This window comes from Alosa alosa, chromosome 3 (genome assembly GCF_017589495.1).
Source record: "Alosa alosa isolate M-15738 ecotype Scorff River chromosome 3, AALO_Geno_1.1, whole genome shotgun sequence".
NCBI lineage: Eukaryota > Metazoa > Chordata > Actinopteri > Clupeiformes > Clupeidae > Alosa > Alosa alosa.
The window spans coordinates 32,726,800-32,869,319 of record NC_063191.1 but is presented as its reverse complement, the minus strand read 5'-3'; the positions used below and the strand labels follow the sequence as shown (position 1 = coordinate 32,869,319).

Sequence of the window (142,520 nt, the reverse complement as noted above, 5' to 3'; positions counted from 1 at the left end):
TCCTTTTAACAAACATTTGCTTTAAATCTTTGTGCCCCTGCCACCCTCACCCTCACCCTCACCGCTCCCACCCCCACCCTCACTGCCTCTCTGTGGTGACAGATGCACGGCAGTCTTGACGTCACAACTAACGCGGAACAATCATCACTGGGTAGGTTATTGTCACTGCACCATATGGGTGTTTGATTTCTGTTCTGTGTAGTGTAGCTGCAGCACAATAAGTAGATGCAACATATTGGGTACTGAAATATTCACAAGAATCCATAGAAATTGAATCTTCATGTTGTTTTATCCAATATTAGTTTTACAGATGTATAGTCTATCTTATACACACTCATTGAACCAACAAAGTAAATGCAAAAATAGAGACATTTTTGTAATCATTACATATTTAGTGTAGTCATTCCATATCAGAACCCCTGAAGTATAATCCAAATACAAGCATGAAACCTCAAAGTGTTACCTTTCATTTGAGACCAGGATTATGCTTCTACACAAAGGGGTTCATGTGCAGTACGCATTTGATTGTCAGTATGCATTTTGGATAACAAAAAGTCCTATGGGGAGTATCCATAGGCATTTTACAAAACGCAAGGGCATACCTTGGCAAATAATAGTCTAAAGCACTCATATTTTCATTCTATATTGATCTACTTTTGCACACAACTTCACAAGACCTGGTGCTAGGGCTCAGTTGTGTTTCTAAGAGATATCAAGAGACCTAGAGGGCTGAAATGTGGTCAGTTCAGAGATGCTTGTAATCCGGCAGAAAGAAAAAACTATATTCTAGCCTCTGTAACTCTTAGTGAGTACATCACACATTTATTTTGACTGTTTCCTACGAAAACTAGAGGTTCTCAGCTTTCTATAGAGGTCCAACATTTGATGGTAGGCCCCAGAAGAGGTGGGAACAATGCCCTTATAAATAGGCACAGTGCAATTTCAGGCAAAAACTTGAAATTCTTTTTGAGAGTTATGCTGTTTTAATGTACTACTTAGTGTTAGACCACAGTGTTCACAAAGTCCTTCATTAAGCTTTTCTGAGAAGTGATTTGTCCATACCGCTCACCTATATTCTGATTCTGATGTGTTAAACACATTTGCGTATTACAGTAGATGTCTGTCTTTGGGTAATAATGGGTAATAATGGTATATTATCTATGATATATCTTTGGTCTCTCTGTAGTGGCACTGAGCATCCTTCCTTAATGGCTAAATTGCACAGGGTAATATCTCAGCATTTTAGCGTGGACATTGCTCTTCTCCAACAGGCTACAGTGACATGTTCCCACATTCACTTTCATATCCACAGGGTCAAAATTGATTGAGGAGAGTGAAACTATTCCATTAAGAAAAATCAAATAAGATAGCTATAGCTTTCCCACTTAACAGTAAATCTGTAATTTCTAGGTAATTTCATTGAACCTCTCTGACAACTAGCTTTAATGGCCTAATGCACATTCAGAAGAGCCAAATGAAATGACACTCTTAAACTCGAAGACACATCAATATTCAGCCCTGCTTTCTAATGTGAGGGACTGCGTTGGTTGTCACCATGGAGACCTACTCAGAGATGGCAGAGAGCTAAAAAAAACAAACACTCTGACTGCCATGTATTCTCTGGGTACTTGTGGCTGTTAACTGCGTGAAGAGCGAGCATTGAAAGGCGTTGGTGATGAGAGAGGGGTGGGGGACACCATAAATCATGATCTGATGACTGAGTTCAATTACTGCTGCATGATCAAACCACCTCAAGCAAAGTATGTCATACAGCTCTCAATATCTTGTTGTCCAGTAAAGCTCTCAACATCAGCATAGTGCCTATTTGCACATCAACCTTAACATATGCAGTCTATGGCATCAACTCTATCCAAATACACACGTAACACTTTAAACAATATCACAATTTTACAAATCACAAACAAACATCAAAAATATGTCTGCAAGACACAGTGTTAAATATTGTTTTTAAATGGGTTTTTTCTCAGTAGCAGTAGCAAAGATAAACCTGGATGACACTCTGGTTAGCTCTTTCCTTTGTGCTTCACTCTACACAATATGATTAAGAGCCTGTCTGATCAATTGCATATGTAACAAAGGACACGGAGGCCACTCCTCGGCCCCATTAGTTATTGATTATGTCCCAAAGGAAACACTCTCTGACAATAGCTTCCACTTCAACGCTTACGCCATTCACAAACAGCCGTTGACAAAAACAGGCTAGAAAAAACAGCCAGGAAGCGGTGGAAACGTATGGCTTTCATGTTGATTTAGAGAGCCTATAGTGTGGATATATCCATGGCGAACATGACAGGGAGAGCGATCTCTGTAATGTTCCACAGGAATTCAAGTGAACTAAAGCAGATGAAAAAAACACACAATGGCTGCTAACACTGGAGCTCCCGTGCGTGAAATCATCTCACGGGACACATGCATGTGCACACTCACATAATGTTGCACACACACAAACACAAACACGGGCACATACACACACACACACACACACACACACACACACTTCATATGCATATGCATAATTTCAGATTTAGCAAGAGTAATTCGGGATGCTCCCTCACATCCTCTCAATTTCCCCTACATTAGCCATGTGCATGTTCTTGTGCCATTCTCTGTGGTAGTGGCTGTAGTGTGTATGTGTGTGTGTGTGTGTGTGTGTGTGTGTGTTTGAGTGTGTGTTTTTACACATTTGCAAGGACACAGGATGGCCTGCCACGGAGTCAACACAAATGTTGGTGAGCTAATTTGGCTTGTGCTGGGGGTAATTAGCCTGCCTGTAATCTAATTCTCCCAGTCACACAGCAGTCTGACTTCATCCAGTAGAGAAACAAAGAAGAGAACATTACATAGACGCACACTCTCTTTCTCTCTCTCTCTCTCTTTCTCTGTCTTTTTTCTCTTGCCTATATTTCTCTTTCATGTTTGTTTTTAAAGTTAACTTCATAATTTCCATTCATTTTAACATAAAGTACATTTTGTGCAATGCTATATCAACACCAGTACTGCCACATGGTAGAAACACTAGTATTCACATTGACATTATAATTTCTTTTCTGAAATTGTCCATACAAATGGGTATAGGAGCACAATCCTTCTCTGTCCAAATGCAGGAAAGAGTAAAAACAATATTGGAAAAAGCCATGTGTAACAGACTTGGAGACATGGGTATTCAATTCAAACCTTTCTCATGGTTCACGCACATTTTCACCCTTTAATGAGAGCAGGCAGTGTGACATGCGAGAGTGCTCTGAAACTGAAGGAGTAAAGACCTCTATACGGTCTCAGAGTCAATGAGGAACCTAAAGGATCTCAGTCGAAGGTTGAGTAGACGGCACACACCGTCTCCAGTCCTGCTCACTCTACTAGTGTTTCTTCACAGAGGATTAGGGCAATTCCACGGAAAATTTACTTTTTGTCACATCCATAACACCAGTGAAATGCCTTGGCATTTGTATGATGTGAATGATAACATTCATTTTTTGTGCATTTTTTCTCATTTACATTCTTCAGCCAAAAATAGCAAATGCTCAAATTTCATGTAATCATTCACATCATACCATACCATCACATTTTATTGGCGTTATGGATGTTAAAAAAAATAATTTTCCATGGAATTGCCCATTACAGCTAGTGAAAAAACAATAAAGAGTGAACAATGGATGAAGGAACAAATGCATGGATGCATGGATGGATGGATGGATGGATGGATGGGTAGATGGATGGATGGATGGGTGGATGGATGGATGGGTAGATGGATGGATGGATGGGTGGATGGATGGGTAGATGGATGGATGGATGGGTGGATGGATGGATGGGTAGATGGATGGATGGATGGGTGGATGGATGGATGGGTGGATGGATGGATGGATGGATGGGTGGATGGATGCATGGATGGATGGGTGGATGGATGCATGGATGGATGAATGAATGAATGAATGAATGAATGAATGATGAATGAATGAATGAATGAATGAATGAATGAATGAATGAATGAATGAATGAATGAATGAATGAATGAATGAATGAATGAATGAATGAATGAATGAATGAATGAATGAATGAATGAATGAATGAATGAATGAATGAATGAATGAATGAATGAATGAATGAATGAATGAATGAATGAATGAATGAATGAATGAATGAATGAATGAATGAATGAATGAATGAATGAATGAATGAATGAATGAATGAATGAATGAATGAATGAATGAATGAATGAATGAATGAATGAATGAATGAATGAATGAATGAATGAATGAATGAATGAATGAATGAATGAATGAATGAATGAATGAATGAATGAATGAATGAATGAATGAATGAATGAATGAATGAATGAATGAATGAATGAATGAATGAATGAATGAATGAATGAATGAATGAATGAATGAATGAATGAATGAATGAATGAATGAATGAATGAATGAATGAATGAATGAATGAATGAATGAATGAATGAATGAATGAATGAATGAATGAATGAATGAATGAATGAATGAATGAATGAATGAATGAATGAATGAATGAATGAATGAATGAATGAATGAATGAATGAATGAATGAATGAATGAATGAATGAATGAATGAATGAATGAATGAATGAATGAATGAATGAATGAATGAATGAATGAATGAATGAATGAATGAATGAATGAATGAATGAATGAATGAATGAATGAATGAATGAATGAATGAATGAATGAATGAATGAATGAATGAATGAATGAATGAATGAATGAATGAATGAATGAATGAATGAATGAATGAATGAATGAATGAATGAATGAATGAATGAATGAATGAATGAATGAATGAATGAATGAATGAATGAATGAATGAATGAATGAATGAATGAATGAATGAATGAATGAATGAATGAATGAATGAATGAATGAATGAATGAATGAATGAATGAATGAATGAATGAATGAATGAATGAATGAATGAATGGCATGGTCATTTATGTGTTCTGTTCAACACCTCCATGTTCCTTGTGACTGACTATAACTTCCTATTCTGCCACACATATCTGACAAAGAAAAACTGCACACGGAAACATGCAGGTGAAAAAACATCATCCTACCAAAAAAAAAATATTTTAAATAATGGCAAATGTGTGATTCTTGTTGATTTTTATTGTGCCCTTATTCATAGTCATTGTTTATTTCATTGTTTCTTTCACAATAAGTGTTTATTTTCCTGTGCCAGTCTGCCAGTCCATAATTTAACATTCTGACAGCTCAACTCATTTGAACGGACCTCTTAAGTATTGTCTGACCAGGAAACTATATTATGTTTCAATTCTGAAATCTCATGGTGTACTGATTAGCTTTAAAGCAGCAGAAGGAGTCATCTTATGAAATATACAGTCAGCATCCCCTTCCCAATTATAACCACCACAATAAACTGAGGAGAAATGAGACACCACATTTCTGTGATCACCATCATTATTATCATCCTCAGCAGTGGCATGACTCAGAGATTGCTCTCGTGATTAAAGCTGCCTGAGGTTCCTGGGCGCCTGGGCGGCAGGCAGTTGGTCGCCTCACCTGATCCTGGGGTCCTTCGGCGCGGTGACGCACCTCCCTGGGACCGCCTTGCCCCGGGCAGGGCCGCCGACAGCGTTGCACCTGCTCCTTGGTGGCGCTGGCCTGGGATCCTGGCGCACGGTGGAGAGGGAGTGCAGAGAGTCTCCTGTGGGAGAGGAGAGAGCAATGAACAACGTTCACTCCTCACGCCACAGAGTCAGGCTCAGATCCCAAGCTATCCCCCCACCTATCACCACCGCCTTCCCTCCCACTCAACTCATCAGCAGTGATGTCATAAAGACACTGAGAGACACTAATAGATGTCTCTTGGAGCCATGCAACACTTGTTCATGAGTAGTTATTTAATTTTGAGACAGACTCGCTAAATATCTTCTAATCTCCTGGTAACTGCAAACTAAACCCAGAAGCTTCTCAGGCATACACAATGATATTTCTTCAATACAGTATGTCTCTTTTTTCATAGTCACCCTGAAACGTTCCATATAATGAGTTTAGGAACTAGAGAAGAAAGTTATTTATCTCTGTATATGTGTATAGAATCTTTCTACGTTTATAAAGAGTCCGGATCTCTAATACACTTTTTGTAAATCTAGCTCCTTATGGCCCAGTAATACACAGTTCAAAACTTGTAAATAGGAAACATATTGCCTTGGACTGAGCCATCATACAATTCAGCCAATCAACACACTGTCTCAGGAACACGGAAAGGTTGAGCTGAGATGTCAACAACCTTTCATCGGAATGGCAGGCTCTGCCTCTGAGATAAGGATTTATCCTGAACAGCATCACCACTTTTCTTTTTTATTTAATCTATTTTTTGTGTTTTTAGATGTTGGAGCAGAGAGTTCACACAATACCAAAGGACAGCGATGGTGAATCATTCAAACGCAATACAGTCATTTTAAAATTTGCGTTGCACCTACACTGCCTCCTGAAACAGTCTGCAGGCCAACTCAAATGACACCAATCTCTATGAGTTTATTACACACGGTACTCACCTTCAGTCATTAAATAAAGACACCAGACTGACACAACAGCAAACAACAAACGGATATTGCTGTTGTTTACACAAAGAAGATGCATGCTGTGTCGTTTAATACTACTGCCATCAGCGGAGCTATTGGTTGGGTTCAACAGCTCTCCTCTGTCCTCTTAGATCTGTCTCTTGCTTCTAGTGGAGATGTATGACGGTCTGACATTCCCATTACAATTACAATAGATTATTGCCATCCAGAGATTCTAATTATTTCCTGCCATTGGCATTTAGATATGCTCTCCATTAATCTCTGCAGAGTTATTCTGGTGGGACTGCTCAAATGGTCAGCCTTAGTCTATGGAGATGAGGAGTGGGAAAACAGCCATTAGAGATGACTGGTTAATATGCTGGACCTAGTGGCACTAGCAGGGGAAGTGTCTGTCAGTATGTTATATTTTAATTTAATCTAAGAAACATTTTTCTAAATAAACAATTTTAACAATGCGATAAAAAAAAAAACATATTTTGAAATGATCTGGGATATTTCTTCATTTTTTTTACATCCAAAGGTGAGTAAAATGTTTTAAATGAAATCTAATTGGAATTCTTGATTGACTACTCAAATCATCTTCTTAGATTTAGTGCAGTGGGCCTACAGTAAAACATGTTCAGAGAGACACTTGTGTCCTCAACACAGGCACAAATCACTTATTCAACAGTGATTGACACCAGAGCAGAAATCACAAGTGAAGGAATATGTGCACACAGGTTTGTCAGATCCGACTGAAGAGCTACAATCAGACGGACACCACAATTACTGTAGAAATATTTGACGTGATGTTGTTGAAATAGGATTTATTGGTTGCTATAGAGATAAACTGAGAGCGGTCCCTGCAAATGGATAGCTGCAACTAATAGCAAAGCTTTTTATCTATTAAGTCAAATGTTATTGTCTATAAATACTCTTTCTCTCCAGTGTATGGGAGACACATGGATGGCCTGCCAATGCAAATATGTGTCATCTGCGTGGTAAAGAGGGATTGCACACAGCATTCACAACACACACGCACACACGCACACACACACACACACACACACACACACACACACACACACACACAGAGAGAGAGAGTGGGGGCAGGTGTGAGTGAAATTGCCTCAATTAAAATTTCACTTCCCATCTTGGCCAGCAACTGTGTCCAACTGTTTTATTTTAGATGAGGTCACGATGTGAAATCCCGCACTGGACGCCAGCAAGTAGGGCAGCACAGTTGCTAATCAGCAGAACAACCGTGGAACATAACAGGCTTGAGGGGCTCAAGGAAACACAAGGCACCATCCCCACATCCCCCCACATGTCCATAGAATAGATTATTACTTTTATTTGGCAAGGAGCAGAAATGGCCTAATCTCATCTCCCCATATCTTAAACGTCCTTGTGGGGGTTGCATGTAAAACCGCATACAGTTTTGTATAAAAGTGTGCTTCAGACATGGCACACACAGACACACAAACACACATACACACACACACGCACACACACACACACACACACACACACACACACACACACACACACACACACACACACACACACACACACACAAACACACACACACAAACACACACACACAGACACACACAGACACACACACACACACACACACACACACACGGCCTCATCTTGTCCTAACAAAAAAAAAAACAGATTAAAAAACTATGATTAAATGGCTGTCTTTTAAGCAGCAGCATAAGGATCCCTGGGCCTGCCTCCGTGCTGGAGATGAGCAGTGCCTTTAATGCGCTGCTGCTTCTGAGTATTCCCCAGGTGGTGTGTGAGAGAGAGGGTGTCCTGGCATTGCAGGCCATCCACAGGAAATTCAATTTGCTCATGGTCTAGAGAGGCTTGTGTGAACATGCTCATGTTGCCATGGAAAAGTGAGGGAAAAAAATATCAAATAGACACCCTGACGTGAAGCAAATCCTTTCAAAAGGAGAGAGATGTATTTGCTTGAAGAATGTATTAAAAGAGTAATAACAAGGTGAATCCATTTTTTTAACTCGATACACTTTAACCTGGCAACAACATTAAAAGCAAATTGCCGAAAAGAAGAAATATACAATGAAAACAAAATGGGAGTCTAAATTTATCTATAGCAAAGGGATACCAGCGGCGTTTTTCTATGCATTGAAAGCTACACAAACTCTTACTAAAGTACATTCACTGAGAATAGCCTGTCCACATCGGTATTCACCAGACTAACTGCATGCCATCATCATGTGCAAACTTTACATTAGTGTGTCAATTTATGACTTATTACTTTAGAAAATAGTCTATTAGCGCTGGCCCTACTGAGAGGTCAGCCAAAGCAGCAGCCCTGATATAAGTTCATTAGAGACATTCTTATTGCATTCCGATCTCCCATGATGCACTCTGACAAACAGAGCCACAACTGCAAATGGAGGAGAATCCAGACGGAAATACGTAAACCGGAAGGCAAAGGTTAACAACATGACTGGGTGACTAATTGATTTCAACATGCTGATCGTGTATGGTATGTGCACGAGCCACAGAGGCCATGGACGTGTTGAAAACCTTACCGTAAGATGAAGCACACCAATTCCCTAGAGGAACGAAAAGAAATAAATGTTTTTGAGGGTGTTTGGTTAGGAGAGGTCAGACTTGTGGTCAGACCCATGCAGACGGATTTGGATGTATTTCATCTGGCACGACTCTGGATGGTTGTCCATTATGCACTTTCAGCACTTACTATTTAAGACAGAGTGCTGTGATCTGCCCTATAATCTGTGCTACTTACATAACACACAAACAAGCGTTCAGACAACGATGTCTCTGAAGTAGCCAGACCTTTATGGAACCTTTGACAATTACTATGCTTACATCTCAGAACTTAGTTGTGGGTTACCAACTTAATCATAATTGCTGATCTCCTGATACAAACACAGTGGCAACCTCCTTCCTGCAGTGAGCACACCTGCCTGTGTCACAAGCAAAGAGACAAAGAGAACATCTCAGACATGCTAATGTACTGTAGCTGGATCAGTCCGGCAAGTCGAGTGCATTACGAATACCAAATGACCAACAGTCACTCACTCACACAGGACGGAAAAGAAAGAGAAAGATGGAGAGTCATTTTTTAGAAGAAGAAGAAAAAACTGCAAAAGATTGCATGACACAGAGTACCACAGAATACCCCTTACTATTGTTACACAATATTACAGTGACCTTATTAAAGTGTTGCTGCGCTATGAAACACTCTGTAACATTTGACCAATGATCAGCAATGGCAAATTGCTACTTTCGAACTGACCCTAAGGTCAGGAAAAGATTAGGATTGGAGCTACTGTTATTATGGAACAATACACTCTTTTACACACTGTTGTTCATCACATGGCTATTGTATGTCATGGTATAATTGCAATGTAATGAAGCTCCACATCACAAACTATGGTCACACATCATATCACAGTGACTTCATTACAGTGTCTCCATACTGTAAACACATAGCCTGACGAGCCAGACCCACATCAAACGGTTGTCTTTCAAATTTCCTCTGCACGCAATAGGATAGCGCTACAACTCATGAGTCCCATGCATTTTCCCACCAGCGGAGCTAGTTGGCTAGTTGATCAAACTTTTGCCAATTTAAAAAAAGCTAAACTCGAATCGCGATTCAAAGACCGCTGTTCGCCTGCAGCAGCATTCATCTTCATTGTTTTGAAGTAGCAGGGAATTCACACGGAACCGTTGCCGACTCTATACACGATGTGATTGGCCTGATTGAAGTTTCATTTTTACAGCTCGCAAGCCAATGGAGAGTTGCTAGACTACCCTGGCTGCAAATTATATTTGCTGCCACTAGGGTGATTCTAGATTTCTAGGCTAGTAAACACACTGTAGCATTGGAACAATGATCAGCAAAGGCACACTGATACCTAGTTAGGTAAGGATTAAAGGTAAGGATTAGGACTGATACCTAGTTAGGTAAGGATTACAGGTAAAGATTAGGACTGATACCTACTGTAGTTAGGTAAGGATTACAGGTAAAGATTAGGATTGGAGTTACTGCATGTAACAACAAACACTGACTGACTTGGACACATTGTTATTCCAGATGCTCCATTGTATGCAATGTTATAGCTAATTACAATTTAACAAAGCTCCACATCTCACGCAGGCCTCTATTGAAGAGTCTCTAAACCCGGAGAAGCTAGTTGTATCAGTGGAAGCGGTTAATTACAGGCTAAGCATGTGACAAAAAACGTGTATGCGAAAATATGAGAGAAAAAAACCACCAAACAAACAAAACATAATGTGCACCATTGTGCAATTTCAACCTAGTATGTTTCTATTGTGACTGGGCCAAGGTCCAAGGGGTATTTTAATAGAGGGCAAATGCAGGGCCTAATATCCCAGTCAGAGAATGTCATGCTGCATCTGTTTTCTCTGAGAGCACACTTTGGTGTACCGCCTAGTCATTTCCACACTATCAGGGCATTTCAGCGCTGTTGATGTGAGGCAGCAGTCCAGCAGTCTGGGTGAGAAAACTGATGAGGGCAACAAACTGTCAACTGGCAGAGGCCAAATGTGCCCTCTTCCAACACAGACCAGTTACCCCTGTGGCATATGGGTAATGAGGAGAGAGAGAGAGAGAAACAGAGAGATGGACTTTTCCCCAAATGCCCATTCAATCTCTCTGACCTTACTGCTTCACCTGACCTCCAAACGCCCACACCAGGGAACCCCTGCTGGCTCTGCCACTGATCAACCTCCACAGCCAAAGTCCCTAATCAAAAATGGAGAGGCTGAGTCACTTCATGCCAGAGGCAAGGATGGACAGTGCATTTTTTATATCGTTTTATCTCTTTTTTTCTCACAGTGACTAAATGTGCTTTTGGTACCATAAGCAAGGTCGACTTTTATATCACACTCTCACCATCAATTTATTTCCAGCTGATGCTGAGCATATGGAAATTACCAATAAAGCAGGTATTAATTAGTGCATTGCTGCAAGAGTATTATGCAAATACATGATTTACATTCAGTGCACATATCATAATCTGTGCCATGCATTTAATACATTTCACGATTCCGAGCCCTTACACTACTGCACTAGAACTAATACAGAATCGAATCAAATCACTGGGTGGTATCAGAAGATTCATGTTACACAGGTGGTCATCATTTTATTAGTCTATTTTATGGGACTATCAAGGATGATATTGGTCTGCAAAATGGAAATGCTCAGACTGTCTCCTTCATAGCATCTGGGAGGCTGGGCTCTTTGCTATGGGTCCAGGGTGGGGAGTGGACTCTGAGTCAAATGATTTTCACTGATTTTCACTAATTCACCGATTGGGTTAAATGCAGAGACCAAATTTCCCTCACAGGATCAAAAAAGTATATATACTTATGATTTGACAGCAGGGTAGACTCTCTCTCTCTCTCTCACTCTCTGTGTCTCGTTCTCCAGTGAGTGCCTCGTGAAAGGTTCCTTTCCCCTATGTTTTACAATTGAACTGAACAGGCCAAACCAAAGACTGTATACTGTGACCTGTTTGTGAAAACAGAATAACACAGAAAGTGAGATAGAGAGAGAGAGAAAGAGAGAGAGAGAGAGAGAGAGAGAGAGAGAGAGAGAGAGAGAGAGAGAGACATACTGGAGAGAGATAGCGTGAGAGATAGTGATAGATAACCAACGCATGTTTGTTTGTGGCTGTCAGTGTACGTTGACTTTGTCCGTGGTTCTACCGAAAAACAAAGTCCTCTGCCTTAATGAGAGGGTACCATGGCCTGGCTCCAGCAGTCTATTTAATTAACTACACTTATATCCTTGAGGAATCCTCGCTGCTCACAGTAACTCACGGCTTCCAATCAATAACTTTCAACAAGATGACGATGACGTATGCCCTGTCTCGTTTGGAGGGCCTTATTTACAGCTGGTTGGGTGCCGTGTCTCTGCTGTCGGTGGGTCTGTCAGTGAAAACGAAGAGATGGCACCGATGGGAGTCCTAAAACAGAGCTGTGCTGTGCTGTCCTCCCCACATCAGCTGGAGACAGACACTGTGAATCAAACAACTCCAATGGTGCTTTGTCAAGCATCTCAGAGGGCACTAAAGCAGGAGAGACTCGGGAACCAAATATAATAACACAGGGTGTCTTTCATAAAGACAGCACAGAATGTGTGGTTCGTCGAGCGGATATATGAAAATAGTCAGAGGATATTGCCCATTGTGGGGTGATTACTAATTAATAATGTCTGCTCTTTGTCTCAGCAGGGGGGAAATACAGAGATTTTTTTTAAAAGGACAGTGTGCGATTCATCATGATTTCAATGGGTCCTGAATTAAATATAAAACACATTAGGGAGATGATATCTTACTTCTTGTCAATGTAAAAATAGCCATCTAATTGAAGAGTGAACATATTCAGTGTGTAATGAAGAGACCCACCAACCTGTGACTTCTCCCGCACTGAATCACTGTCAAGCCACTGACGGAATTAGTAACATCCTAGAGGGATGGCTCCCAGATCAATCTACTGTAGGCGTTCCTTCAGATGGTGCCTGACGACTTATGATCAGCGTTAAGTTCAAAACACCACTACATCTCACCCACTGGTCTACAGCAGTGGTACTTGAAATGGGGGTCACCAAAAATATTGGAGGGGTCGCAAAATGATTTGAAGTCTGGATTAAAGACATTTTTCTAAAGGTTTTTAGTCAAAGGCTGCCATTGACATAATGCCTTTGGTGTTGACATAGCCTACCTAAAGAAGACATTTTCTGCTTCTGCTTCCAATGGCCATCTTACAACATTTCGGAACCAAATTCCGCTGGTTAGAGAGAAAGGGGTCGCAAGACTTGGGCCATGTTTTTTGGGGGGTCGCCAGACAAAAAGTCTAAGAACCACTGGTCTACAGCACAATGGCTGTATATACAATCATTGCTGCAGGAGAACCATGGCCTTCATATTATCAGGCCTAGTGAAGTCCATTAAATGGTTATGTTTGAATTATGTATGAATGCATTTTTTAGAATGCAGTCATGTTGACACAATTACATTCTCATAAAGGCCCATTTGAAAAGAATTAGTCAGTGGCAAGACAGATAAACACTCGACTGTGTAAAACTGCAGAGGATGTTGCTGCTTTGATGGGGCTTGGACTCTGCTGACGGGCCTTCAAAGCTGACAGACGTCTCCGCTCACACCACCACCAACACCACACGGCCATCGCCTCAGGCATTTTTCACTATCCAGACATAATTAAGGCCTACGTCTAAGTGAGTCACTACATTGTTTTCATGTACCCTGATCAAGTGTGGGACAATTATGTAAAAATTAAATATTGCATAATGATTACATAAGCAGGCTTTTGCTTTCTAGAAACAGAATTGGGACGGGTGAAAAGGCCTGCTCCTAACTGGTTTTAATTGTGCAGTCGAGAGGTTTACGAAACGGATAACCCTGTTATAGATAGATAGAGAGATAAATAATTTATTGATCCCCAAGGGGAAATTCAAGGGAATTCAAGTTATCGCACTCTCCCTAGGAGAAAAGTGACGACATCTAAAGAATCTGTGTCTATTTTCTTCCAGATACTTCTGTAAGGAGTGATGCGACAGCCATTCATCCAAGGGCTGATTTTGGGTGTGATTCACTGTCCATCTTGACGTCCAAATCAATCTTTTCCCATTTTTGCCTTCGCCCCAGGAGGGTGTAGTCATCACCTCATTACTCCTGCAATTTGTTAGCGCCCTGGTCAAACCTTTGATTAAAATCCTGTTACACATCAGAATGGTTTAAAGGCCACCACTAATCCCCACGTGACCAGGCTTGCTTACGCTTCTTGATGACGCCACATGGAGAGAGATGGGGGGTGGGGTGTGGGTTGGGAAGGGGTAGGTGTGTGTGGGGTTGAGGTGCTACAGAGAAAAATGAAGAGATAAGTTAATGAGTATTTCATCTTGGATCAGCTGGGGGTGACTGGCTAATTCTGTCTTATTAAAGGAGCCGAAATGTCAAATGCTGAAGCACAGTTAGTCGGCATGAAGATACTGGGGAATTTTGTAGACCTACCCAGAGGATTAGAGTATAGTTCAGCACTGGACAAACATGATCTCCATGTTTCACCTACTGGAGACAGGAATGGATTACTGAATGGCCTACCGGGCCCAGGCTCAGGGGGCCCTCTGTGTGAAGTCACTACTACGTTCTCCACCCCTGATATCTGAATAGAGCCCCTCAGTCAAATAACACGGGTTATGTTATGTGATATGTCTTAATAGGGCCCCGCAATCATATACTATGGGGGATGATATTCACTCCTGATATCTGAATGGGGCCCCTCAGTCAAATAACAATGGTCACACTGGGCCCTATCATGACATTCTAAAGTGCATTGTCACTAGTCAAAAGTTTCTTCAAATTTAGTAGGATGTCCAGTTCACATTGGGAGGGGTTTCGTTATCAAACGTGGAGCACATGGCGCAACAAGGTGTTCCTAGGTTTTTTAATCAGTCATATGGGTGTTTGGGGCTTAACATCAATTAAACCAATGAGAATGACAAAGCGCGATATGTGAAATAAATACATCGGTATTTTGGCATTCAACAGCGCATTTGAAGGAGGCTGCTTGCGAGACCGTATGGAATAGTCATTCCTAAACCATGCTTTACTAAAACCTAGCATAGCCTTCACGCATTTGCACTCTATTATTTGAACTCATTGGCAAAGTGAAACTAACTTCGCCAAGGTGTCAGTCAATGACACGACAGTTATATGCAGTTACTTTCACTATTGACTGACAACGGGTTACCATCGAAAACATAGGCTGGAAAAAGCAACACTTACCCTCCTTATATTGCTCAAATGACTGAATAAAACAACATTTATCCTGCAGAGGAGTTGCTTATATCTCGTGACAGTGCGTCTTCAGCTGTGCTCCATACGTGTCTCTCGCCTCTCCCCTAATCACTTTTAACCATCATTACCAATTTGCAAATGATGGTGAATTATGAGATGTACAGTATTTCGTAATATCTTTATTCAAATTATGTTTCCCATTGTAATCGTGTAATTTGTAATGTTTTGCATGGACGTGCGCTGGTGTGCGTTCATGAATGATAGAAGGATGGTGCGTGCACCTGCCAATATGACAATGCGACAATATGACAATATGACAATGTGCTCTTAAAATAACATATAAACAACTCGCCATAGACTTCTGACAAGGTGTACAATAGCGATTTTTAGACAATGCGCCAGGCCCCTCCCTAGGTTGTTCATTGCCACACCCCTGGGTGCATTGTTTAAAAAATAAACGTGCAAAATACCGAATTAAACTTTGCGCGGGTGGAAAATGAGTTTTACGCCATGCGCCAGTGTGCAAAATACAGCCCACTATGTGTGATAATAGACGATGCAAAATCCAGAACGATCTGATTAAGGTCACTACCAAACTTTTCTCAATTGATTCTATAGTACTTTTTCACATAGAATCCATTTCTGCTTGGGACATTTTTATATCACGCTTGAGATAATTTGCATATTTGAATACCTTAGCGAATATAAATGCATAATAAAGAAATGTATTGATAATATGGCTAGGTTAATGGCTTTAGGCCCAAATACTGTAATATTCAAATTATATCAAATGTAACAAATGATCATACAAAAGTATGTTTTTAGATAGGATATTGCAGTTACATTATGTAAATTAGGTCATTTTTTACCTTTTTCGTTCATGTACAACTTCACCTTTACAAGAACATCATGGCAAAGCAATTATGGATGTTTTTACTTAATTAGTGTAAATATACACTATGTGCATTATTTTGTGAGAGCTAATTGCATATGGGTATCATTGTATCAACTAATTTGCATGCAGGATGGGTCTGTGAAGAAATAGATCCTAATTTTGAGGCTGTATTGTAACTGATCTTCTCCTGCAGTTGTCCACTGGTTTTAGTAATAATAAATAGTATATAAAAATAGTATACAGTAATAGTAAAATAAAAAAATAAAACATTTTACTATTCAAGAGCTTGCTATGTGCTTACTATGAGTCTGCAATTGGCATTTTTGTTATATGTGCATTATTTATGTAAATTCACTAATATGAACATGACCAGAATTTACACTGCAGATAACTTTACACCTGAAAGAGATAGAATATTCTTTAACTAATCATAAAATTTCACCCAAACATAAGTGGGACTATCCATACCCTTTATTTCTGCTAATTAGTCAAAATATGCAAAATAACTCATTAACTATGTGCGATATAAAAAAATGGATATCTACTATTACTGTATACTATTTCTACAAGCTATTTACTATTACTAAATTAAGTGGACAACTGGAGGGGAAGATCAGTTACAACACAGCATGAAAATAATATTTCTTCACAGACCCATTCTTGCATGCAAATTAGTCAACAAAATGATACCCATATGCAAATTAGCTCTCACAAAATAATGCACAGAGTGTATATTTGCAGTATAAGTAAAAACCTTCATAACTGCTTTGCCATGATGTTCTTGTGAAGATGAAGTGGCACATGAACAAAAAAGGTTAAAAAAATCTAATTTGCATAATGTATAAAGCCATTAACTTATCTACTTACAACCACATTATCAATACATTTCTTTATTATGCATTTATATTCACTAATTGCATATTCAAATATGCAAATTATCTCATTAACTATGCATGATATAAAAATGCCACAAGCGGAAATGGATTCTACACGAAAAAGTACTGTAGAATCAGAAAAAGTTTGGTAGTGACCTTAATCAGATCGTTCTGGGTTTTGCCCTGTCTATTATGCTTTGTAATTGGCATTTTTTTTCACCGCATGATGCCTTAAATCCATTTCCACAACACTCTCCAGAAGTCACCATTTAAGGGGTTTTCCCCCCCAAAATGTTCTTATGGGGGAGCATGCCCCCGGACCCCCCTATTACTGAGTTACTAACTTTCTGAGGTGGGCAGGGGGGCCCTTTTCATGTCTGTGCCCAGGGGCCCAATGGTTCATAATCCGTCCATGACTGGAGACCCTGCCATTCTTTTTGCTCTCTCACAGTCACAAGAAACAGTATAGACCTACAGGACCCTTCGGAGTTCCACTGAGAAGGATTTTCTTAACCATGAATATTGCTGAATGGAAACAACAATTGAAAAGTGTGTTAGGTATCATTATGTTAAAAACTGAAGAGTTGTGTGCAAAGTTTCAAATGTTACTGTGTTACATGTTACTCCAGCTAGTGTATCAGAGTCCGCACTCTATTGCAGACAAGTGAGAATTCCGAAGTCTCTTATGATTGAAGGGAGACACCTGGTGGGCAAAATGCAAACTGCAGTCTGTCAACCCTTCGATGCTCAGAACTATTTCTACTCATATACATCATAGCAGAGATACTAACATTCTGAGGGGCAGCCTGACAAACAGCTAATCAAATCGAGGATTGCATAGCATTTAGGCTATACCATATTTAAAATGAAGTTAATTCATTTTGATCAAATTCAGTTACTAAAATAAATGGGCAACACAGAAATATCTTCAGCAAAACCTACAAAGGATGTCCTCTGCTCCCTCAAGTGAAATAAAATGCAGGCAGAAATGAAACTCATAACTGTCAGACAGACACTGTTGTACCTTTTCTTTTTTAGACCTCACATCAAAAATACTCCACATCAAAACTATTTGGTCTTCGCTCAGAGTGGGAGAATGGGATCAGTGATGTCCAGTCAGCATCGCATGGATGATGATGACACTGAAATGGGCCTGTAAGACTGATGCTGATGCAATACCCCAAGTCCTACTTCCCCCTATGGACTCACACAAAAGAATAAGCCGCAGTACTGTCTGGCACAATTACCAGGCCTATTGTTCGAAGGGACTCTCCTGATCATAAAAGAAGATGACGTGGGTGGCTCTCACTTGGCACTTAAAAAAGAAAAAACTCTGTCTGCCATCACCTCACCTCTTATTTGTTTACTACCACAGTGAGGGTCCACTCATCATATAGCATACACATGCAGAGGTGCGTGTAAAATGGTGTGATGGAGTTCTCACTGAAGGTCATCAGCCACTAATCAACCCCTGACTGCGCTATAAGGTTGTCATGGAGGATGTGATGAGGGTGTGCTTGAGCACTCCAGCTAAATAAATAATTGCTCCGCCTGCGTCTCGGGCTTGTTGCACCTCCATCATGCACATCCCAGTGGACCTACAGAGTACAGGAATAGGCAGCGTGTGTTTGCAAGCAGGGTGTGTGTATGTGTGTGTGTGTGTGTGTGTGTGTGTGTGTGTGTGTGTGTGTGTGTGTGTGTGTGGTGTGACTCTTAAAGAGCACTAAATCTGACATGTACTCCGCACCTGGCAGCCTGACGTCTCACATGTACCGGCGGTAAGAGACAACCTCTAAATTACACGTAAATACCCATATAGGTGGAGATCATTAACAACACCGAGACAGTCATTACTGCTAGCTGACCAAGTGTCGGTGATACTGAATAGGTTGCAACATCAATTAACACAATCACATGAACGACACACAGACGCTATGTCCTGTCTTGATAACACTTGCGGTTGGGGTGTCTGGAGCGTGTGGGTATTTCTTGCTCAGACACTTTCCATTCATTAAGTCGTAGGATGGTGACAAAAGAGATTCAATGTTCCTGTTTTAACAGTGTAAAAAAGGGTCACAATTTACTTGTGGTTTCTTACTTATAAATACTTATAAATATATCTAAATGCTTAGTTTGAAGAGACACTCTGTTACTGTAACGACAATTGATCTGTTAACACTCTGTTAACAACAGTTTGTGTTTACGGTTAGGGTAAGGGGTTGGGTTTGATTAAAGCGATATTCAATAACTGTTCAACAACCATTTTAAAGACTGAACTTGGATTTCAACAAACCAGCTGTAAAGTCACTTGACAGACTATATCCATGTAAAGTGCAAGCAATCAAGCACAGAAAGATAAACATGTTTTTCTTTGGGCCTCAACGACATGCAACAGTGACAGCACAGACTACCACTACGGCTGAGGTGGCAAGTGATTTTGGTGGCACCTCCCTGGAAAAATACAGTGTAGATTGACCCTGCTGGCTCTTATGCTAATCTACCATCTAACAGCTCTTCACTATGATTGTGAAATAAAGGGCCCTGAATCCATGGCTCTTAATTATGCTTCATTTGGCTATAAGACAAAATCTTTAATTGCTTTCGTTGCAGCCATCCAACAGCTCTGGCAAGCAAAACAGAGGACAGCAAATTAGGGCTCCAATCTGCTGAGCACAATCTACTGCCCAAAGAGGCCTAATAATGAATTCCTCGGCTTTGTTCTGCCCACTCAACCGTGCGCTTCCAGGGGGCTTGAAACAAAATAGTAAGATTTGGTTATTATGATGCTCTCGCTGTTTAAAAAAAAGGATAACTGTGTCATAATAATATTCTGCTTTTTGAAAGCTTGTATGTTACCATAACAAGGGGTAATGTAAATGCTGACCTAGTGGCGTCATGCATCTCTTTCTGGTCCTACATAGTGTATGTAAAACAGCCCAGACTTGTCCTGATGGAGAATAATTATTTTCTCAGCTGAAAGCTGACTTATTCTTGCATATGTCATTTAGTGCATAATGTGTGTTGGGATTCACAGGATGCTATGCAATGTAATTATATATAGGCTATTCATGATACAAATCCACAGTGATGTGTCAGTTGCAATATGTTTAATGCCAAGAGATATTGTGGTTACTATGAAAACTATTCAAACTTAAATGAGTATAGCTTTAGCCTATTTCAAATGTGTACAGTATAGGGATTTTTCTTCCTCCTGATGTCTGGCAATTCACTATTAGATTAAATCTTCGTTGCTTAAATTCAAAAACAGTCCCCCAGAGATGATTTTCCTCAGTTCACTGTCACCAAAGTAAAGTCCACGAGCTCGCCAGCGATCAGCCTCCTATGAGATTTTATCGTATGTCTCTGAGGAGTGATACATTAGGTCCCACTGTGATTCTGCCCCTACTCCCTAGCCAGTTTTAAGAGAACAGAACACTGTTAGAAGATACCGTAGAATACGACCAAAACTGCTAGTACTCTCCTTTAGTCCGAAAGAGACCGGGTCCCAGGTGACAGCCTCCCTGACGGAGCAACTAGGCTACTGAGAAAATAGTGGGGCTTTCTCGAGAGAGTAAACCACCTGTGAATAATCAATGCGCGATCCAACTATGTTTTTTGAAGATATGCTATTTGAATATTGCAAAAATATATCAATTATCAGTTTACGTTTATAAAAAAATATCACTTTTGAGGTGTTTGGCAAAACACTAGGCTACTTCTGCGTAACACCTAATCCAGTATCAGATTTAACTGGAGAGTGGCCAAGATGCCCAAACAACTAACATGGAAGACAAACGAAATATGGAGCAATGAAAACGACGTTGGACACTTGCCTTCCTCTGAAATGAAAGACACCTTCTGAACTTCTCGGTTGACACTGCGAACATCATTTGTGATGACAGTGCTCTGCTTGTCAGCTACGTTGACGCTTGTTCGGCCATCCGGTGCCCTCTCGTTGACAGCAACTGATGCAACTTTCCTCCTTGCGAGCGTAGAAGAGAGAGTGCCCATGTAGAAACACAAATACCTCTCAAAACTGTCAACAGCATGAGAGCCGCAGCTGTTTAGATATACAGATTATACACCAAATATATGCTCTTCTTCATATTAGAGTCTTTTCTTTGCCCTTTTGCATCTAAAATAAAATCGCAGAGGGTGTGCGTGTGAGAGGCTTTGTCAGGTCGCCTACCACTCTCAGACGACTCCACGGTTGATGATGTAGATTAAATGCTGTTAGCATGTGCAACGCAGGAGGCACTGTAATACCAAATATCACGATATTGTAATCAAAAGTGCAAATTAATATTTTATGAGATAGGCCGACCAAGAGACTGTTAATACGCAAATTGTGGACGTGATGACGCACCAGAAGTTAAATCTGAAAATGCAATGCAACTATAAAACATTTAAACTGTTTTAATTTTAATCTTTTAAGCAATTCAGCTTTGAAAATTTGAGCATTTATACATTTTCTTTTTATGAAAATGTATAAATGCTCAAAAAGACTGTTGCAGAGTGCATAAAACAAAACCCAAATTACTCTATTCCAGTGCAGGCTAAAAAAAAAGCCCAGCTAAATAAACACACACACACACACACACATACAAATGCAACAATTAAGTCCACACAAGGCTGTTTTGTGTTATAACCTATAGGAACAAAATAAACTACAGTACAAGGCTATGTGACCGTGTTCATTTAACATTGGGGAATACACATAAACAGCTAAAGAATGGTAACTTTTAAATCTGTATATGCATGAAGCAGAGAATAGGGTTTCAGGATAGACAATATAAGCAACAACTAACAGCCATTAGAGACTAGTTAAGGCTTCAGGACTAACAGCATTGTTCCTTTCACACATAATCAAAGATTTTGCAAAAGTGTAGTTCAAATGTTTTATGAGTGACAAACCAAATCAGTGAAACCCTTGTATCAGAACACAGGATTAAAAATAACAACAACAAAGCCAATATCCAAAGTTGCTTAAAAACTTCCAAAATACTAAAGCAAATATAAAACAGTAAAAAGCCATTTGGTGCATTTGATTTGAATCCATCAATTTGAACAATCAGTCCAGCTACAATTTATAATTAAATTACATTTCACAAGGTATGAAGAATTAATTTAAAAGACAGTTCAAAGCCCTATTCATTAATATATGAATAAAATCAACTTGAAACCAAATACACTCTTTGAGTTAGCATTGGTATTAAACTGGAATTGGAAAAGTCAAGAAACATGATCAAATATCTTTATGATTCACCTATACTTTAAAGTAGGCCTAAGCTGCGTGAATTTAGGAACAGAATGATTATTTGCAAAACATTACTAATGTATGCTAATACTTGCTTTGACCAAAGAACCATAGAAAGAATGGCAAGACTGCAGAGCTTAAATTCGGAAGAACATATTTGCAATATCCTAACACATTAGAATTATACCACTGTAAAACAAAAAAAAGATAAATTAAGCCATAAAGCCTACCAAAACTATGAACTGTTGCAAATAACAACATATCTACTTCTGTCAAGTGGCCTTACCCAGTATATAACATGGTATTTGTGCATTGTATGAATTATGCTATTTTCGAGCAGTTCAAACACAATAATGCAACTCTGCACACTCATGCTGGCAACATGTGTGCATCATGAATAGACTGTCAAGCTACAGAAACACATAGAATGTTCAGTGACCATTTATATGTGTGCTTGCTTGTGGTTTATAACTTTTCAGTTGTTCCATGAAGCCTGGGTTTGGACAGGAGGCCGCTCGCGCTGACTTCACAAGGGCAAGTGCGTCATTAAATGCCTGGCCCTCTCTGGACATGAGGTATCCAATGACCACAGCAGCACAGCGAGAAACGCCAGAGTTGCAGTGGACCAACACAACTCCTCTCTAAAAAATGGGAAAAAGAAGACTCAGTGGCAGGGATGTCTAATGTATGCGCACTTGCACATTGCGATGACACTATACCCAGGACATCAGCAAGAGCCAGAGCACTCCGCTTCATTGAGCCTCTCAGGTTGGGGAAAAAACTATATTCAGTGCCAGTGATGCCCGATCCGATAAACTATATGGTATGGAAATTCATGAAACAAACACCACTAAAGGTTAGTCACTCACAAGGTAAGAGAATGGGTCCCCTCTCAACTAAAAGCCTCATAGTTTGATTAATTAAGGGAAAGCTACTCTCCGTATCACGGGTGAAACGGGAGGCAAGAGAGCAAAGAAACTACTCACTCATTTTATCCCAGGAATGGAAACTTACTTTGAATAGGCGCTGTAATCATAAACCCTTGTGAATTTGCATCATGTGACAGTGTCAGGTTGTGGGTGACTGCCTCATCTATTTGGTAAAGAGGTTGTATGACAAACAATGGCCGGTAGTGATATAATCTTTCTACAACGTGCTAAATAATGCATTGTGAAAACTCAACATTCATTATTCACAATGCAGTGTGGTTACCTAGAATAAGGGATGCTGGCCATTGGCTAGCTTTTGAGTATCAGGTAGGCATTAAAATCAAACACTCAGGAAATTACAACACTTTCATGGAATAAAACATCCCTTATATGATACACTCGAAGAGCGGATAAGATCTTTAGCCGAGCGTACGGAGGCAAATATATTTAATTCTAACCATAAGCTCTACCTTGTCACAAGAAACACCATAGTACAGTATCAAAACTTACCTCTGCTTTGGCTTGCTCTATAAACTGTGTGCACTCCTGAAGATATGATATGATGTCTGTGTCAGGCAGATCCAATATGCTTAGCGTTTTATACACAAACAGATCTGGAAAAGCATTCTCAACACCATAGGCCACATTCAATATATGTGTGACCTGAAAGACAAGAAATGAACATAGACAAATCCATGTGATGTGTTTGATATAATGAACTACATACAACATCCTATTTAGAACAAATTTAACATGAACTAATTTTGACTTGCATCCTTCGTATGATGGCAAAGTAAGAACAGTTACTCGTACCTTGAATTTCATCATAGTCCCAAAGTCATGTGCTGCATCTTGGGAGCCTGAGAGAATAAACAGACCACCCCAAATAAACATAACCGAACTCACAACTTTAGATAGCATAATAACCCATTGGATATGGACATGTTATAGACTACAGGTTAAGAAATTATTTAATCTATAATGTCCTTTAGCCTATTCTTGGTTTACAGAGTGAAAAATAAACAGGTGTTTGTCCATGTAAAGAGTATGAATATCACAAACTCACCCAGCAATAAGTGTGGTTTAATAACACCAACTTGAAGGTCCCAGTTGGTGTCCTGCACATAACCAAATGTTGTCTCTGGCTGTACAGTATCTTCAACAACATGCACAGTGGATCCTTTCCAGGTCTCAATAATCCGCCTTCCACTCAGAGTTGTCACCCTGGTGCATTGTTTTCTCAAATTAGTTTTAGAGAAGGATTTTATTTCTTGGGCAAGAGACTGCATCACATGTGTCTGATGGTTTCCCCACGGCAGAAAAGTGAAGACCCTCTGATGCTTGCTTGTCCTTCGACGGAGCTGCGTGCTCTATCACTGATACCGGTCAGCTGATACTGATGTTCACTTAGCCTGCATTCCTTTCTTAGGCTTTACTGCCTGCAACCCAACCTGTAACTGAGAGCACCTCTTAGCCTACCTGAAAAAAGGGTCACTATTAGCTTTGCCACCCATAGTGGGAATTGTAACATCAGCAGCACCTATTGGTGATGTTGTGTCTGTTGCTGTTGGGTTTGGGTTTGGGTAGCCTATAGTCACAAGTATTTCTTCACTTTTAATTGTTTATCCCATATGTGGTTTTTATCAACCTAACACAATTTTCTAAACTGGTCACATTATTTTATGTAAAGTACATGAACAAGGTTTGCTCTTTTGGGGAAAGTATAATTCAACTTTTTGGTATTGTTGTATAGGCCGACAGGGGCATTCTACCAGAAACTTACATTTTCACTTCTAAAATTGTGTTTGTGTTAGGAAATCATTCTAACATGTAATTTGTACATGTTAGAATGATTTCCTAACACATTTCTGTGACACAAATAACATTATCTTATTGATCACATGTCCCTGATTGTAACAGTGTTTTTGTAACCCCCATAAGAAATATAAGCAATTTTACAAACATAGAGGATGTTAAGCACATAATAACTGTCAGACACTCATATTGTTGCAAAATAACCTTTACAAATAAGATTTTTACAAACACACAATATGTGGATATATACCCCCATCTTCATCATACACAGTTGATGAAATGAATTCATCAATATTTTATCAAAGTCAATTTTATATCATAATGTTTCGTGTGACAGGGCTGACTGTGGTGTGACAGAATTTACTTGAAATTGAATTATTTAATTATTTTAATTATTTAAACAGGGAGACCTGTTTAGTTTTGAAATGCATTAAATGCATTTTCCATGCAATAAAGGTAATACAAAGTAAAAATAACATTTAATTGTCAGGCCGTGTCACTTAGGGCAGTGACACAACCTGATGTGACAGGAACTGACAGTCAGCCATTTCAGCTGCCATTTCTCTGTCTGTAAACATGCTAGCATCAACTTTTAGTAGCTCCGTCAAGATACTCTTCATTGACTTCAGCTCAGCCTTTAACACAATAATACTGGGTCCTCACCTCTCCTCCTCCCGCACTCTCAGCACTGCAGGCTCTCCCCAGGGCTGTGTGCTGAGCCCACTCTACTCCCTTTACACATCCGACTACCGTCCCACCCACCCAGAGAACATCATTGTCAAATTTGCTGATGACCACGGTGGGGCTGATTATGGGGGGAAATGAGGCGACCTACAGCGATGAGGTCCTGAAACTTGGGGAGTGTGCATCAAACAACTTTGCACTAAACATCAACAAGACCAAGGAACCACAGCGCTGGTCAAGAAGGCCCAGCAGCGGCTTCACATCCTGAGGGTGCTCAGGAAGGAGCAACTAAACACTCATCTGCTGGTGACCTACTGTTCCACCATCGAGAGCTTGCTGACCTACGCTCTGACAGTGTGGCACTCCAGCTGCACGGAGGCTGACAGGAAGAGACTGCAGAGGGGGGCAAACACCACACAAAAGATCATCGGCTGCCCTCTGCCTTCCTTGTCTCAGCAGGGCCAGAAACATCTTGAAGGACACCACCCACCCCGGCTTCCATCTCTTTAACCTGTTGTCCTCTGGCAGGCGCTTCAGGTCCATACGGGCCAGAACAGACTTCCCCAAAGCTGTCACCATACTTAATGCAAATTTGCACTAATGTAAACTGCACCGACAATATTTGCACTGACCACTGCACCACCAGACATACCTCTATCGTCAATACTCATTCAGTCGCTCTTTGGACTCAAGTCTGTGCTCATTATATTCTGTTTGTCTGTTTGTGTTTTTTATATTAAATACTGTGTATTTATATTATTAATTAGTCTTTTGTGCTAATTATGTGTGCACTTTTACCAAGATGATGTTTTTGTTTCACATATTTTAATGACATGGCCTGAGTGGTAAGCTTGTCCTAATATATATATATAAATCATCTAGTCAGTTGAAGACTTTTTTGATAATACAAGTTGTATTCATTTTTACAATTACAGCCTAATGGTACAATGTCCAATGTCCATGTACAAAAATCCTGACCAAAGCTGAATCACAGAAAAACCTTAACATTCAATTATTTGACATTGTAAAAAAAAACGTATACCTATCGTGAAATACATTTGAACTAAAACAATATTTTATTCTCTGCCTAGCATGAATTTGGCCAATAGGTCAAGTATGAAATGCCTTCCAACGCACAAATCTTAAGGATCAATGTGTTTAATGGGTTGTGTGTATGAACACCAATCAAATATAAAGAGAACTTGCGTTTGGTGTCCAGGTACTCAAATGAGAATGAACCTGATGTTATAAAACAAATATCTGGGAAAAATATGACTGGGAATATTAGGCGGAAATACTGTATCTGCTGGAGGAGGATGCTAGTCACGTGACGTGCGTTGGTGTTGCAGGAAACAGCCTCGTTCTGATAGTTAGGGCAACACCTAGAAAAAAAAACAGGGAGTCGGAGGAGGGGAGTGTGGAGTTGACGAGGATTTTAGCCCATAATATGGGCAAATTTTAACACTAAAACATTTGTCTGCGTCTTTATTTTGTAACACTACATTAAGAGTTTTTCGATCCGTTTGGATTCGTGAAGCACATTAGCTAAATTGTCAGCATGTCGCGGGGTGTGTTACAACCAAGCCAGCAAAAGCTGGCGGAGAAATTGACCATTTTAAACGACAGGGGCATCGGGATGCTCACCCGCATCTACAATATCAAAAAGGTAAGGTGTTTGGAATTGAGGTTAGAGACTGGTTTCGTCAAGGTTTAATGATATCTTAGTGCCCTAATAATAATGTAAGCTATCATCATCTATCTAAACGACACAATTCCCAGTGAAAGATGACTGCAGCGATAGCATACAGGACAGCAACAGACAGGAATTCAGGGAAGGCCCTGACAGAAAGGCTTCAATATCGACCTTATCGTTAATTTGGATATTCTAATGATGACTTGGTTATTGTGTCTGAAATATACATATACATAAACGTTGAATTAAGTGTTCTTTTCTGGAGATATTATAGCAAAATGGTGGTCCATGCTATTCTTCCCTAGGTTTTGGTTGTGGATATTTCTCCCAGACGTTTGACGATAACGTTAGCCTGCTCGCTAACTGGTTAGCAAGCCAACTTAACCTTTACAGCAGCAGCTTTTCATAAATTGGTAGTTATATTTAAACTACTGCACCATTCATTCTGCGTCAGCTCAAACATTGCCATTGCCAGGGATAAGCAAAGAAACAACAGATATTCGGACGCTATGACATGCCTCTAGCGCTCTATCGCTAGCTGCTAACAAGTTAGCTTGCTGGGTAGGTTTCCTTTTCAGACAGTCAATCCACTTACACACCGTGCTAACGCAAAGGATAGTAGTATAGTAGTAGTGAGTCATTGCTAACCTGCTTGTCCGCTAGCAAGGAATTCTATTGGCATTTACACCACTTCCACAAAGAGGATGCCTGCACTTCGGCACAAGGGTATTTTATTCATTTCCGTTTTGTGCGTTTTCTGTTGACATTGTGCATGTGGTGTTAACGTTATATCCAGCAGGATTGTTGTAGCTCCAGGGCACCAACGTTCTGCGCCCTGTCAAATAGCGAGCAACAGCATAATCAGAGGTAACAGGGATAATCCCGCCCAGACACCTCAGCTCTGAGAGTTAGCTAAGCTTCCCCTGAAATCAATTAATTTGGACAGTTCGTGTCAAAATAGAGTTGCCAGCCAATTTTGCGTGGACTGCACGCATTAAAGGTGCGTCAGGTCTCATGGTCTGCTGACTGGAGCGGGCGTTAACGTGAACATGATTGACCACAGAATGATTTAGCAATGTTGTTTTCCTCACGCTTCATACATCAATTGTACCTCCCTTTGCTGCCACAATTGAAGGCACGTTTTGAAGCTTGAGTTCCTGGGCACCATCATAAATCTGCTATTTATCTGATGTTTTTTTTTGGAGACGTACAGTGCTGTTTGAATGTCTTATGAATGCCTTATTCATTATAGACACGTATTTCTAAATAATCCCCGCAAGGGCATTAACAAGTGTTCATGAAGCACACTGATTGCTTAGTTGCTCAGAAATGAGTACATGGACAGCAATGTTGAAATAATTTGACCATAATAATGTTTGATGAGATACTAAGTCAGTTGTTGCTTTTCGTAGTTTCCTTGTGGTAGCCTAGATTTCTAGTCTGTTGGTAATTGTGGTTTATATTAAAATATGTTCCTCAGAGGTGTTGCTCTCAATATCCAAGGTTCAAACACCTTCCAATTCCTCCAAAAGTAGAGTTTTGTGTTTGGATGTGCTGTGACTGTGGTCTGTGATGCAGGTGGTTGACAGCATCCTAGAGCTGGCATAAACCCTGCACACAAAGCAGAACCTGTCACACCTCCTCTCCTGCTGGACCTGTCAGTGTCATCCCTTTGTAGCTGTGCTCGCTGTGAGCATAGGGAATAATATTCCTTCCCTGGGATGGACACTCATCTCAAAGATGGAGGCTTCACAGTAAACGCTTTGGCAGCCTGTGAAACTGGCAGTGAGCGTGCTGGAAGCTGTCCAGCGTCAGCCAGCAGTAGAAAAGGAGGCTAGCTGAGAACTGTGCTAGGCTATCTGTTCGCATCCTTTTCTCCGCCCCCCTCCCCCTGCTCTGACAGCCCACCCCCTAGTCCCTCACCCTACTTGCTCTGAAGGCCTACTTTCCCTCTAGGTCCCCCCCTGCCCCCCCCCCTTCTTCCTGCTGTCCCATCTCGCACATTGTCACCCCGAATCGGGTGGCAGTGCACCCCGCTCCAATGAGGGATGCATATTCATTGCAGTGTGTCCCTCTGCCAATTAGGGCACAGAAGTGGCTCTATGCTGCGAAAATGGGGGGAGTCCACCACCACAGAAGTTTCAGTCTCAACTTGAGGACACTGAACAAATAACTACACAGTCACTCACTCTCACTCACTCTCTCTCTCTCGTTTTCCCTCCCCATCCAAAGGCATCCGACCTCATGCATTCAGTCAGCACCACCGACAAGTCTCCAACGAAGTAGTGATTCTCATGTGTTCCATTTCTGTGTATCCCCATGAACGCCATGCCCCATCCCCGCATTCCGCCGTGTTAATCAGGGCTGTTTGATTGCAGATAGGGCTGGTCCATGTGGACGAGAGTCGGCATTTCAGCAGAGCGTGAGCGAGCAGAGCGTTACATTTAGGTTTTTCTGTTGCTTAGCAACTGTAAAGACATTGACATCAGCACTGTCTAGATGCATTGGAAATTGCAGCAATCTCATTCAGTTGTTGCTGTAAATCAAGTGGTTTGCCTGCATTCAGTCATTGCCTGCCTTAGCCAGTGAGATATTTCATCAAAGCATTTAAAAATGAGATGCTTTGATTGAAAAAAAAGCCAGATCGTTGATTAGGACCATTCTGATGTGACATTGCCACATTTATAACTCGCTGTTCTATTCATGCTTAATGGAGGAAGTGCATTTTGCGCATACAATGACCATTTTGCCCAGAGAAATAATGTTATCATTAGATAGTTTAGTGCCAGAATGACGTATGTGAATATGGGAGCGGAGTTAAAAAAAAACTCCACAGGAAATGACACTAGGAATCCTCAGAATAAGAGCGGAAGTGCATGTTGCTTATCTCACTGGCATTTAGACTAACTACCCAGCCCTAGGGAAGGGAGTCTTATTCACCATGGCCATGGGAGTATCATTGAAGATCTGCACTGAAATATCAGTGTTTTAGGTTTTCACTGAGAGTAGGATGCACCATGTTTAGTGGACCCACATAGTAGTACAGACAATGCAATAGCCTAAATACAATGCATAGCCTGGACAGTGCCTCATATAGGCCAATGTATTTTTTATGGTGTGGTAGGCTAAACGACAACAATAGGCAGGCATTAACCTTTCTGTATGAAGCCTTTCTGCAAGACTTCATCTAAAGGCCACGGGGAGTGTGTCTCATGAGGACCAAGTCCTGCATATCCTTGACCTCAATCTGTTACTTCCAGCCATCTCTCGCTCTCTCTGGTTGGCCCAGGGCAAGTCTCCACTGAATGGCAGTCTTGCGGATCAGAGCCATAATTAATTGTGGAGAAAACATTTGGGCTACCCATGGCCCAGTTGATGTCACTGTTAGTGAGAGTCAGGTGTTTGATAGCTCGGATCACTCCGATCAGTTTGTGGTGCCCGCTAGTTTATGGCCCATGCTAGCATGCTAGTTTGTGGTGCCCGGATACCTTGTGTGATCCAGACATTGCTAAAGCTTTACATGTTTTGTGTTCCGGTGTATTCCCGTAGTGGGATCATCCAACTGGCTGCCCTTTTTTGTAGCGAGGTTGAGTTGGGAGCCCACCTAAAGTGTAGCGGAATTGTCACTGCAGATATTGCATGGGGTGTTTCCAACATTTGATCTGCCTGGTGTTTTTTCCTTTTCTAATTCCCTGTTAAATTCAGTTTCAATATCCTTTTTTTTTTTTTTTTTGGTTCAGTTTATTTGGTTTCAAACAGTCCGCTGTGAAATACGTTGGGTTATGTTGCATTTCTTGTTTAATTAAATTTTAAAAATAATTTTGTTTGTTTATTTATCTATTTATTTATTTATTTATTTGGCTTGCATGACTATTTTTTCCTTTGAACTAATCACATAATTCCTGGTCTTTTCTGAAAAACGTGAAACTTGAATCCTTGTAGTAGCCTCCTGTCTCCCTACCCCTGGAGGAGTGGACTCTGCATGGTGTGTATGTTAGCTCTGGGAACGCCTCGCAGCACTTTTAACAGATAGCCACCCAGTAACCCCAACAATGTCCCTCTCAAGGAGAACTTACCTGTATGAGAACCTTACCATATATATATATATATATATGCAGTAGTTATATAAGAGGAGAAATATACTCACACATTAGTTCCCAAAGCTAATCTTTATTTTGGACGTTAGACATGCATGGTAGACATTTGGAAACCTGTGTTTTATGTGTAATTTTCTCTCTTTCTGTTACAATGCTTCCCCCCAGCAAGGACAAGTTTGGAAGGTTTGCACAGCTTTTCACCTTCCCTACACCCCTCCCACCCGAAATCTCAGTCCTCGTCTCCCCCACTTTTTACCTTTTGAGCTTTCCTGTACCAGCTCATGATCCCATAAACTCTGTATCAACTGACAATGCTGAATCAGTTCAAAGAAACTTATAAAGCAAAAAAAAAAAAAATATATTAGTGCTAAAATTATATTTGTTTGTTTTAATTAGTTCCCAAAGCTTATTTTTTTTTGTTTGTTAGACATGCATGGTAGACATTTGCAAACATGTTTGTGTGTAGGTTCCATCTCTTTCTGTTACAATACTTCCCCAGCAAGGACAAGTTTGGAAGGTTTGCACAGCTTTTCACCTTCCCTACACCCCTCCCCACCCCGAAATCTCAGTCCTCCGTCTCCCCCACCCCCTTTTTTCTGCTTTCCTTACCAGCTCATGATCCCATAAACTCTGTATCAACTCACAATGCTGTAGCACAGTTCAAAGAAAAGGCCGTTCCCCTTTCCCCTCAAAAAAAAAAAAAAGTATGTTAGTGCTATCAGGGATTGATTTGTTATAATTGATTTGTTTGTTTGTTTTTTGGAATTTTTATTTACTTTTTAAGACACAGCTTTAAAGAGCACCCAGCTAGTAGAATTATTTATTGACCCTAGCAGTTATGTAGCAAGCACTTATGTAGTAGGCTTATGCCTCTGTTTAAACAGGTGTAACAGTTAATTGGTGACCTCTGTATGATATTTGTATTTAAATGTTTCAGATAATTACCACTGCTTACAGTTGTATTACCATACTCCATTACCCTTTCATTCAGTTTTGGCAGTGGGAGTGCTATAACCAGGCTTTTGTGTTTGCTGGAAAGCAGTGGAGTTCCAAAAAATTGAAGGAGTGAACTTTCTGGAAATTTTGTTGGGCATTTTGTTTTGTAGGCTACTCGCACTGAAGGCCCTTTAGTTACAAACTCTAATGGGGTTATGATGGGAACTCTAACTAGACATCAGTCCTAGAAGTATGTATAAAAGTAGCTTTTTGTTTTGTACCCTGTAATTCAATAAAATAGAATATCCCAGCATGGACATCTATTGTTGTGTAGTTCAGGATTTATTTGATTTGACCATTAGGAGGACGCTTTTTGAAGGTGTTACCAGGCATACTGTAGGTGCATGCCTTGCATCATGTTAACCATGTAATCATTCAACACACCGCCCTACCTCAAATTGCACGTCTGCCGACTTCCTCTAGCCCCGTCTAACCTCTGTAAGCCCCTCACCGCTTACAGAGTGACCAAGGCAAACGCACCGGCCAGTGGCTCACCTTTCTGTCCCTCCCACCCCCCACCCGTAGGAGTGCATCCGCCCATGCACTGCCGTCTCACTAACTGCCCTCCAACTTATCATGCAGCACCTTGTCCGTCGACAGAACATGTCTCTCTCTCTCTCTCTCTCTCTTTCTATCTCTCTCTCTCTATCTATCTCTCTCTCTATCTTTCTATCTCTCTCTCTCTATCTATCTCTCTTTCTCTCTACCTTTCTATCTCTCTCTCCTCTCTTTTTCTTTCTTTCTCCTTTTTTCTATCTATCTATCTCTCTCTATCTATCTATCTATCTCTATCTATCTATCTCTCTCTTTCTCTCTATCTTTCTATCTCTCTCTCTCTCCTCTCTCTTTTACATTGCATTTTTTAGCTGTGACAAATTCAAATCAATTCCCTGCACTTTGCCTTCTCATCCTGTTCACCTGTCGTCTGAAAATGTTCCTTCTGTTTAGTTGTTTATTTTTTGTAATCTCTGGCCTGTCGGATGTTTTCTGTGTTTACCATTTTGTCAGTGGCAGCTGTAGCATTTTGAGTTATCCCTTTTTCTCTCTCTCTCTCTCTTTCTCTCCCTCTCGCTTTCTTCTCTCCTCCATCACAGGCATGCGGGGACCCCAAAGCAAAGCCCTCGTACCTGATCGACAAAAACCTGGAGTCCGCGGTCAAGTTCATCGTCCGAAAGTTCCCGGCCGTCGAGACACGTAACAACAACGTAAGTGTTCGTCAAGTATGTCAGTGCAGGCAATTCAATGAGAGAGGCCAATGTGTGCTAGAGTGTCCAGAGAGACCTGGTCATCAACAGTGTTTGAGGCATCTGATGAGAAGGCCTAAATGCACCTCTTAGTGACATAAAAATCAATGTCAGTTACTGTGTCTCTTGTGTAATTAGGTGTCATTGTATTTGGGTGACCATGACTGTGCTTCGACGTTTCAGCAAGTTATGCTAAAGGAGGACAGTGACAATGACTATGTTTAGAGTCAGCTTGTGAAATTGAGCTGTGCGAGTATACTGAGTGATGGAGTGTGTGTGGAGGAGTGGCTGCTGTGTGTGTGTGTGTGTGTGTGTGTGGAGAAGCGGCTGCTCAGTGTGTGTGTGTGTGTGTGTGTGTGTGTGTGTGTGTGTGTGGAGAAGCGGCTGCTCAGTGTGTGTGTGTGTGTGTAGAAGCGGCTGCTCAGTGTGTGTGTGTGTGTGTGTGTGTGTGTGTGTGTGTGTGTGTGTGTGTGTGTGGAGGAGCGGCTGCTGAGTGTGTGTGTGTGGAGAAGCGGCTGCTCAGTGTGTGTGTGTGTGTGAGAAGCGGCTGCTCAGTGTGTGTGTGTGTGTGTGTGTGTGTAGAAGCGGCTGCTCAGTGTGTTTGTGTGTGTGTGTGTGTGTGGAGGAGCGGCTGCTGAGTGTGTGTGTGTGTGTGGAGGAGCGGCTGCTGTGTGTGTGTGTGTGTGTGTGTGTGTGTGTGGGAAGCGGCTGCTGAGTGAGTGTGTGTGTGTGGAGGAGCGGCTGCTGAGTGAGTGTGTGTGTGTGTGTGTGTGGAGGAGCGGCTGCTGAGTGAGTCTGTGTGTGTGTGTGTGTGGAGGAGCGGAGCCCTGCTGAGTGAGTGTGTGTGCGTGCGTGTGTGTGTGTGGAGGAGCGGCTGCTGAGTGAGTCTGTGTGTGTGTGTGTGTGGAGGAGCGGCTGCTGAGTGAGTCTGTGTGTGTGTGTGGTGTGGAGGAGCGGCTGCTGAGCGTGTGTGGTGTGGAGGAGCGGCTGCTGAGCGTGTGTGGTGGGGCTCAGAGAGGAGTTGTCTGTCTGAGTCAGTCGCTCCGCTCCTCTGCGCCCCTCTAAGCCACCAGTGTGTGTGATGCAAACGGCCTCACACAGGAATGTAGGCGTGTGGGGTGGCTCTGTGGCGCTCTCTCTCTCTCTCTCTCTCTCTCTCTCTCTCTCTGAAATTCTCTCTCTCTCTCTCTCTGAAATTCACTCTTCTCTCTCTCTCTGAAATTCACTCTTCTCTCTGGCTCTCTCTGACTGACTCTCTCTCTCTCCCTCCCTCCCTCCCTCTCTCTCTCTCTCTCTCTCTGAAATTCACTCTTCTCTCTGGCTCTCTCTGACTGACTCTCTCTCTCTCCCTCCCTCCCTCCCTCTCTCTTTCTCCCTCTTCCTAAACTCTGTTCTATCTCTCTTTGATTCTCTTTATCTCTCTCTCGCTCACACACACACACACACACACACACACGCTCTCTCCCTCACTCTTTGGTCTTATCATCCCCTCTCCAGGCTCAGTGCCTCTCCCTTTCATTGCTGTTTGTCTCTACACCCTCTAATGATGAAGGTGCCCCATCCCCACCCTAAACCCCCACCCCTCCTCTAAACTATGTCCTTCTGTCAAATCTCTCTCGAAGCCAAAAACTGATTGTGATTTTTGCCCAGTAATATCCCATCATGGTGTTCTTAAACACGCATTTCATGACTCCAGTGTAACATGTCTGTTCTCTGTGTGTGTGTGTGTGTCTCAATAGTAATCAGTCACCATTCCTGTGTAAAAACAAATGCTTCTTTTTAAGCTTTCTACTTTTAGTCTCTGCTGTGTGTTTGTGTTTTAAAATGTTTTTTCAAACTGCTACTTGGAATGACGTACAGCTTCCTCATGTTTAACTGTGTTTGAGTTCTTTCTTTTTGTGTTGTTTTGTATTTTTATGTTGTGCATTTTTGTTTTCTTGCATGCTTAACATGGCTATTTTCTGGATTATTCTTTTTGGTAAGTTTTGGACTCCACCGGAGTCCATTTGCTTTGTTTGAGCGCCTTAAACCACTTACTCATGGGTTTGAACATTTTAGTTGTTCTCACATATATATCTGTATTCAATCTTAAATACTGGGCAAAGGAATCTAAGAATAACACTTTTGATTTCATAAGAGGAAACACAAAAATGAGAGATATGACCGTTAACGCTGTGGGGTGTCCAGACCATTGTCAACAACAGGCTACCTAATAACATACAAGTCTAGTCCAAATCACTATTGAATGTCTATTCTGAGATTCCTCAATAGGGAATTGCATGCCTATACCTTTCTAGACCCTCAACACTCTCTTTGTATGTAGTGTGTAGTTTCTGTTCAGGAACAAGGTGATTTCATTGAAAAAGAGTACAGCGGATGTTGTAATAAGCATTAAGAGAACACTGCAGCAAACTCTTTTTCTCTGTCTTGAACCAATTATAGACTGCATTAGTAAAACTTTGAAATGGGGTGTTATGTGTGTGAGTAAAGGGATGTAATGGGTATTTCTAGAAATTATGCTCACTCTCTTTCTTGAAAGCATTGAATGGTAGTGATGGTATTTCTTGGTTGCTATAGCCCTTTTTAACATAGAGAACTTGCAGTGATTTGTGTAGTGAAGTAGATACTAACTTGGTTCCAGGGCAAATCTGTACTGCTTTACAAGGGAAGAGATGGGGACACAGCTCATGTGAAGTAAAGCGTGTCAGTGTAAAGGCACTGCATGCACAGGATTCATGTTTTAACAGTGTAGCTCCCAGGGACCCCCTTAGACCATGATGCACATGCTTGGAATTCCTTATGCAAATCTGGCTCATCCACTTTGCAGTTTGACATGGGGTTCATTGATTGACTGATCGGCTATCACATTCTATCAATGCATTAAATTCAATGAACACAACGTTTAGCATTCAGCAATGCACTGGCAAACATTCAGTAACATAGCTGGTAGACTAAAATAGCCATGATCCATTGTATAGCAATACCAGCAAATTATCAACAAATAAAGCATTCGAAACATAAAAATACCGAAAACAAAGACAAAAATGACAAAACATGATGTTCAAATGGCTGTGTCCAAGTTGAGACCATTGAGTCTCTTGCAGTGCATATTTGTTCTGTGGTCGCAAATCTCATGCAAGTACCAACATGGAGAGGAATAGGGGGCTTGTCAAGACTTGATGCAAGGTTCATTCATTTTAACGTCAAACCTGATGTTTGTATTTGAAATCTCGGGGCTCACTGACATTTACACGTTTTAAAACGGCCATCACAATTTTGTTTAGGTCTTTTCCTTTCATAAAAATGCACACATTTATGTGATACTGTAGTTTTTCCAAAATGCAGACTCACACAGTAGACACAGGCCTTAGAGAGGATTAGAGAATACTTCTGGCCGACCACAGTGAATTAGTCTTGTTTGCAACATGGACAAAGTTGAGACATTCTAGACCACTATGAGTCTATAGTGAATGAACCTTGCTGACAGGATTTAGAATAAAAAAACATTGTATGGTCGTATGGTTTTCTGTTTACCAGCATTTACATTGTCGTCATTGTTTTCCTTCCACAGCAACAGCTTGCACAACTACAAAAAGAAAAGTCTGAAATACTAAAGAATCTAGCTTTGTACTACTTCACATTTGTGGATGTTATGGAATTTAAGGTAAGACTGAATTGTGTTATGTTTTTTTTTACGAACTGTAAAAAATACAGGCATCTAAACCTTGGTTTAGAAATCTGGTTTCATAGTTCAACCATCACTTAATTGGCTTAAATAATTTGTGTTTGGACTTTTTGGTCATTTATTCTGCTCATTCTTAATTGAATTCCTTTTTGATTCCTGATTGTAATATCTTCTCTTTTAGAAGATATTACAATGCTCATTTTCTTGGTAAAGAGATACAAAAGTAAACAATGAAATAAACAACTCATCAGAAAAGTGGACATTATGCCTAGTAACATTTCATTAGCTATTCATTAGCATTTCATTACCTCTTAAAGGTGCTCTAAGTGATGTTGGGTAACGTCACTTCTGTTGACTTTCGAACAAAACAGAGAACTAGCTCGCCCCTCCCTCCCCCTCTCTCCCTTGCAACTGAAACTCTCCTGAACGCGCATCTCGTCTGTGATTGGCTGGAAGAGTTTGTTATGTTTCATGGTCCAGGCTGGACCATGCTGTTTTTGCTGCTGTTTTTGGAGCCTGGGCAGTCCACAGAGACCACGTTTTTTACAGTGTATTCAGCGGACAGGCAGCTAGTGGATGTTGAGGAGATGTTTGCTGTATGTGAGAAAAAATGTTTTAGCTTAGAAACGGCGTAACATCGCTTGGAGCACCTTTAAAGGGAATAAGGGAAAGGGAAGGGAAGTTGGAGACAGATATAAAATGGGTACATAAAATTACCAATTATTCTGCCGAATGAGAAGCATGTCAGGCTACACTCATAGGTCTGGGCATCCAGAAGAGTTCAATATTAGACCTGCACACATTTGTGATATTGGAACACACGCTTTTATTTCATCTGAACTGCATTAGAATCCTGTTTGCTCTCCTTGAAAGTATCATAGGCCTAGCAGAACAAATGTCAAGCATGTTTGATACAGGATGTGGTCTGCATGATGTCACTGCAGTGTTCTGTGATTAATTATGCTAATCTTAGCCTAGTTAGCGTTATCCATCCAATGAAGCCAGCTTATCAATGCTGATGAGATTCCAATACAGTCATGGTTGAAATACTTGTTATCCCAAAGTAAAAAGATCACAAAATGATAATTTAGCCTCAGTTTTTTTTATTATAGCCATCAGTGTGCAAATTATGGGGAGCTGTGGACAAATTTCCACACTTTATACCCAAACTTGCACACAAACTGATTAAACTGGTACAACTGCTGGTCTGTTGTTGATTTATCACGCATGATGACATACAAAAGAATGCTGGTATCCGTGAAAGGAATCGGTGACCTCTGAGGCGTACAACTTTGATGATTCATACAATGGAACTGGTTCTCCATAGGAACCGGTTCTCGATTTCCATACCTTATCATTGTTTGTAATTGTTTGTGTTTGTTCATATTCATAAGATCCAATGTGAAAGTCCTGCTTATGAAGCTAGTGCTGTCCAGACATTTGAAAGCAAACCTCTCTTCTAAACTGCTTCAGCTCTACTCGGCCATTGATTTTATTTTTACTTTGATTGACATCCTGGGAGGCCAATCCCTGATTTTTTTCTGAGTCTATGATTGATTAAAACTTAAGGCTTGCTATGCAACTTAAGCAGGAAGTACGTCTGCTAGCTTGCTTGGGGTGTTCACTGACACTAGATGAAGGCAACCTTTAGGATCTGTTTCCTTATTGATAGTTGGAGCACATTTCATACTGTAACATAACCTTACTTTATCCTAGATGTTATATGTAATAAAAGTTTCCTAATTGTCTGTCATTTCTCTTTTTTTCTCCAAGGACCATGTTTGTGAACTGCTGAACACTATTGACGTTTGCCAAGTTTTCTTTGACATTGTAAGCAGAGACTAAAACCCTATTTCCCTCATTGTTAACATTTAACAGAAATAAGCAGAAAATTAACAAAGTTTCAATGTTTACTCAAATAGAGCAGATGTCGTCATTAATGTTTATGTTAAACAAGGTTTTCCTGAATATTCTGCACAAATTATTGTACTATGAAAAGTATATACTTGAAAATAATACCGGTATTTGAAATTTTGTTTTGAAATAAAACATTATCTTTGCTATGACAATTGTGCATATCTACCATAGTTCTACAAAACAACCCTATTTTTACATGTCCTCCTTTTTTTTTCTCTACAGACTGTAAATTTTGATCTCACAAAGAACTACCTTGACTTAGTCGTGACCTACACTACATTAATGATACTGCTATCCCGAATCGAGGAACGCAAAGCAATCATTGGCCTTTACAACTACGCACATGAAATGACACATGGCTCAAGGTAATGGAAGCATGCTTGTGATGATTTAATAGACAATACTGATATGCAGTTTACGAAATGTTTTTTTTCTAGTCACAGTGTTGTAAGACGGCCTCAAGTCTCACACTTCTTTCACCTGAGGCCCGGTCATGTCAGACAATTCAAACATTTTTCACAAAAAGTTTTCAATGAAAACATGCACTTGATGTCTGATGGTTCATTCTAATTGCCAATGCAGTTACAGTGCTTTCGGTGCATTGCTCGGCATGGTTGCATGATGCTTCCATGATGAAAACTCCCCAAAACCATGGCATCAGTGATATGGGAGCAGTCTAGACTGCAGCCATTGTTTTGGGAAGCTGTCTTCATGCAAGCATCACACACTGATAGGAAAATGGAGAAAATATTATGCTTTTTATTAAGTTTTTGTTTGAAAAAAAAAAGCAGCAAACAAATTACCAGCTTTTGTATAACTTAAACAGCAGAGCCAGTTGCCGGTTTCATGATGCCATTCAGTTGTGCCGCAAATGATCAGGTGTGACAGAAGCACCGGGCATAATTAGACTTTGTGCCGGTCCATTGCCCATAGTTTGAGAAACACTGTTGTAGGAGACTATTTTTTTTTTTTTTATTCCCACAATTTTATGGCTTGTGTCTCTGTTTTTCGGTTTCAGTGACAGAGAATACCCCAGGCTTGGACAGATGATTGTGGACTATGAAAACCCATTTAAGAAGATGATGGAGGAGTTTGTCCCTCATGGAAAGGTGAGGAGAAATGAGATGGCCGCATTGCACCACAGCACTACAACTTGACACATCCTGCCAGACTCATTGTGCATTTGCCTTGACTCATCGGTGGGTGTGGTGTTTTTTTGTGGCTGCAGTCCTTGTCGGACGCCCTGATCTCCCTGCAGATGGTGTACCCTCGGCGCAACCTGTCCGCTGACCAGTGGAGGAACGCCCAGCTGCTGAGCCTCATCAGCGCCCCCAGCACTATGCTCAACCCCGCACAGTCAGACACGGTGAGGACGACACACACACACACACACACACACTCAACCCCGCACAGTCAGCCACGGTGAGGGACGGCACACACACTCATTCAACCCCGCACAGTCGGACACGGTGAGGACCACACACACACTCACACTCACTCAACCCCGCACAGTCAGACGGTGAGGACGGCACATGCGCACACACACTCACACTCACGCTCACACACTCAAACAACCCCGTACAGTCAGACACGGTGAGGACCACACACACACTCACACTCACACACTCACTCAATCCTGCACAGTTAGACACGATGAGGACAACACACACACTCACACTCACACACTCACTCAATCCTGCACAGTTAGACACGATGAGGACAACACACACACACACACACACACACACACACACACACACACACACACACACACACACACACACACACACACACAGTCACACACACACACACACACACACACAGTCACACTCAACATGAAGAACATAAACATACAAATGCGCACACTTTTATGCTCAACTCAACACCCCCTCCCTACCCCCACACACATACATGCAATCTTAATAATTATTCTTAAATACTATCCAAGATAAATGTATGACCATAAACTGTCAAACCCTTTAAAAGTTTGGCTAGCATCTGTAAGGAGGTTATACTGTTCACTTACACAATGCAGTTTTTTTGTTTTTCTTTTTCATTTTTTGTTTTCATACTCAGGAACTGGTCTGGCTAGAATTGAAATTCTTTCTTCTTAATTATCAAATGAACCCAGATCTAATGAACACATCATCCATCTGCACTGACAATGATTCAAAAAGCTATTTGACCAAGTGCTATGAAGAACAAACAGTGCCTCAAATTTAGTGTAATAAGAGCTTGTAGGCTGCAGATCACTAGCATTTTCATTGCTGACAAGCAGTGACAACATATTTGCTTAACAAAATTGATTGAGTTTATACCATGTGGTGAAATTGTGACCCCATGTGGGGGAAATGGGTACTTGACCAGTTGTGCTTACTGCTGGTGCAAGAAGGACAGACCAATTTATTGCCTGCCCTGCACATCTTGCCCGTCTGGCGTCCGCCGTAAAGCGTATGTATTTTTATTGGGAATCTACACAGCAAGCAAAACCATAAGCAAGAGTGAAACGTTGCCTCTGTCTCTTAAGGTGAAGTAACAATGTGTTTAACCCCGTGTTTCTCTATGTGTATGCTTCATATATAATCTAAAATTAGAAGTTAAGCATAAAAATATGTGTACCTCTACTTTTAACTGCTGTAATACGAGCGTAAATTGATACTCTGATTTTAATGGAATTTTGTTGCTGACAATAGACAGGTGTCAGGCGGGCGTCTGAAAAACCCTTGAAAAACGCTCCCCCTGTCTAAATTCCCAGTGAGGGTCAGAGAGCAGACCCAATGATGAGCTGAACGAGCCCCAAAGGTGTCTGAGATGAACCTAACGCTTTGCTCTTATGTTTGTTGTAGATGCCCTGTGAATACCTGTCCTTGGACGCCATGGAGAAGTGGATTGTGTGTAAGTTTGTGCTTTAAACACTTCTGGACAACATGTCTGTTTCAGTCTGCTGTCATCAAGGTACGTCACTGGTGGTGATAATATACAGATCTCTGTTACCCGTGGGTTAGGCAGATGTCCTCATTTGGACTTCTGTCGTACCTGGGTGGCTTTTTTTTTTTTGACTTGGGATTGCCGTATCCCATTTTATGTTGAGTGTTGTAAGGGTTAAGCTCCTCCATGAACATGATATTAATTTGCATGAAACATGGTAAATGGTAAATCACCCCAAACAAAGCATCGATCTCCATCTTGTAGGCATGGGCAGTTCGCGACTGATTCGGTCAGAAAGAATGAATCCCGAAGGTGAACGACGAGAACTGATTCCCAAAACAAGAGAACTGGTTCTTTTTAACATACAAAAATATGGTCACCTAATAAAAGATACAAACGAACAGAGCTTCATCTCCCTCGAATCGTGATATATCGCGATTGAGTCTAAAACGTGAATGAGAGTACTACAGCAGGTAGCAACCGCGTTGCTATGGGTAAACAAATGATAGGCCTGGCTTTACTTACGTGCCTGCCTGCCTGCCAGCGCTAGAACTTGGAAAAACGCCATATGATTCTTACTGAATTCCATTCAGTATATTTATGAAAAAAGGCACTTTTGTGCTTAATATTAAGCTTGATATTTACATAAATGATGTAACACACCATATGAGACGGTGTTTTAAAGGATATTTGACTTAAGACAACCAAGACGGTGCTGAAAGGAACTGAAAGAACGAATCAAACGAACGATTTGTGAAGGTGAAGGGAACTGAAAGAACTGATTCCCGGAATAGAATCATTTGGCCCATGCCTACCATCTTGACAGTGTATTACTGAATTGCTCATTGTACTTTGGTGAGAAAGGTTAAACTGTTTTTTTGTGTGTGTGTTTGTGTTTGTATGCATGTGTGCATGCATTTGTGTGTGTGGTTGTTTGTTTGTGTGTGTGTGTTTGTGTTTTGTATGCGTGTGTGTGCGCTTTTGTGTGTGTGTGTTTGTGTTTTGTATGCATGTGTGCATGCATTTGTGTGTGTGGTTGTTTGTTTGTGTGTGTGTGTTTGTGTTTTGTATGCATGTGTGCATGCATTTGTGTGTGTGTGTTTGTGTTTTGTATGCATGTGTGCATGCATTTGTGTGTGTGGTTGTTTGTTTGTGTGTGTGTGTTTGTGTTTTGTATGCATGTGTGCATGCATTTGTGTGTGTGTGTTTGTGTTTTGTATGCATGTGTGCATGCATTTGTGTGTGTGGTTGTTTGTTTGTGTGTGTGTGTTTGTGTTTTGTATGCGTGTGTGCATGCATTTGTGTGTGTGTGTTTGTGTTTTGTATGCATGTGTGCATGCATTTGTGTGTGTGGTTGTTTGTTTTTGTGTGTGTGTTTAGGTTTGTACGCATGTGCATGCATTGTGTGTGTGGTTGTTTGTTTGTGTGTGTGTGTTTGTGTTTTTGTATGCATGTGTGCATGCATTTTTGTGTGTGTTCTCAGCAGTGTGTGTGTGTGCGTGCGTCCGTCCGTCCGTCTCCCGTCTTTCAGTCGGGTTCCTGCTGTGCCACGGTACCCTAAACAGTGACCCAGCGGCGCTGAGCCTGTGGAAGCTGGCCCTGCAGAGCAGCTCGTGCCTCTGCCTCTTCAGAGACGAGGTCTTTCATATCCACAAGGCCGCCGAGGACCTCTTCGTCAACCTCCGCGGGTAAGGCCTTCCACCAAGGGCAAGACCACACTCATACACACACACACACAGTCCCGCATACAAACAAACAGACATATATACACAGACACATACACTCCCACAAACATGCACACATACTCACTCCATTACTTTGATACACACATGCATTCTAGTTTTGTCTTTGTCGCTCTCTCTGTTGTCTCCCACACACTCACACACATAGTTCCACATAATCTAATTCAGAACAGTAAGCAGATGTTTATTGAGGGAACCTTGCAGTTGTACCATAGATCAAACTTTTCTTTGCTCAAAATAAACACACTCTGGTTTGCATTTCATTTATAATCTGTTATTTTTTTTCCCTCTCCAGCTACAACAAACGTGTCAATGACATACGAGAGTGCAAAGAATCGGCCCTTTCTCACGCGTAAGTACATCTGTTGCATAGTGCATTGCCAGCTGGACAGACTCGCATATTTTTCTGTCAATTGGGGACTCGGCCTGAATTTCAACTGTCAAATGTTTCAGCAACGTGTTTTGTGTTATCGTTTTCTTTAAAGGGGCTCCATGCACCGAGAGCGCCGTAAGTTCCTGCGGTCCGCCCTCAAGGAGCTGGCTACGGTGTTGGCCGATCAGCCCGGCCTGCTGGGCCCAAAGGTATCGCAATGTTCCGCTTCTGTTCACATTTTAGGTTCGGTATGTCTGTCGTGTGTATATCAGTGGGTTGAAGGAGACAAGCAAGTTCTTTGCTCACTGTCATTCTCTTTTTTCTCTGTGTGTGTGTGTGCGCGTGTCTGTATGTTGCCAGGCGCTGTTTGTTTTCATGGCCCTGTCCTTTGCCCGAGATGAGATCATATGGCTGCTCAGGCACGCAGACAACATCCAGAAGAAGAGCACAGATGATTTTATCGATAAGTAAGAATCCCGCGCCTTCCCATCTTTCCCTCTCACACGCTCTCTCTCCGTCTCCCTGTCTTCGGTCGGAAACTCCTGAATACACCTTGCGAAAACGCAAAGTCTGTGCAGAACTGTAAACTGTTGAACATATGAAATGGAATTCAAAGCGTTGTACTTCAGTTTACGGTTACTTACTGTAGATAGATAAAATATATGATATGTATGTAAACATTTATTATTGTAAACATGCAGAACAGCAGCATTGCGTCCCTATGCTTCTGCAGTTAACCCTGGCATTGTTTATGTACAGTAAGAGCCATCTGACTTTGCGTGTCCATTGTAAATCAGCCCTGTTCCTGAACCAAGAGGTGGAACTAATGATTTGTAATAAACTGTCTGGTTGTTCTGGGGGGGGATGAAAGTCACGGTAGAAAAACCTGTATTTTCAGAACACTTTGTTGTTGTTGTGTCCCCCCCCCCTTCCTCGCATCACTGGACGAGGAATCCATGCTCAATGTGTACCGCTGTGTGTGCAGTGTAAGGCGTCGCTCTGCGTCGTCCCTCAGGCACATTGCAGAGTTGATCTTTTATATGGAGGAGCTGAGGGCCCACGTGCGAAAGTACGGCCCAGTCATGCAGAGGTACTACGTGCAGTACCTGTCTGGGTTCGACGCTGTGGTCCTGAACGAGCTGGTGCAGGTGAGTGCCCTACGGTTATCGTCTCCAACACAGCTGTGGATGGGAAACCGTGTAAGTCGCATCCCTGAAGCAACAGCTTTTATCTTTAGCCATGTGTTTGGGATGACATTTTAGTGTGCCTTGGGGATGTTTTGTTGATCTCTAGCTGAGCCAGAGTGGCGTTTTGTCTAATTGTGTTGTGAGTGACAGCGCTAGGTGATAGTACCGGGCCTGGCCAGTAGATGGAGCCCAAGTATTTTGACATTGTCTCAGCCGTTGCCGTGTGCTGGATACTCATTGAGAGAGATGGTAGTGTGAATTTAGCCGATTTGCAGAGGCCTTTGGGTCACAGACTGTTCTGTTTGTCCCCTTCTGCTTCCCTTCCAGAACCTGTCTGTCTGCCCTGAGGATGAGTCCATCATCATGTCCTCCTTTGTGAACACCATGACTTCTCTCAGTGTGAAGCAAGGTACTCACTCTTTCATCTCTCAATGTCACTGGACTACTCTCTTATTAGTGTTCCTCATGTTCTTTCTTTCTTTCTGTCTTTCTTTCTTTCTTTCTTTCTTTCTTTCTTCATCCCTTTATTGTCTTTCTATTCAAGGATCTGCATCTCATCTTCATCTTAAATTAAGTTCAATCAAATGAAATTAAGCTTCGCTCTTTTATCTTGGGACAAAAATGTTGTTTTTGTTTTTTGATGATGATTAATAATTCATTTTCAATCCCATTTCACAGTGGTGCCAACACAGACTTTCAGTTTGCCTTTGTCTTCTAATCAACCAAGATGTGAAATGAATTGAGTAAATGCCACTATGCTTAGGTCTGTTCAAGTGTAACTGTTGTCAGTTAGCAGCAATGTGTTAAGTTGTAACCCCCATGTAACCCCCTCCCTCTCTTTCATCTTCTCTCTCCCTTTCTTTCTCTCTCTTTCAGTGGAGGACGGAGAGGTGTTTGATTTCAGGGGCATGAGGCTGGACTGGTTCAGATTGCAGGTAAGCCACCACGAGCAACCTGAGCCTTGACCTTTTGGGGGATAGGTGGACATGATGGCCGGTAGTGCTGGTGTCCCTTTTCCTTGGCCCCTCGACTGCCCTGACTGTCACCCCGTTCCCCGGTCCAGACCACACCGAACTGCACCACACCACACCACACCAGACTGCGCCGGCGACCAGGCCGTGGCCTTCGACATGCGAGCCCTGCCAGCACTCAGTTCTCTGGGCCAGCGAGTGCAGTGTGAGGCCTCACAGAGAGGATGAACTTCCCCCTCCAAGGTTTTAATGGGGAAAAGATGTTCTTCAACACGAACACGACACATGGCCCTCGTCATTGGTGATAAATGACTGTCAGGTTTTGTTTTTTTTGTTCGGGGTTGTGTACGCAACGCGAGGCTGGTCACACGACGACGGATGGCGTCCAGAGCGGAGTTGTGTCAGGGGTGGAGAGTTTGGAAACACAAGATATTATGGCGGATCAGCCCCGGGACACGCAGGGCTTTGGCCCCGAGAAACGTTTGGGGTGAAAACCACAGTCCTTTTTGAAGGCCCGGGTCTGATTATTTAAACCGTTGCCCCAGCCTTTTCATCACGACCGAGACCAAGCATAAGCGGCTCATTATTGTGGAGTGCGGTACTGGCTCGGACCTGGGTTTACGGAACTGGGCTAGCGGTAGCGGCGTTCCCGGCGATGCCACAGATCCGCTGCGCTCCCCGTGACCCGTCTCCGCGTCCGGCTGAGCGCGCCCACAGCGTTGTTCCCGACGCGCCACACCCGTGTTCGCTTCCAGGCCCCGAACTAGCGTTTGATCTCCGTGGGCGCGTCCCACTCCCGCTTGGAGGAGATTCTTCAGTTTTAGGTTTTTCGGTGGAGACTAGAGGCAAAGAAGGGAAGAAGGGATGGGTGGAGAGGTCAGTGGTGGTGGCGGTGGTGATGGTGGTGGGGTGGTTGTCGGGGGGGGCAGAAGGGGGGAAGGGAGGTTCTGAGAGTGCGAGGAGAAAATCTGCCATGCATGCAATGGGAACTGTTCTTACAGCTGAACAACTATTTTCTCAAGTCCTGAAAGCTTTCTCGACTAGCTTCCCTCTTTCACAGCCGACCCCATCCCCACCCCACCCCCCCTCCTTTTGTGAGATACACGGCGCAGACACAAACCCGGCGGAAAGCGCAGACGTTTATTTGCCGCGTGTGCACACTCGCGTTCACTGTTTGCTGGGCCTGAGCAAATTCTGGAAGTATTTAAACAGCTGGTTATGGAGCAGCTGACAGAAGTGTGCACATGTGTGCGACGGCACGCAGCAGTGTGTGTGTGCCATACATTTTTCATTTCTTTTGTCACGTCCTAAAAATAAGCCCTCGAGTTAAATGTCAGAGAACTCTTTGTTGCCCCCCCAGCACGCACACACACACACACACACACACACACACTCCCATATTGAAACCAGTTGCCATTAAGTCCACATGTTTGGGTCGGAGAAGAATCTTTATCTGTTACACAACCATGCTTTGGTCAGAAGGCACACATTCATATTCTCCTCAGAGCTCTGCTCAGAGACATAATCCCATGGAAACCATCGTCGCGGCTCAAGAATCCTGCTCTGTTTTTGTTTTTTGGAGCAATTTTGGCCATGGAAATGTATTTTTTTCTGTGTGTGCGTTTGCGTTTCTCGTTTAGTCCAACAGTCCTCTCGCGGGGGGTGATGGCCGAGCCGTTAACAATATGAGAAGGACAGTTACCCAACCTCCCCACCCCCTCATCTCAGTTCATTCAGTTCATGTCTGTCTATCTGAAGTGAAGGATTTCCTTAAGCTTAAAGGGCTGCCTGACCGAGACAAATTATGCCACCAACAGTCTATAGAGTAAGCAGGGGTGGGGAGTCTAAAAATATGCCATGTATTTCAGCGCTCTCCTTTTTCCTCACTCTTAATTTGACTTTAATGCCTTCTGGTATGTTTATTGTCCTGCCCTTGACTCTTGAACCGCAGGCTTTGTGAGTTTAGCACCTGCTGAATGTCTTTATGTGGCGTGTGGTACCATCCTGGCACAGGCTGTTCTTTGACTTGGCAGCAGTTTAGATGATGAAAGCGGAGAGGGCCGCGCTTCAAAAAGTCAACGCTTTCACAGCGTTCTCGCACACTCGCGTAGTGGTCTGCACTTCCAAGAGAGACGGAAAGGGGAAAAAAGTGTGTGTGTGTGTTTTAAAGGCATTTCATGCCGTATTTTCAGGATCTTCGTCAGATTCTCCCATGTCAAGGATTGTACAGGCTCGGGCAGCTGTTTTGTCAGCCCAGAAATCACTCTGTGGGCTGGTAGAAGCTATGTGTAGCTGCAGAGCGGTGGCCGGGCCCCTCTAATGTACCTCACTTCTTCAAAGTGCTCTTTCGCCCCACAACACCAGTGTTTTGCATACTGTCTTCATTTTATCCCACGTCTCAGGGAAGGAAACTGTGTAGCTTGGCCATTGTCTGAATCAACAGTATCAAGTTAAAAAACAGAATACTTCCCAGAAAACGTCCTCAGAAGTTAACGATATGGTGGAGCATCAAACCACACGTTTGCCTCTAAACCCCGAAGTCCAATTTCCATTTGGATCGGATTCTCTTTATTGCCTGAGGTTTTTCTCCTGGTGCAGTCTAGGCCAGATCATTTTTCGTTGTTTCTTGTTTTGTTTTTCCAAGCCCTCCGTAGAGTTCACGGGACACATTTTGGCTCGACTAGGTCGGCTCTGTTAACGTCGACGTGGCTAACGGTGCATGTTTCCGCAGGCCTACACCAGCGTGTCCAAGGCCTCGCTGGGCCTCGCTGACCACCGGGAGCTGGGAAAGATGCTCAACACCATCATCTTCCACACCAAGATGGTGGACTCGCTGGTGGAGATGCTGGTGGAAACCTCGGATCTCTCCATCTTCTGGTAAGTGGCTCCCCACACGGCTGTCCCCTTGTCAAATAAAAGCCGTTTACGGTAATTCCCCTCTGGTTAATTGCTTGCATAAAAAGGCCTTTCAAGCCCTTATATTTGATTGCCAGAAGCTCACTTAGCAACTGTCTGTTTGGAGGGTTCTGGCAAGCTGTCTGGACAGGATGTGTATAGGCGAGCTTGGACAGATAAGATTGGAAAGAAAAGACGAGTTGCCAGTACATTCATCTCAACCCCCCTCCCCACCCTCTCTTTCTCTCTTTCTTTCTTTCTCTCTGTCATCTGCCCTCGGTCTCTATCTATCTATCTATCTGTCTTTCCCTATCTGTCTGTCTGTGTCTTTGGGGTTTGCCTGATAGCTTTTACAGTCGCGCATTTGAGAAGATGTTCCAGCAGTGCTTGGAGTTGCCGTCGCAGTCGCGTTACTCCATCTCCTTCCCCCTGCTCTGTACGCACTTCATGAGCTGCACCCACGAGCTGTGCCCAGAGGAGGTGAGTCACACACCACACACACACACACACACACATTCACAGTCTCACATATACACACCGCACACACAGTCTCTCTCTCACCCCACACACACACACACACACACACACACACACACACACATATACACACGCTCTCACAGTCTCATATTATACACACACACACACACACACACATACTCATACACCTGGGACCAGTGTCATGGAAGGGGAAAGTTTCCTGTGGCCAACATAAGAAAAATAACATTAACATTTTGGGGCGGTTTGGTGTTGTTTTAGAGCAAGCCTGAAGTGTTTTTTCAAATCAGTTTGTATCCATTCATGGCAGAGTCGCTTAAAGAGTGCACTTTCACGCTGTTTCACCACCGATGTCCACTCCAAGTCATGTAGATCAGGAGAACATATTTATTTACTGTCTAGTTAGGCCGCTCACAAGGGTGCCCTGTAAGAGTGCCTCTAAAATCAACAACGACAAAGACCAGGTGGGTGGGGGGAGTAATCCCTGCAGGTTAATGCTTTAAGACATGCCCCAGTGAATTTAGTCTGTGGAGCTCCTGTGTGTGTGTGTGGTGCTGAATGCTGGGAAAGTAGGTGCTCTCTCACCCGAAGATCTCCTCCGCCGAGCAGGAGGGCCCTTGTGGAGGAGATCGGGCAGGATGGAGTCACACTGAGAATTTGGAAAATGGTGCAAATTCTCCACCTCCACCCGACCCCTTCCCCCTCCTCTACCCCTATCCTGGAATGTGGGTCCGTGTGCTGCGGTCCGTGTATCAGGATGTGTACGGAAGGCCAGACGCTGAAAAGCATGATTTATTAAATATGTAATTGAACCATACACCGGTGCGACTGCGGCCCTCCCTTCTGACCCTTGCTACCGCTCCGTCCATCCCCCCCCCACCCCCGCTCTCGCTCTCCTTAGACCCCAAGGGGAGTTAGAAGGCCTCGAGCAGCACACACACGCCACACAACAGATTCCTGTTCTGTCGGCTGAAATACGCCAGGTGCATTCATGAAGTGTTTGTTCCTGCAAAACATCCATGCCGTCCCCCTCCTCATCCACCTCCGCCTTCCCCCTGTCCAATATCCCGTTTAATTTTTTGGTAAATAACCACGTATTTATGTACCTAATTGGACGACAAAATGGTCCCCCCAAAAATAAAGTGGCACAATGAGACTTCTTATGTGGGTGTGCTTCCCTGGTCAAAGGAAAGCCTTAGCACAGTGCTGTCTGAGAGCACTTAGAGGAATAAAAGAGATTTATTGAGCTATAGAAGGCTTGGATTTCCCTTATTCAAACATGAAACTCCCTCTCTCAGCATGTCTCTGAAATGTTCCTCTTCCTACGTCCACTACGCGCAGCTTTGAACAGCTGCAAGCTATATTTATGTTGGAAAAGCACTAAAAGTTTCCAAGAATATTTCCATCCCTTGCACAGATTTTTTTGTTGTTTTTTTACAGCGGTTTATAGTAACAGTAAAAAGATCAGGGCAGCGACAGAAAAGGTCAGTATTGGCATCGTGGTCCTCGATCTCCGACGCACAGGACAATACAAAAGAGGGAAACTCAACAGTTGCGTTTTATTTTCGTTCTTCGGGTCGCTGTTTGAGGGGTATGATGCCATTTGGGTAATATCCAAATGACAAAGGGGTCGGTAATTGGAATCTGCTGTGCGGGAGTACACAGCTGAGGCCTGACGTGGCATGTCTAAGCGCTGGCCCTCAATGCACACGCAACCCGATCGCCGATGTTCTAACTAACCGTCAGTGTTCATCTCCTCCTCCGTGAATGAAGAAAGGCTCGCCTCTCCCCATCTATGGAGTCTGTCCAAGGGACACACAAACACCATACTCAATGTGAATGACACTCCACCCCCCCCTCTCTTTACGCTCCCCCTCACACAGGGGCAAACTTGTTTTGGATTCGTCGTTTTTGAGAGTTTGCTCTATTTGCTCGGCCGGGGGGCCTGCAAAGGAAGCTTGTGTGTCTCACAAAGAGGCTCGCTTGTCCTGTCTGCTGCTGCTGCTGGACGGTCACAAACAGCCCTTCAGATGGGACCTGCCGCACCGCACCACGCCGCACCGTGCTGCGCTGCTACGCCACGCCATGCCACGCTCTGTGCCACAGCCACAGCCACAGCCCATCCTGCCGCGCCGTTGCTGAGGCCTCTGGGCACAAGTTGCAGAAATGACCAAATGAAACGTCCGACCTCCAAAAACCTAGCTGTGGGCTAACTTCAATGTGTGTGTCTGTGTGTGTGTCTGCGTGTGTGTGTGTGTCGGTGTGTGTTGTGTCTCTCCAACAGCGTCACCACATTGGCGACCGCAGCCTGTCCCTGTGCAACATGTTCCTGGACGAGATGGCCAAGCAAGCACGCAACCTCATCACAGACATCTGCACGGAGCAGTGCACACTCAGTGACCAGGTGAGGGCAAGACAGGAGAATGGCTGTTGAACCCCCGACACACACACACACACACACACACACACACACATTCTGCACATTTTTGGGTGTGGACTACTTCTTGACAGTTTAGATTGGTTGCCAACACTTCAGAGGCATTCACACCAAGAACGATAACTATAACAATAACTATAGCCATAACGATAAACCCGTCCACACTGACCAACGATAAGAAAAGTCTCTCCTTGTGTTAATGAATGTGATGGCTAAAATGTAATGGGTTCTGATTGGCTGTTAGCTTTTTATCATTCACAAAATCGGTCTGAAAGTGATCCCCAACAATATTGTTCTTCACGACGTTATCGTTATAGTTTTGTGTGAACGTAGTCATTCATATTAATGAGAACAATATTTTTTTTATAGTTATCGTTCTTTGTGTGAATGCCCCTTTGATACATTAGTTTCTCTGACCTGTATTACCAAGGTTACAATGACATGACATAGTTGACAGAAATAACAGAAATCACGTTTCTGACATGTTGACCAGGTAACAGAAAACACGTTTCTTTTGACCAAGTCACAGAAATCACATGTCTGACATATTGACCAAGTAACAGAACGCATGTTCCTGACATGTTGACATATCAGAGAATAGACACACATGGGCTTCCAGCAAAGTGTGAAGTAATTTAAGCGTTGCGTGTTTATACGAAATCTGTGTCCTTAAAGATGAGCTCACTTAGCATGAGAGCAGAGTTGTTGTGTGCAAGAACCCAAGCTGGAAAGGCCACTTCGCACGATTCACTCATCAACAGCCCCCAATGTGTGAGCTGATAAACTACTGCCTTTGTACAAGGCTGTATTTTAGGAAACTTTCCTCGCGCAGGAAGATGAAATGTTCCTCTCCACAGCAAGAGTTGCATGAGTTATTAAATTATCCGTTTGCTTAATTATGCCCTCTTGCCATTCACTGACTAAACCAACAGCTTGTTGCACACATGGAGTTTGTTTAAAGTCCAGCTGTTCAGCATTAGGTCTATTTAGAGTTTAATCCCATGCTAATGTTTTTTTATTTTTATTTTTTTTATTAAAAAGACAATAGATGGTATTCTGTCCAACTTTTCAATTCAAATATTGACCATTCAAATAGGAAATCCTAAATGGAAACACTTTAAATATGCATTAAAAGTCAAATTAGAATTTGATTCGGTCAAGTGGGATTACCTACCGATGTACCTAGGGTTTAATGCAAGAAAGGTTGATGGAAATGGGTTTGTTTGCATAAATTAGCATTTGTCGCAATTTTTATCCGGCATATCCATGAAACCTTAACATATCGATCCCACATCTGTTCACATTTAATCCCTTGATTAGAAGAGTGGTCTTGATTAAAACCAAAATACACAGTCAAGGCGAACAAAGACTCGTATAGTCCTCAGCCAAATGCTCATGAATACGTTTCAAAATATGTGAATGAGTTGGATAGACACCCAACTTAAAATCAATACTGTAGAAAAGTAGTTGTTCCTCCGCGCTTCTGTAATTAACTATCTGGTGCGTCAACGGGAAAGGACTAATTACTACTAGACTCTGATGACGTGGCAGAACGTCGAAACGTTAGTCCCTTATGTTGGCACATTTAACAATATATATTCAATATGCAAACACTAGTATCATTTTATGAAAACTCATTGATAGAATTAGATAATGTATATCACAGTTAGATGTCATGTTATCCCATAGTAAGCCTTGTCCGTGTGCTCTGTTCTGTCCTGTTCTAAGGACAATGTTCCCTACATTAAGCAGTCCGTGTGTTTTGTTCTGTCCTGTTCTAAGGACAATGTTCCCTACAGTAAGCAGTTGGAGCCAGGCTGTTGGGGAGGAGGTTCTAGCCCCATGCTTTTATGATGTCATGACGTAGCCTCTCTCGTCTCTTGGGCGGCATATATGCACGTTTTACGGCCACACACACACACACACACACACACACACACACACTGTTCCCGTTGGCATAAGCGTCTCTGTAGGATAGAGTGAGGGGCGTTTTGTCACCTTTTTCCTTGTTTGCTTATTGGTGTTAAGAAAAGGATTTCCCCCTCTTCCTCAATGTGCACAGCTCCTGCCAAAACACTGTGCCAAAACCATCAGTCAGGCCGTGAACAAGAAGTCCAAAAAGCAGACGGGGAAGAAAGGCGAGCCGGAGCGCGAGAAGCCAGGCGTGGAAAGCATGAGGAAGAACCGGCTCCTGGTCACCAAGTAAGTTCCTCCTGTGCCTCTCACTGACTACTGAAGACCAATGTCCAGATGTGCCGGCATCAGGCCTAAGGATTATGCCGTTTTGTGCTTCTTGCTTAATAGAACTTTAGGACTTCTATCACAAATAGATGAATCCACATTGCCCTCTAACTCGGTGGTTCTTAAACTTTTTGTCTGGCGACCCCCCCAAAAAACATGGCCCAAGTCTTGCGACCCCCCTTCTCTCTCTAACCGGCGGAATTTGGTTTGAAAATGTTGTGAGATGGGCATTGGAAGCAGAGGCAGAAAATGTCTTCTCTCATAGTTAGGCTATGTCAACATCAAAGGCATTATGTCAATGGCAGCCTTTGACTAAAAACCTTTACAATGCAAATAATTTCGTAACCCCTCCAATATTTTTGGCGTCCCCCCTGGGGGTCCCGACCCCCAGTTTTGAGAACCACTGCTCTAGCTGAACGTTGCAGTACAACTCCTAGCTATCTTGCATAGTAGCACCACACACAGCCCTACTCCTTTAGCAAGCTGGCTTTCACTTGTTGTCTTGTGAGTTTTCTGGTCTGAACTGCCATATTTGAACTTTTTGCCTCTGTCGGTATCAGTCCTGGATTAGGATCAATTCAGGATTCAATTTTTGATCGTTGCTAAAAGATCACATCGTCACATCCAGTTCAGATATACAAGTACATCTGCAGAGTTGCATGTTTGTTTACAGACCACCCTCATGGTGTTGACCACCTCAAGCCAGCCTCTCCGTCTAGCCATCATCTGTTTTAACATCATTTGTATCTCTCACGCAGAGACGTCTCCTATCATAAATTGGATATAAATCTAACCCTAGCCCCAGTGCATTAAGTACATGTCTGAAGAGCAGTAACATCAATTGTGTGTGTCTGTGGTTGAGGTGATGTTGGTCTGTGCCAAAAAGAAAAACATTGGCAGTAGTATATTGGAGGTTAAGCTGTCTGCCTAGTCACTGATCCACCTCTTTAATCTCGAGGAAATGAGTTTCTAAATACCTGCGTGTGTGTGTGTGTGTGTGTGTGTGTGTGTGTGTGTGTGTGTGTGTGTGTGTGTGTGTGTGTGTGTGTGTGTGTGTGTGTGTGTGTAACCCCCTCCAGCTTGGACAAGCTGCACACTGCCCTGTCAGAGCTGTGCTTCTCCATCAACTACGTGCCCAACATGGTGGTGTGGGAGCACACGTTCACCCCGCGGGAGTACCTCACCTCCCACCTGGAGATCCGCTTCACCAAGTAAGTACAGCCACACAACACATACACGACCACCAACAGCCACTTACAGGCAGCTCTTATATTAAAATAGCACTCACTCCATCTGTCTGTCTGTTTCTCTCTCTCTCTCTCTCTCTCTCACTTTCTCTCTTTCTCTCTCTCAATAAGTCAGCATTTCCTCTCACACAGCCCATCTTTCTCTTTCCCTTTCACTCAGATTCTCTTTCTATGTTTGTCCCCTTAGCTCTTATTTGCCGTACTGTGCGGCACAACTGAAAGGCCTCTCTGCAGAGCAGCATAAACTCTTGCGTCCTTTGCGTTCCTTTTCACACACACACACCACCACACAGGCACACAATCTCCCATGATATCAATCAACTGATGGGCCAATAGACAGGAGGGGTATGTTTTCCTTTCATGTCGGGCAAAGCTGTCATCCAATTCTCTGCCCGCCTATTAATTAAACTAAAGATTGGGGGGAAAATGAAAATAAAATAGAGGCCCTCGCGGGTTTATTATTTGATTTCTTGTGATTTATTGGTCCAGCGGACGGAGTTTGGGTTAGAGCGATTCTTGAAGCCGTTCCAAATTCTAGCCCCGTCCAACTAAATAAACATCAGGGCCTGAGGAATAACAGGTATTTTCCACTGTGGGAGTCAGGACTCTGACGCGGGTTGCCTTGGCCGAGCCCCGTGCTTCCCATGCCGTGAACCCCCCCAAAAATGGCCGCCCCTCTCCCGGCGATGAGAGGGGGTGCCTATTAGCAACGCTCGCTCGCCCGAACCGCATCAGGGTCCAGGTCAGCGGAGGATAAAACTTTTACTGCCCTTTGGTTCCCAGCTTTTCCTCCTGCGCTTCGGACGCAAATGCGGAGACGGAATTAAATATGTGCCATGTTTTTGTTTTGGAGTTAACCGCCTTTAATGACCGATCAGAGTGTGAAGAACCTCTGCATCCTTGTGAAACGCCTGGTTAAACGGCGGTTACGTTTGATGGCGAAAGCACCGCCGCCCAAAACAACACCACCACCACCACAACTCTCCACTACCGTCGTTTGCCACTACCATTAACGCCAAACAATTAACCAAGAGTGGAAAAGTTCTCACAGCAACAATACAGAGTGTTCAACTCAAATGCCAATGCTCTTTGTCCAGTGCCCAACACTTTGATTCGCCTAACCCCACTTCTGACCAGATGGCCATTGAGTTGAGCCGTAGCGTGACTTTAGTGGTAGCCCAGGAGGGCCCAGGTTTGGGTCCGACCTCAGGTCATTTCCTGTACCCATTCCCCATCTCCCTCTCCCACTCATTTCCTGTCCCATCAGATAGTTAAAGACGAAATGCCCAAAAATGCAACTTTGTAACCAAAATGTAAAATGTAACCAAAGGTCATTGCGTCACATTCTTCTTCGATGACCCTTTCAGGTCTATCGTCGGCATGACCATGTACAACCAGGCCACGCAGGAGATCGCCAAGCCCTCAGAGCTGCTGACCAGCGTGCGTGCCTACATGACGGTGCTCCAATCGGTGGAGAACTACGTGCAGATCGACATCACACGCGTCTTCAACAACGTGCTCCTACAGCAGACCCAGCACCTGGACAGCCACGGAGAGCCCACCATTACCAGCCTCTACACCAACTGGTCAGTCAGAGTCACTCAATTACCAACCTCTACACCAACTGGTCAGTCAGGGTCACTCAATTAGAAGCCTCTACACCAACTGGTCAGTCAGGGTCACTCAATTAGAAGCCTCTACACCAACTGGTCAGTCAGGGTCACTCAATTAGAAGCAGGATTGACAATTGGTCTAGAGGATGTCTTCAGCAAAGCTTTTTGAAAATATCTAATTATGCTTACTGGCTTCATTTAAACTAAAATTTCACCGTTTGACAGTTTCTCTGTGTACTGACCTGTTTTGCAGTGTGCTTGTTTTGATCACATGGTTGTGTTATCCTAAGGGCGTGTCACTTAGTGCACTTCTTGCTGAATAATACAGGTATCTGGAAACACTACTGCGACAAGTCAGCAATGGACACATAGCCTACTTCCCAGCAATGAAGGCCTTTGTCAACCTCCCTACAGAAAATGAACTGACCTTCAATGCAGAGGAGTACTCTGATATATCTGGTGAGTACCCTCAGATGCGATATTCTTTTGTTGGGTATGATGATATTGCAAGTGAGGGTTGTGCTAAAGCTATAAACCCCAAGAACAGCAAAAGGGTGTTATTAGGCAGGACATGAAGACAGATTGATTTTCCTCCATGTTTACCAGGATATGCAAACTCGTAGACAGGCCATGAGTGACGCCTACACAAGTCAATTGGCAGATCTTATGAATATTCCAAATAAATATGGCTAGATGATTGCGAGTGATATGTGTGCTACATTAATTCCCTTATTTCAAAGCCCCTTTTCGTCCAAAGAAGTTGAAAAGAAAAATGTTCTGATGACATACTGTTCACAACATTTTTTGGTTCCTAACAGAAGAGTTGATTGAGGATGATTGTGATTGTGATGAATGTCTATCTGTCTGACTGTCTGAATGGCGCCTTCTTCCTCAGAGATGCGGTCACTGTCGGAGCTGCTGGGGCCGTACGGGATGAAGTTTCTCAGCGAGAGCCTCATGTGGCACATCTCCTCCCAGGTGGCAGAGCTCAAGGTGAGGGGTCAAGGTCATAGGTCAAACCAGCAGTTTACTAGTGAGATAGGGATGGTGGTGTTTGGTGTTTATCTTAAATGTGTTTGGTTTATTACAGACGGGCTGTTTCTTGTGAAAACGCTTGACATACCAAAAAGGATTTTTCATACGTAGGTGCTCATTAGAGCACCTTGGACATTTTTCTTTCTTGACTCATGCATGAAGCCAAAGCCAATTGTTGCAAAACTCCCTAGTATGAGTCTGCCTTGAATGTGGCCGTTCTGTACATTACAGAAGCACGCAGCCCTTTCCTCAGAAACTGAAACCTCGCATTTAACATCACCTCTGTACTGACCCTACTGGAATATGAGCGTTAGAGGTCAAAAGGTCGCTGCCGTAGGTCACAAGGCGCACGCACTCACTTGGCTCAGACTGCTGGCAGGCCGAAGCGGTGGGAGCTTCCAGTAACGCACTGTTAGCCGGGAAACAGCCTGAGAGCAATTATGCTGGAATCTTTTGTTTTGTTTTGTTTTTTTTTGCGTATTACTTCTTAATGAGGTGATTCCCAGGGCCCGTGTGAGGCACTTACTCGTAACTGGGTTTGGACCGTGCTCTCTAATTTAGTATGATGGAACAGACTGAGACAGGAAGGAGATGGGGTTTCTCTCTCTCTCTGTCTTCCCACCCACATTGTACTGTAAACTAATGTAATTCGTAGCTGAAGGACTGAGATTGCGAAATGGTAAGGCCAAAGAGCTTGTTTCTTTGGTGATGGAGAAAAGGCCGTGGTATAGACCTCTGAAGTTCGCCTACAAAAAGACTACCATCTTTGCCCAAATAAGGAGGTCCGGTATCTTGAGATTTTTTCTAGGGGAAAATAACATGGGGATTTTGAATTATCGGAACTGTTAAACTCTCGCTGGGACGAAGAAATTGGAAATGCAGACGTTTTGCTCCACACAGTTTTGTCCTCTGACTTCGAGTGGATACTGTGATCTTCGGTATGTGAAGACACTTTGATCTTTGCTACCCCAGAGCTAACTTACAATGCAACTTGCCATAGGTAGTTAGCTTCAATTAACACCCGGATCTCCTTATATGGGCAACGATGGCAGCTTTCGATCCTTTTTGTAGGCGAACTTCAGAGGTCTATCTGTTCAGGTAGGCATGAGGTATGATCCCTCTAAAGGCCATTTACTGATGAAAGTCGGTCATAACACATGATCAGCCGTAGACCATAACAAGCTGTGGATTATGAAGGTGCTTGAAATAGTCCTGCACAGTTCTAATAGTTTCTTTGTTGCCCTGTCTAAGAAACAGCTCTTGGCTTCGGCGTGTGATGCTCCAGCATGCGAAGCTCACCCCCATCTGAAAACAATTTGAGTGAGAAAATAAAATCTCCTATCTGACTCACAATCAGCTGTGGCCTGAAACATGATTTTTTCCCACCTTTTTTTTTTTAAATCGATGCAAGTCCACACTTTGTCATGTTCATCAAATGGCTTAACGTGGAACATGTTTCCCTCAAAGCATCACACACATACCATCCACTCTGTGGTTTCAAAGCCTCCTGAAACAAGCCCCCCTTTTTGCCAAGACGTCAAAGTAGCAATTGCACAGCATTAATTGACTTTTTTTAAGTGCAGAATAATGGAAACATCTGGTGGTCATGCTTGTTTCTTCCTGTGTGTGCCTGTGTGTGTGCCTGTGTGTGTGTGTGTGCGCGTGTGCCGCCTGAGTGTGTGTGTGTGAGCATGTGTGTGTGTGAGCATGTGAGTGTAGTTGAAAGACATGGAAACGTCGGGGCATAGCTTGGTTTTGGATCCACTGTAGCTTCATGATTGACTCCACTCTTCCCCAAACAGAAACTGGTGGTGGAGAACGTGGAGGTGCTGACCCAGATGAGGACCAGCTTTGACAAGCCGGAGCAGATGGCTGCCCTGTTCAAGAAGCTTACATGTGGGTACCGCGCCAGCCTGTCGGCCCTCCTTTTCCTCCCCCCGGCAAAATTGGTTTTGAAACAGTTGTTTGGAAGAGTTACAGTCCTGCTTTGATGGCCAGGAGAAAAACACACAAGTCGCTTTCCTCTGGAGGGGTCAGGGGGTGGGGGGGTGGAGGGGTTGGAGGGGGCGCTTGTGGTTTCTCTCATGGCTGCTGTTAAAAACCTGCTGCCTCTAAAAAGCAAACAAGCGAATGACCGCCATCAAGTTAGCGGTCATTCGAGAGGTTTGTCAGAGGACAAGGAACAGTCAGCTCACCCACAAGGTTATGAGATTATGTAAGCGTGACTTTTCTCTCGCTTTCTCTCTCTTTCTTGCTCTCTCTTTCTCTCTGTTGGTCTTTGCCTTTGGCTCTTTCTCCAGCGGTCGACAGCGTCCTGAAACGAATGACCATCATTGGAGTCATCCTCTCATTCCGCTCACTAGCACAGGAGGCTCTCCGAGACGTACGTTACCCCTCGCCTCACCTCTGCACGATCACCCAACACCTTTGTGTCACATGATTTCATCGCTCTCTTATTTTCTACTTCACAGATTGTCTTTTTTTCTCTCTTACCATTTTCGGGCGTTTAAATGAAGTGTTTGTGTAGCATGGCGTCATTCTCTAAGCAAGCTTTGGATATTGTGAGCTCAGCCTTTTCACACACACACTCTCTCCCTCTCTCCCTCTCTCTTCCAGGTGCTGTCCTGTCACATTCCTTTCCTGGTGAGCTCAGTAGAAGACTTCAAGGACCACATTCCCCGAGAGACGGACATGAAGGTAGGAGACTGCCTTCCTGGTCTGGCCTCCCTCCCAAGGGTGTGTGTGTGTGGGGTTGGGGGGGGTTGACATGGCTGGTGGCACGAGGAAATGACTTGGATCTGTGTTCACTTCTCTCCCACCCTTCCCATGCCCACCCTCTTTTCTCCTTTTGGCTCTTCTCTTCTCTTCTCATCTCCGCTCTCTTACCTCTTCGTCACTCTCCTCTCCTCTTCTCTTGTCTTCCAGGTGGCCATGAACGTGTACGAGCTCTCGTCCGCAGCAGGCTTGCCCTGTGAGATTGACCCCGCACTGGTGGTGGCGCTCTCCTCTCAGAAATCGGGTAAGGCCTAGACACTCACAGCCCCAACCCCATCTCACCCGTTGTATTTGTCTCCCAATACCAAAGCTTGAAGGAGCAACACAGAACATATGCTATCGCAATGCCGTTAGATGTTGATCTATCGGGCATTAGTCTGGTAGTGGGCGTCCAGTAAACATTCAGCAAATACCAGTGGTAGGTTATCTAACGAATTACACTTTAAAAAGTGCTCATCTGGACAGCCAGTGAGGATAGATGAGGTTCTCTCCACTGGAGGTTTAGGCCTCTGTTTTCTGTGTGACTCATACTTGGGCTATGACTGAATCAAAACCTAAATGAATCAAAACTCCAGCTGAACTTATCAAAACGCCAGTCGGAATTTGCTACTTAAACAGCCCTGGCAGACAGATATGTTTATGTAGGAGTAGTGCAATGTCAACTCCTCTTTGCCGTTTCCCACACTGCGGTGTCCACTTCGGTCTCTCCGCTGTATCTTGGCTCCATCTCGTTCTGAAGAGAAAACATCATTACACTGCTTGGACACCATCAAAGGGCTCGGGGGCGGATGGGCTCTTCGCCCAAACACATATTTCTCTTACATCCTCACGATAACGTTCGACTGTTTGCTGTCAAAACAGCGCAGCGACTCCAGCGCGGGCTTAATTGAATCACTCTTCCCAGTGTTGGGGTCTGTTAACACAAATACGACTTAATTGTTGGGCTGTGCTACCGTTTTTCTTGGCTATTCTCGCACTGCAAGCTCAAAATGTCTCCGCTAGTTGTGTTTTGTTTTTAATTATTATTATTTTGCTTGAGCTCCGTGTCATGTCAAAATAAGCTTTGCCTGTGTAACTCACCAAGTCACCGTCGTCTTGTTCATCATAGAGAACATAAGTCCAGAGGAGGAGTACAAGATCGCCTGCCTGCTCATGGTGTTCGTGGCCGTCTCCCTGCCGACCCTGGCCAGCAATGTCATGTCCCAGTACAGCCCTGCCATCGAAGGTATCCACCGTCCAGCCCTCATGTATATTTGACCCTTGTGTATAGTATACTAATAATACATGTAAACTTAATAGATGTAAATATGTGTGGACACATGGTACAGGTACATAGTGGATTATAGCCACAGGGTTACTGTTTACTGAAGATTTCTTTCACCATCTCATTGTGGTCCTGTAGGTCACTGCAACAACATTCACTGTCTGGCTAAGGCCATCAACCAAATAGCTGCCGCCCTCTTCACCATTCACAAGGGGAGCATTGAGGACCGACTCAAAGAATTCCTTGCTGTAAGTTCTTTCTTTCTCTCTCACTTACACTCACACACACACACACACACACACACACACACACACACACACACTCTTGCTCTCCCCCACAACATTATTTTGTGTAATTTTCTTCGCATAAATAAATCATATTTGCATCATAATAAACTGTGCTGTCACTCGAGCCCTGTGACTTTGCCCCGTTGTGGCGTGGGAAGCCCTCACAATTTATTTGTGTGGTTATTTGTGTAAAATGCAAATATTTGTCTTCAAAAGGGAAAACCGTAAAGGGCATGTCAATCTCAAATGGACAGACAAACACAGACAGACTGGCCCTTGGAGTTGTGGTCTGCTTTGGTCTCTAAGAGAACCATCTTTTAACAGCTGCCCTGAAACACATTATTTGCTTATTTGCCCATAAATCATTTTGTGACGTAAAAGAAAAAGGCACAACAACAAATCAAACATGAATAGTCTTTTGTCTTTTGCACACTTGGCTTGTGCAGTCAAAGAGCAGCAGTATTATCTGCTAACTGGCCGAGCTGCTGCAAGACTGTATTCATGCGAAGTCCATGCGTGGACTGACCCTCACCTCCAGCCACACCACCATTACGCTCCATCCCCCATCGGCAGGACCAGATCTCGGAGCACTGTCTGTGGGCCCCGATTTGGCTGATCGTTTAGGGTGGAAATGAGAAGGCCATTAGGGGCCTATCCATTTAGTGCCCTTGTCATTCCTACTGAATCTCAACTGGTGACACCCTTAGCCATTAACAAATGTTGCCAAAGGTCATGTGTACTGAGGGACCTATCTACAGATATTTGTAGTGGAAGAATTTTGATTAAAGCATGTTATTGACCGTTTCAAGAGAGTTCCATTATCACCATCATAGTGGTTCCCACAAGGCTTCTGTTTTAACATTCCATATGTAAGGGATAATGTAAAGAATGCTGGTCATTATTGGGAAAATAAGTCCCGACAGGGCGAACCGGACCCCGACGCATTAGTGGAGGGGTCTTGCTTCGCCCTGAAGGGACTTATTTTCCCAATAATGACCGGCGTTCTATACATTATCCCGCTTATTATACGGCTACTTGCCAAAACGAAAAAATAAACTCCACGATATGTCTCTTTACATTTATTTGTTATCGTTTCGTTGTGGCTTTTGCTGAGAAACAAATAATTCTCAACACACACTGAACTTCTTCAAACGTTCTTTAGAACACAGCTGATCAACCATCTGCCTTCACTTTCTTTTGAATGAGATCCGTTGTCATTGACCGCGGTCATTATTTAGAGGTCTTTAGGTGAAAATAATGACCAGTAGAACTTTGGGAAATCCCATTCAACTCAATAGAGCGTTCTACCTGCATTGTAAAGAGCCATATACTGTAATAAGTTATCTTAATGAAGCGGAAGTAGATTGGGAACAAAATAGAACGTTCAATCATTGTTTTTGTTTTTCTTGTTGAAAGTTAATGTTTTAGATGGCATTGGCCCCTATAGACCGGTTCTATCTAACCACTCTCAGCAGGAGATTTAGGCAAGGGTGAGACTGTGACATCAGCGTTTTCAAAAAGTTGTGATTTTTGGCTATCTACACAGCAATGCCTGAGTGGCATTTCAAAGAAGTGTCCACTCTGAAACCGTTTTTTGCAAAAGTGTGTTACAGAGCTCCCAAAACACTGATGTGGTGTGGACGAAAGGCCAAAACAATACAAAACTCTTGCTCTACGTTTTGACCTAAGATATCGTTTTCATGGTTTTTGTGTGGATGGTTCCTTAGAGCCTCATACACCATCTCTAGCCCCCCTCTGGATACGGTCGCCCCCTTCAGAACAGGGCTGTGGATTGTGCTTCAACAGTTCCCCCTATTTAGACGCCCCAAGCCCCATCAGCAAGTGTGTGTAGAGGTGATTATCACTGATGGTCCTATTAAGATGTCTGGGAGATATCTAAATAAGCCATTTTTTGCTAACCTTCGGGAAGGTTAATTTTAGCTCATAAGCTAGGATTACATTCACATCATTACAAGCCATTCTTTAATTCCAGTTAACATTTTATTTCTGTTCTTTGCCAGGAGCTGTGTATAGAGGTGGTTGTCATGTGGGGTCTGTCTCCTGATGCCTGTAGTGGATTGTTTTTTGTGCGTGTGTGTGTGTAAGTGTGGCGAGCATCTAAACTTGAGATCAATCTGTCAGACTTCATATATTTTCCCATTTACGTGAACACCTTCAAAATATGTTGAGCTAAGATGGCCGCCGGTTGAAGTGTAAGCACAGAACAGAACCCTGGGCCTTGCTGCTGCTATCGCCAGTAGTCGAGTAGGGAGGAACAACTTGCTTTGTACAAGCCTGGGAACTTCTGTGAAGAGCATTTCATGACTGAATTGCAGTCAATTGTGCAGTAGCTGTTTCCCCGAGTGACCAGGCCTGGATTAGCAAAGCAGGTGTGGGACAAGGAGGCTGAGGAGCCATAACTCACCTATCTTTCCATGACCACTGGCACAGGAGGACTTTAATTTAATTAATGCTTCAGTGGTCAAACCACAACACTTTTATTGCGTGTGTGCGTGTGGTGTGGTGTGTGTGTGTGTGTGTGTGTGTGTGTGGAAACGTCTCGTTGACGTGGTGTTGCGGTTTCCCCTCCTCCCTCACAGTTGGCCTCCTCCAGCCTGTTGAAGATCGGCCAAGAGACCGATAAGACCACGACGAGGAACAGGGAATCGGTGTACTTGCTCCTTGATATGGTGAGTCAACGCAGCAGGCAGGAACACTTAGGCATTTCCTCTCCAAAGCTTTTATCTCACTCCCTGTCTCTTTCACTCCACCTCAGTTCATAGGAGAAACATGAATACCTTCCCTTTATGGGAATTTCTAATGCGATATTTAAAAACTGTTGTGAAGAAAAATATGAAAATCTGACCTGTATCCTACTTTTGAGCAGCAAAGACAAAAGATTTCTCAGAAAGTATTCTCACTGTGGTCTGAAGTTCATATTCTGTTTTCTGACTGTCAAAAGTCTGTCTACACCAATACATAAGGAAAAAGGGAAGGGGGAAAAAAACCCTGATGTAAGATGCGATCAGCATTGGACTTGTGCGCATGCAGTCATGCATATCTGTACTCAGGGGAGCCTGTGTGCGAAGATTTGTCTGTGGGATTTTTTTGGGCGTCTTTGAAGAATAATCCACAGCAGTCAGTGCTGTGAGTGCAGCGCGCCGTAATGGAAAGGAAGAGCCCTCTTTATCTCATGCGGGACAGATGCCTTCCCAGCCGTGCCGCCAGGGCTGGCTTCAGCAACAAAAGTTAGCTTTTAATGCCACAGGCTAGGCGAAGCTCACTGAAATTGCTCTTTGGAAAAACTTGTTCTCTGCTCTCACACTGTTTTGTGTGTGTGTGTGTGTGTGTGTGTGTGTTTTCTAGATTGTGCAAGAATCTCCATTCCTGACCATGGATCTGCTGGAATCATGCTTCCCTTACGTCCTGCTTCGAAACGCATACCACGCTGTCTATAAGCAGTCAGTGTCTGCCTCTGCATAAGACCCCCTCTCCTCTTCTTCTCCCCCCGCCTGGTGCACCCTTGGCATGTCGAGCGGGCAACGCAACTTGGCTCCCATTCCATAGACCTGTGTAGTTGTCTTTTAACCTTATAGTCTTAAGGCTTTTTGTGGGATCAGACCTTTCATAAAGAAAAAAAAAACACCAACACAAACAAAAAAAATAACATAATTGTATAAACAACCTGTTTATTGAACATTGAAGGTAAACAAGTTTGGTTGTCAGGGACTAGTCGCACTACTTAAAAAAAAAAGAGAGAGAGTTTTTGCGCATTTTTGTTTCTCAATTTGACATGGAAATGATGGAAATATGAAATCTGTATCTGTGTGTGTGTTTGGGATGGGCTGGGGTGAAATCATAAGTAATCTACATCATGCTAAAAAAATGCTTGTTTAATGACAGATGCCTCTATGATACACAGTGATTCTTTTAGATGTCGTTCTAGATTTAATCTGTGTGGGTTACTGCGTGCTTTTCTTTCTGTGAATTTGCATTTTATTTTTACACTTTGAGTTTCTTTTGAATTATTTGCCAAAATATTGAAATAATAGCATCTCATTTGGTTTGAAACAGCAGAACTGTGGTTAACTACATGTTATTAAAAAAAAACAACCAATAGCGTTGTTTGTACAAAGCATAGTATAATTTTTTAACTAACTCATAATGCCAAATCGGCATTACCACTCCAGTGTACCTGTCTATGCGATATAATAAACATTCGTACATATTTATTGAATGTTTATCAGTTGTTCTCCCCTAACCAGTTTTATATGTTTTGAATTTTTGGAAATGACCATGTATCTTCCATAACATGAATAAACATCAGGTCATATGCATTAACGAGTTCCGTCTGGAGTCGAAGTCCTGTACCGTGAAATGAGACACCATTTGAAAGCCAAATGCATTTCACGTAGACTGGCAACACCAGCTGTGATCGTTCTCTGAAGTTATCCGTTCTGACGTTCTCTTATTAGATTAAGCTCGCTCAGCTGTGTTCACATGAGGTCTGCGCTATATCTTAGTCCAAGAAATCACGCTGTCTGGAGACATTTGTGGGGAGAGGGCGGCCACACATTGAATGCGCAATACAAGTTATCTCATAAACTCCGCTTAGCGACGGAGGAACACCTGCAACGGAATTCAAGTGAAGTACGCAGTCACACTTGGATACATCAACCGTGTTGCCGCACTGGTTGCGTAGGATAACAATTACTATGATGACTGGCACGATTAATCACGAATCTCTTTGATCAGATTCGGGTGCTGTTTAAATCTGTGTTCCCCTTCGCCTTTACAAGAGGAGCGGATTTAAACGGTATTTAAAGCTAAGGCGCTCATGCGAGTTGCTACAGTTTTGTGCCTTATATTAACCTCCCCCTTACACGAAAGGGAATGGGAATTAACCACTGCCGGGCGAAAAAAAAAGTAGTACATGCCAAGAACTTGCAGTCCAGTTCCAAATGTTCATTTGAACCTTTCAGATACTGACACTTCGAACCTGATGCCCTCTGTTGCTGTCAGTGCACTAAGACTTTGGTTTAGAGATGTTTACCCTCCTATCTGTTGGCTATAGAGACATTTGTAACAATTAACATGTATTTCTACTTGCGCTAATTAAACAAGTGGAGTCCTCTTAACTGAGTTCAGGGGCGTGTAAAAGGCTGATGCACACTGATCGGTCTTATGTGGGACATGTTTAGCCAAGTGTTTCTTCCACACTACTGAAAAGGCAAGTCTGCGCGCAAATGCGCGTAATGACAAACCCCGATAGAGACACCTTTCCAAAAATGTCAGCGAAATAAATTCATCGCTGTTTTTAAAAAAGAGGTAATAGCCTGCTGGTCTTCATCTCTGCCTCGACCCTCGCGGTGAAGTCCGTGTGTGTGAGTGAGAGAGAGAGAGAGAGAGAGAGAGAGAGAGAGAGGGAGGGAGGGTGGGCAGTGGCTGCAGCTCCCAGGCTAAAAAGGAGCTGATCCTGCACGGTGAGGTCACTTAACTATTGGTACAGCTGCAGGCGCTTGCAATCACCGAATCGGGCACGGGCAGACGTGGAGAAAGTAGTACTGCCCACCTACAGTCAAGAAGCATGAAGGAGTATGCACGCACTGAGTGAGGAACAAGCTATCAAGTCTACCGCATCGGGCTCTCCTTGAGGAATTTTTTTCGTTTGCGAAACAGAAAAGATGACCTATTTTCTCCAGGTGAATGACGCAAATCTCAACATGTCAAAATAGGCAGTTTCAGAACTTTTTGTGGCTGTGCACACAAGGCTTTTTTAAGAGCTGGGTTGAATCCTTCACGGAGTCTTATCTATGCTGACAACATAAATAGGCTCAACTATCCAATCTCTTGCAACTGATTATCGCGCCAAGAAGATGTTTTCTCAAAAGCTGTACATTTATTTCCTCGCGCTGGCCTATTTGGTGAGGATCCCGCGCGCCACATCCGCGGCATGTGAGCCTATCCGCATCCCGATGTGCAAGTCCATGCCATGGAACATGACCAAAATGCCTAACCATCTTCACCACAGCACCCAGGCGAACGCTGTCCTGGCCATCGAGCAGTTCGAGGGCTTGCTGGGCACCGGGTGCAGCCAGGACCTACTCTTCTTCCTGTGCGCCATGTACGCGCCCATATGCACGATAGACTTCCAGCACGACCCGATCAAGCCTTGCAAGTCGGTGTGCGAGAGAGCCAAGTGCGGCTGCGAACCCGTCATGAAAAGATATAACCATACCTGGCCGGAAAGTCTAGCGTGCGAGGATTTACCAGTCTATGACCGAGGAGTTTGCATATCTCCGGAGGCTATCGTAAAAGCGGAGGGACCAGGTAAATTATTAGAAGTGTAGTATCGGCTAAATTAGTGGTAGTAGTAGCCTAATGTTAGTTTTATTATAGGTTAAATATCTGAGCAAAATAAATATCTAATATCCCCTTAAAAATATTTTTATGCTCATTTTTAAGACAATCCATACCAAGACCCCTCCAAGTGCTCCCATGGTAAGAGTTCTGATGTGAAGAGTTTTTGTCCCCTTTAGGGGACTTTTAAAACATAAACGCTGCACTGCTAATTAGAGACTAACACCAGTCCTGTTTTAATTTAGAATCAAATCCTGACTTTCCAATGGACTCTCACAATGGTAACTGTAAGGGGGCCGGTGGTGAGTCTTTAAGTTTTTTAAAAGCAGCCTGTGATGTATTATGGAGTAGTCATTTACCTGTCCGTCACAGGGCTATGTGATGCATTATGGAGTAGTCATTTACCTGTCCGTCACAGGGCTATGTGATGCATTATGGAGTAGTCATTTACCTGTCTGTCACAGGGGCCTATGGTGTATTGCCCTGGCTGGTGTCTGGTTGGTTGTTACTAATAGTGGATGTATAATTTGTATTTCAGATCGATGCAAGTGCAAGACTGTCAGACTTGGTTTAAAAACCTATTTGAAGAATAATTACAATTATGGTGAGTATGTGCTCTACGTTGACTCCTTAAGAAAGACACATTTTATATTTTCTGTGAGAAGATATGAAATCAAAACATTAACAGATAAACAACTGTCAGATTTATGAGATATGAATTGTAGACACATAATAAATTAATTAATGGCCAATTGTGTGTGGTGAAATTAATGATGTGATTTAAAAATGAATTATGCTCTTTACAGTTATCCGTGCAAGAGTCAAAGAGATTCGGAATACTCGGAATCATGACCTGAGTGCCCTTGTTGAGGTCAAAGACATTCTGAAGTCATCGCTGGTGAACATTCCCCGTGATGTTGTACCCCTGCACTACAATTCTGGGTGTCTGTGCCCTGAACTGGTAGCCAATGAGGAGTACATAATCATGGGCTATGAGAATGAGGAACGCTCAAGGTAAAAAGCCTTGCCACTGGATTGGATGGTTGCTGGTTGTATATGTATACATTTTGTATTCATATTCAGAATCTTAGATCATTTTTTTTGTATTTGGTTTATTTTTCATTGACCAATTTTTGTATTTGTTTTCTTTTGTATAGGCTACTGCTCATAGAGGGTTCAATTGCACAAAAGTGGAAGGACAAGATGGGGCGGAAAGTAAAGGTAAGGTCAAACCTTCAAAAGCTACATTCTCATTTTAATTATGAAGGTCAGATGTGACTGAAGTGTGTCCTATTTGGGGGAAAAGGGCTACAAAATCAACTTGTACTGAATCAGGTACACTGATTATGCACTCTTGCAATGACCATGTTGAAAATTAAAATAATACATTTTTGGAATACCCTTGTATTTGCCAGCTTTTCCATGACCCTTATTTAATTAACATTAGCGCGTGCATAAGAGAGGAAATTATCCTCAGTGTCCTCTCTGACACATGGCTGGAAAGGCACTAAAGAACAGAAGTGTTTCCCACAGTCGGGAGATTTACACAAGGGTGACTTACTCTGGGACACTTGAGGCCTAACCGTGATTTCTCTCTCTACGCTCGGTTGCCGTTTAAGTAGTATAACCTTTAGCACAGAGCGAAACAGGATGCCAGGAGAGAGGAAATTGGCTCAGTTCAGTGAAATGTCACTTTTGTGGGGAAAATGTGTGAAAAGCAAAAGGAAGGTCAACTTTGGGGGGGTTCTGTGCATCTGTCTCGCAGTCAAGTTTCTGATGCAGCAAACGTTCCTATGACTTACATCTTGTGGAAGTGAGCTGTTTTCATTATATTTCCCTTATACTCACTCTTTCCTTTTTCTTTCTCTCTCTCTCTCTCTCTCTCTCTCTCTCTCCCCCATCCATCCATCCATCCATCCATCCTGTCAGCGTTGGGACCAGGTCCTCCGTGAGACGAGCAGAGGAAACTCGGGCAGGAGTAACTCAAGACGAAGCAAGCACTGATCCAAGCAGGCCCAGAGCTGGTGAGACCCACAGAGAGGAGAAGTGTTCCATACAACTGAACAAAAAAAATTGCACTATTGTATGTTCTTTTCATTGTTGTCATTTATGAGTTGTACCCCTAAAAAAAAGTAGGTTTATTTTAGTTTGTCGCTTTTTTGTATTATATTGTTTTATATTCTTTTTTACGACTCATTGCCTTTGCAATTGTGAATGGTTTACGTAGCAGTGCTCTCTGCATACTTGTGGAGTGACTCCGTGTGTGAGGTTTGCTGGAAAGGGGAGCTGTTTGTGGATCAAAATTAAATGGAATGAGCAGGCTTTTTTTTTTCTTTTGAAAAACGAGAGGGACGGATATTTATCTAGCACCGACACAATGGGATGGAGTCCGATGCCTTTTCGAGATGCCAAAGTACTTTGTTTGACGCTATGCAGTGCTCCGTCTACAGCTTTACACTTTGAAAGAGGGGGACGAACACGCTTTAATGCCGCTGCAGCTGCATCTCTCGCGCTCGCTCTCAGTCCTCCAGAGGATTGGAATGACTCTTGAAAGGCGGAGCAAGTCGGCAAAGGGTGAACCATCTTTTGGCAAGCCATGGAGAAGTGTCAGGATGATCCAAGGCTGTGGAGGGAATGCCATCAAGGAAGGAAGAAAGAAAAGAGTGTGTGGGGGTGGGGGGTAAAAACAGTTGTTGGAGCTCATTAAAAAATTATGTTCATTTTATTGGAGCATTATAATGCATAACATGTCTGTAGTGCTGTTGTTAGATGTCCCTGATTTGATTGATTATTTTTCTCTTTCATTTGTTCATTTTTAATTAACTGCTCTTTGAATTTTGTTTCTGTTGTTTTTTGTTGTTGTTTTGTTTTGTTTTTTCCCAAGATGGTTCATACAGCCATCTTTTGAGCATCTGCATTTTTCAATGTGCCTGGACTTTGTCAGACTGGTCATATAAACTATACACTACATATTACAGGAAAAGCATCAACCATTTGCTGTTTGTTAACCAGTTTTCATCCTCCATTAAACACTTCTGGACCATGTCAAGAGCCAGTTATTCCCCTCTACCCGCCTGCCTGCCTACCCTTTGCGATGGCTCCAGCCCATTAGCCCCCATGACAGATTTGTCTTGTCCTGTCAGTGGACAGCATCAGTGGCTTGTCAGTGAGTTAGCAGCTATCTGACCAGGCCAGCTACAGAAGTGCAGTGAATCTGGCCTCTGTCAAATCAATCTCACTCTCTCTCTCTCTCTCTCTCTCTCTCTCTCTCGCGCGCGCTCTTGCTCTTGCTCTCTCTCTGAAAGCATTCCTCCCAGCAAGAGCGAGAGTCTGTTTATCCTCTCATAGCTCTCAGCCAGAGCTCTGGCCTGATGCAGAGTGGTGTCTGTTCAAGCTTAAAGCGGAGTTTCTCTGTGTAAACACTGGTATCTATTTCGACCCCCTCCATGCCAATGGGAGATTGCGGCAGGGACGGACAGAGAGTGAGGGAGTATAGTTGGAATGGGGGTGGGGGGGATTTGGGCCTTGGAAAAGCGTGGATTTATGGGCTGTCTCTGCATCTCCGAACATGCATATCTAATTCGCCTTTGAGTTTATTGGACCACACAGTGATGAGACATCACTTTGAGCACTGCTTTATGCTCTCCATCAGAAGTGAGAGATGGGCTGAGAAATTAGTTTGGGGAACAAATTTATGGCTGTGTGTGGGGGTAGGGGGAGAGAGGGGGTTAGGGGGCTTGAGGGACAGGGAGCACCGAGGGACAAGCTTCATCATGGATCAGGGAGTTTATGGCAGAATTGACTCAAAATGGGATATTTATTATGGCATAAAAAACGGAGCGACCAGCCTCGTCCACGTTTTATTTGCCTGCGGCCCGGGCCTGTCTTCGCCGCTCCTCTGAGCACAGGGCGGTGTTTTACAGCCACCTGACATGCAGAATAAAACACCTCCACAATCAATCTGTCTCGCCACCCGCACATTTAAACTCACTGAAATTATGCACCATGTGGGAGCCATCAAACAAGCTCGGTGTGGATGTACATCTCCCTCCTCTCTCTCTCTCTCTCCCTTTATCCCTCCTTTCCTTTTTCTCTCTCTCCCCTTGTCCCTCCTCTCTCTCTCTCTCCCTTTATCCCTCCTTTCCTTTTTCTCTCTCTCCCCTCGTCCCTCCTCTCTTTCTTCTCTGGGGCCAGCAGAAGACATGGGTACCTCTCTGTTCAATCAGCATCTGGTTTTGCATCAGACCCACGGCTGCCCCCTTAACAGGGCCTTGACTTCATAAAACATATTTAATGACTTCCATAAGAGTGCGCTTGTGGTCGTAACGTTAAGCCTTAGTCAGTGTCTCTCGGTCAAGGTCTGAGAGCTCCAGGTCAGTTAATGCTCATTACTAATGACTACATATATTTCTCAGCCTTTAAATCAATATTGCCAAGTAGCTCAAGACTTCTTTCACATATATTTTCTTTCATATATATATATATATATATTTAGTGAGTAGTGCTGCTTCTAGAATGGACCGGACATAGACTTACTCTTCATCCATACAGTCTCCCTGACCCTAGATGTCTGACCATCTGAGGTGGCTTGGTGAGTCTGCCTGGGAGTCGACCTGCTGTCCGGTCTACTAATGCCTGGGAAAATCTGCTGATGACAGTGGGCCTGGTTCCCCAGGACACCAAACCCCCCCCCCCCACACACACACACACACACACATACACTCACACACCATTCTCAGTGGACATCCCCTGCTCTGCCACAGCCAACGATGAGAAAGTGCCTGAAAGAATAACTGACCTGTGTATTTCACACTGTACGGAACTGCTGACAAGAAATACTGTCCTTCTGGGTCTCTTTTCTTCTCTTTGCTTTCATTTCCTGTGACAGGCCCGGGTAAGCTTTCATGAATATGAGGCGTGATCAAAAACACATGTTTCAACGTGTATGAGAAAACCTGCGGATATGGTTCATATTTGAGGTGTACAGTAAAACTAACACGGAGACAAAAAAATCATCCCCTTAATTGTTTGCTGATAATATTTCAAATAATGAATGCACTCCGTTCCAACAAAAGCATATGCAAAATGCTCAACGATGTAGTTTGTGAAATGAAATCAGAAAAGATAAAGTACAACCTAATTAGTATAATTCACTGTAATCTGCATTGAGGTTATGTTACCATAACATTCATCAACATTTTCCCCAAACTGAATTCAGAACAAACCACATGTTATGGATAATCTGCGGAGCTCTATGTTCCTCCGACCTCATTTACGTGTTTGCATGGGCTTGTGTAATCTTATATTTTTCTAGTGGTTTGACTGATGTGATCTTGTGATGTGACATATAGACATTTTATATATATATATATATATATATATATAGAGAGAGAGAGAGAGAGAGAGAGATGTATTTAGAGATGTCACAAACAAATGTGAAGATGTATTTAAAGATGCCACAAACAAAATGCTATTCAAAGTTAACTTAAGCCAATGCTAAGACACTGGTAACAATTACATTAGGACAATTTCCACAGAAAGTTTCACCATCCCAGACCTCGGAACTCACAGGAAGTTCATTGACGTTGGAGAGGTTTTTATTAAAAGTACTGTTGACCTCCAAAAGATAACTGCAGTAATTGTTAGCACCCGAGTACAGCTTTATCATCTGTGTCTCTGCCTCCATGTCTGCTTCGGCACTGATGTATTTGTTCTGGTCATGATGGCCACACCGTGAAAAGGAATACGTAGCACAGGGATTGGCACGCCATGAAACAAAAGGTCATGAGTGGGGAAACCGAGAGGAAAAGAGAAATACTTTCATGATCTCCCTCCAATTAGGCATCAAAGAAATCCCCCTGAATGTACAAATTGTTTGCGGTTATGAAACTGTTTGTGAAAGTGCTGAGTGAGGGAAAAGGGGCACTGGAGAAGAAGTGGAAAGAGAGAAACAGGAGAGCGAGAGACAGTGAGGGAGTGAAGGGAAGACAGGGGGAAAGCAAAACGGGAGAAATGGAGAGGAGCAGAGGAAAAAAGGAGACAGCAGGGCATTGGAGAATGTGGGGGTTTGTGTGTGTGTGTGTGTGTGTGTGTGTGTGTGTGTGTGTGTGTGTGTGCGCGTGCGCATGTGCATGCGTGTGTTTGTGTGTGTGTGTCTGTGCGTATCTAAATCCAGTCATATGGCACGAGGAAAAGGCCTCCCAGTGCAGGCAGGTGCATATCAGACATGATGAAAGGCCGCCTAGCTCTTGGGCACCTGGCTCAAACACATCACAGATGTCCACTGCTTCTCGCCACGCCAAGGAATGGCCAAACAGCTGCCTAGGCAGAGCTGGATGAGGACGTGCGGGCAGAGGCATGGGCAGCAGCACAACAACCCGTCCCTCAAATGAGGTAAAAGGCCAGTGTGGGTTTTACTGAGTTCTTCCCCTCCTCTGCAAGGCCTGCACGAATATTTTGTGAGTAAAGATGGACATTTTATTGACCGGCAGAGCCAGGACAGGACAGGACAGGGCAGGACAGGGCAGAGCAGGGCAGAGCTCGGGCGCGCTACAGGATATGGTCAGTGTGCCAGGCTGAGAAATTACGTGCTCTGGCTCACGCAGGTGCTGTGCTTTGCTGTGCTGTGCTCTGCTGTTCTGCAGGCAGGCAGGCAAGGTCCGGGGAGACATTAGAAGTATGCCAAAGGAGGAGAAGGAGAGAAGGAAGATGAGAGAGTGTGAGAGAGAGAGAGAGAGAGAGTGAGTAATGAGGGAGGGAGGTAGTGTGAAGCCCCAAAGAGGGAGAGAGATATGCGAGACCCACAAAGAGTAGGATTGACAGTTGTGATGTGAGACTGAAATGAAGAGAGAGGATTAAGATATGTGAGATAGTGTAAAAAAATGTAACAGAACATCGAGTGAGTGAGACAGAGAGAGAGAGAGAGAAAGAGAGAGAGAAAGTGTGTGTGTATGTGTGTGTTGTGTGCCTCGAGAAGAAGAGACACTGAATGAGAAAAAAGAGAAATGAGAGTATTGAAGAGGGGATTGCACTTGGGGGGCCCTGGGAGACAGTTCCTCATCTCCTTCTCCTGTAAAGGATTGGCTACAGCCGCTCCATCCATGCCCCTCCACCCCACCTCCCCTGCCTCTCAGAACAGAACTCCCACTGAGGACTTTGTGACGACGTCTCTCTCCTGCAAAACAAATCAGAGCAGGCCGGTCTCCAACATTGACCCGCTAACAATGGCTCGTTTGTTGCCTGCCAGCCACCGCAAACTAATTGAATTATCAGCAGAGGACAAGCACACGCCCAACCCTGTGTCAAGATGTTGCTAATTACTGATTAACAAAACATCACAATGAGTGGCTGGCACCTTAAGCACTCTGGTAAACTCTGCACCTAGCCATGGGCAACCCTATAACTGGCCACTGAGCAGAGACGCAGTCACTGTTAACTGTTTACACAGTCTTAATTATATGTTTGCTAACGTCTGGCTCCTAAAAAGGTAACTATGGCTAAATGTTTTATCAGATGGCATGTTCTTAGACGGCCTGAAAGCTGACTGACACATTAGTCCCCTGGTGGGCAACAGAGAAAATATTTGCTCACAGGTTGTTGCAGTGTGTAAATAAGTGCACTGGTCAAACATTCTTTCTGTATTTTGCTGTTTTTATTTTTTTTATTTCTTACTGTAACCATGCACAGTGCTGTGTTTGTGTACGCTTGTGTGTGTATTTTAACTATTTGCTTTGCTTCCTATAGGTTGAAATAAACAGAACAAAAGGAGTTATATCCTAGTTGTCACTTGGCATTATAGGACCTCATCCAGCCATCCCCTTTTCCATTACAGTATAAGGATGTAACTTTAATTTTGTACTCCCATGCAAAGGACATGTGACTTGTCAGTGAAGTGATATAAACATAAGCGCTCAGTGATTGCCTGGGCTAATTTTGTATATTTAGACAAATGCCCGTGTGAGTAGGCCTAGGCCTCCACAGTGAGGCTGAAAGTTCCATTTTAAAACCAGAGAAGACGTAAGAACATAAGATGTTGTGTCCTTCCTAGAGACAGAGTCATTTTAAATGTGAAATCGCTCAGCCTCTAAGACATTTGGCTACAACAGACCTGACAAATACCTTACTGATGGTGAACCAGCAAACCAACCCCCACCGCCCACATTCACGTCGTTTTTGAAGACCTGAATATAAACGCCTGTGATATTGCTGTCAGTCACTCACTGGCTTTTTAATTATAAAGTAAGCCTGGCACCTGGAGGGAAACCATTAGGTTTGCCTGAGGACTCCCGGGTAGCAACCGGTGAGACACATTTAACAGATAGAATAAAGGCCACAGGGGACTCCTAAAACGCTTTTGCCTGTGTTCGTTACCCCCACCACACACTGTTCCATGCGAACTATATTATTTTCCACAAATGGCAACAAAACATGTTCAAAATGAACTAAACCGGCGGGGAATGAGAGCGTGTGAGTATTTCCCCTGCTCTTTTTTTGGTCGGTGTGATATTTCATGTAATGGACCTTTAATAACAATATAAATTACAAAATGCATCTTTTGTTATTGTTTCATATGACGTGCGCATTTTAAAGTGTATTGTGTGTTTTCCGTGAACTCCAGTGTTCCCCTCGTAAAAACCACACTGCGGTTACAAGGTGTTACAACTTGCTGACGCCAGAACTGGTGGACACGCTGCCAGCCGCGAACCTCTTCCAGTGGCCCCAGGTGGGATTTTTCCACCTCGGAGTGGAGGAAAATAAACACAGTGCAATCATTCAGTCACCCTGAACTCGAGCCGCACCAGCGGGAACTGGAGTTCTTGGAGCCGAGTTGCACATGGGCAGTGAACGAGTCCACAGGGGACCTTCTACAAGTCTTTTCACAGGACTTCTCAGTAGTAACATCCTGTCTTTTATATTTTCAAGATAAACGTTTCTGTTTCTCAAAACGCTCGTCCCATTTGGGAGTGCGTTTTTTCCCGCCTGCCTTGTTTTTGGTCACTCTCCATCCACTCTTGCCCTGCTTGACTCATAATTTCGCAGATGAAAAGGTTGGAAGCTGATCACCCCGCTGATGTCAGTAGGGTCCAGTGCGGTCATTCTGCTGGAGGAGTTTGTTCCAGTGGGTGTGAGCGAAAAAGGCCTGTGTGATCCCTTGTCCAGGGCAAGCAGCCTTGGTGTCAGCGATGTGGCCACCACGGGTCGTGTCCTGTTCCATCCGCCGTGCCAGGACACACACCAAGCGTGCCCAGGGCTACGAGGAGAGTTCCTGACGGCGGGGGAAACGGGGGCTAAAGGTGGTGGTGGTGGGGGGTGGGGCTTAAGGTGGTGGTCGTGGAGGGTAAAGGGTGAGCTAATGTGTTGTTGCCGCGGCACTCTCATCTCTGTGTTTTTTCATCCGACCCACATCTTCAACTTTCAGGCAGAGGAGAGAACCCCCTTCACCCCACCTCTCTGGCCCGTCAGCAGAGATTCCCATGCTATGGGGTCCTCAAAGGGAAGAAAGAGAGAGAAGAGAGCGAGATGAGCAGAGCGAGTCAGGGATGTGAGTGTGTGTGTGTGTGCGCGCGCGCGCGAGCGCAAGGAAGGCATAAAAAGAGAAAGGGACTGAGTGATTACCTGAGAGACGGAGTTGACTAGATGACAGAAGATGGTGTGCAAAGATTCGAGATGGAACACACCGCACAGGCACTGTCAGAGATCACTTATATGCTCTGCTCAAGATCAGACCCTTCCATGCAAATGACAGCAGGAATTATTCATGCGCACAGTGCCGCCTCCCACAGGAGACAGTAGCACTGCGCGACAGGTCTGGGAAGAACAGCTGTGTCTGGCTTTTAGAAGAAACTTTACAGGGTCGTTGGAAAGCGACGTCAAAGTTAGCTTCATGCCCATTGCTGTCTGGAATCGAAGCCCTTTCATCTCTCTACAAAAAGTTTAGCTTTTGAATTACCAGTGCATGAAAATATAAACATACTGTATATTAACATAAAATGCAAAACAAACTTTTATTTGATAACAGTTGGCAGAAGTCATAGTTGATAACAACTGACAGTTGAAATGGCTAAACAGTTAAATAGTTGAGTAGTTTGAATAGTTAAATTATTTAATAGTGAATTATTGTAGTGAGGACATTTATTTTGAAACAGTTGTGGGCAGAGGAAATAGTAGTCTTAAGAGAGCCAGATTGTATGCTTAAAGCCTGAGACCGAGTATATAGTTTAAAAGTTGAATGTAGATAGTGTAATGGATGTTGATAGACAGAAAGTTGAATGGATGTTGATAGGCAGATTGTTTAATGGATGTTGATGTATAGTTTAATGGGTGGATGAGTGAATGGTTTGAAGAGGATGAATGGATAGAAAGTTGGATGGAATGTGCCTTATATCCTTGTAGAATGGAGAGACACAGAGAGAGTTGGCCTAGTTAAGCAGAAAGCAGTTGATACAGGTGCAATCAGTTTAACTGGCCCTTTGTTGGGTCCTAGGAGTGAGCAGCTGGAAGTTGATACAGGTGCAAATCAAGTTAATTAGTCCATTGTGATGTCATAGTGCTAATACAAAGTCTATGGGGAAAAATAAGCTTGTTTTTTATTGATATCTCAAAAAGTATAAAGTTTACAAAAGTGAAAAATACATTCCCCACGTGTCCTTTTCAAGACCTACGTTACAAAGTTTGAACGAAGTTTCTACGTTAAACGGTTAAAGCTGAATTAGACGCAGAAATTTGGTGGGAAGAATAAGAAGAAGAAGAAGAAGACGACTTCGGATAACAGAACAGTGCATTTTCATGCACTGTAATAATAACTAGAAAATGTAATTTCGAGGAAATTACCAGTGCATGAAAATATATATATATACTGTATATTAACATAAAATGCAAAACAAACTTTTATTTGGAAACAGCTGGCAGGAGTCATAGTTGATAACAACTGACAGTTGAAATGTCTAAACAGTTAAATAGTTGAGTAGTTTAAATAGTTAAATTATTTAATAGTGAATAATTCTAGTGAGGACATTTATTTTGAAACAGTTGTGGGCAGAGGAAATAGGAACAGAATCTGTAGTCTTAATAGAGCCAGATTGTATGCTTAAAGCCTGAGACAGAGTATATAGTTTAAAAGTTGAATTTAGATAGTGTAATGGATGTTGATAGACAGAAAGTTGAATGGATGTTGATAGGCAGATTGTTTAATGGATGTTGGTGGATAGTTTAATGGGTGGATGAGTGAATGGTTTGAAGAGGATGAATGGATAGAAAGTTGGATGGAATGTGCCTTATATCCTTGTAGAATGGAGACACACAGAGAGTTGGCCTAGTTAAGCAGAAAGCAGTTGATACAGGTGCAATCAGTTTAACTGACCCTTTGATGGGTCCTAGTAGTGAGCAGCTGGAAGTTGATACAGGTGCAAATCAAGTTAATTAGCCCATTGTGATGTCATCAGCCCATGTTAAAGGGGTGGTTCAGGATTTTGGACATAGGACCTCATTTCCAAGTAAGCAAGTGTGATATTTATCAGTGGAGACCGTTTTCAACACGTTTCATCCAGTCCTTCTAATTGCAGAGTTTGCAGGTGCTAGGCTAGCAAGTCAGCGGTATGTGCTAGCCTGCCACTAAAGACAGTCTTACCCACTCCAAAGTACACCTGAGGCAAATAAATTATAACGCCAGACTATCGATGTAAATGTCTGTATTGACAGTGTTATTTCTAACGTTATTCTATCCTTGCATTTCAACGATCGCATTACATTTTGAGGGACTAGTTTCTTAGCAGCGGCGGAATTATACTTGCTCCGGTTAGTAGTACTGCGCCGAAAAGTAAACAGTAAAGCGCACTCCAATGGGGATACCTAGTAGTAGCCTTGGTAATATCAGTCCGCCGCTGAGTTGCAAAATGACTACTAACAACTTTAGGGACCAAAGTATAACTATTGCAACGCGATGCAAGGGTAGTTGTATTTCTTACACTATTCTATCAACACAGACATTTACATCGATTGTCTGGAATTTGCCTCAGGTGTACTTTGGAGTGGGTAAGACTGTCTTTAGTGGCAGGCTAGCACATACCGTTAACTTGCGCTAGCCTAGCACCTGCGAACTCTGCAATTAGAAGGACTGGATGAAACGTGCTGAAAACGGTCTCCACTGATAAATATCACACTTGCTTACTTGGAAATAAGGTCTTATGTCCAAAATCCTGAACCACCCCTTTAAGTCTATGGGGAAAAATAAGCTTGTTTTTTATTAATATCTCAAAAAGTAGAAAAGTTTACAAAAGTGAAAAATACATTCCCCGTGTCCTTTTCAAGACCCACGTTACAAAGTTTGAACAAAGTTTCTACGTTAAACGGTTAAAGCTGAATTAGATGCAGAAATTTGGTGGGAAGAATAAGAAGAAGAAGAAGAAGACGACTTCGATAACAGAACAGTGCATTTTTCATGCACTGTAATAATAATCTAGAAAATGTAATTTCGAGGAAATTACCAGTGCATGAAAATATATATATATACTGTATATTAACATAAAATGCAAAACAAACTTTTATTTGGAAACAGCTGGCAGGAGTCATAGTTGATAAATTAACTGACAGTTGAAATGTCTAAACAGTTAAATAGTTGAGTAGTTTAAATAGTTAAATTATTTAATAGTGAATAATTCTAGTGAGGACATTTATTTTGAAACAGTTGTGGGCAGAGGAAATAGGAACAGAATCTGTAGTCTTAATAGAGCCAGATTGTATGCTTAAAGCCCGAGACAGAGTATATAGTTTAAAAGTTGAATTTAGATAGTGTAATGTTGAATGGATGTTGATAGGCAGATTGTTTAATGGATGTTGGTGGATAGTTTAATGGGTGGATGAGTGAATGGTTTGAAGAGGATGAATGGATAGAAAGTTGGATGGAATGTGCCTTATATCCTTGTAGAATGGAGAGACACAGAGAGAGTTGGCCTAGTTAAGCAGAAAGCAGTTGATACAGGTGCAATCAGTTTAACTGACCCTTTGATGGGTCCTAGTAGTGAGCAGCTGGAAGTTGATACAGGTGCAAATCAAGTTAATTAGCCCATTGTGATGTCATCAGCCCATGTTAAAGGGGTGGTTCAGGATTTTGGACATAGGACCTCATTTCCAAGTAAGCAAGTGTGATATTTATCAGTGGAGACCGTTTTCAACACGTTTCATCCAGTCCTTCTAATTGCAGAGTTTGCAGGTGCTAGGCTAGCGCAAGTCAACGGTATGTGCTAGCCTGCCACTAAAGACAGTCTTACCCACTCCAAAGTACACCTGAGGCAAATAAATTATAACGCCAGACTATCGATGTAAATGTCTGTATTGACAGTGTTATTTTAACGTTATTCTATCCTTTGCATTTCAACGATCGCATTACATTTTGAGGGACTAGTTTCTTAGCAGCGGCGAATTATACTTGCTCGGCTAGTAGTACCTTTAAAAGTAAACAGTAAAGCGACTCCAATGGGGATACCTAGTAGTAGCCTTGGTAATATCAGTCCGCTGAGTTGCAAAATGACTACTAACAACTTTAGGGACCAAAGTATAACTATTGCAACGCTGATGCAAGGGTAGTTGTATTTCTTACACTATTCTATCAACACAGACATTTACATCGATTGTCTGGAATTTGCCTCAGGTGTACTTTGGAGTGGGTAAGACTGTCTTTAGTGGCAGGCTAGCACATACCGTTAACTTGCGCTAGCCTAGCACCTGCGAACTCTGCAATTAGAAGGACTGGATGAAACGTGCTGAAAACGGTCTCCACTGATAAATATCACACTTGCTTACTTGGAAATAAGGTCTTATGTCCAAAATCCTGAACCACCCCTTTAAGTCTATGGGGAAAAATAAGCTTGTTTTTTATTAATATCTCAAAAAGTAGAAAAGTTTACAAAAGTGAAAAATACATTCCCCACGTGTCCTTTTCAAGACCTACGTTACAAAGTTTGAACAAAGTTTCTACGTTAAACGGTTAAAGCTGAATTAGATGCAGAAATTTGGTGATTTGGTGAAATTTGGCTAGGATAGACATGGTGGTTGCATAGCTTAATAAAAGGTGATAGTTTAAAAGTAGACTGTTTAAAAGCTGAATGTAGATAGTTTAAAAGTTGTTGATAGACAGTAGATAGTTTAAAAGTTGTTGACAGACAGCTAGTTTAATATATAGTTTAATGATAGTTTAAAAGTAGACTGTTTAAAAGTTGAAGGTAAATAGTTTAAAAGTTGTTGACAGACTGGAAGTTTAATGAATGTTGATATTTAAATAGTTTAATGGCTATGTATAGGTAGATATTTGACGATAACTGAAAGTTGGAATGGCTCTAATGTTTGCTAGCAGTTATGCTAAGATTTTTAACTATGCTAACCATGCTACTTAGCTAATGTTTTATAGCAGTGCTAGCAATGCTAACATGCTAACCATGCTACTTAGCTAACTTAACTAACGTTTTCTAGCAGTTTTGCTAAACATGCTAGCAATGCTAACTATGCTAACCATGCTACTTAGCTAACTTAACTAATGTTTTCTAGCAGTTTTGCTATACATGCTAACTATGCTAGCAATGCTAACTATGTTAACCATGTGACTTAGTTAACCTAGCTAATAATTTTTAGTAGTTATGCTAACTATGCTAACTAACATGCTAACAATGTTAACATGCTAAGTATGCTAACCATGTGACTTAGCTAACCTAGCTAATCATTTTTAGTAGTTATGTTAACTATGCTAACTAACATGATAACAATGCTAACATGTTAAGTATGCTAACCATATTACTTAGCTAACCTAGCTAATCATTTTTATCAGTTTTGCTAAAAATGCTAACAATGCTAACATGCTAACCATGTCAACTAGCTACAGTGGGTAGGAGTCATAGTTGATGACAAGTGTTGACATAGTTGATGACAAGTTAAAAGTTGTTGATAGACAGCTAGTTTAATAGATAGTTTAATAATAGTTTAAAAGTAGACTGTTTAAAAGTTGAATGTATATAGTTTAAAAGTTTAAAAGTTGAATGTAGATAGTTTAAACGTTGTTGATAGACAGCTAGTTTAATAGATAGATAGTTTAAAAGTAGACCGTTTAAAAGTTGAATGTAAAAAGTTCAGTAGTTTAATGGGTTACATTGTTTGACAGTGGATTATTGTAGTAAGGACTTTTATTTTGAAACAATTTTGGGCAGAGGAAACAGTTGAATAGGATGTGTAGTCCTAATTGACCCAGATTGTATGCTTAAAGCCTGAGGCTGCAGGTGGCCTGACCACCTGCCATAGGATTCTAACTGCTTAATGGCCGTATTATGATGTCATAATCGGCAATGTTAAGTCTATGGGGATTTTTAAAAAGTTTTTCTTTAATAGTTTAAAAAGTATAAAAGTTTCAAAGTTGAAAAGACATAGCAACCCGATCTGTTTGAAGACCTACGTTACAAAGTTTGAATGAAGTTTCTAAGTTAAACTGTTCAAGAGAAATTGCATGCGGAAAAAGTGGTAAGCGGAATAATAATAAGAAGCCTAGGAAGAACAGTACAGTGCATTTTCATGCACTGTAATAATAATAATAATAATAAGAAGAAGAAGACTTCGGATAACAGAACAGTGCATTTTCATGCACTGTAATAAGTGTTCGATAACTTCAAAAGGCCAGCCTAACATGTCACTTGCAGTAGGCAAATTTAAGGTAGGGCATAATTAAAAATAACACACATTATATCATACTGTGTGTCCTAGTAAAAGCAGTATTATACTGCACTGCCCCCCAGTGGAACAGACAAGGAACTGATGCTTCACTGAAAAGCATTTAGGCTGAAGAGACATGGCCATGATGACCAATTCAATATAACCACAAGACATTTTTGTTTTTAAATGTTTTTTTTTTTTTTTTCACTAAAAAGCTCTGTGCAAGTAAACCGAAATAACTAAGTGATATCTAAGAGTGTTCTGTAAAAGTGACACAGAAGACTGTAGCCTATAGCTTATGTTAACATGTTTCTACATAGAGGTGTCACATTTTAATAACCAGCGTTATGGTAGACAACCTTTAATAAGCTTAGGCACACTGGGGTGTGTTCTGGATTCTTCATGCCAAATAAATAGTGGTTCCTGTAAAAAAAAAAAAACGTTGTGTAGTTCTGTGCATTATGGTAACAAATCTCATTTTTCCATTTTCACACACAGTATTCACTTCTCAACTTCATTACAACACTAAAGCCAGTTGAGATCCTCAGATTTAAAAAAAAACACTTACAGTTATCAGATAAAAATGACAGTAGCTTTTGCCCATCATTGTTGTACAAACTCATAAATATATCACGACATGATCAAACAGTACATTCAGATTATAAGGACAGATGTCCAGTGATTTGGACAGGCATTGTATGAAACACTGGCATCCTCTTCCTCAACCAATAAGGTTTTTTTGGTGAGACGTCTTCTGCTAGGCGAGGTGTGTCAATTCTAGGAAAAGCTTGCTCCCAGATGATGTTGGAACAGACAAGAAGTCAAATGGAGGATTCTTATCCCATGATCCTTTGCGGTAAATCATAAACAAACCTCTGAGCAGAGTCTTTTGTTTGAATGTGTGCATCTGTGACTTCCTTTTTTCATCTCTAATCCATTCTGTCCCTAGGTGTCTTATAGTTCATCCTGTAAAGTGTAAAAAAAGACAAATGTTTAAAAAAATATTACATACAGTACACTTCAAAACAACATGTCCAAACGAACAGAAGAACTCAGCACATGCTACACAACAGCTCTTACTCCAATGACCTAGCAAAATGAAAGCGCTGTACAACATAACTTAGTAAAAATGTCAGGAAAAAAAAAAAAATAAATAAATAATGCTCTTGATGTGAATGTGATATTTACCAAGTCATTTAAATCCAAGACTTTGCTAACTGCTTACGAGCCTTTACTTTCCCCACTTTATTTTTATCCCTAGTATGAGGCTCAAAGAGCTCCAGCACCACTTGTCTTCACCTTACTTCACCCTGCCCCATCCCCTCCACCAGCACCGCACTGGCTCGTCATCTCCTTCATTAGCATGCTAAGCCCTGAGAGTAGCGGCCTGACACAAACTTATAACACCCGCGCTCCGCCGCACACAGTCCTAGATTTAAGGAGCCACCAGTTATTGCAAAAAGAAAATTAAAAATAATATGAAAAAAAAAAAAATCCTGTAAGAAGCTTATACCTTGAGTTTGGAAGACTTGTCCTGTAACCATGGCGATAGCTGCTGCAGGCGCTGCCGCAGAATGTCGGCGATGACGCCAGCGTCGCGGCTGTTGATGTGCTCGCCGCCCTGGTCCCGCTGTCGGAGAAACACACACAGAGGGGAGAGGAGGGGTATAGTGGATTAGCGATGCTACACTACGCACACTGGCAGCACCACAAAAAAAATAAATAAATTTAAAAAAAAAATCACCACGCCACAGCCAGTCGGTAATAAAGCTAACAGGGGCCATTTTGGGCTTTTCTGGGTCCTAAAAGAGGATTTACAATGAAAATGCAGGCCTGGCTGAGCAAAAACTACAGCCAATTATACAAATATTGGCAGAGGAGTGAGCCAAAAAAGCAGTTTAAAAAAATAAAAAATATATATTTTTTTTAAAAAAAAAACCTTTTCAAACTTACCGTAATTATTACAAACAACTGAACCAAAAGAGCAGTTGTATGTGACAAATACAAATACTACTTGGGAGGTTTACAAAAAACATTTAGCAAAAATCAAAAACTGGCTGGAGACTAGTCAGAACATTGCATGTGACATTAACATGGCAGCTCACCCTCTTGGTGCCCAGGTGTGGGTAGAAGCGGACGGTCGGGTAGGCCTTGACTCCGGCGCTGTGGCAGGTCTGATAGTGGGCCTGACAGTCCACTTTCCCAGCTCTCACTGTGCCCTTCATCATCTGCAAAACACCCAAAAGACCCAGATGTCAGACACCCTCCTAGCAGAGAGCCACCTAATCACTGGTTCACACTGCAGTGTCCCACCCCCACCCACCCCCTATCCCTTCTAGCTCAGACACGGCCAACATGCTGAGACAAGACAAGACATTTTTCTTAGCCACTTAGCCTCAGGGAGACATGTGGCCTTTTACAGTGGGTAAATGATAGCAGGTTTTGAGTTGGAAGAGGGAGGGAAGTAGAGAGGATGCCATACCCGTGCGAGAGACTCAAACTCGGGGGCGAAGTGCTGGCAGGGCCCACACCATGGGGCGTAAAAGTCCACCACCCAGTGCTCTGCACCCCCCAGCACATAGTTCTTAAAGTCCTCCGGGGACAAGTCCACTGACGCTCTGGGCAGGAACCTGTAGAACAGGAGCAGGGGACACTTAGTATTACATGACATTATTAGGTATGAATGGCTTTCTGAGGGAAGGACTGGACTAGTAAACAAACACATGCACTTGCCACAACATAATAAAATAAAACTGAATTAATTACCCCATTGCCCAAGTGCGAAGAGAGTGTGCATCTCTGTGCCAGCCATTGTAACTACTGTTTTTGAAAAGAAATGAACAAAAACACAATTAAACCGACTCATTACACACACTTAGGCCTCTGAACATGTTTGTGTAAGTGGAGAACAGGGGCACGTACTGGTACTGGTCGCGGCGGTTGCTGCCGTGCGAGTAAAGGCGGATCTCAGGATAGGCCCGGACACCCTCCCCCTGGCAGAAGGAGTGGTGCTTCTGACAGTCCACTGTGCCCACGCTAACCATCCCGTTCAGCATCTGAGGGGGAAAACACAATTTAGTTGACCCGTTTTTCTTATTCATTCATGGTTCTATTAGCATACACAAACATCACTTATTAAAGGGAAACTTGGCAGGATTTCCCCCTCTGCTGGAGAAATTGTGCATTATGCTATTTCAAAACTGTGGGAAAAGGTAACGATAAAGCACATGGATTTGTTTACAAGCTAGCAAAACGGTTAGCATAAGTTCGGCAGACAATGTGGATGTTACAAGGTAAGAAACACGATTTAAAACGAGTTTCTTGTTTCTCACTTCTCTTTCCGGGACGGTAGTCTCAATGTTGCATGGTTGGTTTTCCGCCTGGGGACGCTAGGGGCAGCGGGAAAAGTCACCATTTTCACCGGAACAGGTCATTTAACCATCCAAATGGTTTCTAAACGGGTTTATTACGTTGAAATAGTTGCCAAGTTCCCCTTTAACTCATCTAAAGCGCTGCCATCGGTAAACAATAGAGAAACTAATTTGAGCACTCTCCATGATTACCATCGTAGTTGAATTTAATTATTTTATTCTTAACAATGTTTTTAGAAAGACCATGGTAGTTGCTCAACAACAGTCCTTGATAGAAGCTGAATCAACTTCTAACAGACATCTGCAAAGGTGGAGAACATCAAACACAGAAAACGCCTTGTGTCAACCAACTCAACTTGCCAACAAACACACACTTACAGAAACAGGAAGTTAAGCAACCCAGCTGCACACCTATTTCACAAAACCTAGAGCAGATTAAGATGGGATTTTTTGGTTATCCTGGCTGAATTTCGCCTTGATTTGGTTTCACAAAAGCAAAGGCACACATGTTACCATGGGGATTTATTCTATGCAGCTAGTTTTTTTTTGGTTTTGTTTTTTAAATTTCATTCCATGTACCTATGCATACTATTTGCCATTTTGACTTGTAGACACCATAAATAGTTTACATATTAGGGATATTATTTTAATTGGGATAGTTATTTTATAATTATTAACGGTATATTCATTGCTTGCTTCTTTTGTTGATAGATGTTTGAAGAATAGCCTACTGCAGTGGTTGACTGGACATGGAGTTTTCAAAGGTGTTTTCAAATAATTTAGAGATAAAGATGGTATAGTCATATAGTGTCATACTGTATGTATTCCTTTATAGTGCCATGCTCTTTTTTCAATGACAAAGCATTCCTAGACGGGGAAACACTCACACGTGGATCAGGTGGGTGCACACGTAAATCTGCATTCAGTTGGTCTGCCACGTCTACACTCGCCGTTTTAAAAGGCACACTATGCAGGTTTGTTAGCTTAATATGAAAGTTTTTTAGCTTAATTTACCTTCATTTAACAGCTTCAGAGTCATTGGAATGGTTATATGACTTATGACGGGTTGAATGGTGGCCGTCTCGCTTCCCTCTAGAGCCTGTGAGCGGAAAAACCACCCTTGCAACTGTGGGCCGGCGGGCCGACGGCCTCAGTGTCAGGAAGTATAACGAGTGTAACGAATTGCTTTACTGCATTCAAATAAACATATACGCCAGGCACCGGCTAGAAAAAGGTAGCGATGGAGTTTCTCAGACATTCGTCATGACAGAGCCAGTGAAAAAGAAGCAAAAACCAAGAAAACGGTAAGGAAATTGCCAATACTGCATAGTTTACCTTGTTACCTTGTTTACCTCAATAAAAAAGTATTCACTTCACTTCCTTCTATCAAAAGCATTTGCTCACTTGGTGTGAATTATGCTATTTTCTGTGTCTTTGTTATTCCAAGAAATCTATGCATTCTTCTGAGGAAACCTGAGAATGTGCATGTATCCTGAATTAATTACATCTGGCCTGAGCTAGTCACTCCTACTCATCCTGACTTGGCATTCATGAAACATGTTGAGCTAGGATGACGAGACAACACTAGCCTCACTTTCTCTCTTATCTTGGATTTTGTAATTCTGCTTTTGTGAAATAGACCTCTGGGCTGAATCAACTCAAAACAATTACATGGTTTACTGTTTCCCACCTCAGAATGTCTGGTTGCAGACAAGTGTTTTACAGTTGTAAACAGTTAAACCAATTTTATACAATATAAATAACAAAATCTATTCCATTTCTTCCATCACTGCAAATGTGCACCAATAATGCAGAGGTGCATTTCATGACAATAAGTTACATTAAAATAAACAAAAGTGGCAGTCTTTTGGTAACCTGATCAGGGACTGGAATATCCAACTTGCTCTTTCCAATTCTATGACTAAATGCATTATTCCATCTGTGTCACCAGTTCTGTGCCCGTTCCCTCTCCCATACGCACCCTTGCCCCTCTCCCATACGCACCCTTGCCCCTCTCCCACCCTTGCCCCTCTCCCATACGCACCCTTGCCCCTCTCCCATCTCGCACCCCTTCTCTCCACCCTTGCCCCTCTCCCATGCCTACCCTTGCCCCTCTCCCGCGGCCCTTGCCCCTCTCCCACCGGCATGCCCTTGCCCTCTCCCACCGCACCCTTGCCCTCTCCCTGGCACCCTTGCCCCTCTCCACCCTTGCCCTCTCCCATGCGCACCCTTGCCCGCTCTCCCACCCTTGCTCCTCTCCCATACGCACCCTTGCCCCTCTCCCATACGCACTTTCCTGCCCCCTCTCCCACCCTGCCCCTCTCCCATACGCACCCTTGCCCCTCTCCCACCCTTGCCCCTCTCCCACACGCACCCTTGCCCCTCTCCCACACGCACCCTTGCCCCTCTCCCACCCTTGCCCCTCTCCCATACGCACCCTTGCCCCTCTCCCACCCTTGCCCCTCTCCCATACGCACCCTTGCCCCTCTCCCACACGCACCCTTGCCCCTCTCCCACACGCACCCTTGCCCCTCCCACACGCACCCTTGCCCCTCCCACACGCACCCTTGCCCCTCTCCCACACGCACCCTTGCCCCTCTCCCATACGCACCCTTGCCCCCCTCCCCCACTCTCCCACACGCACCCTTGCCCCTCTCCCACACGCACCCTTGCCCCTCTCCCACACGCACCCTTGCCCCTCTCCCACACGCACCCTTGCCCCTCCCACACGCACCCTTGCCCCTCTCCCACACGCACCCTGCCCTCTCCCACACGCACCCTTGCCCCTCTCCCACCCTTGCCCCTCTCCCACCCTTGCCCCTCTCCCATACGCACCCTTGCCCCTCTCCCACACGCACCCTTGCCCCTCTCCCACACGCACCCTTGCCCCTCTCCCACACGCACCCTTGCCCCTCTCCCATACGCACCCTTGCCCCTCTCCCACACGCACCCTTGCCCCTCTCCCACACGCACCCTTGCCCCTCTCCCACACGCACCCTTGCCCCTCTCCCACCCTTGCCCCTCTCCCATACGCACCCTTGCCCCTCTCCCATACGCACCCTTGCCCCTCTCCCACCCTTGCCCCTCTCCCACCCTTGCCCCTCTCCCACCCTTGCCCCTCTCCCATACGCACCCTTGCCCCTCTCCCATACGCACCCTTGCCCCTCTCCCACACGCACCCTTGCCCCTCTCCCCCTCTCCCATACGCACCCCTTGCCCCTCTCCCCATAACGCACCCTTGCCCTCTCCCACCCTTGCCCCTCTCCCATACGCACCCTTGCCCCTCTCCCATACGCACCCTTGCCCCTCTCCCACCCTTGCCCCTCTCCCATACGCACCCTTGCCCCTCTCCCACACGCACCCTTGCCCCTCTCCCACACGCACCCTTGCCCCTCTCCCACACGCACCCTTGCCCCTCTCCCACACGCACCCTTGCCCCTCTCCCACCCTTGCCCCTCTCCCATACGCACCCTTGCCACTCTCCTCCACTCAGGCAGCAGGGCCTGGCAGGGGCCACACCATGGAGCGTAGAAGTCCACCATCCACAGCTCGTCAGAGTTCCTCCTCTTCACCAGCTCAGAGAAGGTGTCCGGGTTCAGGGTGACCACTACTGGGTTGACCAAGTCCTGTGTGGGTACAGATAGGCCACAGGGAGAGGAGTTAGGGATGGGGTAGTGGGAAACTGAGTCAGACATTAATCAGTGAAAAGGGCATCATTGCAAACACAAGGGCAGAAGCCACAGAGATCTTGCCCTCAGTGCCTCAATAAACTCAAGGATGCCATCTGCCGAATGGTGGCCCTCATACTCGTGGATGCTGGTCTTGTTGAAGATGACGGTGGTTGGGTAGGCTTGGATATTATACTGCAAACAAATAAATGAATAAAATAAAACAAAAACAACACTTCACGGACCAATATCACTGCGGTGACTCTCCCCATTATCTCCATAGGGGAGCCCATAAACACATTCTCACAGGGAGGCGTTAAACACCGGATCTGTTTACGGTATTAATATACAATTAACCATCACGACAGGAGCCATTCACTAGTAAATGAAGGCTGCAATTACCAGACGCCTCGAAATTTATTATTATACTATTTATATGAATAAAAAAAAAACAACACAACACTGACTACAGAAGCCCATCAGTTTGCAGTTCAATTATCTCGCCGCGGCTTCCGGCGTGTTCCCCCAGCTCCTCGGCCTGATCGTGTGGCCATCTGTGCCTGTGCTCTCAGGCTGGGGCCGAGCAGAAGGCCGGCCGCCACTATCACAAACTGCTCCAACCTGCCTCCATTCACCCCCACCTCAACCACCCACCAAGCTCACCATCACAAAGGCACAGAGATGACTCAATCAATCACTCACTCTCCCTTGCAGGGCAGCAGGTGGTTGGGTGTGGAGGGTTGTTTGGGGGGGGGGGGTTAACCAGAGGCGACCCACAACAAATCGCTGCTCATTCTATCACAAGGGGTGGTCATTTGTGGCCCCTGGTTTACAGCTCACATCGCTATTGGCTAAACAAATGTTTCCCAAAATACAACCGCCCACACAAAAACAAAAAAAACACATGAGATTCTGGAAAGCCGTGTCGTGATCAAGCTCTGTGTTTACTGGAAGTTGAGCTTGAACTGGGAGGCTGGCAGTGGCTCTCGCGTCCTCACACTCACCGTGCTGCATAGTCCATCGTGAATGGTGCAGTCCAGCGTCCCAAACTTGAGCTGGCCCGCCAGCTGAATGGAGGCCTTCCTCAGTTCAGGCAGCAGAGCGCGGCAAGGAGGACACCACTGCAGGGGGACAAACACGTGAGTCAAATGTGCACACTCAAACAAGATCTTGTCTGGCACTGCAACCAACAGTAATGTTTCCACAAGCTTGGCAGATTCCTCCAAAGAGACCAGCACTGACATCAAACCCAACCCAATCCCAAGAGACTACACAGTAATCCAAGGACTCACTAAGTAAATACGCACATAGTGGCATCACCCTTGCTAAGTGCTGAAACACTCAACACTCTTGAGGGGCAGCCGTGGCCTACTGGTTAGCGCTTCGGACTTGTAACCGGAGGGTTGCCGGTTCGAACCCCGACCAGTAGGCATGGCTGAAGTGCCCTTGAGCAAGGCACCTAACCCCTCACTGCTCCCCGAGCGCTGTTGTTGCAGGCAGCTCACTGCGCCGGGATTAGTGTGTGCTTCACCTCACTGTGTGTTCACTGTGTACCGAGTGTGTTTCACTAATTCACGGAATGGGATAAATGCAGAGACCAAATTTCCCTCACGGGATCAAAAGAGTATATATACTTATACTTATACTCAAATAAGAATTCACCCTTACTGTTACAGAAAAATAGTCATTAGACATGTGAGACTCACGGGGGCAAAGAAGTCCACCAGCCAGGGCTCCTTCTCGTGGCTGGGGAAGTTCTCTGGTCTCAGTGTGGTGACGTGGGCCTTCACGCTCTCCTTGGCGAAGGCCACAATGTTGTACAGCACATCCTTGCCTATGAAGCGGAAAGCATTAGCGCTAAGCTGGCCGTAGTCATGGGAAAAAAAACACAACAACATGTGCATGACACAAGCTAAGACCCTGCCTATCCGGTTTTATGGTCGCTATGACTGCTAAAAGGGACAGCATCTTCTCACCATGGTGAATCTCGAAGTCATGGATGCCAAGGCCTTTGAAGACGGCGATGCTGGGCTTCTGAATGTAAATGGAACTGCACAGCTCCGCCTCAGCGAGGCAGTCGACCTTACCGACCTGTGCAGAGTCAATAGTCACCGTTTAATAATTAAATCACCCTCCCATACAGTTAACACTTAACATAAATCACGGAAACAGCTATCTCCACAAACAACCTGTTATTCTCCATAAATACATGACAGATACAATGACATTTAGATCTGAGGTAACATCAATAACAGTGAACTATTAATACACACATTTTCAGCACATCTGCTTCCATGGAAACAGAAAACTCTTACATAGCACCTTTATGCAACTTCTCTAAATATTCTGTGTGTGTGTGTGTGTGTGTGTGTGTATGAATATACAGCGTTCAGTTCACTCATATATTTCAACCAAATATTTATTTACTTATTTAATATTTCATTTACCTGAATATGATCATCTTTCAGAAGAGCATTTAGCTTCTTGTATTCATGAGAGGCCAACCCAGTCTGTCCAAATGTGAAGCTAACCAGCCAACGATGATGGGCCAGCTTTGCCTATCAATCATGAAAACAGATTGCAAATGACTCAGAAGGCTAATTCACAAATCAAACATTTTCACTGTGGCCCTGTGCATGAGGACAAGCTACTCGTGAAAGACACATGAAAAGAGTAAAAGAAGAATAATGAAAAGAAAGAGAGTGAAAGAGATTGTCACCTCAAAAGAATCCTTTGAGAGGGTCTCAAGGTCGGGGAGATGCTGCAGCACCTGGGCATAAATCTCCCTCGCGTCCAAACTCTGGAGATACTGTGCACAGATTGAACATGGTGAGTGACTACATCTGTGCGTGCTGTACACATTCTTCACTTTGGGCCTTGGACATTTTTAAGAGCTTTACAGGCTCAATCAAAGGGACAAGTGAAACACTTGTAAATATTTTGGCATTGTCAGCCATGGCATTGGTTTTACCTACATTTTAAGATGATTGCTAGAGTCACAACATTTTAAAACCAAATAAAAGGCTGAAACAAAAGTAGGCATGCAAAAGCAGTCTACATGTTACCTTTTAAGGTACTCAACCATTTGTAGCAGCGCCACGTCAGTGGATTTTTTTTCTCATCCGGTTGAGCCTTAGGTGTTAAAACTAGCTACCCAGATGCATCAATAAACAGACAAAACAGTCCTTACCAGCACACTGCCTTTGTCTTTCAGCATGCTTCCAGGCGGGAAAAATGCTGTTGTGCTCGAGGTCACCTCGAAGCTCTCACACAGCTCGGCCTGTGTGGAGCAGTCCATCCAGCCAACATGAACTAGACCCTCCTGCAGTGAGCAGAAACGCAAACAAGGGAAACTTGTTTCTGAATTCTCAGCGCACAAACCAGAATCACCACTTCAATAATAGTCAAATAGTTCGATGGTCTCGTGCCACTTACCAACATTCCAGCTAATTTCTGCCTTGTTTGAGACTCTAGGCAATCTGCAGAAGAAATATGCACAAACGGCCATTGTGACAGCGTTACATGTGGAATACCTGCTAAGATGGTTTTTGGTACTGTTGACATTTTCAGTGCACTGTGCCTTACATCTGAGACTTTCTTACCTCCCGTGTCTGCACAAAAAGTAATCAGCCACCCTATTCGGGCTGCAAATGCACGGTCGATCTCATTGAAGATGTTTCCTGCGAAAGGAAATTAAAGCCCCTTGAGGTTAGACAAGCAAGACACCGAGAACACTATACTCAGATACTTATCAGATGAAAACGTTGACATTTATCAAGCATTTGATGTAAATTTACGAGTGGGGAATATACAGATACAAACTCTGACACCCAGAAAGCACGGGCACGCAAACAGACAGCTTGCTTGTGCTCACCTTGCCAAAGCTCAGTGACTCTGCTCTTCACAAACTGCATGGCAAACTTAGTCAAGCTCTCTTTCGACCGGTCTCCAAAGTACTTCTCGGCATTCTGTTTGGAAGAAGAGCATCTCATCAAATGAAAATCCTCACCACAAAATGAAAGAACTCCACTTGAACACCCCGTATAATGTGCTTCACTCTCACCATTCCAGCTTTGAATATGTAAAGGCTAGGATAGCTGTTGACGCCTTTGCTGCGGCAGAGTCTCCCATTATCGCCACAGTTTACAGCACCGATCCTAATGACTCCATCCATTTCTTTGGCAAACTCCCTCCACTGTAGAGGCGGCAGTACATGTGAATTAATGCAAACAACACATTCAAATAAACAATATAGAGTCAGCATGTGAATACATGCCCTGAACATCTCAAACAACACATCTCAATTCATTCTCACCGTGGGGGCTAGATCATGGCAGTGGGAACAACGAGGGAAGTAGAAATTTACGAACCACAGCTCCCCAGAACTGACAGCCGCATCTGAAAAAATAAAACAAGGAAGCACGACAGACAAAGCAGCAGGGATGATGAATTCACATTCAGGTGAAATCTCTCTCTTGCATTTCTTTAGCTTTTGGGCGTGAAGGCCAAATATCTCGTAAGAATATGAACTCACATAATAGATATATGAGATGGGGAGGTGAGAAAGAACTTACCGAAGTCTCTGTCTAAAGTGATGATCTCCAGATCATCATCATAGATACCTGCAAAGTGCACATACAGAAAGATGCAATTGTGTCACACAATACCCCATTCCTACCCATTATCTGGCATTCTCTGAGAGAGGATGTCTCCTGGTGAAATTACCAAAATCGTATCTGTAAAAGTTCCAGCTTTCATATCGTCCCCCCTGTTGCTCGTCCAGTCCCTTCTCTCCGTACTTGTCATACTTCTTCCTCAGGTCCTCATCCTTCAGCACCTCATAAGCACGGTTGATCTTCAGGAACTTATCATGGGCAGTTTCATCATTCTGTGGGAATGGACCACGTTATGAATACAACAACTAGGCCTAAACAGACGGGATCATCTTATCAATTACTAAATTAGCCTAGGCATACACTTACTGGATTTTTGTCAGGGTGCATGGTGAGGGCTAGCTTCTTGAAAGCCTGTCGAATCTCTCTAGTACTTGCTTCTTTGGATACACCAAGTAATTTATAATAATCCTCATCAGACGAAATTGTAGCAACGAGGCATAGTACAATGCAAGATACAAGCAGCACTCTGCTCCAGGATGTCGGACTTAACTGGAACTGCTGGCGGCTTATCTGCTTGCTGTTCATCTTTGCAGTCTTCACAAACGACTCAGACTCAAACTTTGTGTATCTCAAACTCGTTCATCTTCAGGAAGTGTATCCTGAAGAAACACCGTATTTTAGATTTCCTGGTAGAATGAAAAAAAGAAGAAAAAAAAAACAGTTTAAAAACAGACATACGATACGATATAAGTTGTCGCACAAAAACAGTTGATCAAACACAGTCCTAACAACTTATTTGTAAGTATTTACATTAACAGTGATTTTTCAGGACAGGACTGGCGTTAACTGACCAACCTCTGCTTCCTAAATCCAAATAGCAACCCTTGATATATCACAAATCACATTAACATCAGCAACAGTGGTTAACCTATTCAGCGTCAAAGGTATGATATCGTAACGCCCAACTTAGAGGAATTAGCCCCTTAGCAGAACAATGAGTGAGAAACAGAGGCATTGGAATGCTTTAAATGTACAGCCAGACATTACGCTTTACCATTACAGCTCCAAAACCGAATATGCAAACATTGCTCAAAGTTATGTTAGGTAACGATAATTGGCTGGCTAACATGGGCTAACTTTTCAATCTAGCAAGCTAGCTAACACTGTTAACAATAAGGCATGCACATTCACCTTTAACACCTCAAGAAGCTCCTAAAATTCTTAAATGAGTAATGCAACTTAATGCTATTCAACCAATATCCTTATGATGAACCAGACTTCTATCCGGGTTTAAATCCGGGAGCAGTACAACTGCTGACGCTTGATAAGGTTTATTGGCTATGTTAAACGCCGGTGGTTCCTGCCTATCCAAAGTTGCGTGTGTGAACGAAATGCCACCATATGACATGACGTAGACTAGAGACGCTCAGGACTCGCCACGTTTCCCCCAATTTGCAAAATAAGCCAATTACAAACTCAGATCATATTCTTATCTAATAATGACATTGAACAGATTTAACAGAGGATGAATATGTTCTGAACATTTGCGCTGCAGTGTCCATCTGTTTATCAAACATGGAGCAACACAGTCAAGCTTGTAGTATCGACTGATATTAGATACGAACTGATCGGTTAATTATCAATAAATATAACGCCAATGCATGTGTTCCATTTAGGTTCAATGAAATCGTAAACAAGCGACATTGTATGCTTTCTGTTTTCAATGATTTTATTATGCAGATTTCACGTTACGTGCCCAGTTGCGTTTGGTTCGCTGCGTAACGTGTGTACGCCGCACCCCCGTGATTTTTTCAGCACGCGCAATTTCCGCCATTATTTGAAAATTCTGCACCAGAGAAGAAGACAGAGCAGGTCCCACGTTAGTTCCCGGGGATTTTAGATTGTCACTCGTCTTTGTCTCAAGCTATGGAATTTCAAGGTTGGTAGATTGCTAATCAGTTTGAAAGAAAAGTGTTTTGGTACCAAGATCGCTAGTTGACAGTGGTGACAAGCTAACTAGATTGCTAACTAGCTAGCAAGCAGCTAGCAGAACCACCAAGTTTCAGATGGAGTTATCTAGCTAGCCTCATAGCCGGTACAATATTAACCTAACCACGTCCAGAAAAGATGAATAGAACGATTGTTGATTCAATTACAGAAACCTTGAACATGATTAAAACAAATCGGTCCGAGGCCTATAAGTAAACGTTAGCGCAATGTTGAAATACTCTCTAACGTTAACTTACCTCAGTTAGCCCGAAGTCATTGCTTCTAGGTTCTAGCTAGTTCTAGGTTAACTGCCTAACGTTATGTGAATGTAGACGCCTTGCTAGCAAGCTAAAAGCTAACTACAAGTGTTGGACTGTCTATGTGTCAGCTGAATTTCCACTTAGTCATATACATTTAGATCATGAACAAGAGAATGAACGTTTAGCGATATCTGGCCAGTATATGAAATGTCGTTTATTGGTAGGCGACTAATTTGATGCCATTGTTTACTGAAGTAGGCACAGAACCAATGACGCTTGGCTCACCCACTTCCCCCAAGCCCGGAACAGGCGCCCAGTTTTTACCCGGGTTTCTGATGGGAGACCTGCCAGCACCTGTCACACCCCAGCCTCGCACTTTTGGGGTCAGCGGTGTTGGAACCGAGACGAGATCGCCTCTTATGGCAGGTATGGAAAATATGCTCCTGATATCAGTCATGTAACGTTAGGCCTACTATTACTAACGAGCAGTGTGTTGATTGATTTGAACTCCTCTGTACAATAGGAGGCTCTCCACCTCAGCCTGTGGTCCCTACTCCCAAAGACAAGAGTGGGGCACCTCCAGTCAGAAGTATATATGACGACCTAGCCAGCCCAGGGGTTGGCATGTCCCCTCTCAGTGCACGGAGACAAGTGAGTACATCTTTACCACAATTCTGATTTCAAACAGAATCTGAAAAAGTTGTGCCTGAAAACTGCTCATACCTTTTGTTGTCTTCCACAGCCATTTTCTGTCTTGCAGTCTCCTTTGCCAAGTTTTCCAGGAACCCCAGGAACAGGTGAGCCTCTTAGCATCGTTGTATTAGCAGATTGTTTCTTTGCTACCCTGTCTTGTAGACCTAACCCCTACGTATGTGTGTCTTTCATAGTCTCTAGTGTGTTTAGTCCCGCCAGTTTAAGCCAACAGAGGAAGTCCGTACTTTCTCCAGCACAGATTGACCCCTTTTTCACTCAAGGTGATGCACTTTCGTCTGAGGACCAGCTTGATGACACATGGGTCACTGTATTTGGGTAAGTGTTTTGGCGGCATGGCTTTTCAGTATGGTATACAGTAAGTTTCATAGACCATGTGAGTAGGATATGCTTGTTATGTGAGGTTTATGAAGCGGCTTGAAAGAGGTGTGTAGAATCATCCTGTTAGTTTTTCATGTCCTCATGGACATATTCCCAGTTAGGAGCATTCCCACGCTTGTCAATCCAGTATTGCTCTCAAGACCACAATAGCAAATAGGTTTTGGCTTTATACAGTGCACAGTACACTGTTGTTTGATCTTCATCTGTGTTTGGTATAGGTTTTACTTTGGAGTTGTTATGAAGTGTCCGGTAATGCATTTCTACATGATTTTCTTCCTTTTTACACAGGTTTCCTCCTGCTTCTGCCTCCTACATTCTTTTACAGTTTGCTCAGTATGGGAACGTTCTGAAACATGTGGTGAGAACCCTGGTCTATTTGTTAATGCATAATCCCTGTATATGTATTGTATATATTACAGATTTTATATATATATATATATATATATATATATATATATATAAACAAAAAAATATGCATGGTTATGGGATTTGGCAGATGCTTTTGTCCAAAGCGAAATACAAAACAATATAATACTTAAATTTAACAGGGAACAATTTAAGATGTTGGTCAGACTATATTAAGGAGACTAGCAATAATAAACAAACAATGCCAATTCAGTCAATAGCCTAATGAAATAACACACACTATATTTATATATATATTATATAATATATTCTGCCATGTGAGTGGGAGAGAGGGATGGGGTGGGATTCGGGAAACGAGCCAGACTATATTTCTATATTATGTACTGTTCTGTACTGTACACATGGATAACTGTAGAAATAGATAAATAAATAGTTTTAAAACAAAACTGGGGAAATGACTTGTTTTTTCACTGAAGGATATCCACATTTAAATGTTTTGACAGATGATTTCCCAGAGTCTAGGCTGAGCTTTATTTCATTTGATTTGACAACCAAAATCAGTGCCAACTGCTCATTTTACCAGATGTCTGTGTGTCTTCAATTACAGATGTCCAACACCGGCAACTGGATGCACATTCAGTATCAGTCCAAACTCCAAGCAAGGAAAGCACTCAGTAAAGATGGAAGGATTTTTGGCGAGGCCATTATGATTGGTGTAAAGCCTTGTATTGATAAGGTGGGCCACTTTTAATCAGACATGTTGTGGTTGTTCCTGTGTCTTGATGGTGATTTTGATACCACAGATGAATAGAGACCCAGTCAGATCAATAGTATGAAAAATCAGGAACAGTTTATTTACAATAATGCGCATCAAGGGAGAGACAGCATGACTTCACCTAAAGATCTATCAGCTGCTCTAACTAGACAAGGAAATAGTTACGGTTTAAGTATACTTCCAGGCTGACGGGAGATGGCGTTGGTCATCCCATCTCACGTGGACTACACCGAATCTGATTAGTGGAACCTGGCAATCCGGAGCAGATAGCTACTGACGCAGCCATGCAGAACAGTGAAACACTGCACAGTCATAATATTCCCGCTTATCTCTAAGTACAGTCACACACAGATATACACAGGGACAGTACAGATACATGCAGATAATCATAGTCATTACATAGAATCATACTTTTAGTGTCAAAGTGACCCACTAATGAGAAATGCAGAACATTAAACCACATATTGGAATAATGGACATACTGTATTCCACTTTCTCTCAGTCTATATGCATATCTCTGTATGTTTTCATATCTTTTTACTTTAAGCAGCCTTACAATAACTAGTATCAGTATGTTAGTATGGTTGTTGGTACTGGTATTTTGATATTCTGTCAAAGTTATTGAATGAGTTTCAAGGGTTGTATAAGCACTGCAAAGTAGTTTTCTTGTTCATGCTGTCACTTGGGTAAAACTCTCAGATAATAAAAACCAGTTTCATACAGTTCAAACAGTATAAAAGTGCTCGTCACTGCATGACCAATATTGAACTGCGTGACTCATATTGATTCATGCGTCATAGTCAGCACCTTGGGTTACAAGCATTTGCATGTTTGTCTGTGTTTGTTTGTTCCCCTCCCTCTTCTCACATATTGAGCGTGTGTGTATGTGTTTTGTTGCTCCCTGTGCAGAATGTGATGGAAGGTTCTGCTGAGCGGGGCAGCTCCTCGGCCTCTGTGTTTAGCACCCCGGCGAAGGCCAACGGCACCCCCAGCCATCCCGTCTCCACCCCCCGCTCCGCTATGAGGCCCCTCAGCGCTGCCTACAAGGCCTCCAGCAGCGATTACCAGGTACAACACAGCCTTGGAATGGAGCTCGAACACATAAGTGGAGTGGAGCATGGAGCTTGGGACTAGTTTGTGTGTGTGGGGAGTAGGGATCGACTGATGTGTTTTTTTCAGGGCCGATATCAATTATTACCAAAACAGGAGGCCGATAACCGATATGTAAAACCGATATGTTGTCAAAAAGGAGGGTAGAGGGCCTAAGGGATAACGTCCGCCAAGGTGTCCCGTTATTCACAATTAATGGACGAGGCGGAGGCAAAGAACTCGCGATGTGCACACCCGAGTTTGTAACTAGTAGGCTAAACGGCATACTAACGATGAACTAACGTGCATCAATCGGGAATTCGCTAAATGAAGGAAGTGGGTGCTTTACTTATTGAGCCGGATCAAAGAGAAATTAGCTTACAAAGTGATGTTTTTGTAACTTTAGTGTAGATGATTGTGATTCATTGCAACTTCAGCAAACAGCATTGCAACTTCAGCAAACAGCATATCACTAACGTGCCTCAATCGGGAATTCGCTAAATGAAGGAAGTGGGTGCTTTACTTATTGATCCGGATCAAAGAGACAATAGCTTACAAAGTGGTGTTTTTGTAACTTCAGTGTAGATGATTGTGATTCATTGCAACTTCAGCAATGTAAGATACCTTCCTTAGGCTACCTTCGAAAAATAGCTCCGTACAGCTTAATCCCAGTCAGTCTGCCTCAGTGAGAATCCTAAACTTTCAATGTGTTCAGTCAAAGTCCTGATTGGCTGCATTCGTGCTAACTAACAAATCAGACTGTGTAGTGGGCGGGACAAATGCTCTCGACCACAGATTAGCAAATGCAGGGAGTGAGAGATGCTTTACAGACAAAGTAGCACGTTTCATTCTTTATCCATTTCAATATCGGCTTATCGGTGGGAAAAATGACCGATACCGATTATTATAAAAATGCTAAATATCGGCCCTAATAATCGGCCCGGCCGATAATTGGTCGACCCCTAGTGGGGAGGGGTGTGTGTGTGGTGCAATACACAAATGAAATGAGTGCAGATTGTATTCTGCAGTAAGCAACTCTTCTATTGGCTCTGCATCTATTGACTTTGAAGGTATTGCCCCTAATTGATTCAGCAAAGCACAATGACCGTCAAAGATTCACCTCACACTGGAAGCTTGTGTTGAATGCATTCACTGTACTTTGCTGATATGTATGAACTACCCTCTCAAGACCTGTCTCATAAATGTATGTTCTGTCTATAGGTTGTTGCGGACCGACAGACCCCAAGAAAAGACGATACTTTTGTGTCCAAAGCCATGGAGTACATGTTCGGCTGGTGAGCGTCTGCCTTTCTGTGTAACGTTAGGACTTGACCACCGCCGCCACTACTACTAGCTACTAGCCTTCAGTGGCCCAACTAAGGGCTTGGGACTGGGCACCTGGACAATGAGAACACAATACGTGGGGTGAAAGCAAAAGCACTTTATCAGGTGAATGACTTTAAACAAGTCTCTAGGTATTTTTGGGTTCAGAATGCTCTTGGAGGAAACACCGTCTACGGGGGGTTGGAGTGCTACAAAGCTCTTGATTATGTCTTGATAACTGTCACAAACACAAAAAGAGACTGCTGTGATGTCTTTAAAAAGATCTGTTGGCTTGAAGTTTGCAACACTGCAGGGCTGTCCTAAGTCTATTAGTTAATTATGCACTGGCAGTTATCTGCGAATGATTCATTTCAGATTCTTGAATATGTAAGAGCCTACATTTCTTTGGCCTGAAGTTGTGCTTAACATATTCAGTCTTTTCTAGCAAATAATCAGGGTGCTATGTTTTAACAGCGCACTAACTCAGTGATGAAATATTCCTACATGGCCATAGATGAGGTTGAAATGTCAGTCTGCTGTGATTGACGTTTTAAGTGGCTGTAATGGTATTGGTTTTGAGTCCTTTGACCAGAGACATTGGACAGCTTTCTGAAAGACTGTCCTTCTTGAGATCCAAGCCTTACATTGAAAACAAGTTTGAAAGGAGCTTTCATTTATTGTGTGGGGTTGTTTTAGGTTGTAGGGTTTGATAGACATTTTTTATACAAATATAGCAAAAGACAAAATCAGTTTTTAAAAGGGTGTGTGCTGGCCAAAAAAAAACTCCAACAATATTGTACAGAGAGAAAATGTAAATTCCTTCCCTTCACTGTTTGAATGATGTCTTGATTGAAAGAAAGGCAGTTATCAGTGTGTTCATGACCCTTCACCCCATTCAAATACTGTGCTTTTTTTTTGTTTTTTTTTTTTTTTTTTTTTTTTTTTTAACTTACCCCTTTCTTGTCATAACAATAAATAAACAGGATTGTTTTCTCTGATAACTTCACGCGCCTCTGTCGTCCTCGGTCTGTGCACCACTTGAAATCTCCAGTTATTAGTTTGTTTTGTGCGTGAAGGCTGTTCATTGTGCAGGTTGCCACAATTGATTGGCTGTGACAGAAAGAGTGATGAGGTTGTAGGTGTGAAGGGGTGCTACTGCAGCTGCAGGAGGAGAGTGAGTCAGGGGCTGAATGCCGAGCTGATTAGACTGCCAGGTGGCGGTTAAGTGCAGACTGGAAGTGCTGAAGTCTTCACTTAAAATGCTCAATTAAAGATCCACTAACGAGCCCGCTGATTGCTGTGTGTGTGTGTGTGTGTCTTTCTGTCTGTCTATCTGAAGACAAAGCTTAGCCATGCTAAAAGGCAAGTCTTTTTCCATGGTGATTTCCTATAATGATCCTTAATTACACACAGGATAACTGGCTGGTCTGACTTGATTTCTGATGTGTTGGCTACTGGGTTTAGAGAGACCTCCACTCTAGCTGAGCTTCAGTCAGTCGCAATCCTGAGCCGAGTTGCTTTATGTTGACCATCACAGTGGAGTCATTACACGAGAGGCTTACTCACTGTCTCAGCAGTGTGTTTCACTGAGTCCTGGATTTGGAGATGACTTGTGTTGAGCCTGACTTTAACCTCTTAAGATTGAAAGATTTGTAGTGTAGGAAAGTGTTTCTCACCTGTACTGCCTGCAGATGTGTCTCATCTAGAGTGCATACAACCCAAATCCCAGAGTCCGTGAAATTAATGAGTGCCTTGGATTTCTGCAATTATATGGGGAATTATACAATTATACTTGCTGGTATTAGCTCCAGATTGAGGACACAAAGGTTGAACACTTCTCTACATTAAAATTCTGAGCATCTGGCATCTAAATAAACACCAAATCGGAGAACAAAACAACAGCAGTAGTAGCCAGCTATACAGCACAGTGGGCCAGATGTCAGTAGCATAAGTAAAGACCTACAGTAGCTTGTGGCAGTGTTCTCACAAACCTCCATAGGTGCGAGGAAAGCACCGGGGTGACTAACACGAAGAGGTGCTACTACTCCCACTTCAGTACTAAGGTTCTCTCTCTCTCTCTCTCTCTCTCTCTCTCTCTCTCTCTCTCTCTCTCTCTCTCTCTCTCTCTCTCTCTCTCTCTCTCTCTCTCTCTCTCTCTCTCTCTCTCTCTCTCTCTCTCTCTCTCTCTCTCTCTCTCTCTCTCTCCCCAATATGCTATGCTACATTAGGGTGCGTTGTTTGTCTGTTGTTTTCCACCCCTGTGCTGCTTGCTGCTTTTGAAGGTCAGGCAGGTAAGTCTGCAGGCGTCAGTGGACGCAAAGAGAGAGAAAAAAATCCCTGAGACGGACGTCGGGGATAGGAGCCAGCCTTGCCTTGCCCCCCCTCCTTCCGCTCCCTGGCACAAGGTGACATGGATCCGTGCTCCGGAGGTGAACCTGGCCTCACCTCTGGCTCCGCTGAGGCTGATGCGAAGTGCCAGCGTGCTGTCTGGCCGATGAGGCTCAGGGATGCAGGGTGCCCCCAGGGTCGGCCCAGACATAATCCATCCTGATCAACTGGGCCTCTCCTCAGGCGTGATAGACCTGTAACCTTGGAGGAGACGAGGAGAAAAAACAACAACTCCTTTTTTTTTTGTTCTCTCCGTGTGTGTGTGTTTGTTCCCCAGCTCCCGCTAGCCCTTGGTGTGAATGCCAAGGCAGATGAGAAGTTGTGTTGGGTTTTAGGTGTAACCTGCTGACGGGTGATTCAGCCCTTTCTTTTTCAGATGCACCTGATTATAGCCACATAGGTGGACACAGATTAAGGTGATTTTATCTTGATGCTAGCTAGCTGTTAACCATACGGGAGCATGTGCATTGCCAGTAAGACACTTTGACTAGATTTCTGTTTATTATTACACTGGACACAATGAATCATTTCTATCATATCAGTGGATAATATAGCCTTGGTTGCCTGTCTATCAGCCTGTTTATTGCATTTTTATTATTGTGCAGTAACATAATAGAGAACCACAGGGCCCTCCAATGAAGATGATAGAATTGGCTGACATGCTGGAAGTACAAGGCCATACTGGTAAGTCTTCCATATCACACAAAAGTGGAGACTGCTACTTTGGCAGGCCCGATCCACAAGATGGCAGTGTTTACTTTATCTATTAGTGATATGCATTCCTCTGCCTCTCTCTCTGACAACACACACACACACATCTCCAGTTGCACTTAGAAAGGAGTTTGTAAGTATAGCTAAGTAAATCAGCATCTGGCTAAAATATGTATTCCCAGCTGTCCTACTTTTTCCGCTCACTTTTGCTAGTTGCTCATTTACTTTTCAAACAAGTAAACAAGGTGATGGAGGCGCATAGAGAGCAAGATCAAAAAAGCACCTGAACAACTGTGGAGATGCTACCTTCTGTTTTGTTGGATGCTGTGCTAATTCTCCTGGGAAAATATAGCAAAATATGAGTGAATGGGGGGTGTAAACATTTATACTGCAAATGGTTTGTGTGTAAGCACATATTCCTCTGCAGTCAGAAATGGCACAGGCCCACAGAAATGAATTATGATGAATCTCCTTGATCAGCACACTTGCAATTTTGTGGAGAGTCAAGTTTATTTCAGAAGGAACACCTTTTTCCTTAACTGTCGTACTTTCACTTTATGGAGCAACAGGAATTTTGTTCAGTGTGTTGCCTTTTTTCTCTGCTCAACAATTGTTTTTTTTTTTTTTTTTTTTTTTTTGTTTTGGTTTTTAATCATAGTAAGTCTGTCAACTCTGTGTGGTGCGCTGAACGCACTGCTGAAGTCATCTCGTTAAATAATCTTATCTATTTACGCCCTCAAAAGTTGAGTGATTATTTAAAGTGCTGCTAGCTGTGATCCTCCCCAAACTCCCCCAAACGCATTTTAATTCCCTGAGATGCTCAGCCTAGTTACCCAATGCCGGCACATCACCAAGGAATAAAGGCACTTGGGCACGTTGAATCAACACTAAGCTTGATTGGCAACCTACGCTGACTGCACTTTGAGCTCAAAGAGATTCTAAGAGGTACTAATTAACCAGCCTGCCTCTCTCTCTCTCTCTCTCTCTCTCTCTCTCTCTCTCTCTCTCTCTCTCTCTCTCTCTCTCTCTCTCTCTCTCTCTCTCTCTCTCTCTCTCTCTCTCTGGCTTAGGGGCCACACTCCGCGCCTAGTGCTGTCAGAGGCGAATCCACCTCCTTAACGGAATCACAAGTGTAAGGAGGAGGGGGAAAAGGAAAATTCTTCTCCGTTTTTCCTCATTTGAAAAAAAAAAAAATCCTTTGTTGGCAGTACAGTTGAAGTGCTCTCTCTCTACATCTTTTTACGTAGCCTACTGTGAGACAAGGGCGCGAGTGACCCACCGACGCCAGCTGAGCGGACAGTAATTGACTCGGACTCTACAAAGAGCGCGGCCGTTTTGCTTTGAGATACACGGGGGCTAATTCAAAACAGCCAGGATGCAGGCCCTTGTTAGTGACTGTAATCTTGTATTAGAGGGAGGGATCAGGATGGAATTAAAGGAGAATTTGACCCGCGGAATAGGATTTACGCCGTCCCTCCACATTACTGTCATTAATTTATAGATTGAATTAAATCAGGAAATGGCAGTTCCTGGAGGAAGAAGGAAAGATGAAGAGGAGAGGAAGGAGGAGGGGGAGAGAGTCACCTGTTATTCGATCATGCGGTTCTGTGGATGTGCAGAGCAGAGACCATGTCAATAGGTCTCTCGGTGGAAATGCCACAGCAGCCCTGGCCTAGGTAATGAGTTCAAAAGTGAATTAAGGCCGGGCCTGGCCAGTACCAGAGGGTAGCGGGGATGGAGAGCGCTGCCATGGAATGAAATGATCCTTTATTTAGCACACAGTGGGAAAAAGAGAGTCGGGGGGCTCCAGAGGAAAATCAATAATAATATCTCCTGATTACAATCATCAAGGTTTACTTCTCTTTTGAAATGATTCTCAGCAATTCCCTTAAGGGCACCAGCCTGTGTGAAGGATCAATAAAACAATGGTGCTGTGGTTTTGCTTAATGCATTCAGCCTGGGGTGTGTGTGTGTGTCAGCTTGGGTGCCATGCTGCACAGATCTCTATTCCCAGTGAATTAAGCGAGAGAAAAGGTTGGGATGGAGCTCTTGCCATCTCTTATTTATTCACTGGGGCTCGGCAGTGGCCTTGGGGGGAATGAGGTGCTGTGCGTTAGGCCTCGGCGCTCCAGGTGTCCAACGGCGAGCACATCTGGGAGGAAAGCAATGTGCCTCCATCTGGCTGCAGGGAAGGGGTGTGTGTGCAGAGGGTGACACACCTTTTCTGATGGGCAGGGGGGGATTGGGGCGGGGGCAGGGACAGCGGAGACGACATCCCATCGAAGGTGCGACAGCGTGAATCACAGCTCCAACAACCCCTGTGCCCCTGTCACCCCCAGTCACAGCGTGGTGACTGATGTAGAGTGACACCCCCTTACAAAAAAAAAATAGAATAACAGAAGAGGTGGAGGGGCCTCAAGAGTGTTTAGCCAAGTGCAAACAGAGGAGGAGAACGGGGGTGGATATGCCAGACAAACAGCCACACACACACAAACAGACTGGGTGGGCTGCGGGCTGGAGGTCGGTGAACTGGAACGGGGGAGATTCTGCTCAGGTGTGTGCAGCCAGTGATCTGATGGGAGCGGAATGCCAGCGGACTGTCACACAGCATCAGGGCCTGCGTCACCTGGGATTATGCGCCTGTGTTGACAGTGGCAGCCGGAGGGGTGTATTGTTTTGGAGGACAGGGCATGCTTGTGTGCGGAGAGGCTAGTAGCTCGATAAACAAGACAGGAAATGAGATTATTTGTTCTTTTATTGCCGAAACAAAAAGGTTTTGTCGTTCAGGGGTTTGCGTTTCCTGAAAGCATAGTTCTGTGCAGCAACCATTGTGAGCTGATGGAGACTATCATTTTGAACACTTCTTCAAATCATCATCATCTTTGCAAGGACATTCTGTTGAAATGTGTGTCTGGGTAGTAGTGGGTATGAACAGAATTGTTACATTATATCCCACGTTATAGCGCTAGGTATATAGGCTATTATTAAAAATCCATGAGCATCTATGTTTTTGTCTCACATCTAGCAAATTGTCATGTTTTAAAGGAGATTAGACCATTGCCTTAGATGACATACGCCATGCAATGCTACGGAGAATCTTCCATTTAGTAGGCAACACTTATACCAAATGATCCTTCCAAAATGCCACCCCATCGAATCACTTGAGCCGATCGTTAGCAGTGTGTGGACAATATTCGTTCACTGCAGTCTGAATTCACTCAGTGCCTTTTCTGTGTGTGCGTCTGTGTGTGTGGGTCTCATGATTATCCGCACATCCGTACCAATAATGAAGTACATCATGTGAGGCATGGACATGGCTCTCCAGATGAAGAAGGATAATAAGAAGAAAAAGGTGGGGGTGCAAAATAAAAATAAGTACCAAACATGAGTCAGAGAGGCCTTATCCACTCTTAATGTCATGTCTCCAAATGTCAGGTCTCACCCCGCGAGTTCCTGCATTTATCGCCATCTCCGTTCACATCCCCCCCCCCACATACACACACACACACACACACACCACCACCACCACCACCTCTAGTTCCCTGTCACTAGACCAGACACGACTGAACTCTTGTTCATCTGTATTCGGCAGGAACGAATGAACAAGCAAGAGGAGTGGAGGAGAAGGAAAAAAAAAGGAATGAGAGCCGTTTCTCCTTGAATGATAATGTCCTCCTCCTTGTTCAGACCTGTGGCAATGAGAGGGACAATACACACTTCTGTCTCTGCCTCCCGAGACTTGCAGCAACAAGAGCAACAAAGCACACACACTTGTGTATATCCGTCCGCAAGCCTGAGGGATGAAATTTGTGGAAATGGAGAGTCGGAGCCCCACTGCTTGGACAAGCAGGCCCCACACTGCGCCAGCTTACATATACACAACCTACAAGCGACTAGAGAGAGATGAGCAGAGAAGAGGCAGACTTAAAAACATTGCGTTCTGCTAGGGCATCACGGCACGTATTTGTATACCAAAGTGGTGTGTTTTGACAAGGAAGACTATACTCAAGCTGCGTTTCCAATGTATTTATACGCATGCACCATGTTAGTATGCATTTAGCGTTTCATCATGTGATGAAGCGTTTTTATCTCGGTAGTCTAGCTGCACCTCTTTCTATGTAAGCCACTGAAACACTGTAGGGAACCGAAATGGGTTCTTTCAGGGGTTTTTTGAATGCCATTTAAGGTTTGTGTGCATCATGCTGACGGCTGGCTCTGGTGGGGGATTTGGGGTTTTGTTGACAGCCTTGGGGTCGGCGTTCTTGCCTGAGGGGGATAATATCCAGGCCCTGGTGTCCCCAGTGCTGCTACGCCGTTACATGCGGCCGTCTGTTCCCCGGGACGCAAACAGCTGCGCCCTCTTACTGACCAGCTGCCTCCTATCCCTCTGCAACTGACGGAGAAGGTCACTGTGTCTCTCTCATGCACGCACACACACGATTACACACTAACCCACTCACATGCGCACACACACTGTTGTGTTATTTGTGGCTGTAGTCTGCTTACACAACAGCATCAACTCTCTTGCTCCCTGTGGCTGTGTGTAAAAGTAATTCTGAGAGTGAATGTAAAGGCATTGGGGTCAACAGCGCTGTATAAGTAAGGTGAGGAGAGGCGGTTGAGGCACAGCTGCGGTCACACTGTTAACTATTCACTGTACTTCTAAAGCCAGGGCATCCTGCTAGGTGCACAATTAGAGCAGGGGGCATGTGGGGCCTTCTCAAGATAAAAAGAAAATTATGTAATTTCCTGCAATTTCACATATATATTCATTGTTTGGGGGGGGGTGTGTATCGTACACACTCACTTATTCACTCCCGACTGCACTATTTTCTACACAACGTTGCTTCCTTAATTGGAAAATAACAAAATGTTCATTCAAACTTAAAATAAGTTACTTATTTTACTTATAAGTTACTTATTTTATTACTATAACTGTAGCTGGCACTACTAAACTATCCTGGGACATTAGGGATGTCCTTTCCTGTAGAGTGTGCTTGGAAAGAGGAGTTCCACTCTACAGTACTGGTGTGTGCTGACTGGTGAGTTTCCTGGGGTGATTTATGGAGGAGTGGAGAAATGACATTATCTCCTTCCTTGTTTGATCACCTGAATGACAAGTGGTAGCCACCCAGGGGAACTTGTTATCGTGGACCTCACCAAAAAGTGTGCACGCTGCCTGCCAGCGGCCTACCCGCTCTATCAGTCAGATGTTCAGTCATCCCTGCCTGGTCTAAGTCCTTCAACAGAGACAAGGGGGTCTCTAAGAAGAGAAGAGATGAGAGGAAAGGAAGGAGGAAGAGAAGGGGGAAAAAAAGGATTGATTAGAGGAAGAAGGGAGGAGAGGCAAGAACGCTCTCGTTGTGTGGTATCTGAACTCGCCTGGGCTTTGCTCCAAGTTCACAGGTCGATCGACTGAGCGGTAGAACTCTACACACGCTGGCATAAATAAACTCAGGCGATGAAATGAAATATTTCCTTATTATCTGCATGGGTATATATGCTCCTTCCCTACACATACTCACACACACACACCCATACACCTTCCCTACAGCACCTCGTCTTCATCTTACATTCAATATCCTCCTGTTTATTATGTAAATGTTTAAACTAGATACAATTTCTGGCTGCACCTCCGGCATCCCCCTTGCTGTACCCCTCTTAGTTTTGCATGGCGGAGAGTATCATAGCAAACATTCCCCTCTAAGTAATCATTTCCGATGGCAGTAAGATTCCCCTTCCCTGATACAGCGCCTAGACCCGGCCATCCTTTCCATGAAGGCAGCCACCCCCCCCCCCACCCCACCCCCTCACCTTCAGCCCTGTGCGTTTCCCCTTCCCTGTAGCCTCTTGTTTGTGCTGTATTTACTGGCTGACCTGTGTCATCCATCTTGTGCCCATTTCTCAAGCGCTCAGCGCGAGGCGAGATGGCCTTCAGCCAGTGCTGTTGGGGCCTCGCTCTCGTTATAAATTTAACAGCATTGTTTGCCGCCGATGCACAGCCTCGAGCCGTCTGTCATCGCGTGCGGGCCGCTCACAGCTTGAGGGGATAGCCTCTCTGCTATCCTCTTCTCCTCACAGCCTCACCCCTGGATTCCACTCCACATTAACTGAGGCGAACAGATGGAAAGTGAAACATCAGATCGGAGACCTGGCAGCCTTGTTTCCTGAGCCCTCTCCCTCCCTCCCCCTCTCTATCTCGTTTCACTGCAGCAACTGTCTGTCTCTGCTCTGCCTTTGCTCGGGGTGTTAGAGGTCACTGGTAATCGCTGCTTTGTTCATGTAACCCGTCAAGATAACAGAGGTCACAGTCTCACAGAGCTCCCCTCCTCCTCCTCAACCTCCCTTCACAAGAGGACCCCAGGGGCCCCTGGCTGCTTTAGAAAGCGCCAGAGGAAAAGTGTCAGGTGGAGACCAATCAATGCACATTTGCAGATATCTCTCTTTCTCTCTCTCTCTGTCTCCCTCTCTCTTTCTATTCTTTCTTCTCTTTCTCTTTCATAATTTCTAATGGATATACATTTCACCCAGCCTCCGAGAAGACTCTGGAAGAAGCACGAAACTGAAACCTCAGTGGAGCTTGTTAGTTTTTTCTTTTCACTCTCTCTCTTTCTCTCTCTTTTTCTTTCTTTCTCTCTCTCTTTGTCTTCCTCCCACCTTTTATCATTAGGCTATCCGTGCTCCTAACATGTAGATGAAATACCCCGTTTGACCTTAGTGTAGGTGGCACAGCTCCTGCTGCCTTCCCAAAGCCTTTTGCAGTGAGGAGTTAGGAAGGTGTATGACATTGATTGATTGGTGTCTCATAGGGATTGCTGGAGTGGAAAGCGAAAAAAAGCCTTGCTTCATCCCTAAGAAACCCATGGAGTGGAGGATAAAGGAGGAAATAGATTTCCACCAGCGGCGGATGATGACAGTCAGCAGAAAATGAAGCTGGTGTTCGAAATGGAATGAAGGAGGGAGGCTGACACTCTCTCCCGACCCCATCACTGCCCTTCTCTTGGGAGGACAGAAGGACAGAAAGAGAGCGAGAGAGAGAGAGAAAGAGAGAGGGAGGGAGAGAGAGAAGGACATAGGAAACAGAAAGACTGAGAGAGCAAAGAGCAAGTGACAGAGAGAAGGACAGACAAAGAAAGACAGGTGAAATGTGTATGTGTATGTGTGTGTGTGAGAGAGAGAGAGAGAGAGAGAGGAATGTGGTACGAGGATGAGCAAGCATTTCTTCTCAGGGAAACAGTAACAGTCTTCAATCCAAATCCATTTCTGCCCACACTTTAGTTATTCAGAGCATTTGTCATTGTTGCTCTGTCTCTCGGAGGACTTTCATTTTTATGATCTTTTTTTGTTTTTTCCTGATGCATTCCACAGCCAAGCACTCTGTACACGGTGTGTAATTATGACCGCCGTGCAGCGAAGCGGCGGTCATAGAGGTTTAGTCAGATTTTTTTTTGTTTTTCTTTTTCGCATGTCCAAATTTCCGTCAAGGATTTCCGGGACACTGAAAGACCGGGGTACACGAAACTTGGTGGGCATGTAACCCCACATGGATAGCATGGAACCATCGTTTTCGTATTGATCTGGCTGAAAGGAGGGTAGGGCAGACAGTTTTCTGTGAATATCTCGAGAACCGTAGGGTTTAGAAGGACCATTTTTTTTTTGTATGTTGATCTCAAGGGGCCATGTCAACCCATTCCATAACCACTCATTTCATGTATAAGCGCCACCTAGTTAAACACAAAAAGTAAAAATGAGGTGTTATGTCGCAGGTATCTGTGACCTAACATAGTCAAAACTGCACAAAATTGGAAGTGTAGGATCATTATGACACCCTCTGAATGCACGCCAAGTTTCGTGGAATTCCGTTCATGGGGGGCCACACAATAAATTAATTTATGTTACTATACACCAACTGGCCTGTAGGTGGCCGGAGACAGTTTTCTGTGAATATCTCGAGAACCGTAGGGCCTAGGAGGTCCACCTTTTTTTTATATGTTGGTCTTAAGAGGGCATGTCAACCCATCCCATTACCACTTATTTAATGTATAGCGCCACCTAGTTAAAAATTAAAAAGCAAAAAATTAGGTGTTTTCATCACAATATCTCTGGCTGACATGGTCAAAACTGCACGAAATTTAAAGTGTAGGATCATTATGACACCTTCCGAATGCATGCCAAGTTTTGTGAACTTTCATTCATGGGGGGCCTTACAATAAAATAATTTATGTGTACATTTAGTGACCGTACACCAACAAGGATTCATGGGACACTGAAAGACCGGGGTACACGAAACTTGGTGGGCATGTAACCCCACATGGATAGCATGGAACCATCGTTTTTCGTTTTGATCTGTAGCCCCAAACACACATACGCAGACAAACACACAATCACGCACACACACACACACACCCACACACATAAACATAAACGTGTGCACGCACACATGCACACAATTCAAGAATTTCTCAGAATTATGAACAGGCAAGATGGGGGTGGGGTTGTATAAAATGAATTTTACATGTGAAATCTATGAACTAATCATGTTTTGGTACTTGTTGTCTAGCAGATACCAGTGAGAATTGAGTGTGGATAATGCAATTTAGTGAGATAGTTAGAATCATATAGGCCTTTCAGCGTGATTTATTTTTGTGGAAAAAATGTGCTGGACTGGGCGGCGGTCATATTTTGTACCGCTCTGCGGTACATCTAGTTTAACAATAATCTTGTAAACATTCCCAGCAAGCATGTTTAAATTTAAACTCCATTGCAAACATGTTGCTCCATTAACGAAACAGAATGAAACAGAAAAATGATGGCTTTTTTGTTTTTCTTTTGTACTTAATCCACTTACTCTAAGGTTTACTGTAGACAGTACCTATAGTCTATGATGATATTTTATGTTTCATGTTTATTCTCTCTCTCTCACACACACACACACACACACACAGAGACACAATAATTGCTAAGTCTAAAATCTGATTTGATTCCACTGACTGCTGTGGGTTTCCTGTGATCAGACAAATTGCTATTCGAAATACCCGCAGCCATCAAATACAGCTGCCAGATAAAAACCCTGTTTATCCCAGTTAGAGGGAAGCCTTCCGCGTTAGAGGCCCCTACCAGGCAAGAGAAAGAGAGAGAGAGAAAAAAAAACACTTATCGCACCGAGCCAGAAATACCTGTGTTCGCAAGCACAGGATGCGTGCGCGGCTGCAGGATTAGCTGAATTGATCCCATCAGACGGGCAGAAACTATTTGAAAGTCAGAACAATCACGGCGCGTGTCCAGGCTGGGCACACAGGTAAGGGCAGTGAAGTTGGGGGTTGTAATATCTTGTTGTGGGGGGAGCCTGAGCTGTTGGTCTGCCTATCCAGCAGTAGCAGCAGCACCCTCCCGTACTGATAAAGAAAGAAAAAAAACCCAGTTGGGATTTAGCATTATCGTAGCCTGGAGCTCATGGCACGTTCATCCTCTTTACTTTGTCTCCTTCCCGACCTTTGGCCCATCTTTTGAGCTATCCGCAGTGGTGCGTCGTGTCGGAAAGGGGGTGCAGGTGCACCTGTGTGTGGGAATTCTCTGGGAAAGGGTCTGTAATTGTTGTGTGTTACCATGATGTGAAAAATAAACCTGCATTTTATGGCCTGACATTTTACATAGATTTTTATGATTTTTTTTAATGAAGTGGATTGGTTTTTATAAGCTTGTGCTCTACTTTTGCAGATAATATGTCCTAAGTGACTGCTGCGGTAAAAGATTTCTTTTCTGCAGCCGAGGTGAAATGGACAGCTGGGGAGGAGAGGCCTCAGAGCTCATGTAAGATTGAGTCTCTCACACGCACCGTATTGATTTGTGATATGTTCAATCTGCAAAGCCTTGTCTTCAGTTTAAATCCCGGAGTCCAAAAGAGAAGTTCGTGCCAAGACATCACCCTTGTTCGACCAGGCCCTTTTGCACATCCAGTATTTTACAAGTGGGCAAAACGAAACCGTGTTTCCACTGAATCCCTAGAAATCTCTAAGGTGTTTCACCCCATAATCAGATGACAGAGCCTTTGTTGTTCTCATCAACCCAACACCTTCCTTCTCTGTTTGAGGAGACAGCGAGATTCTCTTGAGGGATGTCGGGAGGAAATTAAACGTACCATCTGGCTGTAACCACAAAAGGAAGAGCCTACTTACTCGGGATGACAGGATGCGCACAGTAACAAAAAAACATGCCTCTCCGCACTTCTCCACTTTGGCCTTAGAAGAACTCCTTACTGTCTTCCTAGAGATGTAATAATAAAGGATCACATACATTGAGATTCCACGCTCCCCTCCCCCTGCCTGCCGCTCTCTCTTTGGAGTTGTTTGTGAAACTGATTATTTAGAATATAATATTATATATATATATATATATACATATATATATATATATATATATATATATATATATATATATATATATATATATATATATATATATATGTTTTAATGGCACAGATAGCATAAGTATAGTTCCATTGCACTCTGGCCAACCACTGATGCTCTACCTGTCTGTGCAGATAATGCATAAGAAGAGGCTTGCGGATGCTTTGAAGATGTGGAATAACCTATTCATTAGCATTTACAGCACTTCAATCTAAAGGGCCTTACAGTATAAAATCAGGGTAACCATTTATCTGTGTGTGTGTGTGTGTTCTAGTCTTGTCCTTCTACAGGAGGAGCTTCAGGGAGAGTCTAAAGGGAACTTTGGCAGTGCCTCTGTATGTGACCTGTTTCTCCCTGCAGCACACCGCTGTGGTAACCTTCATTGGGTGATTCGCCGAAATGTGCTCCTGACCTCAGTCTCCCACTTATAGATAAATATCACATCATATTTTATGCCCGGTACATTCTGAGAGTCTGTTTAGACAGACACGGCATATAGGACAGGAGAGAGGCCTGAGTTCACTCCCAGCCGCCGGATAGCTCGTCCCAAAGTCCTACGCGTCACAAAAGTGCATTAATGATGTGCTATTGACGTGCCATCGGTGGTAATGCTTTATATGGATTCAGTCCGTCACTTAACAACAAGCCCTCCGCTCCGCCTGGGGAGGGGGCAAAAAAGGCACGGCAATTTTCCCTTCAGACATCCTACTGTCATCTCTCTCTTCCTCCCTCCCTCCCTCCCTCTTCCTCTCCATTCAACAGGGGCCTTTTTGCGCGCAGAGTCCTGTCCAGACCTCCTCTCCTGCAGTGATTCCTCTAAAAGCATGACTGTTCCCGCCTGCACTTAGGGGATGTCACTCGCCGTGCTTTTCCCTGACTCAGCAGCACCTGCACTTTTTGCCCATGTTTGTGTTTGTGCTGATGGCAGTGGGGTTGGAGGGGTGAGAGGGATGTTGGTTGGTGGTGGTGGTGGTGGCAGGAGGAGGGGGTGCCGTTAATTCCCCACGAGGCCGCAGCTAAAGTGGGGCCAGACTCAGCTGGAGTGCTGACTGACCAGCCATCAGGGGCAAAAGGGGACTGCAGTCACCAGCAGACCCACCCACCCCTATCCGCCACCTTTCTCCCCTTCTGTCTCAGTCGTGGTATTTGAGTGTAGCCGAGACAAAAAGGCCACAAAGAGCGCCGTCGGAGCCAGTGGGCCTGATAATGTGCTGCCAAGTAGCGAGGAGCCATTCTGGCCCACTTCAGAGCAGCAGGCCCCTTGCTCCCCTCTCTCTCTCTCTCTCTCTCTCTCTCTCTCTCTCTCTCTCTGTCTCTCACTCGATGGCGCGCAGTGACCTTGGGCCTTTTGTGTGGCGCGTTGTGTTCTCGGCCCATTTTACCCCCCGAGCTTCTGAGAGGCTTTCTTTGTGATTTCCGTTCGCCATGGTTCACACCCATTTGGTTGGATGGGGACGCTTCCCAGCAAATTAGGCGCCAAGCGAGGGACCTGTCATCCTGTCAGACAGTTGTTTTCTATTTACTTTTTTATTTATTTATCTTTTTTGTTGTCTCCTGATTGAACTGAATGGTTTCTCAAGGCTTGAATGCACTTTAAATGCCAAGTGTTCAGCAACACGGGCTCTAAAAGGCATAGTGAACTTCAGAGTCAGCCTGTCAAATAAGGCTTTTACCTCTTTGAGGAGCTAAGTAATTATTTCTTCAAATTACTTCAACCTGTCATTCGATCTCAGAAAACAAGTACATTGTCACAAGGATGTCACTGTGAATCTCAAAAGATGTCCTGGTTTACTCTCTGACTACAAATTGCTGACACATGTTATGTTGTAGCAAATCTCACGTTTAATCTTAAAGATTTAGATTTAGAATGTAGTTTGCATTTGATCTGTAGCATAATGGTTGCACATGGTTGACAGGTTCAACCAAAGCACATTTCTAACTTCTAATGTTTAAAATGAATTGAAAATGTGGTCCAAAATTACGTTTGATTATGAAGAGTTGCCTTTGTTGTCTGTGAATATTCAATTCTTAAGCTTTACAAATGGGTTCACTTGAGGCTTGGCAGCTCCATTTGGGAGCTTGAGGTGCATTGATTGTAAAAACTCCAGTTATGAGCTGGCTTTGCAGATCTTTTGGGTTCTAAGATGTTACACTAGTAAACGCACTAGTGTGAGACAGCAGCTTTTGATTTCATTAGTTCCGTGCCTTGTCAAACAAAAAATAGTTTATTTAGGATGCAAATAGAGGTCTATCATGTTGCCAAGTGACATATTAAAACCTGCCGGTTAGCTCTATAAAGCAGACTGCGCCGAGTCATAAACGTATTGCATTGCTGTTATACAGCATATCTGCACTCATGCAGTGTCTCTTGTCCAATCAAATTACTCGAGTAGAACTAACTGCGGTATAATACACATCCAAACTTCAGTACACCGAAATACACACATTGCCTTACACAAATTAACGAGGGAATGATGACAGTGAAATGAGGACAGACAAAACCTCAATAAAATAAGACCGTGGACACAACAGACACCCGGTCCTTTTTATTAGGACATGGCTGTTCAGTTGTTCAACGAGCCTTAGCCCCAGTTAAAAGAGGCAACATGAAGTTCTACAGGGCCTGTTCCGTTTTTTCACAAAGTAACACCAGTTTTCATTTTGTCAGCGATACTCGTGAAATCGCCAGCCTCCTAATAAAGACTTTCAGTCAGACAGTTGTGTCGATTCCAGACTAGTTTACTCCACTGATGTCATATGCAATGATGCAGCAAGGTATGCTGAAACTCGAGGAGTTTGAGCTGAGGTGTGATTTCATGATGAAGAAATGGGGAAAAGTCAGTGGGGGGGTGGGGAGGTCAAAAGCTGTGATCCAAAGCGGATTGCCTTTAGTTCATTCATCACAACCACAATGGAGCACGCGTTTCAGAGACAGTTGGGAAAGAAGAAAACACACACACACAGCTCCTTTCTCCTGCATTGTAATGATCTATTTTAATAGAAGTCAGCAGCTTGCCTCGGTGAAATGTGAGACCATTGGAAGTGACAGAATCAATTGCTGCTTGCCTTAAGGCGAAGAATTAGACTATTGGCGCTTGTGTGATTTCGTTAATGGCTTGCTGGCACAGTGATCACTTAATTAGCTTGAAATGGTAAAGAAATTCTCGGCTGGATATTTGTGTTGCATGTAAGGATGAAGTAATTATATGGATTTTATATGTGTTCTCTTTTTCTCTGTTATTAAATTATGAAAAACAAAATCACATCTGTGATTAATATTACAAGTGTCGTTGCCACAGCAACCAACTTTCAGTAAGCAAATGTGCGACAGGTTCGCGAGCATTGCATTTAATTTCCCTCCTGCAAAAGCAATTTGGCATACAGAGCCATATATTAACCTGAGTTACAGATGCTGTTGTTCTTCATTGCAAACCATAACTCCAAAGAGAAGCCACACAGATAATTCACTACATATCCAAGGCATGCCTCCTTAGGAGTCCTCCACTGAGCTTGCTCATTACCACTTCTCCTTAGATACACTTTCTCATTGTTCTCAGGGGAAGAAACGGCATGAGGCATGGGTGCATATTTACTTTTTAATTCTCGCGTTGCCACTGTTTTCCTACTCTTTTCGTGCTTCACTTTTACAGTCTGCTCGGATGCTGTCATAAATGCTTAAATGGCTCGCAGAAGTGGGCTTGGCAGTGGAGGCACCTTATTCTATTATGGATGACATTATTAATGAGCGTGCCTAAGCCCTTTCACATCATATCCCGCCATGACGAGGCACGCGGTGGATTGCCATGGTGACGGCCAGCATGTCAATCACACTGAAGACAGGCGTGGAGAAGAATATGACGCAGATTTGTGGAAACGAGCGGCATGTTTAGAGCAGGGTGCCTGTGCCTTTTTTAGGTGAACAAATGTGTTATTTCAACTTAGGACACAGTATTAGCTGAGTGGATCAAAGAGAGGCACAGGTTTTTGAAGCATTATGATACTGGCTGGTGAATGGTGTCATCATAGTATACATATGCCTGTGATTCATTAAATGTGAGTGTGCGTGTGAGGTGTGTATGTGTGTGAGGTGTGTATGTATGTATGTACAGCAATTCTCTGTGTATTAGCCGCCTTGTGCATAAGCCGCAGGACAGTGGTTTATGCAAGTTAAAAAAACAAAAGGTTACACTTTACTTGACAGTATCGACATAAGAGTGACATGACACTGACATGAACGTGTCATAAACGAGTAAAAAACGTTTATGACGTAACGCTTCTGTTATTAAGTGTCATTCAGTTTTTGTCATAACAAGTTAGGGTTAGGTGTGTGTGTGTGTGTGTGTCTGTGTGTGAATGTCGCATTCCCTCTCTTCCACAGGGGCCAACCTTGAGGGCAGCCAGGAGTAGATTTGAGAAAAATCCCTCCAGGCTGGCCCTCCCGCGTCCGGCTGCCGGCTAAGCCAGACCTGGAAGCTGTTAGACAGATTGTGCCGTCAGTCTATGTGCTGCAGCCCCTGAAAAACCGTAATTTGGGAGAGATTTGGACGCTTTACTTTAACCCTTTCCTTTCCTTGCCCAGTCTGCAAGGATGCTGGCTCTTGTCGTGAGGGGGCCAATGCTTGTTGTTCTTGCATCATTTTTGCTGTCCCCCCTCACTCTCAGATATCTTGTACCTTAAACACACACACACACACACTCGGGGTTTCTGCAATGCACTTTATTTTTCTTGCTGCGACAGGCGGATGGGGTATTTATGTGGACAAGCGTCAGTGAACTGTGAAAGTGAAATGGAAACCTATTTGCAGGCGCATGAAGTCGGAGGGCCGTTATCTGCGGCGACTTCTCTCTCTCTCTCTCTCTCTCTCTCTCTCTCTCTCTCTCTGGCTTGGTTGTGTGCTGTTTTTTCCCCCCCTTCCCTTTGCGCCGCTGTCTGCTGGTTCCCTACATCCTGATAAGTGAATTACATCTCCGCAGGCGTGGTCACCACGGGCAAACAGCTCGGGGAGATGTCGCCGATTTGGGGGAAATGCCTGCGTGTGTGCGCCGCCGCCGCCGCATCGCTTCTTATCTGTACTCCCGGCGTGTTTGTGCCTCGCCACAAAGCTACTGCACAACCAAATGGGAAAGAATGAAGTCATTCAAAAGACAAAAATGATGTACAGGCAAACAAGCGATGTTTGCCGCACGCCACCCAGCTCCACTTGCCTGACTCGTCCACGATAACTCTCCACAATGGCACAAGTGCCCTTGTCTCGAAGGCCATTGCTATGACTTATATTTACTGCATATTGCCTCAAAACACTCCCCTTCTTTCCTTATCTTTCAAAAACTTTTTGCATATTTCGTTTTATCTTTCCCTTTTCATGGTTTGGAAGAAACTTTTCAGACTTAATTTCTTTCTTAAACATCTCTTAGGTCCATTCAGGACATGCACTGTCAAAAACCCTCTACATTTTGCGCAACACTGAAAGCTCTGCTTGCACAATTTCAAGAATGTAAGAAACTCCCTGCATTAAAATACTCCAGACAGCACTTCAGAGTCCTTGAACTGAGGCTAATCCCATTGAATAACAATATTTAAGTCTTGCTGGATGTCACATGTAGCCCTGCAGGCCTATCTATAAAAACAAAAGGAAATCTAATTGAATTTCACCACAATGCAATGCACTGTATCTGGCATGTGATGAGCATAATCCACCCTGGTTTGTTTTGTACTTAATAGCGGGAGCCTCATTGTTTTGTTTTTTTCTACTCTAATGGGAATTAATTGTCCAGCCATTGTCAGACACAGTATAGGGATTAACTGGAAATTCATTTCTCCATACTGCCACCTAGACAGACCTGGAGGGGCATGTAGCCTGGTGCTGTGCAGCATCACTGTGGATCTACACTGAGGCAATGGTCCCCACGTACACACACAAACACACACACACACACACACACACACACACACACACACACACACACACACTTTTGTGTTGTTGTTGTGCTGCCACTTTGTGTGTTCAGTATTCAGGGAGCCTGATGTGGAGAAGGGCCCCTGGGGGTGGGGGGTGGGGGGGTTGAGGGGGGCATGTGTGTGTGTGTGTGCGTCGTGGTGTGGGTTATGGCTTCTTGTGGCATTTCAACTTTGCATAAATTGTTAGCGGAGCTCCTCCAGCCATGGCTGTTCTACTTTAACCTATTACGGAAATGGAGAAGCTGTCACAGAATTACATGTACATAATGATGAAGTAATAAATAATTTAGCTCTTGCCTGATGCTCGCTCGCAGCAAATTGCAAAAAAAAAAAAAAAAAAACACTCAAAAGAACGGCTAGTTTTAACCTGAAGTGACACCGACATTGTGTTTGTCACTTACAAAGAGGCCTCTCAGTTTGTTTGTTTTTTGAGACGCAACAGTATCTGTCCTCTGTAAGGATTTATTCACAAGACGACATGCACTGAAGGTGCTACCAACCATCTCAGCCTACTGTGAGGTGTTAACAGGCTGAACAGCCTCTGCTGTGCCATCATCCAGGCAGGTCCCTTTCTGCAACAGAATACAGTGGAGAGGGCCTCCGGGTTCTAGGGCCGTGTCTGCGTTTCCAAATTGCCGGAGTGTCTTTAGCCCAATGAACATGTCACATCTTTTCTCATTGTCAGAGATCCGTGAAGTTCAACACAGCTTCCTGTGGAATGGTTACCAAGCATTAGTCACCATAGCAACACAGGGAAGCAGAGCAGAGAAATCTTTGAAAGAGTAGGCTACTCAATTTTATATAGTAATGACAAAGAGAGTAGTTATTGATAAAGGCAGAATTCCAAATTAAATGCATGTTCAATGAAGGTAAATATAGAATTATAGGTAATTCTTTAATAGAGAAATTGAATACAGTGTAGGCCCACAGTGAAAAAAGATGCGAATAATCCTGTAATGACATAATATCAAAATAGTATGAAGAATGTTCTACAGTGCCATTACAATGTCTCGCCTCACTATGCAACTTAAGAGCTGTACAATGAGAGCAAAATTATACACTACTGTTTTGCACAGCTCACACTGCAGTGATTTTAAGAGACTGGTGAGATGTGATTTATATCTGTGTGTTGTACTAATTGTTTGATTTAAAGTGGGTGGCACACACACACAGAGAGAATTGAGTTAACCTTTTGGTCGCTTTTATTCAGCATCCCCGGAGGAAATAAGCATGGCTAAGTGGACTTGATTATCATTAATCTTACCCATGCATTACCCCGAAGGAGACTTGTTACGTAGCTGCTCACTAATCCACATTCACTGGGACAGAAAAAGCACACATCTTCTGACGATGGTGGATTTTTCCCCCTTCTGCGCTGATTGCTCTTGCTCTTGCGTTCATATCCACAGTGGCTAGTTTCCTCCATCACCAACAGGGGAAAAGGTAGACTTGACACTCAAACTTGACAAATTGTGAATGTAAGACACACATTTGCATGTTGTTGATTTAAAGTTTATGGCTTTATGCATCAAGATAAGTGGATATTTTTTTTTCCTAGACAAGGAGGTAAGCCTCTTTCACTCTCGGGCAGTTTCTTTGGCTCTCTCTTTGGTGCTGCGAGTGGGTGTTCAGTGACCAAGTTTATGATGAGCTTTTCCAAACAGACCACTGAGTTCTCAGTTTTGCGTCTAAGCTACTTACATGTCTCCTCTCATCTTCTTTTTTCCATTGGTGGTTGTGAGGAGGCGGGTGGTGGTGGGGGGTGAGGGTGGAGGGGTAGCAAATAGACTGACTGGCATGTCTTTGTTGGACGTTTGAGTGGCTTTAATGACTTCAGCTGAAGGTGAGAGGGTCGCCTGCACAGACAATGTGTTTAATTAGATCAGCCTTCTCTTAAAGCCGAAAATTATGGAGGCATTTTTCTCCCGTTCTTTTCTTCTGTTGGTTCTCTCTTTCTTTATTGCTTTCCTCGCCAGGAATGATTTATGATGGCGTCGAAGAGAAGGCTGATGAACTGAGACTTTTTTGTCTGCTGGATATTGTCCCTTTTTATCTTTCCTTTCTTTAAAGCTCCCATCAAAGTGCCCATCATACGACTCTCTCATGTGTGTGTGTCTGTTTGGAGCCAAGAGGACAAAGGGCCTCATTTCAGCATTGACAATATTAAGAAAGCCCAGAGAAATAAGCCTAGAAAATAGAATACAAAAGCACATTTTAAAAAAAGACACATAATCGGTGCATCCTCTCACTCTTTGCTAGTCACATGTTGGCGCACATACCCTTGCCTTATAATGTGTGTTGCCCAATTAGCCTCTCTGTGCTCTGTGTTCTATTGTCTACACACACCTACTTGTTCTTCATTTACCTGTCTGTGCCCTCCAGGAGAGAGGGGCATTATGGAGAGGCCACTGCAGCCTCCTCATTCAAGTGTTTCTTCATTATCTGATGTCCTCGAAGCAGCCCTGTTCATCATGGCTTGAATGGCCGCAGAGCAGGAAGGAGCAGGAATAGCGGCCGGCTGGGGCCCCCATGTGTTCCGACCGCAACTCTCGTTCACCCTCCTCCTCCTCCTCCTCCTCCTCTTCCTCATCTTGCGTAGCCACGTAATGGAGTCATAAACCTTGAGCCCTGATTGATTGAATCACATCAGACATAAAGACGGGAAGCCTAATGGCATTACAGAGCCCTCCACACTGCCTCCCACCATTGCCGGGGTGGGGAGACTTGGTTAAGTTTTTATGAGATATCATTGAACAATTACGGGAACTTATCTTTTTGACCTCAAGATTTCTTTTGCAGAGAGGGAAGAAAAAAAACACAAGTGGCAGAGGCAGTGATTTTATCAACTTTCAGCAGAGTGCATTTACCATTTGCAGAAACCTTGAGCACTATGCAAAAAATCTGAAAATAAATGACACATAAACTGTAGCCTACTGATATTTATCATAAAGCAATTTATTTCCAGAATTGTACAAGAAAATTAAGTTCAATACATTGCCTTAATGTAATACTGCCTACTTCATACATCTGAAATCCAAACCATAATGTCCATAATGTTCTTATATTCAACAAATCAACAGGAACACAATCTCAAGATGTCCTAAGATATTCTCTAATATATTGCATCTGCCATGGTTTGAATTCCTTTAATTCCTGAGACAGTTTTTTTTTCCCAGGCTGTGAGCAGACAGTATTCAAAGGCCTGTGCCCGTGGCATTGAACTCACATCTGTCAAAATGAGGGAGCAGAATAAGGAACTCGGTTCTCTAATGGTATGACTCTAAATCTTATTTGTTTTCCTTTGCATTCTCATCTGGCTGTAGTCGGTTTTCAAAAAAAGCTGTACATTTTCTTTCCCCTTTGTCTGAAACCTGTCAACCTTTGCAAGCCTAATAATGGAATGATCCATCTTTGATATCAAGATAAGTGCTTAAAACTGAGGAGGAGTTATTTTGACAGAGGTAGAGAACTACTCTGTTTGGTTTGAAACTTTTTCCGACAGCCTTCTCTAAAGATTTTTTTTGTGTGATGTGATGTCTTAGCAGGTAAAGCAGATTTCATTGTTTAAGAGCAATGACACTGACTAGTTATGATTTATGTGGGAAAACCCATAGACTTAACACCTCTATAACATCTCAATCTAAAACACATGTCTCATATCTTTGTTGGTTTTCTTTTTTCACACGGCTGTTTAAATTGGATGTGGAGCTAAGAGATGGTAAAGTAATGACATTAATCTCATCCAATACTCGGCCTAACTGTTGACCTTTTCCTCTCATCTAGGATCAAGCATTTTAAAATTGCATTCCGTCAAGTACAGAGAGAAATGAGAAAACCACAATGAATCAAGCAGATCACATTTACATTATGTGGGAGGAAGAGGGTAAAAAGTGCTAAAAAGTGAATAATTTGAAGGAGAACTCCCCGGCAGCATATTACACAGTGAACTCTGAGGCCATTCATCTTTGCTTTGTGGGTGCAGAATATCTCCCTTTTGCAGAAGGTGAAAGGGGAGGGAGACGGTCTTCTTGCCTCGGTCTTGGACCCCCCCCCCCAACCCCCCACCCATTTCCCTGTGAAAACAAAACAGAATCTCTTCTCTCTTGTTCCAAGACTTAGCAGATACCCCCCACACCCATACCCCGCCGTATGCACACACACAGTCACACAGTCACACACACACACACACACACACATACATTTCTCCTGGAAAGCACACTTTAAATCACCAGTATCACAATGTGCAGCATACACCCAAACACAAGGTTTCCCAGATATTGTTTCTGCATAAAGGCGTATCTGCATAACCCGGTAGCGGAGAGCTGCCGTTTGCCTTATTAACATAAGGAGATGTTGTGTTTACATTACTGCTGCCTACAGCTGCTTTACACTGCACAACATTGGCACCACACCATACTAATGGTTTAGCAGATTTGAACATGGGTATTCATACTGAGGATATTTGCTATACACACTGAGCCATTCCAACAGACACTGAGGAAATCCTCTCATTTCTAAAGAGCAATGTTTTATCTGCTAGTGGAGCCGTATGGCTTTGTTTGGAAATGATTGACTTTGAACTGAGTTAAATAGGCTAGTTAGATAAATAGGACAGTAAGGCCATATGTGTGCAATAACTGAAATGGTATCAATCTATCTTTATTGCACATCTTTCTCCCACTCATTGTTTATCCAGACAGAGCAGTGTCTGAACTAGATGTACCGCAGAGCGGTACAAAATATGACCGCCGCCCAGTCCAGCACATTTTTTCCACAAAAAGAAATCACGCTGAAAGGCCTATATGATTCTAACTGTCTCACTAAATTGCATTATCCACACTCAATTCTCACTGGTATCTGCTAGACAACAAGTACCAAAACATGATTAGTTCATAGATTTCACATGTAAAATTCATTTTATACAACCCCACCTCCATCTTGCCTGTTCATAATTCTGAGAAATTCTTGATTGTTTGTGTTATGTTTATGTTATGTGTGTGGGTGTGTGTGTGTGTGCGTGCTTGTGTGTTTGCCTGCGTATGTGTGTTTGTGCATGTGCATGCATGCGTACATATGTCTACTGTGTGAGTATGTGTCATACGTATGATTACTGTGAATGTGTGCGTGTGTATCTGTTTATGCACATGTGTGCACATGGAATGGGTCAACATGACCCCTGGAGGCAAACATACGGAAAAAAATGGTCATCCTAGGCCCTACGGTTCTCAAGATATTCACAGAGAACTGTGTCTGCCCTACCCTCCTTTCGGGGGGTCCAGTCTAGCGGGGGGGCTACAGATCAAAACGAAAAATGACGGTTCCATGCTATCCATGTGGGGTTACATGCCCACCAAGTTTCGTGTACCCCGGTCTTTCAGTGTCCCGGGAATCATTGACGGAATTTGGGCATGCGAAAAAGAAAAAAAACAAATCTGACTAAACCGCTGCGCGGCGGTCATAATAAAGGCAACAGAAAGTCCAAAAATGAACTCAAAACAATGCTTTGTGCTCTCCCTCCCAGTTGTCCCTTTGTGTTCGCCCTTACTATTCTAAGACCACTTGACTTGACTTGGTCTTACAGAAGGGCAAAATAAACACAGTGAATGTGGATGATTCACGTGATGTACTAAAAAGCAAAAAAAATGCACGCATCCGATTACTTCCTGACATCTTCTCTCTTTGTTGTCGTTACTTTAAAAACTAATAAGTCTCCATCTGCCCAAACCGAGGGAAGAGGCGCAATCTGTGAGCGGGAGATGAGAGAGAGAGCGCTCTGCCTTGAAATCTGCCTGCTTGATGATGTCAATTGCGAAGCCGGTGATGAAACCCTATGAACAGAGACTCCAATAAATCAAGAGCTTGTCAGAGCAATAACCGGTCCGGCGGAGACTTCACACACCGCAGCCCTAACGAGGCATGCAGAGGGCCTGGCAGAGCGAGCTGCGATGTCAGCTCCACGCATCATTCCAAGACAACAGCAGCACATCTTAGCGAAAGGCACAGAGGCCATCCAAAAAAAAAACACGAGGGAGGAGAGGGTATTGGAAGTGGAGGGCAGTAGAAGGAGAAATAAACAGGGGGAACAATCTTGGGGGATGTCTTGTGGCTAACAAAGGGGGGAGTGAGATGTTTGGCCCCGCAGAATCATCCACACGAGTGGGCGGGCGGCCGTGCATTTCAGTTACTCTGGATGTCTGGGGCCGCGGTGCAGCCAGGCATGGCTTAGGTGTCAGATAGGAACTTGATGTGGAGGTAGAGATTGTGTGTGTGTGTGTGTGTGTGTGTGTGGGTGTGTGTGTGTGTGTGTGACTCGCGGACAGGTCAGAAGCATCTGCCCACCGCTAAAGCCCTTTCAGCTACAATCACTGTGAACATTCATATGGAGCGGTGACAAATGTGTCTACATACACACGCACACAGACACTGGCACACACACACACACATACACACGCACACAGACACGTGCTCACCCATACACACACAGATGGGCGCACACATACACACACGTCCACACTGCTGTTAATTTTTTATTTAACTGACAGAAAAATGTGTAGGTTACATCTACTAAGGCATACAGTGATATGTATATATATAATATGGTAGTCTGTTCCCCTGTACAAAATAAGATGGTTAAAATTACATCTTCCAAATGTAAAGGACCAAATGATAATTCACATAAACGCTCTTTATTAAAGAGCATTGTAGATTAAGCATTCATCTCGTCTAAATCCTCTCTTCACATCCCTGTGTTCATCAAGGGAATGAGAGCTGTACGCGTCCAGCCCGCAAGCGTCATGTCTACACAACCCCCACAAAAATTGACATTACTGCTGTATTATCAGGGGGTTGCAACAACTCTGCATTAATACTTAATATCCCCCAAAGCACCTGATGTAAAACACACACACAGTCAATTTGATGATGCTCTGTTTGCCTTTAAATAACAAGGAGTGCGCTGGCACGTCAGGAAATCCGCCCGCGCCAGTAAAGGTTACAGCGTGGAAATGGCTCTACATGCTGACAATAAGAAGATGAAAGATGGTTATAAGCCGCAAATTAGATTTTTTTCTCTCTCTCTGCCTTTTTCTTCTCCGTCCCCCTTCTGTTTCTTTTACATATTTCAGCGTCTCAGATGAAGGAAAGAAAGAGAGAGAGAACCGTGAGAAAGAGAGAACCGTGGCCAAGGCCAAACGAAGGACATCTGTCAAGCCTTCCCTGGCCCACCCTCATATGTTGCTCCTCTCTCTCTCTCTCTCTCTCTCTCTCTCTCTCTCTTTAAGCAAGGGGTTGAGAGAGGACAGCCACCACGATCCACCAGAATGGACGGCCCCTGATGACTCACCGTGGGCCCATTTTTTTTAAAGAGTGGTGCCTCCGAACGCCAGTGTCCATAATATGAATCACAAGACATTTGCACTAATGAGTCAGCTCCTCACTTACAACAACAAAAAGAAAAATCTAATTGCGCTTCCACTTCAATCCATAATGGGTGGTGGGTCTGGTACATGGGTTATGTTATTTTTTTTTACATCCCTTAGAGGTGGGAGAGGTAGTTTAATGTGACACATCGGACATGTGAAATCACCAGGGGAGTGATTTCTGCTGCATGTCAGGGACTCCTCTCCCCTGTGCTGACCTTCTGACATACATAACGGCCCGCCAGCAGTTTGGTACACGGAAGTCATGCTCCCTTTATTCCGTATATTGACCACAGGCCTGTTTACCTATTATTCACTAATCTTCGACCTTCATAAATAATGAAGCTTTTCATAAATGTGTGCTGTTATGTGTGGGGATGTTATTGATAAGGACTGTGAGGTGTGCAGCACGAGCAAATGACCCAGACAGTGCAGTGCAGCAGCTCTCTTCTAAATGAGCTGTGTTTAATGGAAAAGATGTGTCTCTCTCTCTCTCTCTCTCTGGAGGAGCTGGCAAACTCCATCTGCTTTCTCAATCATTACCTCCGATGATCAGCACTGCACTGCCATATAATGGTGACAAATTTGTTTCAATCTCGCCACAATCAGTCAAAAACTGTCGGACTGTTCCGGTTCACGAGAGCCAACCACCTCAAAAGTCCTCATTCATTTACATAATGTTTCAGGCAAAAAACTTCTGAGAGTCATGTTCAACACAGAATGGTGCTTGGGGGTGGGGTGGGGGTTGGGAGGCTCGTGCCATTTCAGATTTTTTTCACTTTTTTTGAACAAGTTGAAGACACGGCATAAATTGCTCTTGACACTGAACAGATGCAGACGATCTGTCCATTACCGGGTCAGCGGTGGAATTATTATTATTATTTTCTCTCTCTCTCTTTTCCAGACGTGAAGTGGTAATTCATTATGGTTGAGGGGATTATCTGGGAAGTCATGCATGTCGTAGCCATCTGGTGTGGAGCACGAAGCATCCATCACGGAGGTCGCAGGCACAGTCAGAGCCCGGGTTCATCTTCACCTTCTCTTAAGACCGCTGTTGATCAGCAGTTCACAACAACATTGCAGGCTTACAATGGCAATGAATGATACCGCGCACAGCCAAAGAGCTATTCTGAAAGCTGAGTGAGTGCACTTTGACCGTGTTTATTGCCCTCAATCAATCATATTACACTATCTACGATCAGTTGCTTTTCTCTGCCTACTAAAGGATCAATTGAGTCAATTACTACCTAATAGCACTCAAAGTTCACCTGATTTCTAACAAACGCATTGATTTTAATTAGAAGCTCTGTTCTTAGCTTTTTGGAAGCAAAAGAAAATGCTCTTAATTGGGTTTGGAAGTCATTGCAGTGGATGGATAATGGTAATGGCATTCTAGGATCCTCTTTGAAAGCACTCCAATCAAGATGGTACACAAATGGGTTGGGTGGTAATGGGATGACCTTTTTTGTGGCCTTTTGACTCGTATGATTGCTAATGAAGCACTGAGTGCATGGGTCCACCCCTTCTCTGGGAATGGTGTGGTCACCACGGGACTGGTCACTGGAAAGAGAGAAGGACTAAAATAAAATCGCTTGCAAAAGATCTCATCTAGTTATTTTTTTATGACACGATGATGGCACATATCTCTGCAATCACCTTTACACAAAAAAGTGTGAATGTTCTTTCTTGTTATAAGATCTCATTAACGAGTGGATAGAATGGGGTGTCATACAGGCCTAATTGATGCTTCTCTTCCCTAGAGTTGGACTTCCACTGCAGCCCCCTGGTCTCGCAAGCCTTCCTCCGCATCATGTTCAGTTAATGAGGTTGAAATGTGATGGATGTGTGCTTTGGAGTTATGTTAAGCTGTGTTTGGTGTGTGTGTGTGTGTGTGTGTGTGTGTCAGATTGAGAGTGTGCACTGGAATGTAGTGGACCGATGTCTTGCCAGAGTCTAGGATTGATTTGTCAATGATTTGGGGCACATCTTGTTATCTTGTCATCACGGTTATTTTTCACATGCCATCAGCGAACCGTTGCCTTCGACTGACTCGGAAACCTGCTTTGCGTCTGACTGCAGATGATTGGACTGACGTGGAGATGGGTCGGTTGCTTCTGAGATACGTGCGCATATTGTTCAGAAACATCTCATTTCCTGTTGCCTTTTTGATTAAACTTCCACCAGTGCAAGGGAAATCACAGAGGATATTAACGCCTTTTCATGAAATAGTAATATCATACATATAAATGCTTTATAATGAGCTTCTCGTGTTTATTATTATTTATTTTTTGTATTTATTTATTTTTATCTAGCTGACATCGGTAGTTGTGTGAAGATGTTTATCGCTGTCTCTTAAGAGGAATGATGGCTGCTATTGGTATTGCATATCTGGTGTGGAAACAACCCTGAAGGATGAGCAAAATGAGCTTCCTGTCTGTCATGGGAGAGGGGAACGAGTATCTTCATTTTGAGTTCTTTTCCCACACGCCTTATAATTTATTCACACAACAATCTGAACAGTCGCCATTCTACATTCCCCCAAGGACGGGCTGGCCCAGCGAGTGGGTTTAACTGACTTATATTTATAAACATCCTCGCCTGTTCATTCACAAGAAATTTGTGACTCATTCCCGTAAGTGCTAGAAAGGAAAATCTCCAACGTGATCGACTGCATTCCAATTTGGTAGAATTCCTGAAACTCCATAACGCTGATTTTTCAAAAACAATCATAAAGATTTACAGCTGGGTAGCCACACTTCTGTTGCATTCATATGACTGTGTGCCAAATGTTTATTTATATATATATATTTATTTGTTTATTTCAATCAAAGGCACAAGCCAAGGCATGTGGCCTTGGTCATATGGCTCATGGTCTGATAAAGTGAAGTGCGTATTATTCGGTAAGGGAATAAACACAGAATAACCAAGTGACTCCAATATGCTAATTGAAACTGACCTCAGGGCCCTTTTTTTCTGTCCCCGCAATCAATGACCCCACGAAGCTCAAAATGCTAATATAAACAAATCAATATCCATCTCATTTATACAGGTGATTAGACTCAGAAAGGATTTTATAACCGTCCGCCTCTGCCAAAAACTACCCCTGCATCTTTCCGCTGCCGCACTCTTAATATAATTTGAACTGGGTCCAGGGCCAGCGCTTTTCTCTCCTTTTGTTTTTACCAGGCCTCTTTAATTTCCTCATTCAAGGTATGCAGGAAATGGCCGCATTGGAGCGCAGAGGTGCCTGCATAAACATATTCATTATTTCAATTGATCCGTGTGCTGAGAGGCTCTCTGAGGAGCGAACCGTAAGAGCAGGAGCTCTGGGGGCTGTGAAAGCCTTGATAACATAACTCTTTGTCAGACCGACTGCAGGTTCTCCACACATCTTACTAAAGGGAGGAGGGGGGGGTGGAAAAAAAGTGTTACCACAGCAGCAGAGGAGTTCATTAAGTCCTCCTCCTCTTTGCTTGCTTGAAAATGTCACTCCGTGCTGTAAATGTGTTGTGTACGCCATATGTGATAGTGGAAGTGGTGGTTTCTATCGTGATGTATTTGAAGCATGACAGAGCACATTTTTTTGTTGTTTTGGAAACCTTTTATCCTTTAATTACATTAGCAGATGTGCCGCAGGGGAATTCTGTGGAGCAGTCCAAGAATCCCAGCACATCTTAGTCAGCAGATTCAATTGGAGAAATACTGTGCTACTTATGACTATTAAGTCCAATGCAGACAGAAAGGAGAGAGGAGAAGGAGGGAGAGAGGGAGAAACATATCTGCAGTGTGTGAACCCTGGGCCGTTCTGCAAACGCCAGCTCTGCATTAACCAGAGGACTTATCAAGCCCCTTTTAAAATATTACCGTGGATGCATTAGACCTCATTTGCCATTGATACTCCTGCCAGGCCATTGGCAGGGTTGGGGGTGGAGGGGGAGTGTGGGAGGGGGCAGAGACAGGCACGGGGCAGGAAGTGTGGAGTCATCATATTCAGGCGCTGGCCGAGAGCGTGAGGCAAAAGCCCCCCTCTCTCTTCACCGTGCCGTCCTTCACTCCTCTTTGACCCCCCACTAACTGCTCCGCGCTGCTCTCTCTTAATGACTCCCTTGCTCACACATCCCACCTGCATTCAACCCTCCAGGGACACATCCCTCGCCTGCAGCCGCGTCCGGACACTAAAATCCCCCCTGTGCCCGAGGGCCAGCCAGACCTCAGCAGGTCAAGCGTCACTTAGAGTTTGAGTAAATGTAAAGTGCTAGAAATGGTTATATGCAGGGTTTTTTTTTTTTCTGTTGACATTTGTCTCAGGGAGGAACTATGTTTTGTGAACAAAAGCCTCTCTTGTTTTGGCAAGACAGCGAAATCATGAAGCTATGATTTGAATTATTTAAAGGATTCGTGGCTGAATCCATTTTCTTTATCTACATGTTGGACCCACTTCTCAGAGATGAGCAATGCATTAATAAAGACTGTTATGCAAAACAGCCAGTCTGACATTTACATTTTCTCCGCCTGTCATCCACTTAGACCCATCACTCTATATGTCAGGGCTTTGATTCCTAATTTGTCTGCAGCCGCCACTACCCGCCACAATTCACAAAAAAAAAAAAGAAAAGGAAAAACTGTCGGAGCATGTCTGGCACAGAAGGGAGTGGAGGGCTCATGGTCATGGAGGGGACCCAGGAAATGAGATGTCTGCCTCGTCATGATTTGGCCCCTCTGCTGCGAGAGCCTGCCGGGGTAACAATGGGCAATCAGGTAGTGCAGCTGCCGCAGGGCCTCTACACTTCCACTTTTCCTGAGCAAAAGTTGAGTCAACCCCTCCAGCCCTCCTCTCCTGGCTCGGACCGGCTCTGCAGTCCTAATGTCTCACTCAGGCCCGTAGCAGAGGGAGAGAGAGAGAGAGAGAGAGAGAGAGAGAGAGAGAGAGAGATCGTGAGAGAGATGGAATGAGAGAAAGAGATAGGAAGAGACATGGATTGAGAGAGAGGAGGGCAGATGGATAGAGAGAGAGAGAGAGTGACAGAGAGAGAGAGGAGGGGTGGAGTAGCTGTGCCAGAGGATTACTATGTCTGGTCACTGGCACCTCTCCACCATGGCAAATTAAAATGAAATCCTTCAGCACACTCATCCAATCTAGATTGTCCATGTGTAGCTTAAAGGCAGCATCCTGTGTTATACCATTTCAAAACCCATTAAAAAGAAGATGTGTTTGGTGGATTGTCACCATATGTATTATATGTAATGTTTGCGTGTAGTTTAAAGGCTGAAATATCTCCCAATTGTTTAGTTTTGTCTTTGCCAGCATAACCAAATGTGATTAAAGGTCCCACAGAGATGGAATAAGTTCCAGGAATTTATGCTGTGCTTATCTTAATAATTATTATGTGTTGTGTAGTAAATGCCTTGCTCGCTTCCCAAATAATGGAGCTTGACTGATCGGTTCACCCGGCATCGGGAGCCTGGCTGCTGCGACCACAAAGCTAAATAGCCCATTACATTCAAAGATGATGCATTCACAAGCAATGAGCTGCTTAGGTGGATTTCACAGGCCTATTGGCAAGGCCTGATTGGCGCCCCTCACCCATTGATCTTGAACAAGCTGACATGAATGCATTTATGATTGCTTATTAGTCATCTCCTTTGCCGGGTTTGTCCTGTGCTCTTTTGTGTGTGTGTGTGTGTGTGTGTGTGTGTGCGTGTGTGTGTGAGACTAAAGAAGTTCAGCACGAGGTCAAGGATTGGTGTGTGTGTGTGTGTAGTGGGGTGCTCATTCAGACTCTGAAGATAATTAGCTATTGCCAATAATGTGTTTTGGATCAAAGATGAACCGCTCATGAGCTTGTCCATAATATACCAAAACCGCGATTATGACATATAATTAACATCTGTGACTAATTAACGTCTACTTAACATAGCACGATTAAATTAGCACATAGACTACAAGTTGTTCCTGGCATCCTTACTGGTATAACACTGCTGGGAAAGAGTATCCGATGATTTCTCTTCCGGGGTGGGAGGGTGGGTGGGGGGTATGGAAGGGAGACCTCGGTGACGATATATCAATATTAAATCAACCAAATTAACCAGAATCCTCAGAGAAAGTGGATCATTTCTCATCGTTAGCTGACAAAAAAGGGAAGGCTAATTCACAACGGCTAAATGAGAATTAATGACAGTGCCTTGAGTCACATGCCTGTCAGGGTCTCGCTTCCTGAAACAAATCCGCGCCGCTGGATTTTGGGGACATTTATGCTGCATGGGGTGAGCTCGAGCCCCGGAATACCTCCACTTTCCTTAATGTCCCTCTCGTCAGCATGGGAGCCCTCTAAACAGCCTGCTGGGAATAGCACTGGGGCGGGGGGAGACAAATATTTGAACTTAGATTTCCATGAAGGTGACATTTAGTCTTCATTCCAACCGTGCTTTTTTCCCTTTGGACTGTCACACACACACAAAAAAAGAGAATTTCCATATTATCTTCACGCAGTCCATATCCTCTTAAGATAAAGATCGGTTCAGTGCCTCTCCCTGCGCCACTTAATAGGGTTGACTAATGGAGAGTGGATTTCCGATGGCACCGCAAGTGTGTGGTAATGCTTGCCACCAAACCTGCTTTTATGAAACATTTGCCTCTTTGAAAATGTGCAATTAGGGCACTTTAATATGTCAATGCACACCAGCATTGGACTAGTGGCTTGGCTTCACTTCTGCGAGTGTGTGGTTTGAGCTCTCTCTCCCTGCCTCTCTCTCTCTCGCTCCATTTTTAGTGCAGTGAAGATGAAGACTTTTACTTTCCTCCTTTTTCTGGTAAAAAACCCTTCCTTTTTGTCCTCCTATACAAGGATGGCAACCTCAGCGCTGTCAAGGACACTTTGTGTGCAAACCACGGTCACATCTGACCAATGCCGCTGTAGAGAATTTGTCCTTGAGGACTATCTTTTTTCGTTGTCATTTTATTTTATTTCTTATCGCTTATCATTCCCCATTACAATAAATGCACTGAACACTTTCACTGGCATTGTTTTTGGAAGGAGGATGGAGGGAGGGAGGGGGCTGGATGTAGGCAGCTTATTGAAACAGGCAATGCCTTCATGAAGAGGAGGATGAAGAACAGGAAGAAAAAGAAGGGGAAAAAAGACTATATTTATTTGTCAAAAAAACTCCCCTGCAATTGACAGATGAAAGGAATCCAATAAGACTACCCCTCCTGCATCATTTAACCAAATTACTCCTCACACACACACTTCCTCCTCGAGGTCAACAGAGGATCAGCCACAGACTGATGAGCCATTAGAGCTGTGTGTGTGTGTGTGTGGGTATGTGTGTTTCCCCTGCTCTCGTAGCCATTGCTGATACGCATGCAAAACAGCCATGTAAAAACTCCATTAAAAAGCATTAACATGTGGAACGCTGCCTAACCAAGCAGAGCTGGGAGGCTTTGGCTCCCGGAACCACTGGCTACAATCAGGGAAATTAAGCTTTACCTGGGGAAAAAAATGCTTATTTAGCACGACGGTGCTAGCGAAGTGTGAGCGGGCGCCCTTTTTTATTGAATTTAACTCTTTCCCTTTCAAGGAGCAGAGCGAAGCACTCTCTTTCTTGCTTGTGGGGGAAACACAAATCACTTTAAAGAGAAACAAAGAAAGCAAAACTTTTTTTAATTCTTGCTTTCGCAAAATGTGGTGTGATGCAGAGAGATACTGCAGTCGTAACATAACCTAACGAGCTTTCAGACTCCTGGTACTTTAGGAACATTATTATTCATGGTGATGCTCTGCTATGAAACATTGATATAGCAGAACAACCCCAATTAAGTTGAATTTATAAGGCATGATGCCAATGACCTCCCTCCAAATGATCTTAACATTTTATGTGCAGTATGCTGCATCGAATGTACCTCAGAACAATTGACTTTCATATGACTATTTTGATTAATTTAAGAGTTCAAATACTTCATTGCTGTGTTGGGAGCTGCATGCATGTGGTCTGTGTGTATAAGTGTGTGTGTGTGTTGGAGTTGAGAGAATATGCTCAGTCATGTGTCTGCAATGTGTGTGTTTGTTGTTGTGTCCTTTTATAAACATCCACATGGCTCCAAATATCCACATCAAACCAGCTCATTTGATAAAATGACTCAAAAGACACAGACAAAAAAAAAACTTCACTGAACGACATCCACAACATTTTTTCGACATGGCCTCCTCCGGGACAATTACTCTCTGTGTTCAAAGTCCAACACAGCTTGAGAGCGGCCCATTAGCTAGTCACTGCTCCACGTCTCTGTGCTTTTGTGCTCGTCACGCCATTATCATCACAGGCCTCGTCTGATAACGCCAGCCCATCTGGATAACAGTGGACTAGATTATTCCTTTGATAAGCCTCAACCGGAACACCTCATTACATGTGATAGGATTTCCCCCCCGAGTGAAGGAGGCAGACACGCGGGGGGAGAGTGAAACGTCAAAACAATTGATATGCAGCTCTTGATGGGGTCAGGTGGGGGCATCTGCTGCCTCGTGAAGAAGATATTTTAATTATCTCTCGGCGGGTTTGTTTACCGTTTTCTCTCCGATGCCGGCGCAGAATATCGGTTGGAGCCGAAAACAACTAAGAAAGAAACAGGAGATAATAAATGGTTGTTATTAATCCCATGTGGGGATGGGTCATCACTGAAAGACTTGTTGAGGAGAGAGGCTGTCATGTTGGCGGTGTTCAGGTACACACTGAATAACATGCTTCACATGCTAGGGGGCTGTGAGCACCACACCTGTGGGGTAGGCCTATACGAATCTCGATTAGTGGGTTAGCGAGGTATGTTGCGCTCAAAGCCAGGGTATGCTGTGACACGAAAGTGGATCTGTTTTAGTGTCGCTATATCACCATGGTATCTTATGCTGTCAACCAAACCAGGGGCCTGTACTACGAAGCGAAGGTTACTGGCTTATCTGGGTAACTTCGAGAGTAACTTGATCACGTGTGGCGTAACTTCCCGATTAACCCGTACTACGAAAGGTGGATAGGTTTTAACCGAGGTATGCTGCCATGGCAATTTACGCTGCATCTCAAACCTGCTCCGAGCAGGTTATGTTCTTGGTTAACCCGAGGTTTCCGTTAACCACACCCTTTATAAGTACCACCCCTCCACTATTTGAGACTATGTCGGCGTAGGCTACCTGGATGATCCATACGACACGAGCGCAAATCGTGAGGTGCTCTCTTCGAGGGGTTTTAGAGACCGATATATATATATATATATATATATATATATATTCTCTATGAAGATATAGATTGTCAGCCGAGGGAATTCGTTATCTTTGTCAGATGATCTAGGCGTCTCTAATGTCACCCGTCATAGCAATGCCCTTACGTGGACATTCATGTTTTCCATCTAATCGGTGATGCTAAACATCTGAGCAAGAATAGCCTAAAATAAATCGGACATAGCCTAGGCCTAATAAATTAAAATCACCATTTTAACAAATTTGTTGAATTGAATGGCATATTACTGTGCCCTGCACATAAAGGCTACACATTTCCACAGCACCAGAATCCGACCGAATGCCTCCCTCAACCCCTTCCACAATCGGCCTTCCACTATTATTTGCGATGGCCAACTCCTCTGCTACTGTAAAACACTCCTTACAGTAGTGTTCAAAGACACCTTTTTCTTGTTAGCTGTAAAACAGAGGCCAAGTGAAGGCTAAGCATACTAGGCCTACATGTTTTCAAAATTAAGAAATATTAATGCAAGCTATAACTATATAAACCTACTATTCTGAATAATGTGTTTGTGTTTCATTTTCACCTGCTGCCATGTGCGTTTGGCAATGGTGTTGCATCTGAAATGTTCACAGGATTAGGCATACACTAAATCAGTCAATGGGGGCTACTTAAACATTCAATTATCCTTCAATTACTGTAATCTATATGCCCACTTCTAAATTGTGTTGCATCTGTAGGCATTTCTATGAACTCAAAATAGGCAATTTTAATTAATAGATAATAGAAATAGATAATTATTTCAACTCATTTCAGACATTCCGCAAGCTATTAATTCTCCGTAACACATATTTGAAGAAGATGTGGAAATAAAACTTTACTTTTAGGCATTTAGGCTACCCGATCTGCAATACGTTGCCAACAGCCTTGCCTTGCTTTGTTCACTGCCGACGTATTTGATTTTTGTCGTAGAGAGAATTTTAATTCCTCATAACTTGGCATAATAATTGTGCATTCCTCATCCATAAAATAAGGTGATCGCGTCATCATTGAAAGTGGTGACTTGCGCTGTAACCCACCCCTTTTATTAACCTAACTCCAATTAGGTTAACCCCAGCTCAACAAATTAACTTCATAATCAGCGTCGTAGTACTGATTAACACCACAAGATAACCAGGTTTTGTCAACCCCGGTTTAACAAAGTAACCCTGGGTTACATCTGGGTAGGTTAAGCTCCCTTCGTAGTACAGGCCCCTGGTCGGGAGGAGGTTATGTGCTAAATTATAGCTCAAATCGTGTAATCTACCGCCCACTGACCAATCAATTGTCTTAAAAATGAAGTTCTATATATATCTTAGTATCTTATATATCTCTAGTTCATATATCTTACAGGTGGAGCTCCACCTCTACTAACATTTTGGACCTCGAATGTGCTTTAATAGTGCTGTGCGTGCAAATATCCCACTATGGACGTGCATACCATACAACAACTGATGACAATTGATTTATTTGATGTTATAGGTTAGACACAGAAAATTACCGCAGTGTAGATTAAGCTATCGCTCAAGAATGCGGAAGTAATTGTTTTTAAATAGAGGCAGTCTTGCATCTCCACGTTTCACTATTGGCCAACGTCATCCCAACACCGAGAACGTGCACAGATCTGAGCTGAAAGCCTAGCTTGACAAATATATCACATAACTGCTATCGTAGTATCACCTAACGTATACCCCTGAGTCAAGGCTTTGTCAAGCCTCGATATGTCTAACATGCTTCGTAGTATACCCCTGGTGTGGTATACGGATATTTATCATACTGACACAACGCAGTTATTCACTCACACCCTATTTGAGAGGACTCAATGAAAAATATACCTTGTTCAAGCATGTGAAACAAATTGTTCTTTTAAACTGTTGAGTTTGTGTTTTTTGTAAGCTTTGAAATAATCTTTTCTGCCTCAAAGGTTTTTTTTTTTTTTATTTGAATCAAGGTCCTGTTTTTCACAAAAATATGCTTTCTGAGGTGAGGAATAAAACTGGATCATTTCTTGATTTTTTAACTGGATTCTGGCAAAGATCTCTCATACTCCTGTTTCCTGCTGCTAGCTTCGGTGCCACAGTCACGAGAATGGTGAAGCAGGAAACAATGTTTTCACAACGGATAATGCACGGACCAAAACTCAGCAAAGCAGCAGTGAGCACAATGCACGTCCAGATGACTTAGGCCCACAACACCTACAATGCACGACAAAAATAAGATTAAAACCAGACAAACATGAGAAACGAGTTAAATACCTCAATAGGCTACATACCAGTGTAGCAACTCATCACTTGAGACAGGGTGTAAGTTACTGAGAGTGCACCGTGGCGGAACAAGCCATGCACCAAGACAGCACGGAGGCCAGTGAGGCAAGCATGGATGGTGCTGAAAACCAGGATTGCAGATATTAACCTCCTGAAACAAGTAAAAACGGTAGCGCAAGAGGGAGAAAAACACAGAGATCATACCGGCGGCCGGCAGGAAGGCGTGCGTTGGGAAGTGACAGAGGCAGGTTTCCAGGTGTCCACCTGGGCAAACGCTACCTACCATTTTATATGGTAGCCAGGTAAACTTATTGGCTAAGCAATTAGGGAGTGATTATAGGGCCCTCCACCCCTTAATCCTGCTACACAGGAATGGGGGGACGAGAGACTGAAACGTTCAAAGCAATTATGCCGGAATTGTTTCAAGGCAAACACTGAAGTGTAGCATTCGAATTATGTTCGCATAGCACACCAATTCAAAAGTAGCCTATGTGTTTTCTGTCGGCTAGCT

At 43.4% G+C, this 142,520-nt stretch overlaps 5 protein-coding genes and 1 long non-coding RNA gene across 16 annotated transcripts; 3 read left to right on the top strand and 3 right to left on the bottom strand.

Moving 5' to 3' along the window:
• Positions 1–22,839: 22,839 nt before the first annotated feature.
• Positions 22,840–24,689, bottom strand: dusp19a (dual specificity phosphatase 19a). Its single transcript, XM_048239704.1, has 4 exons — positions 24,452–24,689; positions 24,199–24,245; positions 23,896–24,048; positions 22,840–23,097 (listed from the first exon to the last, which is right to left on the bottom strand). Exons 1-4 carry the CDS (start codon positions 24,672–24,674, stop codon positions 22,888–22,890), a joined length of 633 nt encoding a protein of 210 aa, XP_048095661.1. The 5' UTR covers positions 24,675–24,689; the 3' UTR covers positions 22,840–22,887.
• A 2,566-nt stretch (positions 24,690–27,255) lies between these two features.
• On the top strand, positions 27,256–66,496 carry nckap1 (NCK-associated protein 1). Of its 6 annotated transcripts, none has more exons than XM_048238830.1 (32): positions 27,256–27,550; positions 32,174–32,191; positions 33,765–33,875; positions 37,492–37,578; positions 39,373–39,429; positions 39,739–39,881; positions 40,535–40,625; positions 40,745–40,882; positions 42,363–42,411; positions 43,976–44,132; positions 44,482–44,538; positions 44,672–44,768; positions 44,920–45,026; positions 45,575–45,707; positions 46,074–46,155; positions 46,623–46,681; positions 49,449–49,594; positions 49,960–50,092; positions 52,392–52,511; positions 54,607–54,746; positions 55,865–55,996; positions 57,400–57,618; positions 57,974–58,104; positions 58,541–58,638; positions 60,483–60,576; positions 60,981–61,063; positions 61,297–61,377; positions 61,606–61,699; positions 62,564–62,680; positions 62,858–62,967; positions 65,607–65,696; positions 66,373–66,496. In XM_048238830.1, the coding sequence occupies exons 1-32, from the start codon at positions 27,443–27,445 to the stop codon at positions 66,487–66,489; spliced, it is 3,399 nt and encodes a 1,132-aa protein (XP_048094787.1). In that variant the 5' UTR covers positions 27,256–27,442; the 3' UTR covers positions 66,490–66,496. The 6 variants fall into 6 exon arrangements, with proteins under 6 accessions (XP_048094787.1, XP_048094785.1, XP_048094786.1 ...); XM_048238828.1 differs by having other exon boundaries at positions 37,486–37,578; XM_048238829.1 differs by lacking the exon at positions 32,174–32,191 and adding an exon at positions 31,840–31,857.
• Positions 66,497–68,490: 1,994 nt separating this feature from the next.
• frzb (frizzled related protein) lies at positions 68,491–72,411 on the top strand. 2 transcript variants are annotated; one of them, XM_048239278.1, is made up of 7 exons: positions 68,491–69,336; positions 69,472–69,507; positions 69,612–69,668; positions 69,905–69,970; positions 70,173–70,380; positions 70,524–70,587; positions 71,296–72,411. In XM_048239278.1, the coding sequence occupies exons 1-7, from the start codon at positions 68,883–68,885 to the stop codon at positions 71,368–71,370; spliced, it is 960 nt and encodes a 319-aa protein (XP_048095235.1). In that variant the 5' UTR covers positions 68,491–68,882; the 3' UTR covers positions 71,371–72,411. The 2 variants fall into 2 exon arrangements, with proteins under 2 accessions (XP_048095235.1, XP_048095236.1); XM_048239279.1 differs by lacking the exons at positions 69,472–69,507; positions 69,612–69,668.
• A 12,523-nt stretch (positions 72,412–84,934) lies between these two features.
• Positions 84,935–99,700, bottom strand: dnajc10 (DnaJ (Hsp40) homolog, subfamily C, member 10). Of its 3 annotated transcripts, XR_007193195.1 has the most exons (24): positions 97,900–98,136; positions 97,075–97,394; positions 96,818–96,980; positions 96,667–96,714; positions 96,408–96,490; positions 96,156–96,287; positions 95,967–96,060; positions 95,695–95,772; positions 95,528–95,571; positions 95,283–95,414; positions 94,812–94,901; positions 94,540–94,650; positions 94,069–94,183; positions 93,799–93,926; positions 93,097–93,213; positions 92,186–92,287; positions 91,895–92,050; positions 87,976–88,109; positions 87,820–87,873; positions 87,536–87,683; positions 87,159–87,281; positions 86,567–86,683; positions 85,927–86,019; positions 84,935–85,476 (listed from the first exon to the last, which is right to left on the bottom strand). XR_007193195.1 is itself a non-coding variant. In XM_048239792.1 (23 exons), exons 2-23 carry the CDS (start codon positions 97,291–97,293, stop codon positions 86,008–86,010), a joined length of 2,400 nt encoding a protein of 799 aa, XP_048095749.1. In that variant the 5' UTR covers positions 97,294–97,394; positions 99,681–99,700; the 3' UTR covers positions 84,935–86,007. The 3 variants fall into 3 exon arrangements, 2 of the variants coding, with proteins under 2 accessions (XP_048095749.1, XP_048095747.1); XM_048239792.1 differs by lacking the exon at positions 97,900–98,136 and adding an exon at positions 99,681–99,700 and having other exon boundaries at positions 84,935–86,019; XM_048239790.1 differs by having other exon boundaries at positions 84,935–86,019.
• nup35 (nucleoporin 35) lies at positions 98,489–104,608 on the top strand. 3 transcript variants are annotated; one of them, XM_048239795.1, is made up of 9 exons: positions 98,489–98,647; positions 99,213–99,383; positions 99,481–99,608; positions 99,700–99,754; positions 99,932–99,986; positions 100,338–100,407; positions 101,023–101,151; positions 102,100–102,258; positions 103,501–104,608. In XM_048239795.1, exons 1-9 carry the CDS (start codon positions 98,635–98,637, stop codon positions 103,576–103,578), a joined length of 858 nt encoding a protein of 285 aa, XP_048095752.1. In that variant the 5' UTR covers positions 98,489–98,634; the 3' UTR covers positions 103,579–104,608. The 3 variants fall into 3 exon arrangements, with proteins under 3 accessions (XP_048095752.1, XP_048095751.1, XP_048095750.1); XM_048239794.1 differs by having other exon boundaries at positions 98,492–98,647; positions 99,216–99,383; positions 99,845–99,986; XM_048239793.1 differs by having other exon boundaries at positions 98,493–98,647; positions 99,845–99,986.
• Positions 104,609–141,702: 37,094 nt separating this feature from the next.
• LOC125292551 lies at positions 141,703–142,265 on the bottom strand. Its single transcript, XR_007193217.1, has 3 exons — positions 142,214–142,265; positions 142,018–142,130; positions 141,703–141,940 (listed from the first exon to the last, which is right to left on the bottom strand). It is a non-coding gene; the product is annotated as an uncharacterized LOC125292551 (long non-coding RNA).
• Between the last annotated feature and the right edge of the window lie 255 nt (positions 142,266–142,520).

Excerpts from the sequence above, each read along its gene's own strand:
- dusp19a (XM_048239704.1), bottom strand. The coding sequence starts at position 24,674 with ATGCAGTCTCTTGCCCAAGAAATAAAATCCTTCTCTAAAACTAATTTG. Across the intron at positions 24,246-24,451 it reads TAAACCACACTTATTGCTGG|GCTCCCAAGATGCAGCACAT; the intron begins GTGAGTTTGTGA and ends TTATTCTCTCAG. Across the intron at positions 23,098-23,895 it reads TAGAGCAAGCCAAAGCAGAG|AGAGGAGTTGTGTTGGTCCA; the intron begins GTAAGTTTTGAT and ends CCCATTTTTTAG.
- nckap1 (XM_048238828.1), top strand. The coding sequence starts at position 27,443 with ATGTCGCGGGGTGTGTTACAACCAAGCCAGCAAAAGCTGGCGGAGAAA. Across the intron at positions 45,708-46,073 it reads TCCTGAACGAGCTGGTGCAG|AACCTGTCTGTCTGCCCTGA; the intron begins GTGAGTGCCCTA and ends CTTCCCTTCCAG. Across the intron at positions 49,595-49,959 it reads TCGGATCTCTCCATCTTCTG|CTTTTACAGTCGCGCATTTG; the intron begins GTAAGTGGCTCC and ends TTTGCCTGATAG.
- frzb (XM_048239278.1), top strand. The coding sequence starts at position 68,883 with ATGTTTTCTCAAAAGCTGTACATTTATTTCCTCGCGCTGGCCTATTTG. Across the intron at positions 69,337-69,471 it reads CGTAAAAGCGGAGGGACCAG|ACAATCCATACCAAGACCCC; the intron begins GTAAATTATTAG and ends CTCATTTTTAAG. Across the intron at positions 70,588-71,295 it reads AGATGGGGCGGAAAGTAAAG|CGTTGGGACCAGGTCCTCCG; the intron begins GTAAGGTCAAAC and ends CCATCCTGTCAG.
- dnajc10 (XM_048239792.1), bottom strand. The coding sequence starts at position 97,293 with ATGAACAGCAAGCAGATAAGCCGCCAGCAGTTCCAGTTAAGTCCGACA. Across the intron at positions 93,214-93,798 it reads TGGTGGACTTCTTTGCCCCC|TGGTGTCCTCCTTGCCGCGC; the intron begins GTGAGTCTCACA and ends GTCCCCCTGCAG. Across the intron at positions 88,110-91,894 it reads AGTGGAGGAGAGTGGCAAGG|ATGCTGAACGGGATGGTTAG; the intron begins GTGCGTATGGGA and ends TTTCCCCCTCAG.
- nup35 (XM_048239793.1), top strand. Across the intron at positions 99,609-99,699 it reads CTCTCAGTGCACGGAGACAA|CCATTTTCTGTCTTGCAGTC; the intron begins GTGAGTACATCT and ends TGTCTTCCACAG. Across the intron at positions 102,259-103,500 it reads CCTCCAGCAGCGATTACCAG|GTTGTTGCGGACCGACAGAC; the intron begins GTACAACACAGC and ends TTCTGTCTATAG.